At 44.8% G+C, this 103,743-nt stretch overlaps 1 protein-coding gene across 1 annotated transcript, besides 7 other annotated features; it reads left to right on the top strand.

Annotated features, from left to right (window-relative positions):
• Positions 9,735 to 10,934: an enhancer, noted in NCBI's record as "MED14-independent group 3 enhancer chr7:152430472-152431671 (GRCh37/hg19 assembly coordinates)". NCBI's record gives its function as "activates an origin of replication core promoter dependent on BRD2, BRD4, P300/CBP and CDK7 cofactors, and independent of MED14, by STARR-seq in HCT116 cells {active_cell/tissue: HCT116}" and the evidence as "EXISTENCE:reporter gene assay evidence [ECO:0000049][PMID:35650434]".
• Positions 37,249 to 37,328: an enhancer, noted in NCBI's record as "active region_26883". NCBI's record gives its function as "activates an Ori minimal core promoter by ATAC-STARR-seq in GM12878 lymphoblastoid cells {active_cell/tissue: GM12878}" and the evidence as "EXISTENCE:reporter gene assay evidence [ECO:0000049][PMID:35858748]".
• Positions 37,621 to 37,797: a silencer, noted in NCBI's record as "fragment chr7:152403609-152403785 (GRCh37/hg19 assembly coordinates)". NCBI's record gives its function as "represses an EF-1alpha promoter that drives an FKBP-Casp9 reporter gene in an ReSE screen in HepG2 liver carcinoma cells {active_cell/tissue: HepG2}" and the evidence as "EXISTENCE:reporter gene assay evidence [ECO:0000049][PMID:32094911]".
• Positions 57,011 to 57,100: an enhancer, noted in NCBI's record as "active region_26882". NCBI's record gives its function as "activates an Ori minimal core promoter by ATAC-STARR-seq in GM12878 lymphoblastoid cells {active_cell/tissue: GM12878}" and the evidence as "EXISTENCE:reporter gene assay evidence [ECO:0000049][PMID:35858748]".
• Positions 67,859 to 68,703: an enhancer, noted in NCBI's record as "H3K27ac hESC enhancer chr7:152372703-152373547 (GRCh37/hg19 assembly coordinates)". NCBI's record gives its function as "activates a minimal SCP1, AML or CMV promoter by ChIP-STARR-seq in naive H9 embryonic stem cells {active_cell/tissue: H9 hESC(naive)}" and the evidence as "EXISTENCE:reporter gene assay evidence [ECO:0000049][PMID:30033119]".
• Positions 67,934 to 68,403: a silencer, noted in NCBI's record as "silent region_18836". NCBI's record gives its function as "represses an Ori minimal core promoter by ATAC-STARR-seq in GM12878 lymphoblastoid cells {active_cell/tissue: GM12878}" and the evidence as "EXISTENCE:reporter gene assay evidence [ECO:0000049][PMID:35858748]".
• Positions 68,180 to 99,545, top strand: XRCC2 (X-ray repair cross complementing 2). The gene is made up of 3 exons (NM_005431.2): positions 68,180 to 68,280; positions 83,539 to 83,620; positions 94,958 to 99,545. The coding sequence occupies exons 1-3, from the start codon at positions 68,242 to 68,244 to the stop codon at positions 95,677 to 95,679; spliced, it is 843 nt and encodes a 280-aa protein (NP_005422.1). The 5' UTR covers positions 68,180 to 68,241; the 3' UTR covers positions 95,680 to 99,545.
• Positions 68,704 to 68,793: a silencer, noted in NCBI's record as "silent region_18835". NCBI's record gives its function as "represses an Ori minimal core promoter by ATAC-STARR-seq in GM12878 lymphoblastoid cells {active_cell/tissue: GM12878}" and the evidence as "EXISTENCE:reporter gene assay evidence [ECO:0000049][PMID:35858748]".

Below are 103,743 nucleotides of genomic sequence, written 5' to 3'. Positions count from 1 at the left end.
ATGCCTGTAATCCCAGCTACTTCAGAGGCTAAGGCAGGAGAATGGCTTGAACCTGGGAGGCAGAGGTTGCAGTGAGCCAAGATTGTGCCATTGCACTCCAGCCTGGGCAACAAGAGTGAAACTCTTGTCTCAAAAATAAAAAGGGCTCACACCTGTAATCCCAGCATTTTGGGAAGCTGAGACGGGAGGATCATTTGAGATCAGGAGTGTGAGACCAGCCTGACAAACATAGCGAAACCCCATCTCTACTAAAAATATTAAAAATTAGCTAGGTGTGGTGGTGAATGCCTGTAATCCCAGCTACTTCAGAGGCTAAGGCAGGAGAATGGCTTGAACCTGGGAGGCGGAGGTTGCAGTGAGCCAAGATCGTGCCACTGCACTCCAGGCTGGGCGACAGAGTGAGACTCCATCTCAAAAACAAAAACAGAAACAAAACACAAACAAAAAAAAAAAAAAGTGGGGGGGCTCAAGGTTGAAGGGAGCATTTTCTTGCCTTCTGCCTTCCACCAGGAGAGGACACTGCATTGGCTCCTCCGGAGGTCACAGCAACGTGGCGCCATCTTGGAAGCAGAGAGCAGCCCTCACCGGACACCAACACCAGGCGCGGTGATCTTGGCCTCCAAAGCTGTAAGAAATAAATTTCTGCTCCTTATAAATAACTCAGTCTCAGGTGTTTTGTTCTAGCAGCGCAAACAGACTAAGGCAGATGTGCATCATCACAGTCCAATATAGAGCTCCGTTCAGAACTCAGTTAACTATCATATTCTTGCTGGCTGGTTTTGGAAACTGCAATCTTTTTTTTTTTTTTTTTCCAAGATGGAGTCTGGCTCTGTCGCACCCGGCCTAGAAAAGGCAATCTTTTAGTCCACTGTCGGCAGAGCTTTCCCCGCTCTTCTCCACACCCTTCCCCATAGGGAACGACTTCCCTTTCCCACACATTCTCCTGACTCAGCTTCGGTGCAGAGAAACCAGGAAATACTGTCCTCTACTATACACAATGACAAAAACCTAGAAGGATGGCAAAAGGTCCCCAGATGGGATTCTGAAAATAATTAAGGGATCAGGACACTTGCTGTATGAAAGCCGACTAGAGACGGATTCTTTTTTTTTTTTTTTTTTTTTTTTTTTTTTTTGAGACCGAGTCTCGCTCTGTCGCCCAGGCTGGAGTGCAGTGGCGCGATCTCGGCTCACTACAAGCTCCGCCTCCCGGGTTCACGCCATTCTCCTGCCTCAGCCTCCCGAGTAGCTGGGACTACAGGCGCCCGCCACCACGCCCGGCTAATTTTTTTGTATATTTTTAGTAGAGACGGGGTTTCACCGTGTTAGCCAGGACGGTCTCGATCTCCTGACCTCGTGATCCGCCCGCCTCGGCCTCCCAAAGTGCTGGGATTACAGGCGTGAGCCACCGCGCCTGGCCGAGACGGATTCTTTAAGAATGAAAACCAAGGGCCTTTCATGGGTGGCTATCGTGAACGTGAGCCGCCGATCACTTTACTGTCAGCTACCTTCTTCCTCCCCTTCTCTTCCTACCGCTACCTCCCACCTTCCCCGCTCCCCTCTGTCCCATCACTGGACAGGAATGTGGTGCCTGACAGGGCTGGCTTTCACAGTCTGTCACCTGTGCAGATGCACAAAGGCCTCATGTTTGGTTTTATTTTGTTTTTTAAATTGTACTGTTAATAATATTGTGTATAGTTATGGGGTACAATGCGATGTTACTATATATGTAGACATTGTGGCTTTATTAAATCAAGCTAATGAACACAGGCATCACCTCACATTCTGACAATTTCTTTGTGATAAGAGCATTTTAAAGCTACAGTTTTAGCCGCTTAGAGAACTAACAATACATTATTATTAACTACAGTTGCCATGTTCTGCGGTAGATCACTAGAACCCCGTGCTTAGTTTAGTCTCCGCATTAGCTGTCCTGAAGTGCTTAACAATCTTTTTAGCAAAGGGCCCTGCATTTTTATTTTGCACTGGATGCTGCCAATTTTGCAGCTGGTACCAGTGCCTGGTCTTATACGGGTGAAAGTGCAGGACAACCACCCTGACCTACTCCCTCGCCAGGAGGGGAGAAATGAAGGCTGGGCTGTAGGGCACAGAGCAGCGAGCCCACCTTGTTCATCCCTGATGAGTCCCCTGCACCCAGCACAGAGCCTGGCACACAGATATGATTCAGTGTCTGCTTGTGAAGGAAAAGGAAGGAGAGATAATGAGGGGTGGGAGGGTTAACACGAGCACTGTTTCAGCTGAAGACCCCCCAGAAGAAACGCACTGTCCTCGCCCCTCTGCCCCCTTTGCTGTGTGAAATGAAGACAGGACTGTGCCTTCTCCCCAGGGACAATACTCCAAAATAAATGAACAGCATACGCTTGACCTTGAGTCCTTCCTCATTGGCACAGAGTGAATTATCCCTTAACAAGTAGACTTCAATGGCCAGTATTTGGGATACTGTGAGCAAAGGCAGCCCCGCACTTAGAGAACAGGCACCCCGTACACGTCCTCCTTCCACGGTCACCCAGCTGGACAGAGAAGCCCTTTTCGCTCCCACCTGCACGGTCACACGGAGCCTCTGCTTCACACGTCCTTCCCTGTGGCCGCCTTTGAGACTGCCTTCCCAGGGGAGGTCCTCCCGGAAGCTTCCGTGCCTCTCCCTGCCCACAGCCACCTTCCTCGGCCCCCCAACCTCCTCTGTGTGAAGGGGCAGTTGCTGCTTCTACTTGCCTGTGACCTCCTTGAGGACAACTGGGACTTCCTTGTCCCTCTTGCCCCAGCACTAACCTTGCTCTCACCTCTCCCATATCCCAAATGACTTTAGTGCTCAAATATCACCATTCTTGTAGGTTTCATTAAGAAACCAGTTTTTGGCCGGGTACAGTGGCTCACACCTGTAATCCCAGCACTTTGGGGGGCCGGGATGGGCAGATCACTTGAGGCCAGGAGTTCAACACCAGCCTGGCCAACATGGCGAAACCCAGTCTCTACTAAAAGTACAAAAATTAGCCAGGCATGGCGGTGCACGCCTGTAGGCCCAGGTACTTGAGAAGCTGAGGCAGAATTGCTTGAGCCCAGGAGTTTGTTGTTGTTGTTGTTGTTTTTGGTTTGTTTTGTTTTTCTTTTTTTTTTTTTTTTGAGATTGAGTCTTGCACTGCTGCCCAGGTTGGAGTGCAGTGGCGCAATCTTGGCTCACCGTCACCTCCACCTCCCGGGTTCACGTGATTCTCCTGCCTCAGCCTCCCGAGTAGCTGGGATTACAGGCGCACACCACCACGCCCAGCTGGTTTTTTGTATTTTTAGTAAAGACAGGGTTTCACTATGTTGGCCAGGCTGATCTCGAACTCCTGACCTTGTGATCTGCCCACCTCGGCCTCCCAAGAGCCCAGGAGTTTGAGATCAGCCTGGACAACACAGTGAGACCCCATGTCTACAAAAAAAAATTAAAATTAGCAGGGTGCAGTGGCAGTGCCTATAGTCCCAGCTACTCAAAAGGCTGAGGTGGGGGGATCACTTGAGCCCAGGAGGTCAAGGCTGCTGTGAGCCATGATGGCACCACTGCACTCCAAGGGCAACAGGGCAAGACACTGTCTCAAAAAAAAGAAAAAGAAAAAAGTGGGAGAAGCAGAACAACACTTGAAAGGCACAGAGGCTGATTTCAGGAAATGGCTGGTGGTTCTGTGAGCTGAAGAAGGCTGTGTTGGATGAGATAAGGTCAGAAAGAAAGGTTTGGGCCAGGAGTGGTGGCTCACACCTGTAATCCCAGCACTTTGGGAGGCCAAGGTGGACAGATCACCTGAGGTCAGGAGTTCGAGACCAGCCTGGCCAACATGGTGAAACCCCATCTCTACTAGAAATACAAAAAGTAGCCAGGCATGGTGGTGGGCACCTGTAATCCCAGCTATTCGGGAGGCTGAGGCAGGAAAATCGCTTGAACCCAGGAGGCAGAGGTTACAGTGAGCTGAGATCGTGCCACTATACTCCAGCCTGGGTGACAGAGTGAGACTCTGAAAAAAAAGAAAAGAAAGAAAGAGAGAGAGAGAGAGAGAGGAAGAAAGAGGAAAGAAAGAAAAGAAAGAAAGAAAGAAAGAGAGAGAGAGAGAGAGAAGGAAGGAAGGAAGGAAGGAAGGAAGGAAGGAAGGAAAGAAAAAAAGAAAGAAAGAAAAGAAAAGAAGAAAAGAAGGAGGGAGGGAGGGAGGGAGGAAAGGTTTTTTTTTTGTTGTTGTTGTTTTTGAGATGGAGTCTCGCTTCTTCGCCCAGGCTAGTGCAAGGGTGCAATCTCGGCTCACTGCAACCTCCGCCTCCTGGGTTCAAGCAATTCTCCTGCCTCAGCCTGCCGAGTAGCTAGGATTACAGGTACGTGCCACCACGCCCGGCTAATTTTTGTATTTTCAGTAGAGACGGGGGTTTCACCATGTTGGCCAGGCTGGTCTCGAACTCCTGACCTCAAGTGATCCACCCACCTCAGCCTCCCAAAGTGCTGGGATTACAGGCGTGAGCCACTGTGCCTGGCCCGAAGGTAGATTTGAAATCACATTGGGAACAAATTGGAAAAAACTTTCAATACTATTCTATGATATTTGTACATTATTCTAAACAATAAATATCAAGGCCAGGCATGGTGGCTCACACCTGTAATACCAACGCTCTGGGAGGCCAAGGGAGAAGGATCACTTGAGCCCAGGAGTTTAAGACTAGCCTGGGCAACACAGGGAAACCCTGTCTCTATAAAAAAATTTTTAAAATCTCCAGCCTGGGCAACACGGTGAAACCCCATCTCTATAAAAATACAAAAATTAGCTGAGCATGGTGGTGTGCGCCTATAATCCCAGCTACTTAAGGGGCTGAGGCAGTAGGATTGGGGGGATCACACCACTGCACTGCAGACTGGGTGACAGAGTGAGACCCCATCTCAAAAAAAGAAAAAATTAGCCAGGTATGGTGGTGCAAGCCTGTATTTCCAACTACTTGGGAGGCTGAGGTGGGAGGATCCATTGCGCTCAGGAGGTCAAGGCTACAGTGAACCGAGATGGGGCCATTGCACTCCAGCCTGGGCGGCAAAGCAAGGCCCTGTCTCAAAGAATTAAAAAAAAAAGTGGCCGGGCACGGTGGCTCATGCCTGTAATCCCAGCACTCTGGGAGGCGGGCAGATCACGAGGTCAGGAGAACGAGACCATCCTGGCCAACATGGTAAAACCCCATCTCTACTAAAAATACAAAAATTAGCTGGGCGTGGTGGCATGCACCTGCAATCCCAGCTACTCGGGAGGCTGAGGCAGGAGAATCGCTTGAACCTGGGAGGTGGAGGTCGCAGTGAGCTGAGATGGTGCTACTGCACTCCAGGCTGGGCAACAGAGTGAGACTCCATCTCAAAAAAAAAAAAAAAAGGAAAAAAAAAAAACAGGGCTGGGCACGGTGGCTCAGGCCTGTAATCCCAGCACTTTGGGAGACCAAGGTGGGTGGATCACCTAAGGTTGGGAGTTCAAGACCAGCCTGACCAACATGGAGAAACCCTGTCTCTACTAAAAAATACAAAATTAGCCGGGCATGGTAGCTCATGCCTGTAATCTCAGCTACTCAGGAGGCTGAGGCAGGAGATGAACCTGGGAGGCAGAGGTTGCAGTGAGCCGAGATTGCGTCATTGCACTCCAGCCTGGACAACAGAGCTAGACTCTGTTTCAAATAAATAAATATCCAAAGATTTTTCAAAAGGGAAATATCTTTTTTTTTTAAAAGACAGAGTCTCACTCTGTCACCCAGGCTGGAGTGCAGTGGCGCAATCTCGGCTCACCGCAACCTCTGCCTCCCAGGTTCAAGCAATTCTCCTGCCTCAGTCTCCCGAGTAGCTGGGATTACAGGTGTGCACCACCACGCCCAGCTAATATTTGTATTTTTAGTAGAGACGGGGTTTCACCATGTTGGTCAGGTTGGTCTCAAACTCCTGACCTCATGATCCGCCCGCCGTGGCCTCCCAAATTGCTGAGATTACAGGCATGAGCCACCGTGCCTGGCTGAGAAATATATGTGTGTGTCTGTGTATGTATCTGCGTTTGTGTGTCTATGTCTGTGTACGTGTTTATGTGTCTGTGTGTATATCTATGTGTGTCTCAGTGTATGTATACACTGTGTGTGTGTTTGTGCATCCGTCTTTATGTGTCTGTTTGTCCAGGTGAGTGTATGTGTGTCTGTGTGCCTGTTTGTATGTGTCCATGTCCATGTGTCTGTCTGTCTGTTTTTGTGTATGTCTCTATGTGCCTGTGTGTCCAATTGGACGTGTGTCTGTGTTTGTCTAGTGTCTGTCTGTATGTGTCTATATGTGTGTGCCTGTGTGTATGTGTCCATGTCCATGTGTGCGTCTGTCTGTGTATGTCTCTATGTGTCTATGTGCCCAGGTGAATGTGTGTGTCTGTGTGCCTGTATGTGTGTGCCTGTGTGTAGTGTATGTGGCCGTGTGTGTGTGTGTGTGAGTGTGAGTGTGTGTGTGTTGCTGGGTGGAAGGAGTGTGGTGGGAGAGACTGGACATGCGGTCGTTCACCAGAGAACTATTGAGGTGGCTCGAATAGAGTATTGTGATGGCAGCTGGGCATGGTGGCTCACACCTGTAATCTCAGCAATTTGGGAGGCTGAGGTGGGCGGATCGCCTCAGGTCAGGAGTTCGAGACCAGCCTGGCCAACATGGTGAAAACCTGTCTTTACTAGAAATATAAAAATTAGCCAGGCATGGTGGTGCACGCCTGTAATCCCAGCTACTCGGGAGGTTGAGGCAGGAAAATCGCTTGATCCCGGGAGGCATAGGTTGCAATGAGCCAAGATCACGCCATTGCACTCCAGCCTGGGCAACACAGTGAGACTCCGTTTCAAAAAAACAAACAAACAAACAAACAAAAAAGAATATTGTGATGGCAACAATAATAGAAAAGACATGTCAGAGGTAGAAATAAAATGTCTCAGGGACCGGTTGGATGTTTTTAAGTAAAGAAGACAAAATAATCATTGTTTGTAGCTTGGATGGCTCTGCGCACGGCGGAGCTATGAGCTGAGATGAATGAAGGACCAGGCTGGGCGCAGTGGCTCATGCCTGTAATGCCAGCACTTTGGGAGGCCAAGGTGGGCGGATCACCTGAGGTCAGGAGTTGGAGACCAGCCGGACCAACATGGTGAAACCTGGTCTCTACTAAAAATACAAAAATTAGCCAGGCATGGTGGCTGTGCCTATAATCCAGCTACTCGGGAGGCTGAGGCAGGAGAATCGCTTGAACCTGGGAGGCAGAGGTTGCAGTGACCGAAGACCACGCCACTGCACTCCAGCCTGGGCGACAGGGCTAGACTCCATCTCAAAAAAACAAACCAAAAAAAGAAAAAAGAAAGAAAGATCAGACAGACTTGTCCTTCGAAGAGCTGCTGGGATTTGCCTGGAGAGATGCTCAAGAGGCAGCTGCGGAGCCAAGAGGTCAGGCGCTCTTCACTGCGGGACGGCGACGGGCCTTGCTGGGCCTTGCTAGTGTCTGGAAGGGGTGTGGCAAGTCCGGCTGATTCCTGTCTGTCTCTGTCTCTGACACAGGGATATAGAAATGTCAGAACTCGTCCCCTCTTCCCAGTGCTCTGCCCAGCTCTGGCAGCTGCGTGACTTTGGCTTTCATCCCGGTTTCAATTATTCGGTCCCATTGTCCCCATAAATTTATTTGTACTTGTCAGAATATGCGTCGCAGTTTTTGGCTTGGCCAATGCGCCCCTTAGGCATTGGTTGACCGTAACCCACACGTTCTGTCACTGGTTTGAAGACGCCTTTGAGCCCCGCAAGGCATAGATAACCTTGACTGAGTCCTCAGCAAGCCCAGACCCTGCCAGAGGTCCGTCCCCACACACTCCCAGTTTTTCTAAGAGCCCCTTTATCTTTCTTTGAGGGGCTCTCCTCCAAAAAAAAATCCAGGGGCTCTTGGGCCAGGCACGGTGGCCTCACGCCTGTAATCCTAGCACTGTAGGAGCCAAGGTGGGCGGATCACCTGAGGTTGAGAGTTGGAGATCAGCCTGACCAACATGGAGAAACCCCATCTCTACTAAAAATACAAAGTTAGCCAGGCGTGGTGGCGCATGCCTGTAATCCCAGCTACTCTGGAGGCTGAGGCAGGAGAATCACTTGAACCTGGGAGGCGGAGGTTGCAGTGAGCCAAGATTGTGCCACTGCACTCCAGCCTGGGCAACAAAGAGCAAAACTGTGTCTCAAAAAAAAAAAAAAAAATCCAGGGGCTCTTAGAAAAACTGGCTCAAGAAACAGAAGAAGGAAAGCAGGGATGAAGAAAGACCAGCTTAAGAGAGCTGATCCTCCAGGTGACCCTCCAGGGATAGCTGGTCTGCCTCAAAGCACCTTCCAGCAGCAAAGTGTCACATGAGCAAAGAGGAGGGGCGGAGAACCTGCCTGAGGAAACCAGCATTGTCACGGCAGCTTTATAAGAAGGGCATGGCCAACATCCACGCTGCAGATGCTGGGACAGCTCTCTGCGTCACTCCTGAAACTCTGGATCCCACTCCTTACAAACATCAACAACTTTGGGAAGGTTAAGGGGCACAGGGCATTCCCAGATCTTATAAATGAATGCTGGCTTCCTGAGCCAGGGACTGAGGAAATGGGAGTTTCCATGCAAGGCACGCAGGGCGAGGGGCTGTTTATTTTTTTAAGGTTTGAACAACCGCCAGAAGCACTGAAAATTTAATTACTACTGCAGGAAGAGGATAATTTTTGAAGCAGAAAATCTCCTTTAGAATGGAGGGCTTGAGGCAGCTGGAGGGCTCTTGGACTCGGCCTCCTAAGGAGAAAAGTCCTCGTGTACAACTGGTTCCAGCTGGTCCTTCTCCCCATCCAGCATTGCCCAGCTTGTAGGACGCATATCCAAGCCAATCAGCACCCTGTAAGCTACGTTATCCTAGTATTTATCGGTAATTAAATAGGATGTTTAGCATCCTTTACATGGGTAAATGTGTTCTGAGTTCAAACAACGAATGTAAAAGGAACTTTTGGAACTCAGTGCACGTTCAAGTTGGGAGCTTAATAATAACAATAACAGTAGCTGCGAATACTTTTCAACACTTATTCGTCCCTGTGCCAAATGCTTTATGATGTGGCTGATTTCATTTAATCCCCACAACGGCTCTGTGAGATTCATACTATCATTACATTCATTTTATAGATAGAGGAACCAGGTTTCGATACCAAGTGGCAGATCCAGGATTCGATCCGGCAACAGCCGGACAGTGGCAGTCACTTGTATTCATCCTGGGAAGAAGCAAAGGGTGTCACTCCCCAAGGCGATTCTGGGTGCTGTCCTCATGGGAAGCACCCTGAGTGGTGACTAAGAGCAGCGACCTTGAGCCCAATAGACTCGGGCTCAGGTTCTAATTCTGCCACTTACTAGCTGAGTCACCTGGGGCAGGTTCCGCATTCTCCCTGAAACCTAATACTTTCGTCTGTAAAACAGGGGAAGTAACACTGACCTGATAGAAATGGTGTGAAGATTAAACAACGTGGACATAAAGCATGCCTGGCACTTAATAAGCACACAGTAAATGGCAGCCGCTCCTCTTTGTGCCACCTCTGCACCCCTCTCTGTGTACCACCTCTGCATCCCCCATCTGTGTACCACCTCTGCGTTGGATGCAGACACGTAAGCCCTGGAGGGAGTACTTGGAAAAATGAAATATCCAACAAGAAATTGGGAGGATTGCACCAAAACAGGAGAGTTGGATAATGCCTTCTATTTCTTCCCTCGATTCTCAGCATTTTATTTATTTATTTTATTATTATTATTTTTTTTTTTGAGATGGAGTTCCATTCTTGTTGCCCAGGCTGGAGTGCAATGGTGCAATCTCCGCTCACTGCAACCTCTACCTCCTGAGTTCAAGTGGTTCTCCTGCCTCAGCCTCCCAAGCAGCTGGAATTACAGGCACCTGCCATGCCCCACTAATTTTTGTACTTTTAGTAGAGATAGGGTTTTGCCATGTTGGCCAGGCTGGTCTCTGTGAAAAGTAAAAAGTTCCTCTGCAAAGTTTCCCCCTTTTTTTTTTTTGAGACGGAGCCTCACTCTGTCACCCAGGCTGGAGTGCAGTGGCATGGTCTCAGCTCACTGCAACCTCTGCCTCCCAGGTTCAAGCAATTCTCCTGCCTCAGCCTCCTGATTAGCTGGGATTACAGGCATGTGCCACCATGCCCGGCTAATTTTTATATTTTTAGTAGAGACAGGGTTTCATCATGTTGGCCAGGCTGGTCTAGAACTCCTGACCTCGTGATCTGCCTGCCTCAGCCTCCCAAAGTGCTGGGATTACAGGCATGAGTCACTGCACCCGTCTTCAAAGTTTCCCTTTTTGTTAAAGAATAAATAATAACTGTTAGAAATAATAGTTTCTTTTAAAAACTAATTTCCTTCCAGCTTCCTTGCTTTTCACTAATAACTCTTTGTTAAGCCCTATGTAGCTGTTAAATATAGCAAGGGAATAAGTACATTCTATGTCCTTGTACTTTAACCAAGTTATTTGTTCTGGCCTATAGCCTGCTGAGACATGTCTGAACATGACCAGGCATTTCCCAGCTTACAGCCTACACCCCTTCCTTATTTGGAAATGTTATTGTTCTCCTAGTTTCCCATAAACAACCCCTTTCCTTTCTTTGTTCTCCATCGAGCATTTACCTATTTAGGAAAGCTTTAAGTTTTTAGCCCATTGGGATCAGTCTAGATTGTGTAGTCCAGCTCCAGCCAATGGAGATAGGACACAGCAGTAAGGACCCAATGCAGCAGGGATAAAAACCTCTGCTTTTCTTTGTTCAAGGTGCTCTCATGGCAATCAGACTTCCAAGAAGCACCCTTTCTGCAGAAAGTAAAATTGCCTTGCTGAGAAAATTCTTTGTCTGAGTGCTAGTTCTTCTTTTCCGCACTGAGGAACGAGCATTTGTTTCTAACATCTCGAACTCCAGACCTCAGGTGATCCGCCCACCTCGGCCTCTCAAAGTGCAGGGATTAAAGGTGTGAGCCACAGCGCCTGGCAGATTCTCAGCATTTCATCATGGGATATTAAACAGGAGTTCCTCCCAAGAAATATACATGCAAACACATCATCAAAAGTATTTCCACACAGCCTATAGCAGCAGCCCACCTCCATAGTAATTCAGTGATATTTATAGTCCTCACTGGGATTACCTACAGTTGACAAGAGAAAAACAATGAAAGTGGCTGGGTGCGGTGGCTCACGCCTGTAATCCCAGCACTTTGGGAGACCAAGATGGGTGGATCACTTGAGGCCAGGAGTTCAAGACCAGCCTGGCCAATGTGGTGAAACCCTGCCTCTACTAAAAATACAAAAATTAGCTGAACATGGTGGTGTGCACCTGTAGTCCCAGCTACACAGGAAGCTGAGGCAGTGAACTGAGATTACACCACTGCACTCCAGCCTGGGCAATGAGAGCAAAACTCTGTCTCAAAAAAAAATAAAAAATTAGCTGAGCATGGTGGTGCGCACCTATAATCCCAGCTACTTGGGAGGCTGAGGCAGGAGAATTGCTTGAACCCAGGAAGCAGAGGTTGCAGCAAGCCAAGATCGTGACACTGCACTCCAGACTGAGTGACAGAGCGAGACTGTTTCAAAATAAATAAATAAATAAAACATATATAAATGATAAAATGTAAAAGATTGAAACAAATATTACTTTAAATTCTCATTCCATTTCCTGTATTAATGAAACAAAAAAGTTGTTTTGTGATTGATTATGCTTCACTGTTTCATAAGATCTTTATTTACCAAGATGGCACAGTTATTTGAAGGCTGGTATCAAATCCAGTTACTTCTGCACTTGTTTTCATTACTGAACCTTGCTGGCAAGGCTAGAAATGATACTTCACAAAAGTGGAGAAATTAATGGTTCATCCCTAAATATCAAGACTCCTGGAAGTACCTTCCAATGAAACACCCAATGAACTCATGTATAGATTTTCAAGGTCATTTCCCAACTCACCACAAACCTTTGTAAAGATCACACAACTTAAGATAATACAATACACATAAAAGGCCACGCAGACCACTGACCAGCGCGAGGTGCCAAAAGCAACCCATCCTTTGTCACTTTCCATCAGTGGCACATGGCCAAGAGAGTACCCGTGTCCATCTGTCAATTACAAATCATCAAAGCCTTGTTTCATTTCTGTATATTTAAAAAATAGACACAAGCATTATTCTTTTTTTTTGAGACAGAGTTTCAATCATTTTACAAATGAGGTAGCTGAGATCTAGGGAGGCTGTGTGATTGGCTGAAGCTCCCGTATTTTGAAATTGATACAGAGCCAGAACCTTCTGAATGATTTTGCAAGTCCCTGCCTATAAATAGCCCTGTCCAGCTACAGAAATAAAAATCTGTAGCCTTTAAGTGTGGTCCTGCCTAATCCCTGAGTCGCCCAGGCTGGAGTGCAGTGGTGCAATCTTGGCTCACTGCAACCTCCACCTCCTGGATCCAAGCAATTCTCCTGCCTCAGCCTCCCGAGTAGCTGGGACTATGGCACCCGCCACTACACCTGGCTAATTTTTTCTATTTTTAGTAGAGACAGGGTTTCACCATGTTGGCCAGGCTGGTCTTGAACTCCTGACCTCAAATGATCCACCGGCCTCAGCCTCCCGAAATCCTGGAATTACAGACGTGAGCCACTGCACCCGGTCACAAGCATTATTCTTTGTTTTTCCTGCAACCTCCGTGAATTGTCTTACATAAACCCCACTTTGGAGACCAGTGCTCCAGGGAGAGGAAGATGCCAGGCACTAGTCAGGTTGTAAAGACCCCATGTGACCCAAGCCTCAGGCAAGAACCAAGCAGGCTGAGGGCCAGGGTCCCCTGAGAAGGGGCTGCTCTGTGGGCTGCTGAACCTCAGCCCCAACCACAGTACCCGAGGCCCCGGGCATGAAGGTGACAAAACAAATTCCTCATAATAAATAAATAAATCCTTTTGCACCTATGGGACGAAGGGAATCTTGATTGTTCTTGTTCTCTTTCTCTCTTTTTTTTACTCAGGGATTAGGCAGGACCACACTTAAAGGCTACAGATTTTTATTTCTGTAGCTGGACAGGGCTATTTATAGGCAGGGACTTGCAAAATCATTCAGAAGGTTCTGGCTCTGTATCAATTTCAAAATATGGGAGCTTCAGCCAATCACGTAGCCTCCCTAGATCTCAGCTACCTCATTTGTACAATGAAGGGGTTGGACTAGATCCTACTTAAAAATCCTTTAAATTCTATGGGCTGGGCTGGGTGGCTCACATCTGTAATCCCAGCACTTTGGGAGGATGAGGCAGGAGGATCGCTTGAGCCCAGGAGTTCAAACAAGATGAGCCTGGGCAGCAAAGCAAGACCTCATCTCTACAAAAAAAAATTTGTTTTAATTTGCCAGCTCTGGTGGCACATGCCTGTAGTCCCAGCCACTCAGGAGGCTGAGGTGAGAGGATCACTTAGTGACAGGTGACAGCGTGCTGGCAGTCCTCACAGCTCTCGCTCGCTCTCGGCGCCTCCTCTGCCTGGGCTCCCACTTTGGCGGCACTTGAGGAGCCCTTCGGCCCACCGCTGCACTGTGGGAGCCCCTTTCTGGGCTGGCCAAGGCCGGAGCCGGCTCCCTCAGCTTGCAGGGAGGTGTGGAGGGAGAGGCGAGAGCGGCAACCGGGGCTGCATGCGGCGCTTGCGGGCCAGCTGGAGTTCCGGGTGGGCGTGGTCTTGGCGGGCCCCGCACTCGGAGCAACCGGCCAGCCCTGCTGGCCCCGGGCAATGAGGGGCTTAGCACCCGGGCCAGTGGCTGTGGAGGGTGTACTGGGTCCCCCAGCAGTGCCAGCCCACCGGTGCTGTGCTCGATTTCTCACCAGGCCTTAGCTGCCTTCCCGCGGGGCAGGGCTCGGGACCTGCAGCCCGCCATGCCTGAGCCTCCCACCCACTCCATGGGCTCCTGTGTGGCCCCAGCCTCCCCGACGAGCACCACCCCCTGCTCCATGGCACCCAGTCCCATCGACCACCCAAGGGCTGAGGAGTGCGAGCGCACGGCGCAGGACTGGCGGGCAGCTCCACCTGCAGCCCCGGTGCGGGATCCACTAGCTGAAGCCAGCTGGGCTCCTGAGTCTGGTGGGGACGTGGAGAGTCTTTATATCTAGCTCAGGGCTTGTAAACACACCAATCAGCACCCTGTGTTTAGCTCAAGGTTTGTGAGTGCACCAATCAACACTCTGTATCTAGCTGCTCTGGTGAGGACGTGGAGAAACTTTATGTCTAGCTCAGGGATTGTAAATACACCAATCGGCACTCTATCTAGCTCAAGGTTTGTAAACACACCAATCAGCACCCTGTGTTTAGCTCAGGGTTTGTGAGTGCACCAATCGACACTCTGTATCTAGCTGCTCTGGTGGGGCCTTGGAGAACCTTTGTGTCCACACTCTGTATCTAACTAATCTGATGGGGAGGTGGAGAACCTTTGTATCTAGCTCAGGGATTGTAAATGCACCAATCAGCGCCCTGACAAAACAAGCCACTCGGCTCTACCAATCAGCAGGATGTGGGTGGGGCCAGATAAGAGAATAAAAGCAGGCTGCCGGAGCCAGCATTAGCAACCTGCTCGGGTCCCCTTCCACTGTGTGGAAGCTTTGTTCTTTCGCTCTTTGCAATAAATTTTGCTATTGCTGGCTCTTTGGGTCCACGCTGCTTTTATGAGCTGTAACACTCACCGCGAAGATCTGCAGCTTCAGTCCTGAGCCCAGCAAGACCAGGAGCCCACCGGGAAGAAGGAACAACTCCAGACGCTGCCTTAAGAGCTGTAACACTCACCGCGAAGGTCTGCAGCTTCACTCCTGAGCCAGCGAGACCACAAACCCACCAGAAGGAAGAAACTCCGAACACATCTGAACATCAGAAGGGACAGACTCCAGACGCGCCACCTTAAGAGCTGTAACACTCACCGTGAGGGTCCGCGGCTTCATTCTTGAAGTCAGTGAGACCAAGAACCCACCAATTCCCGACACATTGGGATCGGGAGTTTGAGGCTACAGTGAGCTATGATCGTGCCACTGCACTCCAGCCTCGGCAACAGAATGAGACCCAGCCTTTAATAATAATTAACAAATCCTTTAATTCTATTAAGTGAAAAGGAGGTGAATACTAATCCACCTCTAGAAACTTAGTGTTTTTCGGCCGGGCGAGGTGGCTCACGCCTGTAATCCCAGCACTTTGGGAGGCCAAGGTGGGTGGATCACAAGGTCAGGAGATCAAGACCATCCTGGCTAACATGGTGAAACCCCATCTCTACTAAAAATAAATAAAGTAGCTGGGCGTGGCGGCAGGCGCCTGTAGTCCCAGCTACTCGGGAGGCTGAGGCAAGAGAATGGCGTGAACCCGGTAGGCGGAGGTTGCAGTGAGCCGAGATGGCGCCACTGCACTCCAGCCTGGGTGACAGAGCGAGACTCCGTCTTGGGGAAAAAAAAAAAAAAAAAGAAACTTAGTGTCCTTCATAAATTTTATTTGTGCTTTCTAATTCTTTATTTAAAAAAACAAGTTTGGACACAGTGGCTCATGCCTGTAACCCCAGCACTTTGGGAGGCCAAGGCAGGAGGATCACTTGAGCCCACGAGTTCAAGACTAGCCTGGGCAACATAGTGAGGCCGAAAAATAAACACAATACCATTTCTACCAAAAAATAGATAACAATAAAAATAACAAAGCCAAAAAAATTTAATATTTTTCCACAATGCTTTATCCATATTCTTTAGTAGTTTGCATTTCAGAATTCAGAATGGTTTGAACTTCGGGAAGGAAACACAGTACGTATAGAGACCCTTACATCGCATCAGCAAGGTCTGCAGTGACACCTTATAAGCAATCACGCTCATCCTTTTGCAGTGAAACACATGGGCTTTCACACTAAGTAGGATAAAGACTAAAATAGTCTCATATCACTTCAAGCCAAGTTTTGCAGTCAAAAAGTTTGCCACATGCTGAGCAAAAAACTTTGTTTTGAGGGCTGTTTTGGACTTCAGAATTTCTGCAAGGGATGTGTGTCCTTACACATACTAAACTCCAGATAATAAAATTTCATGGTATATGTCGACCTTATATCAATAAGTTCTAAATATTTCACAACCTACCAGTAATTATATTACTATTCAGAATATAAAGGCAAAAATTCACTGAAATTGAATAGCCTCATACCTATTCCAAGCCGTTCCAGTAATTAATCATCATTATGGAATAAAAGTGGGATTGGTCTGATAAAGTGTGTCCCTTACAAAACCAACATTTGAGGCCAGGTCTGGTGGCTCACTCCTGTAATCCCAGCACTCTGGGAGGCTGAGGCAGGCGGATCACTTGAGGTCAGGAATTTGAGACCAGCCTGGCCAACATGGTGAAACCCTGCCCCTACCAAAAAATACAAAAATTATCTGGGAGTGGTGGCACATGCCTGTAGTCCCAGCTACCGGAGAGGCTGAGGTGGGAGAATCACTTGAACCAGGAGGCGGAGGTTGCAGTGAGCCGAGATCACGCCGCTGCACTCCAGCCTGGGTGATAGAGCGAGACCCTGTCTCCAAACAAAAAAACAAAAAACAAACATAACAAAAAACAAAAAAAATTGATATGTTTAAAGTGACTTTTTGGACATTTTAGAAATGAAAATTAAGTGGACTGGACTATAATCTCTGGTTACATCCCTTCTCCTCTTTTTCTAAATATAGGCAGTGCATTTGCCTGTTGGCATTAACTCTTCCCCTTTGCCACCTCAATAACTAGGCTTCTCCAACATTTGACATTCTAGAAGCTTCCAGCGTGGAGTTAAAGCAGAACTGCCACCAGCAATGCACCACGTTGACAGGAAGTATGGGCATCTTACTCTGATGGAGAAAAAACAACCTGGAGAAAATGTGGACAAAGATCTTCAAGTAGTATCTTTTCTTTTTGGAGACGGAGTTTTACTCGTGTTGCCCAGGCTGGAGTTCAATGACATGATCTCGGCTCACTGAAACCTCCACCTCCCAGGCTCAAGCGATTCTCCTGCCTCAGCCTCCCAAATAGCTGGAATTACAGGCACCTGCCACCATGACCGGCTTTTTTTTTTTTTTTTTTTTTTTGAGACAGAATTTCATACTTGTTGCCCAGGCTAGAGTGCAATGGCATGATCTTGGCTCACCGCAACCTCTGCCTCCCAGGTTCAAGCCATTTTCCTGCCTCAGCCTCCCAAGTAGCTGGGATTACGGGCATGTGCCACCACGCCCAGCTAATTTTGTATTTTTAATAGAGACGGGGTTTCTCCACGTTGGTCAGGATGGTCTCGAACTCCCAACCTCAGGTGATCCAACCCCCTCGGCCTCCCAAAGTGCTGGGATTACAGGCGTGAGCCACCATACCCAGCCTAATTTTTGTGTTTTTAGTAGAGATGGGGTTTCAACATGTTGGCCAGGCTGGTCTCAAACTTTTGACCTCAGGCGATCTGCCGACCTCGGCCTCCCAAAGTGCTGGATTGCAGGCGTGAGACAGCATGCCCAGCCTTCAAGAAGTATCTTACTTATCTGCTTCTCCTGAAATAGACCTCCCAAAGTTTCTGGTTTCATCACTGCCTGTAAATAGTGAACAAGAAATTGTAGGTCTTTGCTCAAATGATTTCTTCTACCAGGAATGCATTTGCTTGCACGTACATAACCTTTCAGCTCACATTCAGCTATCAGTTGCAATGAGGGAGAAATCATTTATTTTAACTGACCATTTATTATAATGATTTATACTCCAAAATATTAAAAAGCAGTAAAATAAACCAGATTAATTTTTAACTTCTTTCATTGCATTTTTCTCAGCTCACCTTCAAGTGAAAGTCCTAATGATTTTTAAAATATCACTCCACTAGAAGAAAAATAAGCTGAGTAACCCTGAAAATCCAGATGCAGAACTATCAAGGGACCGTGTACTCGCTCTACTTTATGATGTCATAACATCGTATGTACAATGATATGTACCCCAAGGCATTTAATGCTTTCAAAAGAATTTTTTTTTTTTTTGCTTTGAGACAGAGTGTCACTATGTTGCCCAGATTGGTCTTAAACTCCTGACCTCAAGTGATTCTTCCACCTCAACCTCCCAAATATTAATAGCTGGGATTACAAGTGTGAGCCACCATGCTTAGCTAAAAAAAAAAAAAAAAATTTTTTTTTTTTGAGACAGAGTCTCACTCTGTAGCCCAGGCTGGAGTGCAGTGGCGTGATCTCAGCTCACTGCAACCTCCACCTCTCGGGTTCAAGCAATTCTCATGCCTCAGCCTCCCAAGTAGCTGGAATTACAGGCATCCACCACCACACCCAGCTAATTTTTGTATTTTTAGTACAAACGGGGTTTCACCCTGTTGGCCAGGCTTGTCTCAAACTCCTGGCCTCAAGTGATCTGTCTGTCTTGGCCTCCCAAAGTGCTGGGATTGCAGGTATGAGCCAATGCACCTGGCCTAAAAAATTTTTTGTAAATTAATAGCTGCACAGCCTGGGCAACATGGAGAGACTCTGTCTCTACAAAAAAAAAAAAAAATTAAAAACAAATTAGCTGGGTGTGCTGGCACACACGTGTACTCCTAGCTACTCAGGAGGCTGAGGCAGGAGGATCACGTTAGCCTGGAAGGTAGAGGCTGCAGGGAGCCATGAACGCACTGCTGTACTCCAGCCTCAGAGATGGAGCAAGAGACACCCTGCATCAAAAAAAAAAAAAATTAATAGCTAATAGCTGTGCTTGACTGTGTTATTCAAAATATGAAACTTAAATGCTCAAATAAAATCAAAATATATGTCTTTTGCTTCACTCAACCTAGCCATCAAAACACTCCATTGGAGAAGAAAATTAAAAAGAATTGACAAGCTTTATTCTCATAATTGTGCTTTTAAGTTGATTGCTGTCAACTATTGAAAGCACTCTAATGTTGGTCAGTGTCTTCAGTGGATAAACGGAAAATTAGACTTGCTTAGTTAATATAAATTTTAACATAGATGTAAATAAAGCACAACTAAAATAGTACAATATTTCCTAATCACAAGCTAAACCATCAATCCACAATCACTTTTTAAGAAAAAAAATGCCTTTAATACAGAGTTTTTAGAAACTTTAACAAGGCTGGGCGCGTTGGCTCCTGCCTGTAATCCCAGCACTTTGGGAGGTTGAGGTGGGTGGATCACTTGAGTTCAGAAGTTCAAGACAAGCCTGACCAACATGGTGAAACCCCATCTCTACTAAAAATACAAAAATTAGCTGAGTGTGGTGGCACGTGCCTATAATCTCAGCTACTCAGGAGGCTGAGGCAGGAGAATCGCTTGAACCTGGGAGGCAGAGGTTGCAGTGAGCCAAGATCACGCCACTGCACTTGGCCACAGAGGCAGACTCTGTCTCAAAAAAATAAATAAATATGGCCAGGAGTGGTGGCTCATGCCTGTAATACTAGCACTTTGGGAGGCCGAGGTAGGTGGATCACCTGAGGTCAGGAGTTCAAGACTACCCCGGCCAACATGGTGAAACCCCATCTCTACTAAAAATACAAAATTAACCGGTATGGTGGCCACATGCCTGTAATCCCAGCTACTTGGGAGGCTGAGGCAGGAAAATTGCTTGAACCTGGGGAGCGGAGGTTGCAGTGAGCTGAGATCATACCATTGCACTCCAGCCTGGACAACTCCGTCTCCAGAAAATTAAACTCCAGGCAAGGCGCGGTGGCTCACGCCTGTAATCCCAGCACTTTGGGAGGCCAAGGTGGGCAGACCACAAGGTCAGGAGATCAAGACCATCCTGGCTAACACAGTGAAACCCTGTCTCTACTAAAAATATAAAAAAATAAGCCAGGTGTGGTGGCAGGCGCCTGTAGTCCCAGCTACTTGGGAGGCTGAGGCAGGAGAATGGTGTGAACCCAGGAGGCGTAGGTTGCAGTGAGCCAAGATCGCGCCTGGGCGACAGAGCAAGACTCTGTCTCAAAAAAAAAAAAAAAAAAAGTTAAACTCCATCTCAAAAAAAGCTAAACTCTGTCTCAAAAAAAAATTAAAAAATTAAATATAAATACATAAATAATAAAATTAAAATTAACACTTGTCAAATATTTTATTCAACTCATTAGTGAGGAAAATAGTAAGATGTGAAGACTGGTTCAAAGGACAAATGAGGAGCTAGGTATTTATAATCATATTAATAAATAAATATTAGGATAAAATTGATGGATCCAAAACTGGTTAATATCCTAGAGGGCACCAGACCATAACCTTTGGGGTTTTCTTTTCTGCTGCATGAAAATTATTTGCATCTCTTTTTGTTTTGTTCTGTTTTTTGGGTTTTGTTTTGTTTTTTGAGACCCAGTTTCACTCTGTCACCCAGACAGGTGTGATCTCAGCACACTGTAATCTCTGCCTCCTGGGCTCAAGCGATCCTCCCACCTCAGCCTCCTGTGTAGGTGGGACTACAGATGCGTGCCATCACACTCAGCTAATTTTTGTATTTTTTGTAGAGACAGAGGTCTTGCCATGTTGCCCAGCTGATCTCAAGCTCCTGAGCTCAGGTGATCCACCCACCTTGGCCTCCCAAAGTGCTGGGATTGCAAGCATGAGCTACCATGCCTGGCCTTTCTGGTTCTGGATTTTGTGGGGGGTTATTTTTAGAGACAAGGTCTTGCTCTGTCTCCCAGGCTGGAGTGCAGTGGCACAATCATGGCTCACTGTAATCTTGAACTCCTGGGCTCAAGCGATCCTCCCACACTTGGCCTCCCAAAGTGCTGGGATTACAGGCACCAGTCACAGCCCCCAGCCTGCATTTCTACCAGACAAGAATCTCTAAGTTACAGGCAACTTCTCTGAGCCTGAGAACTTTAATCAATAGTACCTAGTGGCTGAGCAAAGTATATTCCCTAAATTGTCCCTCTTGGATGGACCTTTGTCCTTATATGTCATTGACGAGCTGTGTGGTTTACCTGTTTACCTTGCTTTCAATTTTGGATAATTTTTCTTACCATCCCCTTACTCTTCTCCAGAGTCTACATTCAATTCTTGTTAGTCTTCCATCTTTTTTTTTTTTTTCCTTATGAGATGGAATTTTGCTCTTGTCGCCCAGACTGGAGTGTAATGGTGCTATCTTGGCTCACTGCAACCTTTGCCTCCCGGGTTCAAGCGATTCTTCTGCCTCAACCTCCCAAGTAGCTGGGACTACAGGCATGTGCCACCATGCCTGGCTAATTTTTTTTTTTTTTTTGGATTTTTAGTAGAGACGGGGTTTCTCCATGTTTGTCAGGCTGGTCTCAAACTCCCCACCTCAGGTGATCCACCCGTCTTGGCCTCCCAAAGTGCTGGGATTACAGGTGTGAACCATCGTGCCCGACCTTGCCCGACCGAATACGTATATCCTCTCTATGTATCCACTCCATGCTGTAGCCTTGGTTCATACCCTCATTCTCCTACCTTAGCTTTTGCAAATGTTCCTCCTGAATAATCTCCCAAATTCCATTCTGTCTTCCGGGGGAAACTGAAATCTGATCATGTTCATCACGTGAGGATCACTCCAAAGCTCACACCTGTGATCCTAGGTGCTTTGAGAGGCCGAGATGCGGGGATCACTTGAAGCCAGAAGTTCAAGACCAGCCTGGGCAACAAAGCCAGACCCCATCTCTACAAACAAATGAAAATAAAAGTAGTGATCCGGCCGGGCGCGGTGGCTCACGCCTGTAATCCCAGCACTTTGGGAGGCCGAGGCGGGCGGATCACGAGGTCAGGAGATCGAGACCATCCCGGCTAAAACGGTGAAACCCCGTCTCTACTAAAAATACAAAAAATTAGCCGGGCGTAGTGGCGGGCGCCTGTAGTCCCAGCTACTTGGGAGGCTGAGGCAGGAGAATGGCGTGAACCCGGGAGGCGGAGCTTGCAGTAAGCCGAGATCCCGCCACTGCACTCCAGCCTGGGCGACAGAGCGAGACTCCGTCTCAAAAAAAAAAAAAAAAAAAAAAAAAGTAGTGATCCAGTTCTCCGTGACCTGCCTACATCTCCAGCCTCACCTCTTCAGCAGCCTGAGTGCGCCTTGCAATCTACCACCGCAAAACGTTGCTTTACATCTTTGCTCCTCCCTTTTGAAATCCTCTCCTTGCTAACATTACCCCCTCCCTTGGCCTATCCCAGATTCTCCGCCTCTATAGTCTGAATGTTTGTGGCTCCCCAAAATGTATGTGTTGAAACCTAATCTCCAGTGTGATGGTATTTGGAGGAGGGGCCTTTGGGAGGTGATTAGGGCATGAGAGTGGAGTCTCATGAATGGGATTAGTGCCCTTAGAAAGAGGCCTCAGAGGCCGGGCGCGGTGGCTCACGCCTGTAATCCCAGCACTTTGGGAGGCCGGGGTGGGCAGATCACCTGAGGTCAGGAGTTTGAGACCAACCTGGCCAACATGGGGAAGCCCTGTCTCTACTAAAAATGCAAAAATTAGCCAGCTGTGGTGGCGGGCACTTGTAGTCCCAGCAACTCAGGAAGCTGAAGCAGGAGAATCACTTGAACCCAGGAGGCGGGGGTTGCAGTGGGCCAAGATCGCACCACTGCACTCCAGCCTGGGCGACAGAGTGAGAATCCAGACTCCGTCTCAAAAAAAAAAAAAAAAAAAAAAAGAGGCCTCAGGCCAGGTGCGGTGGCTCACGCCTGTAATCTCAGCACTGAGAGGCCAAGGCGGGCCAATCACTTGGGCCCAGCAGTTCAAGACCAGCCTAGCCAACATGGCGAAACCCTGTCTCTACCAAAAATACAAAAATTAGCTGGGCGTGGTGGCGTGCTACTCAGGAGGCTGAGGTGGGAGAATTGCTTGAACCCAGGAGGCAGAGGCTGCAGTGAGCCGAGATCGCACCACTGCACTCCAGCCTGGGCAACAAAGCGAGACTCCATCTCAAAAAAAAAGAGTAGAGAAGTCCACAGCCCTGGCAACTGCTCGAGCACTGAGGCTCAGGTGAAGCCAACACGGAAGAAGTGAGTCCTAGGATATAATTCAAACACAGGTGGCGGCTTTCAAGCCCTGTGAACCAATTCACCAGGATTCTGTAGAAAGAAGCTTGGTGAAGGTTCCATGGGAGTATTTTATAAAATTGTGTAATACATTCATATTTTCATGTTTCTTCGCTCTGAAGAGGATTTCTGAATCCAGAGCCTTTTCTCTCCTAATCTATAGCCTGCATCTCAAGTCATGAATGTGTTCCAAATGTGTCCTCAAGAATCACATCACAAAGCAAACATTAAAACTGCTGCCATGGTTGGCCAGAAAATATATTAAATAGGCAGGATAAAAAGACAAGAGTTTCACAGCTGCATAGAATGTTGTTGGTAGTGGCAGGCTGTCACTTCTACTGCAAGACCTAGATAAAAAGGATAAATTATAAAATACATTTTTTTTTTTTGAGATGGAGTTTCACTCTTGTTGCCCAGGCTGGAGTGCAATGGCGCAATGTCGGCTCACCGCAACCTCCGCCTCCTGGGTTCAAGCGATTCTCCTGCCTCAGCCTCCAGAGTAGCTGGGATTACAGGCATGTGCCACCACGCCCGGCTAATTTTGTATTTTTCGTAGAGATGGGGTTTCTCCATGTTGGTCAAGCTGGTCTCAAACTCCCGACCTCAGGTGATCCACCCACCTCGGCCTCCCAAAGTTCTGGGATTACAGGCGTGAGCCACCACGTCCAGCCACAGAATACATTTTTAAAGGTCTTGGAGAGCTATGGAAATGAGGACTTAAATGGACTAAAATTCCAAGGAGGTGGGCTTGGGGGAGCTGGTGGCAGTGGTGCCAGCGGAGTTGGTGTTTTGTTTTGTTTTGTTTGAGACAGGGTCTTGTTCTGTCGCCCAGGCTGGAGTGCAGTGCTGCTATCACGGCTCGCTGCAGCCTCAACTTCCCAGGCTCAAGTGATCCTTCCACCTCAGGCTCCTGAGTAGCTGGGACCACCGGCACACAGCACCATGCACAGCTAATTTTGGTGTATTTTTTGTAGAGATGGGGGTCTCACTATGTTGCCCAGGCTGTTCTCCAACTCCTGGGCTCAAGCGATCCACCCACCTCGACCTCCCAAAATGCTGGGATTACAGGCGTGAGACATCGTGCCCAGCCCTGGGCAGAGTTTTTGTATGTTCCAAATCCCCACGTAAAAACCAACAGAGCAACTTATACAGTGAAACCAAAAATTCTTGAGAAAATTTACAATAATAACAAAAAAAAGAACAGAGTAGAAGTCACCTGTAATCCCAGAACTTTGGGAGGCCGAGGTGGGCAGATCACTTGAGGTCGGGAGTTTGAGACCAGCCTGGCCAATATGGAGAAACCCCGTCTCTACTAAAAATACAAAATTAGCCATGTGTGGTGGCGCATCCCTGTAATCCCAGTACTCAGGAGGCTGAGGCAGGAGAATCGCTTGAACCCGGGAGGTGGAGGTTGCGGTGAGCCGAGATCGTGCCATTGCACCCCAGCCTGGGCAACAAGAGCCAAACTCCGTCTCGACAAAAAAAAAAAAAAAAAAAAAATAGACAAAGGCTGGTACAGTAGTTCCAGCTCTTTAGGAGTCTGAGGTGAGAGGATCACTTGAGCCCAGGAGTTCAAGACCAGCCTGAGCAACATAGTGAGACCCTGTCTCTACAAAAAGTAGATTTAAAACATTAGTTGAACATGGCTGGATGCAGTGGCTCATGCCTGTAATCCCAGCACTTTGGGAGGCTGAAGTGGGCCAATCACCTAAGGTCAGGAGTTCGAGACTAGCCTGGCCAACATGGTAAAACCCCATCTCTACCAAAAATACAAAAATTAGCCAAACGTGGTGGCAGGCACCTGTAATCCCAGCTACTTGGGAGGCTGAGGCAGGAGAATAGCTTGAACCCAGGAGACAGAGGTTGCAGTGAACTGAGATCGCTCCATTGCACTCCAGCCTGGGTGACAAGAGTGAGACTCCATCTCAAACAAAAACAAAAACAAAAACAAAAACAAAAAAAACCCTGGCTGAACACAATAGTACATGCCTGTAGTCCCAGCTACTTGGGAGGCTGAGGTGGGAGGATCACTTGAGCCCAGGTGTTTGAGACCATCTTGGGCAACACAGGGAGACTCTGTCTCTATTAAAAATAAAAAAACTTAAAAGGAAAAAAAAAGCCGGGCGCTGTGGCTCACGCCTGTAATCCTAGGACTTCGGAAGGCCAAGGCAGGTGGATCGCCTGAGGTCAGGAGTTTGAGACCAGCCTGGCCAACATGGTGAAACCCCGTCTCTACTAAAAATACAAAAATTAGCCAGGTGTGGTGACGGGTGCCTATAATCTCAGCTGCTCAGGAGGCTGAGGCAGGAGAATCGCTTCAACCCGGGGGATGGAGGTTCCAGTGAGCCAAGATCGCGCCACTTCACTCCAGCCTGAGCAGAAAGAGCGAAACCCCAAAAAATAAATAAATACATAAATACACAAGTAAGTAAAAGAAAAAAAAAGAAAACCAAAGTAGATAGTAAATAATATAAATCAGGAAAGTTTTCCTGAGATTAAATTTTAAAAGGTTTAAAACTGCATATTAAGAGAAAAACCCCTGCACCTGAAAATATTGACCAAAATAAGTCACACCAAAGTATATTTTAGTAAAACTACAGAACTTTAAAAACCCTCCATTGAACATATAGGTAAAACACATATGATGGAAAAAAGAAAGAAAACTAGATTCTAATCAAACTACTGGCAGTGATACTTCATACCAGAAGAAAACGAACTAGATTCTTGTGAGCCAAGGATTTTCTGTCAGTAAAACCAATCCTCAAGCACAAATGGCACAAACCTCCACCGGGAATATGGTTCTCATTAGCCCTTCCTAAGGAAGCTACTAGAGATGGAGCGCCCAACACCAGAATGTCTAGATATAGACACTGGAGTGAACAGTGAACATGTACAACTAAATATAGTTAGTTGTAGAATGAAGACCAAGTGTGGCTGGGCACAGTGGCTCATGCCTGTAATCCCAGCACTTTGGAAGGTCGAGGTGGGCGGATCACTTGAGGCCAGGAGTTTGAGACCAGCCTGGCCAACATGGCAAAACCTCATTTCTACTAAAAATATAAAAAATTAGCCGGGTGTGGTGGCGCGTGCACCTGTAGTTCCAGCTACTCGGGAGGCTGAAGCAGGAGAGTAGCTTGAACCCAGGATGTGGAGGTTGCAGTGAGCCAAGATCGTGCCACTGCACTCCAGTCTGGGCAAAAAAGCAAGACTCCATTGAAAAAAAAAAATTATTTGGGAGGCTAAGGCAGGAGAATGGCCTGAACTCAGGAGGTGGAGGTTGTGGTGAACCAAGATCTCGCCCGCCATTGCACTCCAGCCTGGGCAACAAGAGTGAAACTCTGTCTCTCTCTCTCTCTCTCTCTATATATATATATATATATTTATTTATTTATTTATCTATTTATTATTTTTATATTGACAGTATTGTGTTTAGTTGTGGGATATTTTAATTCCTTGAGTAAGTTTGGGCTATTCTAATTCCATCATTCCCTTGAGAACCAAAATCCTTGCTGTGGAAGAAATAAGATACAAATGCAATATAAAAGAGGTTAAGGAAAACCACTGTAGTCCAAAATTTGTATTTTAAATATTAATATGAGCTCATGAGGTATTTTTATCTTTAAATATATAATTTTTAGTTCTAGCCAATAGAAAAGTCAAGAGACAATGAACAACCCAGTAGGAGAAAGCATGTCTCCTTCTTAGATCATAGTCTTGCAAACTATTTCCCATTGAAATAAATCAGAGCAAGGCCAGGCGCGGTGGCTGACATCTCTCATCCCAGCATTTTGGGAGGCCAAGGTGAGAGGATTGCTTGAAGCCAGAAGTTTGAGACCACCCTGGCCAACATAGTGAGACCCTGTCTCATTTTATAAATAAATAAATACATAAATAAATCAGAGCATCTTCAGGAAATGGCTAGTTCCCAATCTGAGGCAGGAAATGTACAAGATAAGCTTGGAACATCTTGACATATCAGAAAGCAAGGACACTATGAAAGACCACTAAAGTTATGGCAAAAGGACCTAAAGAAGCCCACGGTGGCCAGAGACTGGACCATTTGAGTTTCAGGAAAAATAGGAATTAGAATGAATTAAAATCCAGCACGTAGGCCGGGCATGGTGGCTTACACCTGTAATCCCAGTGCTTTGGAAAGCCGAGGCAGGAGGAGTGGAGTTTGAGATTACAGCGAACTATAATCCTGCCACTGCACTCTAGCCTGGGAAACAGCGAGCCCCTGTCTCTGAAAACCATAAACAATCAACAACTATGCTTAAATAGATAAATTCACAATAATATATGTTTTTATTTTTATTTTATTTGATTTGATTTTGGAGACAGAGTCTCACTCTGCCACCCAGGCTGGAGTGCAGTGGCGCAATCTCTGCTCACTGCAACCTCTGCCTCGCAGGTTCAAGAGAGTCTCCTGCGTCAGCCTCCTGAGTAGCTGGGATTACAGGCGTGAGCCACCACACCCAGCTAATTTTTGTATTTTTAGTAGAGACGGGGTTTCACCATGTTGGCCAGGCTGGTCTTGAACTCCCTACCTCAAGTGATCTGCCCACCTCGGCCTCCCAAAGTGCTGGGATTACAGGCGTGAGCCAGTGTGTCCAGCCACAATAATATATGTTTTTAATTGGTTACCTTCTGAGGATAATAAGAAACTAATTCATTATTTGAAAACTTAGCAAATAAAAGGAAATAATCAAACATGTATCCTGCCTTTCCTGTAAGAACTTTACCAATGAGGTACTTAGGTGAAGGGTAGCTTCTTTTTTCCTTTCTTTTGAGACAGTCTTACTCTGTCGCCCAGGCTGGAGTGCAGTGGGGCTATCTCAGCTCACTGCAACCTCCACCTCCCGGGTTCAAGGGATTCTCCTGCTTCAGCCTCCTGAGTAACTGGGATTACAGGCTTGCACCACCATATCTGGCTAATTATTGTACTTTTAGTAGAGACAGGGTTTCACCATATTGGCCGGGCTGGTCTCCAACTCCTGACCTCAAGTGATCTCCTGGCCTCGGCCTCCCACAATGCTGGGATTACAGGCGTGAACCACTGCGCCTGGCCCAGGGGTAGCTTCTTATGAAATTATTTCAGGCTGGGTGCGGTGGCTCACGCCTGTAATTCCAGCACTTTGGGAGGCCAAGGTGGGCAGATTGCCTGAGGTCGGAAGTTTGAGACCAGTCTGACCAACATGGAGAAATTCCATCTCTACTACAAATACAAAATTAGCTGGGCGTGGTGGTGCATGACTGTAATCCCAGCTACCCAGGAGGCTGAGAAAAGAGAATCACTTCAACTTGGGAGGCAGATGCTACGGTAAGCCGAGATCACACCATTGCACTCCAGCCTGGGCGACAAGAGCGAAACTCTGTCTCAAAAAAAGAAAAAAAAAAAAAGGTTATTTCAGGCTGGGCGCAGTGGCTCACAACTGTAATCCCAGCACTTTGTGGGAGGTTGAGGCAGGCAGATCACAAGGTCAAAAGTTCGAGACCAGCCTGGCCAACATAGGGAAACCTCGTCTCTACTAAAAATACAAAAATTAGCCAAGCGGTGTGGTGACACGCGCCTGTAATCCCAGCTACTTGGGAGGCTGAGGCAGGAGAATCGCTTGAACCCGGGAGGCGGAGGTTTCAGTGAGCCAAGATTGCGCCACTGCACTCCATCCTGGGCGACAGAGCCAGACTCTATCTCAAAAAAAAAAAGAAGAAATTATTTCAGTTTATAGATTAAAGAATTAGAATGTCACCATTTTGCAACCTCTAATGAACTGATAGATCTAGACACTGGGTCTCAGTAGCTGCTAACATGAAAGAAGAGAGAAAAACAGATATTATGTGTTGTCTGATGAAAGAACAAAATACCACCTCTAGCTCTGCCAAAGGAATCCCACCTCAATCAGATTGAGCGTCTGGGTCCAGGAACAAGTGTTCCTGAGGCTGAAATCTCAGATGTTGCTGGTGTAAGTGTAAATCAATACAGCCACTTTGGAAAACTGTTTGACAGTAATGGCTAAATTTTAACATATGTCTACTCTGTGACCCAGCAGTTCCAATCCTAAGTATATATCCAAGATGAGGGAAACACACATACTTCAAAAGACATGTATGAAAATGTTCATAGCAAAAGAATGAATAAGGCCTAGTATTAGCACAACAGGATAACTGTAGTCAATAATAATTTAATTGTACATTTTAAAATAACTAAAAGAGTAAAATTGGATTGTTTCTAACACAAAGGATCAATGCTTGAGGGGATGGATACCACATTTTTCATGATGTGGTTACTATGCATTGCACGCCTATACCAAAATATCTCATGGGCCAGGCACTGTGGCTCATGCCTGTAATCCCAGCACTTTGGGAAGCCGAGGTGGGCAGATCACTTGAGGTCAGGAGTTTGAGACCAGCCTGGCCAAAATGGTGAAACCCCATCTCTACTAAAAATACAAAAATTAGCAGGGCGTGGTGGCAGGCACCTGTAGCCCCAGCTACTCGCGAGGCTGAGGCACGAGAATTGCTTGAACCCAGGAGGCAGAGGTTGCAGTGAGCCGAGATCGCATCACTGAACTCCAGCCTGGGTGACAGAGTGAGATTCTGGCTCAAACAAACAAACAAAAAACACTATCTCATGTACCCCATAAATATAATATATACATCTACTATATACTTACAAAACTTAAAATTCAAAGTTCAAAAACATTCAAAAAAAAAAACCCCAAACATCTTCATAGTGGCTTTTTTATAAAAACCCAAAACTGGAAATAACTCAAATATCTATTCACAGTAAAATGGATAGATAAATAATGGCATAGTCATTCAATAGAACACTGCATAACCATTAAAAATGACTGCTGCATATACAACAAGATGAATCTCACAGCTATGATGTTGAGCAAAAGACACAGACACAAAAAGTAGGAATTGTCTGGTTCCATTTATCTGAAGGCTAAGAATAGGCAAAACTAATATATGGTTATAGAATTCTGAATTGCTCTTAGCTCTGGATGGGGAGAGTGGATATTGACTGGGAAGAAAATAAAAGAACATTCTCAGGTTGGAATGCAGTGGCATGATCTCAGCTCACTGTAACCTCCGCCTCCCGGGTTCCAGCGATTCTTCTGTCTCAGCCTCCTGAGTAGCTGGGATTACAGGCGTGCACCACCATGCCTGGCTAATTTTTGTACTTTTTTTTAGTAGAGACAGGGTTTCACCATGTTGGCCAGGCTGGTCTTGAACTCCTGACCTCAGGTGATCCACCTGCCTCGGCCTCCCAAAGTGCTGGAATTACAGGTGTGAGCCACTGCACCCAGCTGGAAATATTCTATATCTTGTTTGGGATGGGGATTACATCACTGTACACATATATAAAAATTCATTGAAACGAAACTACTAAATGCATGTTCTATTCCCTAAAAAAAATAATAAAAAAGAATAAAGTTACACATAAACTCCCATAATTTCCAGTCCTTAGTTACCATGCTAATATATCCTTACTCATTTCCTTATCATTTCATATTTACCCTACAAATTTGTCTACCAATTGGGTTAAAGCTCTGTTACAATTTGACCTTTCATTCCAACTGAAACTCTTGATCAAGAGTCTGCAGTTCCCTCCCCAACCCTGTTAGGTATAAAGATTCCATAGCTAACAAACCAAAAAACAAAATAAAAACAACACAAATCTTTCTAGGTGAAATATCTAGGCAGTGGGAGTCAACAGAAATCGTCATATCTGGACCGGGTGCGCTGGCTCACACCTGTAATCCCAGCACTTTGAAAGGCTGAGGCGGGCAGATCATTTGATGTCAAGAGTTCGAGAACAGCCTGGCCAACACAGTGAAATCCTGTCTCTACTAAAAACAAAAATTAGCCAGGCATGGTGGCACAGGCCTGTAGTCCCAGCTACTCGGCAGGCTGAGGCAGAAGAATTGCTTGAACTTGAGAGGCAGAGGTTGCAGTGAGCCAAGATCACACCACTGCACTCCAGCCTGGGTGACAGAGCAAGACTTCATCTCAAAAAAAAAAAAAACAAAAAAAAAAAAACAGGTCATATCTGGCTGCGGTGGCTCATGCCTGTAATCCTAGCATTTTGGGATTTTGGGAAGCCAAGGTAGGAGGATCGCTTGAGCCCAGGAGAATGAGGCTGCAATGAGCTGTGATCATGCCACTGCTCTCCCACCTGGGTGACAGAATGAGATTCAGTCTCAAAAAAAAATAAAGAAAAGGAAGGAAGGAAGGAAGGAAGGGAGGGAGGAAGAGAAGAGAGGAAGGGAGGGGAGGGGAGGGGAGGGGAAGGGAGGGGAGGGGAGAGGAGGGGAAGGGAGGGGAGAGGAGGGGAAGGGAGGGGAGAGGAGGGGAAGGGAGGGGGAGGGGAGGGGAGAGGAGGGGAAGGGAGGGGAGAGGAGGGGAAGGGAGGGGAGAGGAGGGGAAGGGAGGGGAAGGGGAGGGGAGAGGAGGGGAAGGGAGGGGAGAGGAGGGGAAGGGAGGGGGAGGGGAGGGGGGAGGAGAGGAAGGGAGGGGGAGGGGAGGGGGGAGGAGGGGAAGGGAGGGGAGAGGAGGGGAAGGGAGGGGAAGGGAGGGGAAGGGGAAAGGAGGGGAGGGGAGGGGAGGGAAGGGAAGGGAAGGAAGGGAAGGGAAGGGAAAGGAAGGGAAGGGTCAGGTCATATCTTGGCACATCTTGGTCATTAATAGAAAACAGAGGCTCTATCAAGTCCCTTCATCCTTGAGTGCCCATTTCTTCACATGCCAAAAGGAGTGAATGATACCTACACTGTCACCCACCTCAGAGGTAATGAGATTGCGGGAAAACAATTATGAACATGATTTAGAAGCCAATGATGCACTTGTTAAATGTAAGCCTTTATTACTGGCACCTATTACCATATAGAACACAAAATAAAATGCTCAATAAACAACTGAGTATTGATTGATTGTTATTCTCTAGCCAGCCAGGCTACTTGAGGAAACCCTATCAGGACACATATCCAGTACATATTATCATTATCACTATTTTTTTTTTGAGATGGAGTCTAGCTCTGCCACCCAGGCTGGAGTACAGTGGTGCGATCTCGGCTCACTGCAACCTCTGCCTCCCAGGTTCAAGCGATTCTCCTGCCTCAGCCTCCCGAGCAGCTGGGATTACAGGCGCCTGCCACCAAGACCAGCTAATTTTTGTATTTTTAGTAGAGACAGGGTTTCACCATGTTGGCCAGGATGGTCTCGATCTCTTGACCTCGTGATCTGCCCGCCTCGGCCTCCCAAAGTGCTGGGATTACAGGCGTGAGCCACCGCGCCGGACCCAGCACATATTATTTTTGAACATCTCATTGTCAACACCAATTCTCAATCTTGTCAGATTGCCAAATTGTTACAGGTGGAGAGTGTCTAGGTTCTTGGCGTTTTGAACAAAGAATTGGACGAGACGCACAAACAAAGCAAGGAAAGAATGAAGCAACAAAAGCGGAGATTTGTTGAAAATGAAAGCACACTGCACAGGGTGGGAGCGGCCGAGCAAGTGGCTCAAGGGCTTGGTTACAGAATTTCCTGGGGTTTAAATACCCTCTGGAGGTTTCCATTGGTTATTTGGTGTACGCTCTATGTAAATGAAGAGGCTAAACTGCAGTTACAAAGTTATTTACTTGGTGTATACCCTATGTAAATGAAGAGGATATTTCCTGCCATAGCTGGAGTGTTTCCATTTGATTTAGTTCTAGGAAGTCCTTAGGTTTCCTGCGCCTTAGGCCATATTCTCCTGCCTCAAAATCAACCTTAGAATGTGTTTTTACTTGAGAGTCAAACACAGCGCAGATCTATTCAACTAGGTAATAGGCCAGGCATGACTAAGTCACAGAGAAATAAGCTAGCGCCCACGGTGTGGGTAAAAGATCATTCTCACCACATGGCGGCAGGTTACTGCCCATGAAGAAGAATCAGATGGCCGGCTGCGGTGACTCACGACTGTAATCCCAGCACTTTGGGAGGCTGGGGCGGGAGGGTCACCTGAGGTCAGGAGTTCAAGATCAGCCTGGCCAACATGGCGAAACCCTGCATCTACTAAAAATACAAAAATTAGCTGTGGTGGCAGGTGCCTGTAATCTCAGTGACTAGGGAGGCTGAGGCAGGAGATTGCTTGAACCCAGGGGGCGGAGGTTGCAATGAGCCGAGATGGTGCCACTGCACTCCAGCCTAGGCGACAGAGCGAGACTCCGTCTCAAAAAAAAAAAAAAAAAAGAATGAGATGGGGGTAGCTACAGATACTGTAAAATCCAAGGATGGGACCTTACACAGCAGATGAATCATTGTCCCTTAAGGTCAGTTGGACCCTGGCTGTTACACAGACATACTCTTTCCCTATGTGCATGCTTTTGTCCTCTGATTTTACACTTTTGAGCTTTCATTTTATTTTTTTGAGACCAGGTTATGAGACTGGCTAATTTTTGTATTTTTGGTAGAGATGGAGTTTCACCATGTTGCCCAGATGTGTTGAACTTCTGGGCTCAAGCGATTCACCCACCTCAGCCTCCCAAAGTGCTGGGGATTACAGGAGTGAGTCACCACGCCTGGCTATAGTTCTGAGCTTTTAAAGTATCCCCGCCATTCAAATTCTAGCTGCTCTCAGTGGTGATGTCAAACAGCCCAGAAATTTTCTGTAAAAAGAGGAAGGTGTCCATTTAAAACTAACATCCATTAATTCTTTTAAAAAACTACTATGTTTCCCTTCAGGTTTGGAGAGTTGAGATTTGATGTCCATTAATATAAATTTTCCTCCCTCCCTCTTTCCTTCCCTTTTCTCCTCTTTCCTGCTTCTCTTTGCCCCTGTTTCCTCTATTTCCCAGATCACCAGCCCATTTTTTTTTTTATTTTAAGGTATTACTTGCTGATTTTGAGAAAGATTTCTAAGCATCTACCTCTTGCTAAATGTGGCATTCTCCACCACTCACCAGCATCTCGCTAGTCCCTGCTGTGACAGTGCCTTCCCCATTGTCTGAAAGGTGCACGGCAAGGTCAAATGAGATAATAAATGAGAAAGTGCTTTGATGAAGGGAGAAGAACAAGACAAATGTCAGGTGTTATTATTAATAATTCATGAACTGGAACACTGACTAACATTCTCTAACAGAGTAAACTGGTTCTTGGATTTTGATTTTTTTATTCCATTCAGTCTTATTAGAAGACAGCTTTTACTAAAAACTGGAACCGAAGGGGTGGCTTATTCTCAACAAGTTGTTCGCATGCAAGACACTAAACATTAAAGACTTACTATGTCCACAGAGACAATTAACCCAAGGCTAAAGCCTATTGTACGATGTCCAAAAAAAAGAAGTTAGAACAAAAGGCTTTTAAGACTCTTCTCTGCTGAAGCTTTTGGGAAGGTGCTGATTGCCATGGGGAATTAGCAGTCATTTAAGAGGAGTTGATGACATCAGGCTGAGTCACACTAGTCTGTGACACTAGTATGAGGTCATTTTAAACTAATCAAATGGGTGCTAGAGAAAGGTGCCATTTACCATTTATTACCTCAACTACCAACAAAAGGGCTGGATTTAGTTCATGGAAACCAAGAGCTTAATGAATCTGACTAAATAAGGAGGGTGGTGGTAATTGTGTCATTAAGGCCCTAATACTGAGAACCTGTCTACTTCTAAAATTGGCCCTAAGGCAACTTTTCCAAAGGTGATTCTATGGTCATTTAGAAAGCTTTCTGCTTTTTACGGTAGAGCTTTTCTTCTTGCAGTCACTGAAAAGTGGTTTCTGGGTTACTGGGAGTTTGTTCTGGGTCACTGGGAATGTTCATTATTGGTCTGCAAAAGTGTTGGTAATGCCCCTCAAACTGTCTCCCAACGGCAGATGTCTAATCAGCTAGTTCATGTGACTATATACAAAGAAGAAAACCTGAGGCTGATTCTATTGAATGGCTTCTGGAAACCAGTCTCATTTTCTTTTCTTTTCTTTTCTTTTTTTTTTTTTTTCTGAGACAGTTTTGCTCTTGTTGTCCAGGCTGGAATGCAACAGCGTGATCTCGGCTCACTGCAACCTCTGCCTCCTGGGTTCAAGTGATTCTCCTGTCTCAGCTTCCCAAGTAGCTGGGATTACAGGCGCCTGCCACTACGCCCGGCTAATATTTTGTATTTTTAGTAGAGACAGGGTTTCACCATGTTGGCCAGGCTGGTCTCGAACTCCTGACCTCAGGTGATCCGCCCACCTCGGCCTCCCAAAGTGCTGGGATTACAGGCAGTAGCTACCACGCTCGGCCCAGTCTCATTTTCTTACCATGCCATCACATCAGACGAGCACACAAGTGATTATAAGGCGAATCACTTGAGGTCAGGAATTCGAGACCAGCCTGGCCAACATGGTGAAATCCTGTCTCTACCAAAAAATACAAAAATTGGCTGGGCGCGGTGGCACACACCTGTAGTCCCAGCTACTTGGGAGGCTGAAGCAGGAGAAACGCTTGAACCAGGGAGGCGGAGGTTGCAGTGAGCCGAGATCATGCCACTGCACTCCAGCCTGGGCAACAGAGGGAGACTCTGCCTCAAAGAAAAAAAAAAGATAGTGCTGGTATAAACATGGTAACTGGAAAGGAGCCACTAAGTGATGACAAAACAAACCGTGAGGATGCACAGGCCTTGCTATCGTCACTGTGTGGTGACCCTGGCAGGTGCACTTCAACAGAGGACACGCGGCTGGGGTGCAGTGGCTCATGACTTAACCCCAGCACTTTGGGAAACCAAGTGGGGAGGATTGCTTGAGCCCAGAAGTACAAGACCAGCCTGCGTAACATAGTGAGACCCTGTCTCCACAAAAATAAAAAATTAGCCAGGCACGGTGGCGTGCACCTGTAGTCCCAGTTATCTAGGAGGCTGAGGCAAGAGGATTTCTTGAGTCCAGGAGTCAAGGCTGCAGTGAACCATCATTGCGCTATTGCATTCCAGGCTGGGTGACAGAGCCAGACCCTGTATTAAAAATAATAAAAAATAAAAAAATAAAATCAAAAGAGGACACAAACTCCTCTGGAGTTGGGAGGCAAAAGATGGGGCAGATTTCTGTTACCATTGCCAAGACTCTTTTTTCTGGGTAAGGTTTAGGGCATAGCACCAAACCAAAAACATAGACGATGGGCAGGAAATAGGCAGAAGAGAACAGAAGCAAAGGTAGCAAATTCTATTACATCCAAGACCTGCCACATAATTCACAGTTCCCTGTGCAAAATGAAGATGCATGTCCCCTGGTCAGAAAGCATTCAGAATTTCAAGATAGCAACTGAAGTCTTGAACCAAGTGTGGGACTCCTAAGCGTGGGGCCCGTTTGTATGGGTCACATACCCACAACGCCAGCGGAGGTTACGAGAGCCTGTGTCACCTATTGTGCTGTGGCACACACTGGGGAAAACAAGTATCTCATGTTCGCAAACTCAGTAGCAGAGTTCAGTAGGTTTGGCAACTTCTTAGAGTTAAAAAGAAGCTCCAAGAGAAAGAAAATCTCTTTTCTCCTATTTAAAATCCTTTAAATGTAAACTTGTGCCCTAGTGATGTGGTCCTCAGAAATGTTTCTGGGCTCACACGAAGTTTTAAACATTGAGGAAACTGAGCACCTTCATGCGGGGCATGCCTTTACCACTCCCGGGATGTCACGTCCACCTGCCAGGCTCATGAAGGCGTGTGAGTGTGTAGACCTGGTTTGAATCTGGTCACAAAAAGTCAAAAGTTCCTTGCTTGGGATCCATTTTATGATTACACTTTTTTTTTTTTTTTTGAGAGAGTTTCCCTCTTGTTGCCCAGGCTGGAGCGCAATGGCGCGATCTCGGCTCACTGCAACCTCTGCCTCCCAGGTTCAAGTGATTCTCCTTCCTCAGCCTCCCAAGTAACTGGGATTATAGGTGTCCGTCACCACACCCGGCTAATTTTTGTATTTTTAGTAGAGATGGGGTTTCGCTATGTTGGTCAGGCTGGTCTCGAACTCCTGACCTCAGGTGATCCACCCACCTCTGCCTCCAAAGTGCTGGGATTACAGGCGTGAGCCACCACGCCCCACAGTGATTAAACTTTTTAATCCATTGCTTGTGCTGGCCAGTTAATAGATATTCATATATACTGCAAAACCTCCCCTCCAACAAACCACAGCTTCACATCCAAATCCCTCAGGCAGTGTCTACCTTAGACACTAGGAGGCAGCGTTGGCTAGTTGTCTGTTTGCAAGGACACACGTCAAGGAATTTCTTTTTCTCTCTCTCCGTCCCACTTGCTGTGATCCCTTACTGTAAAAAGGTAAAGGGCCATGCTTAATTGTCTATCTCACAACCATTTAAATATATTAACTTTATGGGAGGACTGTAAAAGAAAAATGCAAAGGGACTTTTGACTGCCATGATTAATTTGGTTGCCTAAACCATTCAACCTAAACCCACTGTGTCAAATTCTAGTTTTAAGACCGGATGAAGGAGATTCTAGGGAATGACTGTATAAATACTGAATAAAAGCTCAAATTTTTTTTTCCAGTAAACTTGCAATGCAACGAAGCCCAGGGCACTAGCTTTGCCTAGAAGGGAGGGACATTTCCATTTGATTCCTATGGCCGGAGGCTTAACAGCTTTCTTTTGTTAGCAAAGCAAAGTAGAAGTGATACTGAAAGAAGCTAGTAATAGTCTAGCTTCCACTGCTATCTGCCCGAGCTTCAGCGATTCCACCCCCTCAGGGGCCACACCTCCCTGCAGGTCCCATTTCTGGGAAAAGCCGGCAATCTATGTCTTTTGGAAATACTCCCTGAGCTCCCAAAATGGGTTTGGAAAGAGCTATACATAGCTTTCTATACATTGGTCTCTATCATCTTATAGGATAATAAAGGAGATAATTCATGCACACAAATAACTATATGTAATGTTACATTTAGGGAAATACAATAATTTCACTGTCCTTGCCTTAGGATTTCCATTTAGGTAGGCAGAGATCCCTGTGGACAGGAATAATCTGGTTTCACAAAAGGGTGACACCTGGCCGGTGGCGGTGGCTCACACCTGTCATCCCAGCACTTTGGGAGACTGAGGCAGGCGGATCACCTGAGATCAGGAGTTTGAGACCAGCCTGGCCAATATGGTGAAACCCCATCTCTACTAAAAATACAAAAATTAGCCAGGCATGGTGGCAGGTGCCTGTAATCCCAGCTACTCAGGAGGCTGAGGCAGGAGAATTGCTTGAACCCGGGAGGCAGAGGTTGCAGTGAACCGAGATCATGCCACTGCACTCCAGTCTGGGAGACAAGAACGAAACTCTGCTTAAAAAACAAAAACAAAAACAAAAAACAAAAAAATACCAAGTGTGGTGGCTCACATCTGTAATCCTAGCACTTTTGGAAGCCGAGGTCAGGAGTTTGAGACCAGCCTGGCCAACATGGTGAAACCTTGTCTCTACTAAAAATACAAAATTAGCCGGGTGTGGTGGCTCACGCCTGTAGTCCCAGCTACTCGGGAGGCTGAGACTGGAGAATCGCTTGAAACCCCGAGGCAGAGGCTACAGCGAGCCAAGATTACGCCACTGCACTCCAGCCTGGGCAAGACAGAGCAAGACTCCGTCTCAAAAAAAAAAAAAAGAGTGAGGGGACAGGTGACACCTGAGAGGCTTTTCACTAAGTTCAATTGGCAGCAGGTAAATCTCTAGGAGCTGTGTCTCCAAAGATGAATTGGAGCACATTATAAAATATCTTGAATGCCAGGTTAGAAAATGTGAAGTTTCACATATGCAAATCAAAAGCTAGTTATGGTTTTTAGAAGAGAATCATCTGAGAAGTATCTTGAAAGAAGACCTGGCTGACTGTGTAAGGTAGAATAGATTGAAGGATGTACAAACAAGAAGGAACTTTACAAAAAAGTATACCAGAATTACCTCTGGAATGGGAGAGGCAAGGCTCAGGCTATTTGCATATGAATTTCAACTCTCTCTCAGGGTTGAGTGTCCATGGGCAAGCTGGTTAACCCCTCTGAGCCTGTTTCTCATCTGTAAAACAAGGTTAATAAAGGCATGAACCTCATAGAGTTGATGTGTAGATTACATAGATCATCTCTGTAAAGCACTTAGTACAGTGACTGGCATATAGTAAATGCTCACTAAATAGTTAATGATGATGATGACATTATGAGGAAACTGCAGTTCAAATACATTAAAAACTAAAAGAGGCAAATCTGGGACACAATCCCAAGTCTTCTGATTCAAATACAGTGTTTTTTACCCTTTGCTAGAAATGCAAAATGCTTATTCCTCAGTGCCACAAAGATATAGCACTCGAACATAAATTTAATTTTCTCAGCAAGGCAATTTTTACTTTCTGCAGAAAGGGTGCTTCTTGTAGATGGAACAATGGCAAGAGCACACCTGAACAGGGGAGGGGCAGGAGTTCTTATTCCTGACACAAGTAGCCCCTACTGCTGTGTCATTCCCATATTGGCTAGGGTTGGACCACACAGTCTAAGCTAATTCTGATTGGCTATTTTAAAGAGAACAGGAATACGAGCTGGAGTGGCAGGGTGAGTACTTTGGCAGGAAGGATGGTTAGGAACAGGTAACTAAAGGTGACTTAGGTTAAAGCAGGTGATCAGGGGACCGCTGTGAACTACTGGTTAGGACTGGTGGGAAAGTTGTTTACTGAAACTAGAAGGAAGGGGGCTAAGAGAACCAGGAAGTTAAACTTTAAAATGGAGAATCAAAGAATAAGAGAGCTGAACATACTGACATACTGGTTCTTTGAAGAGAAACTGGGGTTCACCATATGTAACACCCTTGCTCATGCATTTTAAGAAGTTAGGAAATTCCACCTGTCCTGAAATATCTCCTGCAATTTTGTGTCTTGATCTTTATGTCAAAGCACAAATTCTTTGATAAATACAAATCTTGAAGTAGCTACACTTGCATAACTCTGAGGAAGAAAGCCTAATTTATTGATTATTATTATTATTTTGAGATGGAGACTTGCTCTGTTGCTCAGGCTGGAGTGCAGTGGCACGATCTCGGCTCGCTACAACCTCCATCTCCCAGGTTCAAGCGATTCTCCTGACTCAGTCTCCTGAGTATCTGGGATGACAGGCACCCGCCACCATGCCTGGCTAATTTTTGTATATTTAGTAGAGACGGGATTTCACCATGTTGGCCAGGCTGGTCTTGAACTCCCGATCTCAAGTGATCCACCCACCTCGGTCTCCCAAAGTGCTGGGATTACAGGCATGAGCCACTGCACCCAGCAAATTTATTGATTATTATAGTTAGCCAGTTTCAGGTTAATGGAGAGTTTATATAGCTGGGGATTTATATTTTCTTTTCATTTAGTCCATGTATTTTCTTTTCAATTAGTAAATTTGATACTATCTATAAACATGCCATACCATAAAATGTATTGAAACTTTTTTCAATTTAGGTGTACTCTATATATTTTTTAAGTTGGCCAGGTGCAGTGGCTTGTGCTTGTAATCCTAGCACTTTGGGAGGCTGAGGCGAGTGGATCACCTGAGGTCAAGAGTTCGAGATCAGCCTGGCCAACATGGTGAAACCCCATCTCTACCAAAAATACAAAAAATTAGCCAGGTGTGGTGGTGGCGCCTGTAATCCCAGCTATTTGGGAGGCTGAGGTAGGAGAATCGCTTGAACCCGGGGGGCAGATGTTTCAGTGAGCCAAGATCACGCCACTTCACTCCAACCTGGGCAAAAGAGCAAAATTTGAAACTGTCAAAAAAAAAAAGTTATCTTGATTTTTAAAGTCTACTTTTCCAGCTGGAAAAAAAAAATCACATGAGTATCTGATTATCTTATTTACACAGGCAAAATACAGATAATTCAGATATGGAAAGTCTTCACTCTATAACCTAGTGTTATGGCATAATATATGCTATATAATAGCATAATGATGCTATAATAGCAAAAACAAACAAACAAACCTTTCACCAAAAGTAATTAACTTGTTTTATCTAACTCAAAGCAAACTTCCTATTCTGAATGTTTTTCTTTGGCAAGAAATACATATAATTATTTCAATTCCACAATGCCACAGGAGGAATTGTTAAAAAAAAAACTGGAAATATTTTGGCTGGCAATGAATCATGTGGTACAGGGATGGGAGAGAGAGGTAGACGTTAGAGGAGAAAAGCAATCGCTGTCTGGAAAATTTTGCAGAGCCGTCGCTGCATAGAAGAGCTCCACTCATTCTATGATGTTCTGGAAGCCAAAACAAAGACTAACCACTTGAAATCCACCAAGATTTTAGTTCAATTTAATTTAATTTAATTAATTTATTTATTTTTGAGACGGAGTCTCGCTCTGTTGCCCAGGCTGGAGTGCAGTGGCATGATCTCGGCTCCCAGGTTCACGCCATTCTCCTGCCTCAGCCTCCCAAGTAGCGGGGACTACAGGCACCCGCCACCACGCCCAGCTAATTTTTTTGTATTTTTAGTAGAGATGGGGTTTCACTGTGTTTGCCAGGATGGTCTCGATCTCCTGACCCCGTGATCCGCCCGCCTCGGCCTCCCAAAGTGCTGGAATTACAGACGTGAGCCACTGTGCCTGGCCAGTTCAATTTTAGGTACAACTTTCTGTCAATTTGAGTGCTCAAAATGAAATTTAATACTAGCCTGGGCAACATGATGAAACCCTCTCTCTATAAAAAAATGCAAAAATTAGCTGGGCATGGTGGCACACACCTGCAGTCCCAGCTACTCAGGAAGCTGAGATGGGAGGATCACCTGAGGCTGGGGAGCTTGAGGCTGCAGTGAGCTGAGACCACTGCACTCCAGCCTGGGTGACAGAGTGAGACCTTATCTCAAAAGAAAAAAAAATGGAATTTGATCCACAATTATGTTGTCATTTTTATTGTTGCTGTTGTTTGGGACAGGATCTCGAACTGTCACCCAGGCTGGAGGGCAGTGGTGTGATCATAGCTCACGGCAGCCTTGAACTCCTGGGCTGAAGCCATCCTCAGTCTCCTGGGTAGCTGGGACTACAGATGCGTGACACCATGCCTGGCTAATTTATTTTATTTTTTGTAGAGATGAGGTCTTGCAATGTTGCCCAGGCTGGTATGATCTCCTGGCCTCAAGTGTCCTCCCTCCTTGGCCTCCTGATGTACTGTGTTAGCCACCATGCCCAGCCTATTGTCATTTTGTATAAAAATATATGTGTGGTGCTGGTTGAAGGAAGTGTGTTTTATCATATTCCACGTGTACAAAACCCTCCTATTAAAAACACATGGAGGCTGGGCGCAGGGGCTCACGCCTGTAATCCCAGCACTTTGGGAGGCCGAGGCAGGCGGATCTCGAGGTCGGGAGATTGAGACCATCCTGGCTAACATGGTGAAACTCTGTCTCTACTAAAAAAATACAAAAAATTAGCTGGGCATGGTGGCGGGCGCCTGTAGTCCCAGCTACTCGGGAGGCTGAGGTAGGAGAATGGCGTGAACCCAGGAGGTGGAGCTTGCAGTGAGCCGAGATGGCGCCACTGCACTCCAGCCTGGGCGACAGAGCGAGACTCCATCTCAAACACACACACACACACACACACACACACACACACACACACAGAACCTGACAATGGTTGCCACAGGGAGACTGAAGAAGGGTGGGGAATGGCCCGCCCAGCACACTCTTTTGTTCTGCATGTATTTTATTTTATTTTATTTTATTTTATTTTACGTATATATATTTTTTCTTTTTTCTTTTTCTTTTTTTTGAGACAGAGTCCCACTCTGTTGCCCAGTCTGGAGTGCAGTGATGTGATCTTGGCTTACTGCAACCTCCACCTCCCAGGTTCAAGCGATTCTTCTGCCTCAGCTTCCTGAGTAGCTGGGACTACAGGCACGCACCACTAGGCCTGGCTAATTTTTGTATTTTTAGTAGAGACGGGGTTTCATCATATTGGCCAGGCTGGTCTCGAACTCCTAACCTCGTGATCTGCCCGCCTCTGCCTCCCAGAGTGATGGGATTACAGGCATGAGCCACCGCGCCTGGCCACACCCGGCTAATTTTTTTGTATTGTAGTAGAGACTGGGTTTCCCCATGTTGGCCAGGCTGGTCTGGAACTCTTGACCTCAGATGATCCACCCGCCTCGGCCTCTCAAAGTGCTGGGATTACAGGCGTGAGCCACCACGCCCGGCCTTATTTATTTATTTATTTTGAGACAGGGTCTTGCTCTGTCTACCAGACTGAAGTGTGGTGGCGCGATCTCGACTCACTGCAACCTCTGCCTCCCGGGTTCAAGTGATCCTCCTGCCTCAGCTTCCTGAGTAGTTGAGATTACAGGCACGTGCCACCAGGCCCAGCTAATTTTTTTGTATTTTTAGTAGAGAAGGGGTTTCACCATGTTGGCCAGGCTGGTCTCGAACTCCTGACCTCAATTGATCCGCCTGCCTCAGCCCCCCAAAGTGCTGGAATTACAGGCGTGAGCCACCATGCCAGGCTCTGCGTGTATTTTAATATACAATAAAACAAAAATAAAGGAATGTCCTAACAGTTTTTCTGACTTTGACAGCACTTAAACAGGGTCTTGTCAACCAGGAGGCCCAAATTTTTCTTTTTTTTTTTTTTTTGAGAGGGAGTCTTGCCCTGTCGCCCAGGCTGGAGTGCAGTGGCATGATCTCGGCTCACTGCAAGCTCTGCCTCCCAGGTTCACGCCATTCTGTTGCCTCAGCCTCCCGAGTAGCTGGGACTACAGGCGCCCACCACCATGCCCGGCTAATTTTTTTTTGTATTTTTAGTAGAGACGGGGTTTCACCGTGTTAGCCAGGATGGTCTCGATCTCCTGACCTCGTGATCCGCCCACCTCGGACTCCCAAAGTGCTGGGATTACAGGCGTGAGCCACCGCGCCCGGCCCAGGAGACGCAAATTTTTAAAAGGAATTCCTACTTTGAGTAAGGATGGGGTCCTGATGGTATCACTAAGTTCCCTATTAATTTAGAGATGCTATTCGTAGGTTATTAGGTAGAGGCAGAAGAGGCGAGAGAGGCAAGGGAAGTGAGGTTGTCTTGTTCTGCCCCGTTTCCTTCCAGAGGAGGGGAGAAAAGGGCCTTCTCCTCTCAGGAGCACAGCAATGCTGGATGAGCAGTGCTTGTTGGACCGAGGCAGGAGAGAAGGCGCGACCCTGTGTTGGTTTTTTCCTTATGCTTTTCTGCTTGTGCATTTAATCCCTTTTTCAGTTTCAAATCAGCACCATAGCAGATCTTACCAACAAACATTATCCCTGTCCTGAAGCAGTTGTCAAGCCAGGGAGAGACATAGGATCCACTCTGGGGAAATGCCACCCTGGCTTTGGCTTCTGGAGGCTGCAATTACCTGTTAGGAGAGGTATCAAATTCCACTTCCCGAGGCTGCAGTGAGCCGAGATTGCACCACTGCACTCCAGCCTGGGCGACAGAGCAAGACTCTGTCTCAAAAAAAAAGAAAAAAAAAAAAACTCCACTTCCCTCTTTGCCCACAGAAGCCAGTGTGAAATCCCCTTCCCTTGCATTCCTTTGGGCTGGTCCCATTGAGAAAGAGGCTGGCACTGGACAAGGAGATGAAAGCAGACTGCCCCAGCTACAGTGTCTCACCAAGCTCCTTCCAGCTGCTGTGGCCCTGTCCAGGTCTGCTGACCTCTGGTGATGGCCAATGCCATCTTGCCTCCTTAGCTCATGCCCACTTTGGCTGAGTTACTGTGGCCCAGGCTTAGAATGCTGTGTTTTGTTTTGATGCCTAACTCTTCACAGTCCTTTTTATAAGGTCACCTGTCTTGCTTGAATCTTCAACTTGGTGCTGCTGACACCCCTGATGTGACATATGCTGTGCACAACTCCAGGTCACAGAGGGAGTAAAAAACAAGTTCTTTCCTACCTGATGAAATACCTGATTACTTTATGCTTTGCATAAAGAGACATTTGCCTCAGGGAACAAATAAGACATAAATACTGAAAATGGGATTGCCCTTTAAAAAGGAGGATGTCTGCTCAGTCTAATTTGGGGAATATCTCTTTTATCTCCATTGTTCAGGCTGAATACACAGTTTGTGAATTAACCTGATCTTTTCCTTTATCTTGCTTGGCCATCTGCCTTGCTTCTCAGTTATTTAGAAAGTACTTTAATAGCATCTTCACCAATGACTAAAGAAACAGAAAGTGACATTAAAAAAAAAAAGGCAACCCTGTATTTTGTTTATTTACTATTAGCTTGTTTGGTAAGAATAAAATTTTCATAAGGATTGAGCTTGATATCTCTGAAAATGGCAGACTAGATAATGAGGAACCACCCTTCCACTGAAAACAACTGCAAGGCAGCAGAAAATCTAAGAATAATTTGCTTTAAGGCATTGGGGGAGCTCACAACACAATAAAGAATTAAAGAGTTACAGGACTGAGATCCACAGAAGTAAATCCAAGAAGATGAGCCCAGCTTTAGGGCTACTGTTCTCCCAGGGCGTTTAATGAGGTCTCGAAAGATTGAGAAGCTGAGCAGATGTTTCAACAGCCTGGTGAGGAGGACCTACAAATGAGAGGAAATCTTGGGGGAAAAAAATCATGCTTTGGGTTGGGAAACTCAAGGGCTAGACCCTAGGAATAAGGGTGAACTAAAGCCCAGCTTCCAACCATCTCAAGGCCTATATTAGATTAACACTGGAATTACCAGTGTCCCCAGGCTCCTGACAAAAGCATATGTAGATCTTCCCTAGCAAAAGGTAACATCAGAGTAGACTCAAATTATTTCTTCAATAATTAAGGCAATTATTACTTCTACTTATTTGACTCCTCATGAGCCTATTTATTTTTTATTTTTACATTTTTACAGAATGTCTTGCACACAATGAAAAGTAAATAGGAAGGCCAGGCGCCTGTAATCGCAGCACTTTGGGAAGCTGAGACCGGTGGATCACTTGAGGTCAGGACACCTGTAGTCCCAGCTACTCGGGGGACTGAGGCACGAGAGTCACTTGAACCTGGGAGGCGGAGGTTGCAGTGAGCCAAGATCGCTCCATTGCACTCCAGCTTAGGCGACAAAGTGAGACTCTGTCTCAAAAATAAATAAATAAATAGGTTCATGAGGAGTAAAGTAAGTAGAAATAATAATTGTCTTAAGTATTGAAGAAATAACTTGAGTCTACTATTGTGTCCGGAATTGGTGGGTTCTTGGTCTCACTGACTTCAAGAATGAAGCCGTGAACCCTCACGGTGAGTGTTAACAGCTTTTAAGGCAGCTTGTCTGGAGTTGTTCGTTCCTCCTGGTGGGTTCGTGGTCTCGCTGTCTTCAGGAGTGAAGCTGCAGACCTTCGCGGTGAGTGTTACAGCTCATAAAGGCAGTGTGGACCCAAAGAGTGAGCAGCAGCAGGATTTATTGCAAAGAGCGAAAGAACAAAGCTTCCACAGTGTGGAAGGGGACCCGAGCGGGTTGCTACTGCTGGCTCGGGCAGCCTGCTTTTATTCTCTTATCTGGCCCCACCCACATCCTGCTGATTGGTAGAGCCAAGTGGTCTGTTTTGACAGGGCGCTGATTGGTGCCTTTACAATCCCTGAGCTAGACACAAATGTTCTCCACGTCCCCACCAGATTAGCTAGATACAGAGTGTCGACTGGTGCATTCACAAACCCTGAGCTAGACAGAGGGTGCTGATTGGTGTGTTTACAAACCTTGAGCTAGATACAGAGTGCCGATTGACGTATTTACAATCCCTGAGCTAGACATAAAGGTTCTCCACGTCCCCACCAGACTCAGGATCCCAGCTGGCTTCACCCAGTGGATCCTGCACTGGGGCTGGCAGGCAGCTCCACTATGATGTTATCTTTTTTTTTTTTTTTTTTTTTTTTGAGGTGGAGTCTCACACTATTGCCTGGGCTGGAGTGCAATTGCGCCATCTTGGCTAACTGCAACCTCTGCCTCCTGGGTTCAAGTGTTTCTCCTGCCTCAGCCTCCCAGGTAGCTGGGATTACAGGTACACACCACCACACCAGGCTAATTTTTTGTCTCTCTACTAGAGACAAAATTTTTGTCGTCTCTCTACTAGAGATGGAGTTTCACTATGTTGGCCAGCATGGTCTCAAACTCCTGACCTCGTGATCCACCCACCTTGGCCTCCCAAAGTGCTGGGATTACAGGCGTGAGCCACAGCACCCGGCCATGATGTTATCTTTTGCTAGAGAAGATCTACATATGGTTTTCGCAGGAGCCTGGGGACACTGGCAAGTCCAGTGTTAATTTAACATAGGCCTTGAGATGGTTGGAAGATGGGCTCTAGTTCATTCTTATTCCATTCAATATTCAACACATTCATTCTTTATTGTTTTTGAGACCGAGTTTCAGTCTTGTTGCCTAAGGCTAGTGTCCAATGGCACGATCTCAGCTCACTGCAACTTCCGCCTCCCTGGTTCAAGCGATTCTCCTGCCTCAGCGTCCCCAGTAGCTGGAACTACAGGAACACACCACCATACCCGGCTAATTTTTGTATTTTTAGTAGAGACTGGGTTTTTTGTTTTTTTGTTTTTTGTTTTTTTTTGAGACAGAATTTCACTTTGTTGCCCAGGCTGGAGTTGCAGTGAGCCGAGATCGTGCCATTGCACTCCAGCCTGGGCGACAAGAGCAAAACTTCGTATCAAAAAAAAAAAAAAAATTTCTTCATATTTGAGTTCATGTCCCATATACTTTGTAAAACCAGGTTATTTGCTGTTTTTGCTTTGCTATTGAATTGTAGGAGTTCTTTATATATTTAGAAATCAACCCTAATCCAGTGTTCACTGTAGCATTATTCAGAATAGCAATGCTATGGAAGCAACCTAAATGTCCATGGATGGATGAGTGGATAAAGCAAGGGTGGTATATACATACAATGCAATATCGTGGAGCCTTAAAACAAAAGGAAATCCTGCAATATGCAAGGACATGGACAAAACTGGAGAACATTATGCTAAGTGAATTAAGCTAGTCACAGAAGGACAAATACTGCATGACTACATGCATATGAGACATCTAAAATAGTCAAACTCAAAGAATCAGAGAGTAGAATGATGGCTGCCAAGAGCTGGCGGAGGGGGAATGGGGAGCAGCTAATTAACAGGCATAAAGTTTTGATGATGGGGGCTGAGTGAGTTCTGGAGATCTGCTGTGCAACATTGTCCCTATAGTTAACAGTACCCTATCCAGTACCCTATCCACTTAGAATGTATTAGGAGCGTAGCTCTCATGTTAAGTGATCTTATATTAAAATAAAGTTTTTAAAATTTTACTTTTTCTTCAATTCATTTTGAAGTTTCTGCTTTTTTTTTTTTTTTTTTTTTTGGAAATGGGGTCTTGCTCCTGTGGCCCAGGCTGGAGTGCAGTGGCATGATCTGTGTTCACTGCAACCTCTGCCTCCTGGGTTCAAGTAATTCTCCTTCCTCAGCCTCCCCAGTAGCTGGGATTACAGGCACATGCCACCACCCCTGGCTAATTTTTGTACTTTCAGTAGAGATGGGGTTCCACCATGTTGGCCAGGCTGGTCTCAAACTCCTGTCCTCAAGTGATCCGCCCCCCTCAGCCTCCCAAAGTGCTGAGATTACAGGCATGAACCACTGTACCTGGTCTGAAGTTTCTGCTTTCAACACAATTTTGTGAAATTAGAAGGGAAGATTCTGCTCTCAAAGAGGTTATAGTCTTTTTTTTTTGCCCACTGCAACCTCTGCCTCCCGGGTTCAAATGATTCTCCTGCCTCAGCCTCCTGAGTAGCTGAGATTACAGGCGCCCACCACCACGCCCGGCTAATTTTTTGTATCTTTAGTAGAGACGGGTTTCACCGTGTTGGCCAGGCTGGCCTCGAACCTCTGACCTCGTGATCCGCCTGCCACGGCCTCCCAAAGTGCTGGGATTAGAGGCATGATCCACCACGCCTGACCTGAGGTTATAGTCTTATCAGAGAGACATTTAGGGATTTTTTTTTTTTTTTCAGATAGAGTCTCACTCTGTCTCCCAGGCTGGAGTGCCAAGGTGCGATCTCGGCTCACTGCAACCTCTGCCTTCTGGGTCCAAGCAATTCTCCTGCTTCAGTCTCTCGAGTAGCTGGGAATACAGGCACCTGCCACTACACCCAGCTAATTTTTGTATTTTTAGTAGAGACGGGGTTTTACCATGTTAGTCAGGCTGGTCTCAAACTCCTGACCTCAGGTGATCAGCCTGCCTCGGCCTCCCAAAGTGCTGGGATTACAGGCGTGAGCCACCGCACCCGACCCATTTAAGGAATTTTTAAAAATACAGCAAGGTAGACTGACTGTTGAAGTTGCAGTGAAACTGACAACTGCTATTCCTCCGGTTGCATTTGCCATTTCATCGTTCTAATCTATACTGTCACTCCATTTCCCAATTTCCAATTGACACCCTTTGGATGTACATTTTGGGTTGATGCCTGAGGACATTTAAAAATAGTTTAGTGCTGAGCATAAGCTAAATATATTCCCATAATTCCTATGCTAATCAATTATTTATCCCTTACAAATGCGAAGATCAAAAATGAAAAAAAGTTATATATTTCAGTTTGACAGGAGGTCTTGGGAGACTAGCAAGAATAAAAAATACTTTCAAGTCTAAAGTGAGTAAAATGGGTAAAAATGAGCTTCCCAACTCAGTTATACTTTAAACAAGGCAAAGAATACTCTTTTGCCACCAGTAATTAAAATTAAATGTATAAATTATGAGAAATTTATAATTTATATGAAATGTTTTAGTCCTTTAACGAGAGAATCATTGGGATTCTGTACTATAACTGGTAAATATATTGTGATATCTGCCACACTGTACCCTTCATTTTTGCTTTAATACAAAAGGTGATAAAATGCACTAAATTACCACTTTAAATAGAATCTTTTTATCCTTAAATGTTTCATTTGTGCATATATATATATGTGTATATATATATATATATATATATATATATATTTTTTTTTTTTTTTTTTTTTTTTTGAGACAGGGTCTCGCTCTGTCACCCAGGCAGAAGTGCAGTGGTGCGATCTTGGCTCACCGCACCCTCTGCCTCCTGGGTTCAAGCGATTCTCATACCTCAGGCTCTCAAGTAGCTGGGACTACAAGCGCACGCCACCACGCCCGGCTAATTTTTTTTTGTATTTTTGGTAGAGACGGGGTTTCACCATGTTGGCCAGGCTGGTCTCCAACTCCTGAGTTCAAGTGATCCGCCCGCCTTGACTTCCCAAAGTGCTGGGATTGCAGGCATAAACCACCATGCCCGGCATAATTCTATAATTTTACTTTTACAAAAAAAAGTGGAGACAATCGTGCAGAGTTGCCATATACCCAGCATCCAGTTTCACCCATGAATGGCATCTTACATTGGTATGGTATATTTGTTACATTTAAAAATATTAAGCTGGGCACAGAGGTTCACACCTGTAATCTCAGCACTTTGGGAGGCCGAGGCTGGCGGATCGTCTGAGGTCGGGAGTTCGAGAGCAGTCCGACCAACACGGAGAAACCCTGTCTCTACTAAAAATACAAAATTAGCCGGGTGTGGTGGCGCATGCCTGTAATCCCAGCTACTCAGGAGGCTGAGGCAGGAGAATCGCTTGAACCCGGGAGGCGGAGTTTGCAGTGAGCCGAGATCCCGCCATTGCACTCCAGCCTGAGCAACAAGAGCAAAACTCCGTCTCACAAAAAAAAAAAAAAAAAAAGAAAAGAAAGAAAGAAATACTCCAGGCTGGGCGTGGTGGCTCATGCCTATAATTCTAGTGTTTTGGAAGACCAAAGCAGATGGATTGCTTGAGTCCAGGAGTTAGAGAACAGCCTGGGCAACATGGTGAAGCCCCATCTCTACTAAAAAAATACAAAAATTAGCAGTCATGGTGGTGCACTCCTGTAGTCCCAACTACTCAAGGGGGTGAGGCAGGAGGATTCACTGAGCCCGGGAGTTCGAGGCTGCAGTGAGCAGAGATTGCACCACTGCATTTCAGCCTGGGTGATGGAGCAAGATCCTGTCTCCAAAAAAAAAAAAAAGCTTCAGACTCATTTTGTATATTTCTGCCCCAGTTCTAGAATAAACCATTTCTCTGAGGAGCCCTGATTCCTTTTGTAGGAAAATGGTATTAGAAATCATGGTCTTAGCCCGGGCGCTGGGGCTCAGGCCTGGAATCTCAGCACTTTGGGAGGCCAAGGTGGGTGGATCACCTGAGGTCAGGAGTTCGAGACCAGCCTGACCAATATGATGAAACCCCATCTCTACTAGAAATACAAAAATTAGCCAGGCGTGGTGGCATGTGCCTGTAATCCCAGCTACTTGGGAGGCTGAGACAGAAGAATCGCTTGAACCCAGGAGGCAGAGGTTGTGGTGAGCCGAGATCGTGCCACTGTACTCCAGCCTGGGAAACAAGAGTGCAACTCTGTCTCAAAAAAAAAAAAAAGAAAAGAAAAAAGAAAAGAAAGCATGGTCTGGATGCTGTTGTATTCTAATAATTCTAATAGTATCAGAAATCATGGTCTGGATGCTGTTGTACTCTAATAATTCTAATAGTATCAGAAATCATGGTCTGGATGCTGTTGTATTCTAACAGTATCAGAAACCATGGTCTGGATGCTGTTGTATTCTAATAGTATCAGAAACCATGGTCTGGATGCTGTTGTATTCTAATAGTATCAGAAACCATGGTCTGGATGTGCTCACTACTACCGTGATATCATTTCTCCTAAGACCTCTCAGATGACAGAGCACATAAATATGCGTGAGTATAGTAACCCTCCCCATATCTATAAATATTTATATATGTTACTACGTGTATCTATATTAAGCAAAATATGAGTTCTTACTAATCCATCTAACTCTATTCCATTACCATATTGATTGTTCTAGCCTACTTCCCTTGCTTACCTGTAAATTCCTACCCCAACAGTGAGACACCTTGCTCCCATCATTCTCTATCTATCTATCTATCTATCTATCTATCTATCTATCTATCTATCATCTATCTATCTATTTATTTTTATCTTTTGAGATGGAGTCTCTCTCTGTTGCCCAGGCTGGAGTGCAGAGGCATGAACTGGGCTCACTGCAACCTCCACCTCCCAGGTTCAAGCAATTCTCCTGACTCAGCCTCCCGAGTAGCTGGGATTACAGGTGTGTGCCACCACCCCTGGCTAATTTTTATATTTTTAGTAGAGATGGGTTTTTACCATGTTGGCCAGGCTAGTCTTGAACTCCTGACCTCAAGTGATCTGCCCATCTCGGCCTCCCAAAGTGCTGAGATTACAGGCATGAGCCACCAGGCCTGGCCTTTACAGAACAATATTCCGTCCATACCTTTTTCATACCTATATATAGATTTACATCTGCTATGAGAGCTATGTACTATTTTGTTCCATGGAATCACCATAATTTATTAAGGTAAGCATTTATTTACAGACATTTGCATTATTTTACTTTTTCTAGTGCAAGGATACAGTACACATCTTTGCAAATATTTGTTTATGTATGTGTGCTATTATTTCTTCATTTTATTTGATTTTTTCTTGTATAGATGGAGTCTCACTATGTTGCCCAGGCTGGTCTTGAACTCCTGGGCTCAAGCAATCTTCCCACTCAAGCCTCCAAAGCGCTGGGATTACAGGCATGAGCCACTGCACCTGGCCAGTGTGCTAGTATTTCTGATAGATGGATACTTAGAGGGTCATTGAGGAGTCTAAGGATATTGGCTGTAGTCTTTTAAGCCTTCTAGAAATAAAGATTTTGAAATAGTGAATCTGTTTTGTTAGTCTTATTTGTCCATCTTATTCACAAATTATTAAATGTTTGGTTTAATAAAAATATATCACGTCTATGACAATTGCATGATATAAGGACTTACTCATTTTTAGAAACTTATCTTTCTTTGACCCTATTCTCTTTTAAATTATCTATCCACACAGTTTCAGCTCTATTTTTTTCCTTCTCTGAAATTCTACTATTCTTAGGTCTAGGACATACCCGACTGGACCCCATGCTTCCTCTAAGATTACAAGCTTACTTTCCACTGCCCTTTCCACTCAGAATTAAGTTGTTGCAGAATTTAAGTTTTTTTTTTAAGATGGAATCTTGCTCTGTCGCCCAGGCTGGAGTTCATTGGCATGACCTCGGTTCACTGCAAACTCCACCTCCTGAGTTCAAGTGATTCTCCTGCCTCAGCCTCCCCAGTAGCTGGGATTACAGTCACATGCCACCACCCCTGGCTAATTTTTTGTATTTTTAGTAGAGACGGGGTTTCACCATGTTGGCCAGGCTGGTCTCGAACTCCTGGCCTCAAGTGATCCCCCTGCCTCAGCCTCCCAAAGTGCTGGGATTACAGGCATGAGTCACCCAGCCCAGCCGAGAATTAAGTTTTATATAACAATTCCTCTCATTTAACATCCTTTTGAACAGTTTTTAAATTTTGTTACATCCAAGTAAAGTTTGTATCGGATGCTCTGCTTCCAACAGAATGAGATATCCACCAATGAGCAGACGGCTTAACCCCTTGTGTGCTCCCATGCTGGCTTTGCCTCTCATTTTCCCCATGGGCCTGGCAGTCTCTGGCAGGGTCTCCCTATAATCACCTCCCTTCCCCATTTCTGCTTTCCTAGGCTTCCCACCGTCTTCTCCACCAGGATGTGTGTTCCCATAATAGGTGCACAGGTTTTTTTGTTGTTGTTTATTTTTTATTTTTTAAATTGTTTTTATTTTATTTTCATAAGTTTTGGGGGAACAGGTGGTATTTGGTTACATGAGTAAATTCTTTAGTGGTGATTTGTGAGATTTTGGTGTACACATCACCTGAGCAAGTACACACTGAACCACCCAATTTATAGCCTTTTTTTTTTTTTTTTTTTTTTTTTTTTTTTTTGAGACGGAGTCTCGCTCTGTCGCCCAGGCCGGACTGCGGACTGCAGTGGCGCAATCTCGGCTCACTGCAACCTCCACCTCCTGGGTTCAAGCAATTCTCCCACTTCAGCTTTTCGAGTAGCTGGGATTACAGGCATAGGCCACCACACCCGGCTAATTTTTCTATTTTTAGAAGAACCGGGGTTTCACAATGTTGGCCAGGCTGGTCTTGAACTCCTGACCTCAAGTGATCTGCCCACCTCAGCCTCACAAAGTGCTGGGATTACAGATATGAGCCACTGTCCCCAGCCTTAACCAGTGGTTGTAAAAGTATGATCTAAAGACCCCTGGAACCTGGGAGGTGGAGTTTGCAGTGAACCCAGATCTTGCCACTGCACTCCAGCCTGGACAACAGAGCCAGACTTCGTTTCAAAAAATAGTTTAAAAAAAAAATGACCCCTGGAGACTTTTCAGGATGACTTTCACGGGGTTCACAAGATCAAAACTATGTTCGTAAAAATACTGAGAGGTCATTTTCTTTTTCTGTTGCGTCGGCATTCACATTATGTTGGTACCATGACAGATTGAGTTCAGAAGCTGACATGAGCTTGCAGCTAACCATTCACATAAGCCAGCCATTAAAGAGATTTGCAAAAATGAAAAGCAATGCTACTCTTCCCAATATTTTATTACAGAAAATAAAGTTTTTAATAAAGTAAGTTTTTTATGTGCACATGTAATTGGTTGAATAAATAAAGAAAATTGTCATTTCTCCATTTTATTTGTAGTATGGTAAATATCAGTTGATATAACCTTCATGAACAAAAACTTTGTTGGGGTCCTTAATATATATATTTTTTGAGATGGAATCTTGCTCCGTTGCCTAGGCTGGAGTGCAATGAACTCACTGCAACTTCAGCCTCCTGGGTTCAAGGGATTCTCCTACCTCAGCCTCCTGAGTAGCTGGGATTATAGGCATGCTCCACTGAGCCTGGCTAATTTTGTATTTTTTAGTAGAGACAGGGTTTCACCATGTTGGTCAGGCTGGTCTCGAACTCTGACCTCAGGTGATCCACCTGCCTCGGCCTCCCAAAGTGTTGGGATTACAGGCGTGAGCCACTGCGCCCGGCAATAATTTTTTTATTTCTTTTTTTTTTTTAAGACGTAGTTTTGCTCTTGTTGCCCAGGCTGGAGTGCAATGGTGCGATCTCAGCTCACGGCAACCTCCGCCTCCCGGTGAGAGACAGGACTAGCTGGATTTCCTAGACCAACTAAGAATCCCTAAGCCTAGCTGGGAAGGTGACTGCATCCACCTTTAAACACGGGGCTTGCAACTTAGCTCACACCCGACCAATCAGGTAGTAAAGAGAGCTCACTAAAATGCTAATTAGGCAAAAGCAGGAGGTAAAGAAATAGCCAAACATCTATTGCCTGAGAGCACAGCGGGAGGGACAATGATCGGGAAATAAACCCAGGCATTCGAGCCGGCAATGGCTACCCTCTTTGGGTCCCCTCCCTTTGTATGGGAGCTCTGTTTTCACTCTATTAAATCTTGCAACTGCCCACTTTTCTGGTCCGTGTTTGTTATGGCTCAAGCTGAGCTTTTGCTTGCCGTCCACCACTGCTGTTTGCCGCCGTCGCAGACCCGCCACTGACTTCCATCCCTCCGGATCCGGCAGGGTGTCCGCTGCCCTTCTGATCCAGTGAGGCGCCCATTGCTGCTCCTGATTGGGCTAGAGGCTCGCAATTATTCCTGCGTGGCTAAGTGCCCGGCTTTGTCCTAATCGGGCTGAACACTAGTCGTTGGGTTCCATGGTTCTCTTCCGTGACCCGCGGCTTCTAATAGAGCTATAACACTCACCACATGGGCCAAGATTCCATTCCTTGGAATCAGTGAGGCCAAGAACACCAGGTCAGAGAACATGAGGCTTGCCACCATCTTGGAAGCGGCCCGCCACCATCTTGGAAGCAGCCCGCCACCATCATGGGAGCTCTGGGAGCAAGGACCCCCGGTAACACTGGGTTCAAGCGATTTTCCTGCCTTAGCCTCCCAAGTATCTGGGATTACAGGCATGCGCCACAACGCCCGGCTAATTTTGTATTTTTAGTAGAGATGGGGTTTCTCCATGTTGGTCAGACTGGTCTCGAACTCCCGATCTCAGGTGATCTGCCCACCTTGGCCTCCCAAAGTGCTGGATTACAGGTGCAAGCCACCACGCCCAGCCAACAATAATTTTTAAGAGTACAGAGTTACTGGCCCAAAAAGTTTGAGAACTGCTACACTAAAATAGTTATTCAAATCCAGTCTGGATAGTTTTTTGTTGTTGTTATTTTGATTTTTTTGTTGTTTTTTTTTGTTTTTTGAGGCGGAGTCTCGCTCTGTCGCCCAGGTGGAAGTGCATTGGCACGATCTCAGCTCACTGCAACCTCTGCTTCCTGGGTTCAAGCGATTCTCCTGCCTCAGCCTCCCGAGTAACAGGGACTACACGCATGTGCCACCACGCCCAACTAATTTTTGCATTTTTAGTAGAGATGGGGTTTCACCATGTTGGCCAGGCTGGTCTCGAACTCCTGACCTCAAGTGATCCACCTGCTTCGGCCTCCCAAAGTGCTAGGATTACAGGCGTGAGCCACTGCTGCAATTTTTTTTTTTTTTTTTTGAGGCGGAGTCTCGCACTGTCTCCGGGGCTGGAGTGCAATGGCGCGATCTTGGCTCACTGCAACCTCCACCTCCTGGGTTCAAGTGATTCTCCTTCCTCAGCCTCCAGAGTAGCTGGGATTACAGGTGCCCATCTCTACGCCCAGCTAACTTTTTGTATTTTTAGTAGAGATGGGGTTTCACTATGTTGGTCAGGCTGGTCTTGAACTCCTGACCTTGTGATCTGCCGACCTTGGCCTCCCAGAGTGCTGGGATTACAGGCGTAAGCCACCGTGCCCGGTCCCCGGCAATAATTTTTAAGAGTACAGAGTTGTTGGCCCCAAAAGTTTGAGAACTGCTACACTAAAATAGTGATTCAAATCCAGTCTGGATAGTTTTTTATTGTTGTTGTTTTGTTTTTGAGAGGGAGTCTTGTTCTGTCACCCAGCCTGGAGTGCAGTGGCACGATCTCAGCTCACTGCAACCTCCATCTGCCAGCTTCAAGTGATTATTGTGCCGCAGCCTCCCGAGTGTTGGGACTACAGGTGCGCGCCATCACGCCTGGCTAATTTGTGTATTTTTAGAGACGGGGTTTCACCATGTTGGCCACGCTGGTCTCGAGCTCCTGACTTCAAGTGATCTGCCTGCCTTGGCCTCCCAAAGTGCTGGGATTACAGGCATGAGCCACTGCGCCCGGCCTGTCTGGATAGTTTTGTTACATCTTCCTCTGAAATGTTTTTTACCTCACAAAGATAAGAAAATTCTCTTAATTCCATCCCTACGTATATAATAGGTTTTTATGCTAAGGACTGTTAATATATATATTTACATATATATATATATACATATATGTAAATATAAATAAAAAGAGAAAGAGAATAGGAAGTCCTATACCATAGAACCCAAAAGACACATACATATGACCAAAAAAGCTGTCTCTAAGAAGTAAAATTTTATTCTGATATGACTGATGTGTGCATAGTTGTGTTTAAAAAAATTTAAAAAGGCCGGGCGCAGTGGCTCATGTCTGTAACCCCAGCACTTTGGGAGGCTGAGGCGGGGGGATCACAAGGTCAGGAGATTGAGACCGTCCTGGCTAACATGGTGAAACCCTGTCTCTACTAAAATACAAAAAATTAGCCAGGCGTGGTGCTGGGTGCCTGTAGTCCCAGCTACTTGGGAGACTGAGGCAGGAAAATGGCGTGAACCTGGGAGGCAGAGCTTGCAGTAAGCCGAGATTGTGCCACTGAACTCCAGCCTGGGCGACAGAGCGAGACTCTGTCTCAAAAAAATAATAATTAAAAAAAAAATTTTTTTTTGGCCAGGTGTAGTGGCTCATGCCTATAATCCCAGCATTTTGGGAGGCCAAGGCGGGTGGATCACCTGAGGTCAGGAGTTTGAGACCAGCCTGACCAACATGGCAAAACCCTATCTCTACTAAAAATACAAAATTAGCCGGGCATGCTGGTGCATGCCTGTAATCCCAGCTACTCGGGAGGCTAAGGCAGGAAAATCACTTGAGCCCAGGAGGTGGAGGTTGCAGTGAGCTGAGATCGGGCCATTGCACTCCAGCCTGGGCAACAAGAGTGAAACTCCATCTCAAAAAAAAGAAGAAAAAAAACGAAGTTTAAAAACAATTTTTTAAAAAGGGGAATGTCATTGTAGCCCATTTCAAAACCTCATAGCTTTTTTTTTCTTTTATTTCTTTCTTTATTTTATTTTATTATTATTATTTTTTTGAGACAGAGTCTCACTCTATTGCCCATGGCATGAGCATGGTGTATTGCAGCCTTCAACTTCTGGGCTCAGGTGATCCTCATGCCTCAGCCTCCCTAGTAGCTGGGGCTACAGGCATGAGCCACCATGCCTGGCAAATTTTCTTCCTCTTATTATTATTATTTTTTTGTACAGACAGGGTCTTGCTATGTTGCTCAGGCTGGTCTCAAACTCCTGGGCTCAAGCTCTCCTCTCGCCTCAGCCTCCCAAAGTGCTGGGATTACAGGTGTGAGCAGCTGTTCCTGGCCTCATAGCCTTTTTTTATGCAGCTTTACTGAGATATGATTCACATCCTATATAACTGACCTACTTAAAATGTATAATTAGGCTGGGCATGGTGGCTCACACCTGCAATCCCAGCACTTTGGGAGGCCAAGGCAGGTGGATCATTTGAGGTCAGCAGTTTGAGACCAGCCTGGCCAACATGGTGAAACCCCATCTCTACTAAAAATACAAAAATTAGCTGGGCATGGTGGTGCACACCTGCAGTCCCAGCTACTTGGGAAGGTGATGCAGGAGAATCACTCGAACCTGGGAGGTGGAAGTTGCAGTGAGATGAGATCGTGCCACTGGACTCCAGCCTGGGCAGCATAGTGAGACTCCCTCTCAAAAAAAAAAAGTATAATTAGGAATCTCTGAACACACTCCGGCTCAGGAGGCTGCCCATTTAAAATAATACATAAATAAAGTGTATAATTATACTTTCGTCTGGACTTTTAGTCCATTCACAGAGTAGTGAATCAATCACCACAATCACAACCAGTTTTAAAACATTTTTGGGCCGGGCACGATGGCTCACACCTGTAATCCCAGCACTTTGGGAAGCCGAGGTGGTTGGATCATTTGAGGTCAGGAGTTCAAGACCAGCCTGGCCAACATGGTGAAACCCCATCTCTACTAAAAATACAAAAATTAGGCCGGGTGCGGTGGCTCACGCCTGCAATCCCAGCACTTTGGGAGGCCGAGGCGGGCAGTTCACAAGGTCAGCAGTTCAAGACCAACCTGGCCAACATGGTGAAACCCGGTCCCTCTTTTTTTTTTTTTTTGAGACGGAGTCTCGCTCTGTCGCCCAGGCTGGAGTGCAGTGGTGCTATCTTGGCTCACTGCAAGCTCCGCCTCCCGGGTTCCCGCCATTCTCCTGCCTCAGCCTCCTGAGTAGCTGGGACTACAGGTGCCTGCTACCACGCCCGGCTAATTTTTTGTATTTTTTAGTAGAGACAGGGGGTGAAACCCTATCTCTACTAAAAATACAAAAAGTAGCCAGGCATGGTGTGCACCTGTAATCCCAGCTACTCGGGAGGCTGAGGCAGGAGAATCACTTGAACCCGGGAGGCAGAGGTTGCGGTGAGCCGAGATCGAGCCATTCCACTGCAGATTGCATCTCAAAAAAAAAAAATTATCTGGGTGGTAGTGATGTGTGCCTGCAATCCCTGCTACTCAGGAGACTGAGGTGGGAGAAGCCCATGAGCCTGAGACGCAGGGGTTGCGGTGAACCAAGATTGGGCCACTGCATTCCAGTCTGGGCAAGAGAGTGAGACCCTGTCTCAAAACAAAATAAAACAAACAAAAAAAACCAAACATTTTTGTTACCCTAAAAAAAACCAAACCCATTAGCCATCGCCCCCAAGTTTCCTATCTTCTCTGGTCATAGGGAGCTGCTAATCTCCTTTCTGTCTCTAAACTGATCTATTCTGGACATTTTATGTAAATGAAATTGTACAATAGGCTGATGCCAGGAGATGAGGCTGAGGCAAAGAGGAAATGTCGTCTCCATCCCATACAGAAGTCTGGTAGGACTTAGTCAAGGTGGGCATGTGTGTGCTCTATGACCTAGTCATCCCATTCCAGAATACAGATTGCAGAAACATTTATACAAAAGATCCATAGGGCTCATGTATCCAAGAGTGTTCCTCAGACAGTTGTGCACAGTTATTGGAGTAGGAGGCACTTTTTTTTTAGGGGATGTGGGAAAGTGAAACGTGGAGGATGCACAGCCCAGATGCTCCATGGCAGTTAGAGAGTGGTATATGTGCACACAGAAAAGCACAGTTAGGCCTTAAAATATGGTGTCCATAAAAAGGGGGAAAACTAAACGTATCAGCAGGGGATTAATCAGGAAAACAGAAACTACTTTAAGTTTTTTTTTTTAGACGAAGTTTCACTCTTGTCAGGCTGCAGTGCAATGGTGCATTCTCGGCTCAACGCAACCTCTTGCCTCCCGGGTTCAAGCGATTGTCCTGCCTCAGCCTCCCTAGTAGCTGGGATTATGGGTGTGCACCACCACACCCGGCTAATTTTTTTGTATTTTTAGTAGAGATGGTGTTTCGCCATGTTGGCCAGGCTGGTCTCAAACTCCTGACCTCAGGTGATCCTCCCGTCTTAGCCTCCCAAAGTCCTAGGATTACAGGCATGAGCCACTGCGCCTGGCCCCTTTAATTATTTTTTATTATAAATATTAACTCATTTAGACTTTAAGTACTTTTAAAATAGAATTTAGCCTGCTCCCGGAGACACAGCATCTGCTGCCTTCCTCTTCCTCCCTCCTTTAGGCTCCCCACTGTGCCGCCCACGGTGAGCTCAGAAGGAAGCTCACCTGGGAACCCGGAAACGCAGTTGGAAAGGTCAGCCCACGCCTCCCCTCCTCCCACCCCACTCTCCCGTCCCCTGCCCTCTCGTGTGATACAAAGCAGAGTGGGGAAAGAAGAGAATTTGAGAGTAAAGGGTACCAGCCTGAACACCGAACGATCACAACTCTTCATACAAATTACAAATAAGTACGCATTCAAAACAAAACTACTTTTTTTGGCAAGGAAGTTACAAACACAAGTAAATATTTAAAATACATTAGAGTAATTGCCTATGCAGGGATGAGATAGGGAGTAAGAAATGGGACTAAGAGGGAATAAATAAATGAAGAAGAGCAGGGCCTGCAGGAGCAGAGAACTGGCCACAAATTGAAAAGTGCAATTAACTAACCCCAAGTACATAAAAAAGAAAAGAAGTTCAGTGAGAAAGACTTTAGCATAAGGGAATATTCATTTAGCTGATACTCATTTAGCTGTTGTTATTCCCCTGGGAAAAGGGAATGAAAATTTAGGTTATAACCTATTGGCACCTTAATAAACATGCCCATTTCCTCTAGCTTCTTGCTTCCTCATACTAAAGAATCATAGAATCTAGCCTTGTAAATGGCCTTAGATCCTTGGAATCATCTGGAAGCAACTTAACATGCTAGAAAGACCACAGGCCTTATAGTAGTGATGGAAGATCTGTCATCTCATCCAAATCCCCAAGAAAGAAGTGGAGGCCATCATGTCTCAGAGGCCCGGCCCAGAATCACGTAGGGAGAGCAGAGCTGATGACAGATTTTGAATCTCTTGACCCTCATTCCAGAACCATTCCACCCTGCTATCCTGCTTCTATTTGTCTACTTGACCCTGAACTGTATTGATTGAAAAGCCAGCGATTGAATGACTCTTTAGGCATAGGGTTTTTTTTGTTGGTTTTTTTGTTTGGTTTGGTTTGGTTTTTTGAGACAGAGTCTCGCTCTGTCACCCAGACTGGAGTGCAATGGCACGATCTCGGCTCACTGCAATCTCCACCTCCCGGGTTCAACCGATTCTCCTGCCTTAGCCTCCCAAGTAGTTGGGATTATAGGCGCCCACCACTATGCCTGGCTAATTTTTGTATTTTTCGTAGAGACGGGGTTTCGCCATGTTGGTCAGGCTGGTCTGGAACTCCTGACCTCAGGTGATCCACCCACCTCGGCCTCCCAAAGTGCTAAGATTACAGGCGTGAGCTACCATGCCCGGCCTTTTTTTTTTTTTTTTTAAGACAAGTTCTCACTATGTTGCCCAGGCTGGTCTTGAACTCCTAAGCTCAAACAATTGTCCCACCTTTGCCCCTCAAAGTGCTAGGATTATATGGATTAGCCACCATGCCTGACCAGGCGTAGCTTTGTAGATTGACTTTCTATTTGTTTCTGATGATTTTAAATAAGTGAATTTGAAATTCATTCATACTAATAGAAATATCTTTAGGAAAAAATCTTGGCTGGCCGTGGTGGCTCATGCTTGTAATCCCAGCACTTTAGGAGGCTAAGGTAGGTGGATCACCTGAGGTCGGGAGTTCGACAGCAGCCTGACCAACATGAAGAAACCCTGTCTCTACTAAAAATACAAAAATTAGCTGGGCATGGTGCTGTGCACCTGTAGTCCCAGCTACTTGGGAGGCTGAGGGAGGAGAATTGCTTGAACCTGGGAGGCGGAGGTTGCAGTGAGCCGAGATCGCACCACTGTACTCCAGCCTGGCGACAGAGCGAGACTCTGTCATTAAAAAAAAAAAAAAAGATGTCTAAAGACATCAGTGTATATTTTCTTGAAACAAGGGCTTTCTCTCAGAACATTAGAGCATAATTTCAGAATTATGAAATTAATATTGATAAAAAATTATCTAAATTACATATGTGGCCAGGTCCAGTGGCTCACACCTATAATCTCAGCACTTTGCGAGGTCAAGATGGAAGGATCACTTGAGCCCAGGATTTCAAGACCAGCCTGAGCAACATAGCAGGACCCAGTCTCTACAAAAGTACAAAAACTAGCCAGGTGTGGTGGTGCACGCCTGTAATCCCAGCTACTTAGGAGGCTGAGGCATGAGAATCACTTGAGCCCAGGATGCAGAAGTTACAGTGAGCCTAGATGGTACCACTGCACTCCAACCTGGGTAACAAAGACCCTGTCTCCAGAAAATAAATAAATAAATAACAGACATATTCAGCTTTTACCAACTGTCTCACTAATGTATTTTTCTGGTTCAGAATCCAGTTCAGGATCACACATTATATTAATATATAGGTGTCATGCCTCTTTAGTCACCCTTAATCTGGAATAGTTCCTCAGTCTTTTGTTTGAGATGGAATCTCACTGTGTTGCACAGGGTGGAGTGCAGTGTCATAATCTCTGCTCACTGCAACCTCCATCTCCCAGGGTCAAGCGATTCTCCTGTCTCAGCCTGTGGAGTAGCTGGGATTACAGGCACCTGCCACCATGCCTGGCTAATGTTTGTATTTTTAGTAGAGACGGGGTTTCACCATGTTGGCCAGGCTGGTCTTGAACTCCTGACAACAGGTGATCCACCCATCTCAGTCTCTCAAAGTGCTGGTCTTACAGGCGGGAGCCACTGTGCCCAGCCACGTTTTTGTTTTCGTTTTTTTAATCTAGATTTTTAAAATAATACTGGTTGGTTATATTCTAGAATATAATGTACCTCAGTTTGGGTTTGTGTAATGTTTGTGCATGATTAGATTTGGGTTATGCATTTTCGGTGGGAATACCACAGAAAGGATGCTGTGTTCTTCCCAGTGCACTGTATTAGGAGGCACGTGATACCTATTTTTCTCATTACAGGTGATGTTAAGTTGGATCACTTGGTTAAGGTGATGTTTAATAGGTTTCTCCATGGTGCAGGGCATGGTGCCTCACACCTGTAACCCCAGCACTTTGGGAGGCTGAGGTGGGTGGATCACCTGAAGTCAGGAGTTCAAGACCAGTCTGGCCAACATGGTGAAATCCCGTCTCTACTAAAAATACAAAAAAATTAGCTGGGCGGCCGAGCACGGTGGCTCACGCCTGTAATTCCAGCACTTTGGGAGGCCAAGGCGGGCAGATCATGAGGTCAGGAATTCAAGACCAGCCTGGACAATATGGTGAAACTTGGTTGCTACTAAAAATACAAAAATTAGCCAGGCGTGGTGTTGCACGACTGTTGTCCCAGCTACTCGGGAGGCTGAGGTAAAAGAACCTCTTGAACCCGGGAGGTGGAGGTTGCATCGCGCCACTGCACTCCAGCCTGGGCGACAGAGCGAAACTCTGTCTCAATTTAAAAAAAAAAAAGTTTCTCCATGGCAGGGTCACTCTTTTCTTTGTAATTAACAAGTATCTTGTAGGGAGATACTTTAGGCTATAGTCTGTCTTTAATTATACTTTTATCCAGTAATTTTAGTATCAATTGATTACTCTTAATCTCCTCTTCCAAACTATTACTGTGGCAATTTGTTTTTCTTTTTTTCTTTTTTTTTTTTTTTTTAGACAGTCTCACTCTGTCACCAGGCTGGAGTGTAGTGGCGCCATAGGCATGAGCCACTGTGCCCGGCCTACTGTGGCAATTTTTAAACATTTTAATTTTAGGTTCAGGGGTACGTGTGCAGGTTTGTTATACAGGTAAACTCATGTCATGGGGGTTTGTTGTAGGAATTACTTCGTCACCCAGGTACTAAGCCTAGTACCCAGTAGTTATTTTTTCTGCTCCTCTCCCTCCTCCCACCCTCCAGTCTGAAGTAGGCCTCAGTGTGTGTTGTTCCTTTCTTTTCGTGCATGAGTTCTCATCATTTAGCTCCCAATTATAAGTGACAACATGTGGTATTTGGTTTTCTGTTCTTGCGTTTTTTTGCTAAGGATAGTGGTCTCCAGCTCCGTCCATGTTCCTGCAAAGGACATGATCTTGCTTTTGTTTTGTTTTTTTCTTTTTTGAGACAGAGTCTCACTCTGTTGTGCAGGCTGGAGTGCAATGGCATGATCTCAGCTCACTGCAACCTCCACCTCCCTGTTCAAGCAATTCTCCTGTCTCAGCCTCCCGAGTAGCTGGTATTACAGTCATGCACCACCACACCCGGTTAATTTCTATATTTTTAGTAGAGGCAGGATTTTGTCATGTTTGCCAGGCTAGTCTCAAACTCCTGACCTCAGGTGATCTACCAGCCTCAGCCTCCCAAAGTGCTGGGATTACAGGCGTAAGCCACTGATGATTTCTTTTTTAGGAGGTAAAACATCATGTGTTTCTAAAAGTTAGAGCTGGCCAGTCATGGTGGCTCATACCTGTAATCTTGGCACTTTGGGGATGGCGAGGTTGGTGGATCACCTGAGGTCATGAGTTCCAGACCAACCTGACCAACATGGTGAAACCCCATCTCTACCAAAAATACAATTAGCCAGGCGTGGTGGCAGGTGCCTGTAATCCCAGCTACTGAGGAGGCTGAGGCATGAGAATCACTTGAACCCAGAGACAGAGGTTGCAGTGAGCCAGGATTCTGCCATTGCACTCCAGCCTGGGTGACAGAACAAGACTCTGTCTCAGAAAAAAAAGAAAAAAAAAATTGGAGCTATCAAAAAAAGTTACACATAGGGAAGTGTCCCTCACCCCATCTCTTTTACCCTATTTTCATCCTCCATTTTTTCCAACCTATTTTTATCTACCCTCCGTAGATAAAGAATCCTCTTTGCTTCTCATGTATTCTTCCTGTGTTTCTTTTTACCCAAATGAGCAGAGACATGTGTATCTTTTTCTTTCCCCTCCCTTGTTACAAGAAAGCTAGCAAACTGTAGACACCCCTTCCTCTTTGCCTTTTTCACTTAACACTATATCCTGGAAATCATTCCTTACAGATGCATAGAGATCTTGGCCATTCTTTGTTGCAGCTGCATAGTGCTCCATTTTGTGGCAGTGCCGTATTGTTTTCAACCACTCTCCTATGTATAAACATTTAGGCCATTTCCAAGATTTTGCAATTACAAACCATGCTGCAATATGCTTTTTTTGCATACACGTTTTTGCAATGTTGGAAGTATGACTTCAAGCTAAATTCTTAGAAGTAGGATTGCTGAGTGAAAAAGTTAATAAATGCGTCATTTTGTTAGATAGTGCCAAAATCGGCCAGGTGCAGTGGCTCATGCCTGTAATCCCAGCACTTTAGGAGGCAGGAGGATCACTTGAGCCCAGGAGTTGTAAACCAGCCTAGGCAACATGGCGAAACCCCATCTCTATTAATTAAAAAAAAAAAAAAAAAGATATTGCCAAATTCCTTTCCAAAAAGACCGTATGTTTTCATGCCTACCAGCAGTTTGTGAGAGCGCTTCAAGTATCCTTTTAAACGAGAAGTGATGTTTCCGGAGCATTAAAACTGAAGTGATTTCAAAACCATGTTGCACTCACACGAACAGGTGTGCACTTAATGGACTAAACTAGTTCAGCTGACATGTCTTCTTCATTAGGAACAGTGTGGAGACTGAAAAACTAATTTAGCCTAGAGCAGCTATTTAATTGTAAAGTCTCCTTTCTCAAATATTGATTTACTATGTGAGGAAATATTTACTTTGTATAGAAGTGTGTGGAATTGGACGAGGGGGTTGACCTACACATGTGGTTTGGTATACACATATCCTCATTACAGAGGGTGTAATGAAGATATAGGTGGTTCAGCACCATAGGAAAGGGAAAAAAGAAAAAAAAAAGACGGTAGAGGTGGCCTCCCAAGCATCCACTCCCACTCCTCTTGTTAATGATTCACAATTTGTTGTTATTGTTGTCATTTACTGTTCTCCACACCTTTCCACAAGGCCTGTGTGCTTTGAAAAAATATGTCTCTACTCCGGATAGAAGTGGGGCACACAGGGCCAGGCGCGGTGGCTCACGCCTGTAATCCCAGCACTTTGGGAGGCCGAGGCAGGCAGATCACAAGGTCAGGAGTTCGAGATCAGCCTGGCCAATATGGTGAAACCCCATCTCTACTAAAAATACAAAAATTAGCCTGGCGTGGTGGCACGTGCCTGTAGTCCCAGATACTTGGGAGGCTGAGGCAGAAGAATCACTTGAACCCGGGAGGCAGAGGTTGCAGTGAGCCGAGATGGTACCACTGCACTCCAGCCTGGGCGAGAGTGCAATGAGACTCCGTCTCCAAAAAAAAAAAAAAAAAGAAAAAAAGAAAAGTAAGTGGGGCACACGATTCAGGCCTAAGCTAACCAGACCAACCTCATTCCTGATGGTTGTTAATGTTTCAGATACGGGCCCGCAGCCCTACGTAGAGAAGAGGCCAAGGTAGAAAACATGAATCTGAGGTAAAAAGAAATGAGGTACTTGTTTGCCTCATCAAGCCTCTCAATTAAACTAACCTTGAAGCCTGTCTTACCTTTGGACTTCTAGTGATGTCACCCGGTAAAGCCCATTTGTTTCAGGACGTAAGAGTTGGGTTTTCTGTGACTTGGAACCAAAACCATTCCAATTTACAAAATGAGCAACTTTAATATTACCCATGAGAAATACTTCATTGGTATATGCTCTTTCCTAGCGTTTTTGAAAACTAAACTAGGTGGGTGAAAAGTATATCTTTGCATGAAACTTTTTCATTCCAGAAAACATTTTGTCATCTTGATAATAATGGCCAATGCTACTATATCCAAATTTTTGTCTTTTTTTTTTTTTGAGACAGAGTCTCGCTCTGCCGCTCAGGTGTGATGGCGCGATCTCGGCTCACTGCAACCTCTGCCTCCCTGGTTCAAGCGATTCTCCTGCCTCAGCCTCCCTGAGTAGCTGGGATTACAGGCATGCGCCACCACACCTGGCTAATTTTTGTATTTTTACTGTAGACGGGGTTTCACCATTTTGGCCAGGCTGGTCTCGAACTCCCGACTTCCAGTGATCCTCCTGCCTACCTCAAAAAGCAACTTGATAAATCCACAGGCTCGGTATATTTTAAAAATTCTTTTAAATACAGTATACTTTTCTCTTTTTTTCCAGAATTAACCATGAATCGCACACACAGCCAGAGGCTTTTAACCCGAGAACGGACAAAGGGGCCTGCTTGTGCAATACAATTATTTTTAATGGTTAAACAAATTAATACATAAGACCAGCTTTACCTAATATAATAATAACGAACCAAAGTTTACAACAGACAAGAAAAGCACCAGCTGTCCCCGCCACCCCGGAGCGATCTCCAAGGGGACGCGGGAGAGCGCCGCGGGGGACGCGGAAGTCTGACGTCACAGGAACTGGGGGCGGGGCGGGGAGGCCCGCACACCCTATTGCGCATGCTCCCGCCTCCCCGGCCGCGGCCTGGCGCAGTGCGCACGCGCGCGGGTGGGCGGGTTTGACTGGCCGTAGAGTCTGCGCAGTTGGTGAATGGCGTTGGTGGCGGGAAAGTTGAGTCTCTCCTGCGCCGAGCCTTCGGGGCGATGTGTAGTGCCTTCCATAGGGCTGAGTCTGGGACCGAGGTGAGAGCCGCCGGGTTGGGAGTGAGGGAGATGGGAACAAGGCCGCCGGTGGGCGAGGGGAGCCGAGGGAACCCGGGGGATTGGGAGGCTTGGGGCGGCGCGGCCTGGCCGGGCTGGGACCGGCCTCTCGGCCTAGACGCCCGCGATGCTGGCACCCTCTGCCACCTCTCACCTGGGCCCCAGGGGTCCGCCCCTGGGCAGCCTGGAGTCCTCCGAGGTGGGAGGACCGGGCGGAGGTGGAGGAAGTCTTTCTTTGGAAGACTTGCTGCCTGCCCAGATCGATATAACATACGAGGTCTCTCCTCCCAAGAGTTATGGTCTAAAAACCCCTCACAAATTAACTACCGTTGGAAATGTCAAGCTATGCAAGAAAAGCTAGAAAAGGGGAGGGGTCGCCCGTTGGAGCATTTGGAGCTTTTCTGGAACAGGTGGTGTTTGCGGAGGTTGCCTCACCTCCCTGTAGCCCACGTGTCTCTGCTTAGGGCAGCTGGCCCTCGCCACCCCCTAGTATTCGTTTCCAGCCCAGGTAGCTCCAGAGCCACACAAGCCGGTGGATGCCCCTCAAGAATTGAACCAAGTGTCCAGCACTTACTGTGTGTCAACTACGTGTTAAGGGATAGGAGTAAGCAACAAAAGACATAACTTCTGCCATTAAAGAACTAGTAAGGGAGGCTGCTGTAAGAATTACAGTATTGCACAAAAGTTTGTTGTCCATTAGAGGGGCGGGCATCATGGAAGATGCAGGAGGAGATGACTGAAGTTTCAAGGACCATTTGAAATGGTTTGGCAAGGAGAGGATGACATTCAGAGCGGAGACAGTCGGGAGTACATGGATTCTGAATTAAGCAAGAGCATGGCTAATTTAGATAACTGCAAGTATTTCTGTAAAATTGGAACAAAGGGAGTGAGGGACAATAGGTTGGGAAGTAAGCGCTGAGCAGTGGGCAGGGTATGAAGGATCTTTTATGCAGATGAGAGAGGAAGCAATCTCAAAAGAGTCAGCAAACATTTTTGTGGAGGGCCATGTGGTAAATATTTAGGCTTTGCAGGCCATGCCGTTTCTGTCACAGCCACTCAACTCTGCTGTTCTAATGGGAAGGCAGTCATAGATAAATAAAGGCACATGGCAGCGTTCCAATAAAGCTTTGTTTTTTGGATTTAGCCTGCTGGCCATAGTTTGATAATCCCTGTTCCTAAAGAGTAGAACCACTGCTTAGTATAAGAACGGCTACAGTTATAAACCATAGATATATATATATTTAAAAATATATTTATATATAATATATATTTAAAAATATATTTATATATAATATATATTTAAAAATATATTATATAAATATATATTTAAAAATATATTTATAATATAGATTATATAGAAAGTATATAATACATATAAACATATTTTTTATATATAAATATATATTTTTTTGAGATGAACTCTCGCTCTGTTGCCCAGGCTGGAGTGCAATGGTGCCATCTCAGCTCACTGCAACTTCCGCCTCCCGGGTTCAAGCGATTGTCCTGCCTCAGCCTCCCAAGTAGCTGGGATTACAGGCACACGCCACCACACCCAGCTAACTTTTGTATTTTTAGTAGAGACAGGGTTTCGCCGTGTTGGCGAGGCTAGTTTCGAACTCCTGACCTCAGGTGATCCGCCTCAGCCTCCCAGAGTGCTGGGATTACAGGTGTGAGCCACTGCGCCCGGCCAAAACCTTATATTTAAATGATTATTTGAAACCCAGGTTAAGGTCCGATGATTTTTGCAATCAGAACAAGCCTTGTATCCAAAAAATGAGAGTCTAGCACAGTTAAGTCATGGAACAAAGAATTTAACATCATATCCTTTGCCTGCCTTGTCTGTGTGGCAATCCTAAGCCTAGCTCATACTACTCTGGAGTGGAGTGGGGTGGAATGGTGAATAGGAAGCTAGGCAATTGGCGCTGCTCTATTTTCCTTTTTATTAACAAAACCAGTTAAGCCAGTCTCTTTCCCTTTAAGTGTCTTGGGAACTATGTGGCCACTGCCAAATTTGTTTGAACTCTAGCTTCTTTGCACATTCATCTACTTTGAATTTACTTGGAGGGATTGTGTTGAGGAATATATCTGAAGCCATAAGCTAACCCAAGAAACTGAAATAAACTACTTTAAATTTTTGGTTTTTTTTGAGACAAGAGTCTCACTCTGTCGCCCAGGCTGGAGTGCAGTGGCGCGATCTTGGCTCACTGTAACCTCTGCCTCCCGGGTTCCAGCAATTCTCCTGCCTCAGCCTCCCGAGTAGCTGGGACTACAGGTGCACGCCACCATGCCCGGCTAATTTATTTTTTATTTTTATTTTTTAGCAGAGACCGGGTTTCACTATGTTGGCCAGGCTGGTCTTAAACTCCTGACCTCATGATCCGCCTGCCTAAGCCTCCCAAAGTGCTGGGATTACAGGCATGAGCCACCACGCCTGGCCTGCTTTAAAATTCACTAGAATTAGAACCTAATAAAATAGTTAATCTTTCTTGTGAGTATCAAGGAAAAGACATTTCATATGGGGGTCTTCAAGAAAATAAAGTTGTAAGAATATTTTTTTAGGCTGGGTGCAGTGGCTCATGCCCGTAATCCCAACACTTTGGGAGGTTGAGGTGGGCAGATCACCTGAGGTCAGGAGTTAGAGAGAAACCCTGTCTCTACTAAAAATAAAAAAAATTAGCTGGGTGTGGTGGTGGGCGCCTGTAATCCCAGCTACTTGGGAGGGTGAAGGAAGAGAACTGCTTGAACCCGGGAGGCGGGGGTTTCAGTGAGCCGACATCACGCCACTGCACTCCAGCCTGGGTGACAGAGCAAAACTCTGTCTCAAAAAAAAGAATATATATTTTTTTAGCAGATTCTAGGGATGAAGTTTATGGTAAGCCAGGTGGAGAGTGGAAAACATATGTGCCCTTGATTTAAAAAAGACAAGCATTTGACTACAGTTTACAATAGAACAATCCATTTTTCCCTTTGCACAGTAGCAATAGGATTTTTACTTTTATATCTCACTGAGATTGTGAGAAAAGATCCAGTGATTTGGGCAGTATTTTGGTATCATCCACCAAATGGCTTCATTTGAATACAGTTGTTAAATAATGGTGTACTTTGCATTTTTTCAAGAATGCTAATATGCCTTGAATTTTAAAATAATTGGTAAATAAAAAATTGGAAGTGTCTGTCCAGTTTTGGTTGCTATGCACAGCATACCATGTTTTTTTTCTTTAAAAAACTAACTCCATTATATTTATTATTAAAGCAGTTCATGTACATGGCAGAAAATTCCAATAGCACTGAAGTGAAAAGTAGGAAATGTCTCCACTCCCATTATCATTACCCAAGGATAGCCCTGTGAATATCTGCACATTCTTCCAGGAATTTTCTAATGACGTATTTTGGAGGCTGAGATCTAGAGAATATTGGACTGGAAGTTCAGAAACCTTGGTTCTGCCAGGAGCAAGCATTGTGATTTTGGATAAGTCATTTAACCTTTGCTGTACTTTTGTGAAATGAAGGTGGTAGACTGATTTCTCAGTTCCCTTACAGCTCATATACTTCTTTGTATCCTTTGAACTAAACACAGTGTCTGCATAGTAAATGTAAATATTTACTGATAATAAAGGTTGATTTTCTTAAAAAGAAAAGCTACAGGGTGGTCTTTGCTAGAGGCAAATATTACATAAGACAAATATTTAATGTTTCTTGTAAAATAATAATTGGTGTTGTATAATCACAGAGTTTTAGAATAATGCTTATCACCTTTTGTCTTTGCTTCCCTTTTACCCAGAATAGAATCCCATGTTCCTTCATTATAATTATTCCATTATCATTGCCATCAAATTACTTGCCTCTTAACACCTCTAAGCTATTTACCTACGCATGGTGAAAACCAACTGTCTACTTCCACTCAGCTGAATATTACTAGAGAAAATCACAACTAGGCTGACTTGATTTTATTTTAAATTTATATATTTATTTTCATGTTTTAGAGAAGGGGTCTCACTCTGTCACCCAGGCTGGACAGCAGTGGCACGATTACAGCTCCCTGCAGCCTTGACCTCCTGGGCTCAAGTGATTCTCCCACCTCAGCCTCCCGAGTAGCTGGGACTAAAGGGACACACCACTACGCCTGGCTAATTTTTGTATTTTTTGTAGTGATGGGGTTTCGCCATGTTTCCCAGGCTGGTCTCAACTCCTGGGCTCAAGTGATTCACCTGCCTTGGCCTCCCAAAGTGTTGAGATTACAGGCATGAGCCACTGTGCCTGGCTCCATTTTAAATTTATAATCATCATTCTCAAATGGGCACCCGGTCTAACTATATTTCTCTAGTAATTCACTTTCTCACTACAAAACATCCAACCTTATCCTGGAATTCCAGACTCATGTTCTATCATCTTGACATCACTATGTGTATGTTTAATAGGCATCCCAGATTTAACATATTTATCCTCAATTGCGTCTAGATCCAGGGAAAATATAATAAAGAGTATAGGTATAAGAGAAGAGTATTGTATGTATCAATGTTAAATTTATGATTGTGATTGTAATGTGACTATGCAGAATACCTTTTACCTCTTTTTTGAGTTTATTTTGGTTTTATTTTTTGTTTCTGTTTCTTTGTTAGGAATATCTTTTTGCTTAGGAGATACATATTAAAGTATATGAGGGGAAGCTGTTCAACAAAAGTTAACTCAATTTGGCAAAATGTTAGCAATGGTGGATCTAGGTGAAGGTATTGGTTCACTGTACTATTCTTACGCTTTCTCTGGAGGTTTTAAATTTTTCCATTTTTTAATTTTAATTTTAATTTTTTTTGAGACAGTCTTACTCTGTCGCCCAGGCTGGAGTGCAGGGGCATGATCTCAGCTCACTGCAGCCTCCGCCTCCCATATCCAAGTGATTCTGCTGCCTCAGTCTCCCTAGTAGCTGGGATTACAGGCAGGTGCCACCATAGCTAGCTAATTGTTGTATTTTTAGTAGAGATGGGGTTTCACCATATTGGCCAGGCTGGTCTCGAACTCCTGACCTCAGGTGATCTGCCCGCCTTGGCCACCCAAAGTGCTGGAATTACTGGCATGAGCCATCACACCCAGACTAGTGTAAGCTTTTCTAAATGATGTTTAAAAACATCTGTATGGGCTGGGCGTGGTGGCTCACACCTGTAATCCCAGCACTTTGGGAGGCTGAGGTGGGCGGATTACCTGAGTTCGAGACCAGCCTGACCAACATGGCAAAACCCTGTCTCTACTAAAAATACAAAAATTACCGGGCATGGTGGCACACACCTGTAATCCCAGCAACTCAGGAGGCTGAGGCAGGATAATTGCTTGAACCCGGGAAGACAGAGGTTGCAGTGAGCTGAGATCACACCACTGCACTCCAGCCTGGGTGACAGAGTGAGACTTGGTCTCAAAAAAAAAAAGCCTATATAATATGTATTCTACTAAATAGGCGATATACTGATGCCCTAAAACAGGGCAATGTTTTGTTTGTACCTTGATGGTAGTCATAAGGATGTGTACTCACGGACTTCTGTGTAATAGAGGTTTGCATCAATTATCCAAACCTGAACTTCTAAATAGTTGGAGGTTCTTTACACTCCCCATTCTTCTCCCAGTTCTGCCTGTGCATGCCTTGTTTGCCTGTAGTTTACTAGGCAGCTATTAAGTTTCTGCCAAGCATAAAGCATTGCATTTTGGAATTGGTAACAAAGCCAATATTGATCTCTTTCCTTTTAAATGTTTATATCCAGATGAGGGAGAGTGGCTAGCAATGTGTTCTTAAGGACAGTAATAGCTTCATGGAGGGAAGGAACCTTGAAGAATGCCCAGAATTTTCATTCATTCAGTAGGGAATTTAGTTGGAGGAAATAGGCTAAAGATATTCCAGGTAGAAGGAAAAAAGGCATTTCTCTCTCAGTACACAATTTATATTTACCTGAAAGAACTATGTACTAAAATCTGTCACTCAAAATTAAAAGTCACTCTCACGCAGATTAGAATTGGCCAACTCTCTTTTATGCCCTCACAATGCCCCATGTGTATTTCTGTTACAGCACCTGCCTAACTTTATTGTACTTTTTTTTTTTTTTACAGCCTTTTGACTGTTTAGTTTAAATAGGTTACACTATGTTGCTAGCCTTGGCCCAAGCATCCTTTCACCTCGGCCTCCCGAAGTGCTGGGATTACAGGCATGAGCCACGATGCCTGGCCTCCCCATCAGTTTTGTTGAAAACAGCAACTGTGTTGGCTACATCTTTATATCCCTAGCACTTACCTCAGTTCCTGGAACATACTTGACTTGCATGAAATGTTCACCGGTAAGTGGCCAGGCATGGTGGCTCATGCCTCTAATCCCAGCACTTTGGGAGGTCGGTGCAGGCAGATCACTTGAGGTCAGGAGTTTGAGACCAGCCTGGCCAACATGGTGAAACTCCGTCTCTACTAAAAATAGAAAAAATAGCCGGGTTTGGTGGTGGGCGCCTGTAATCCCAGCTACTCAGGAGGCTGAGGCAGGAGAATCGCTTGAACCCAGGGGCTTGCAGTGAGCCGAGATTGTGCCTCTGCACTCCAGCCTGGGCGACAGAGTGAGACTCTGTAAAATGTTTACCATTAAATGTCTGTATAATTGAGCATTATCTCTTTTGCAGACTAAATGCTTGCTCCAGCAATGCTGCTGCTGCTGAAGACATTTGGGACACCTTGTTAGTGTTCAAGTTTCAACTAAAGGAATGGTTGAAAGAAGTCAGATAATCGCCCAGACAGGACCTCAGATGGCTTTCCTCCTGTTTTTTAATTTTTAACTTTTATTTTTCTGTAGAGGTGGGATCTCACTATGTTGCCCAGGCTAGTCTTGAACTCTTGGCCTCAAGTACTCCTGCCTCAGCCTCTCAAAGTGCTTGGATGACAGGTGTGAACCACTGCACCTGGCCTGATTTTCAGTTTAATAGGTCCAAAAACTCAGTTTAGTCCTTGTACTCATATTTGATTAGTCTCAGTGATACTGAGGTTGTATAGCATAGTAGAAAAATTCCAGGCTTTGAGAATCACAGAGATCTTGATTAAATCCTGGCCCTGACATTTACTAGTTTTCTCATGTGAAAAATACAATAGTAACAAATAGGGTTGATGTAACAATTAAAGGACATAATATAAAGAATGTACTGCTGATCCCACAGTAAGCTCAAATAACTATTATTAGATAGCTATTGTTACGATAATAGAACTTAGCAGATGCTGATTTACAATCCAAGTATCAAATCTATTGACTCACAATATTAGTGAAACTGTCAAATAGATTAAAATTATTATGTCCACTGTGTATTCTTTTCTAGTTAGGAAATTTTGCCTCGGAAAGGTTGCTTAGAGAATTAAGAGAAACAGTTTGTCATAATGGCTATCATCACCAAGCTCTGATGCCTGATGTATTAGTCTTCCCTAAGAGGATTAAACTGTCATGTCAAGCAGAATTTACTTGGGTTCCCTTTACCCTGGACACTTAACAAACTCTTCTTTCGCTTCTGAAACTGCAGGTTGACCATACCTTGCTTCTATTGACTCTTTCCTTGAATCTGGACATCATTAATTTTAATTTTCTGTAATAGGCCTATGTCAGATTTTTGGAGTACCTCTTTTCTTATCCATGGAGGATATGTTCCAAGACCCCCAATGGATGCTGAAACCACAGATAGTAGTGAACCCTATATACACTATGTTTTTTCCCATACAGTAATGAACAGGTAGTGTGTACAGCATGGATATGCTGGACAAAGGGATGATTCATGTCCCACGTGGGACAGAACAGGATGGTACGATATTTTATTATGCAACTCAGAATGACATGCAATTATTGAAAACTTGTGTATTTATTTCTAGAAGTTTCTGTTTAATAGTTCCGAACTGTGGTTGGCTATAACTGAAACCACAGAAAATGAAACTGCAGATAAGGGGGGACCAGTGTATTTTCTGCCTATGTTTAGAAGTTTCTTTTTTTTTTTTTTTGAGATGGAGTCTCGTTCTGTCTCCTAGGCTAGAGTGCAGTGGTGTGATCTCGGCTCACTGCAACCTCCACCTTCTGGGTTCAAGTGATTCTCCTGCCTCAGCCTCCCGAGTAGCTAGGATTACAGGCGCCCACCACCATGCCTAGCTAATTTTTTGTATTTTTCATAGAGATGGGGGTTTCACCATGTCAGCCAGGCTGGTCTGGAACTCCTGACCTCAGGTGATCCACCTGCCTCAGACTCCCAAAGTGCTGGGATTATGGGTGTGAGCAACAATTACAATTGTTAATTGTAATATTAACAATTTGCTTGGCTTGTGAATTGTTAATATTATCCATTACTTGTAAATTTAAATCTATTTCCTATTTCTGGGAGGTTCTTTCACCCCCTTTATAATTCAGTATACTCTGCTTTGACGTTGTAAAACGTTGCTTTGGATATTCTCAGTGGTGGACAGTTTTTCTCCTTTGAAATTAAATTTGATTTTCTAAGTAACAGTGGAAAGTCTGATGCAGATTGCCTAATCCTTGTGGGTAACTAAGAGGAGTAATACCATCTTCGCCCAAAAGAGTCCCGTCAATAAAATTATAATACTTTTTTTCTTTTTTTTTTTTTTTTTTTTTGAGACGGAGTTTTGCTCTTGTTGCCCAGGCTGGAGTGCAATGGCGTAATCTCGGCTCACCGCAACCTCTGCCTCAGACTCAAGCGATTCTTCCGTCTCAGCCTCCCCAGTAGCTGGGATTACAGGCATGTGCCACCACGCCTGGCTAATTTAGTATTTTTAGTAGAGACAGGGTTTCACCATGTTGGTCAGGCTGGTCTCGAACTCCCAATCTCAGGTGATCTGCCCACCTTGGCACTCCCAAAGTGCTGGGATTACAGGCGTGAGCCACCGCACCTGGCCTATAATACTTTCTTGAGTACTATTTTGCCAGGATTTCTCAGGGGTGAGGATTCTACAGTGTTTTGAGAAATGACAGTAAGAGTAAACAATTGGAGTGTCTTCCCAAGTTAATCTAATGAGGATGTTATTCATTCGTATACATGCCTTTGAAGATATTTTATAGTTGTTTCCACGTGCTCTTTCTTGTCCATGAAAGTCTCTCTGTCTTGCTGGGCGCAGTGGCTCATGCCTGTAATCCCAGCACTTTGGGAGGCTGAGGCGGGTGGATCACCTGAGGTCAGGAGTTTGAGACCAGCCTGACCAACATGGCGAAACCCCATCTCTACTAAAAATACAAAAATTAGCCAGGCATGGTGGCACACGCCTGTAATTCCAGCTACTTAGGAGGCTGAGGCAGAAGAATCGCTTCAACCCAGGAGGTAGAGGTTGCAGTGAGCTGAACTTGTGCCACTGCACTCCAGCCTTGGTGACAAAGCGAGACTCTGTCTCAAAAAAAAAAAAAAATAAAGAATCTGTATTTTTCTTTGAGTTATACTCTTTCAGTCTTGTAGCCCAGTGGTTCTTATAGGTTTTAGTCTTAGGACTATGTAACACATTTAAAAGTGGGAGATTCCACTGGGCATGGTGGCTCATGCTTGTAATCCCAGCACTTTGGGAGGCTAAGGTGGGAGAACTGCTTGAGTCCAGGAGTTCGAGACCAGCCTGGACAACATAGGGAGACCCTGTCTCTGCAAAAAGTAAAAAAATTAGCTGGGTTTGGTGGCACACACCTGTGGTCCCAGCTACTCAGGAGGCTGATATGCAAGGATTGCATGGGCCCAAGAGGTCAAGGCTGCAGAGAGCCATGATGTCATCACTGCACACTCCAGCCTGGGTGACAAAGCAAGACCCTGTCTCAAAAAAAAAATTATTGAAGAATCTAAAGAGCTTTTCTTTATGTTATATGTGTCCATGAAACAAATTTAAAATTTTAAAATATTTACATTCATGTACAGTGACACACACATTGAATATTTTTATAAAACATATTTTTATGAAAAAAGCTGTATTTTTCTAAGAAAAAACTGAGAAAAATGATGTTGTTTTACATATTTGCAAATCTTTTTAATATCTGGCTTAATGGAACTGGGTTCTTATGCAGTCTGTTATCATATGTTGGTTGGGTTAAAGTATATGAAGAACATCCATCCTCTCAGAGAAAGTCACGTTGGGAAAGGGAGGAGTATTTTAAGACCTTTTCACAGAATTATAGATATTCTTCTTGGTTACTGTTACCAAAGCTTGACAAGTAGTAGTTTTCCTAAAGGCTAACTACAATGTGGGATATAAAATCTTAAGACCTTGGCCAGGTGCAGTAGCTCACACCTGTAATTCCAGCACTTTGGGAGGCCAAGGCAGGTGGATCACTTGAGCCCAGGAGTTCGAGACCAGCCTGGGCAACATAGTGAGACCCTGTCTCCTAAAAATAACAAAAAAAATTAGCTGGACATAGTGGCACGAGCCTGTAGTCCAGCTACTTGGGAGGCCGAGGTGGGAGGATCACTTGAGCCTGGGAGGTTGAGTCTCATCGTGCCATTGTACTCCAACCTGGGTGACGGGAGTAAGACCCTGTCTAAAAAAAAAAAAAAAAAAAAAAAGGTTTGTCTTACAGTTGGAGTGAAATCTTTTACCCAGGAATGATTTCACACCATGCATCTTTTGGATGGTTCACTGAGTTATGTGTTAGGCACAGTTTTCCAGAGGAGAAACACAACCAACAACCAATAGGATACATGTAGATATATAAGAGGAAATTTATTATGGAAATTGGCTCACATTGTTACCAGGGCAGCAAGTCTGGTTGGGGTCCACAGTCCTTAGTTCTTGTCTTCTTGGAAGAAAGAATTCAGCCAAGACAGAAGTAGATTCAAGGCAGGACTGAAGGGTTTTTGAAGTAACGTTCACTTGGAAGGGACCAAATGGGCAACTTGAAATATTGAATGCCCCTATTTCCTGATCCTTCCTGGTCTCCTCTCATCCTTCTCCTTGGATGGGCTGCTGGCTAATTGCCTCATGTGCAGTGACTTGCCAGCATCTGAAAGGGGCCACGACTGCCATTTGGTGTTTGGAGTTCTGTGCATGCTCGTGTAGGGCAATTTTCCCGTACTGGTCTAGTGCTCCCAGAGAAAGGTCATATACTGGTCACACTCCACCATTTTGCTCCCTACTGCACATTCCTGGACATGTTTGCTCAATTCCTAGGATCTTATCAGGAAGTTGTTGCCCGTAAGCCCAAGATGTTTCCTGTTAGGAAATTTTCCCCTCCCTGGTGCCAGCTGCAACCAGTTATCATTCCTGAAGAGGCCACCTGGACATTCCTTGGGGCCTGTCTTGCCCCACTCACACCTGTCTGTCTACCTACTCTAATAGCGTGATGATGGAGGCCAGGAAATCCCAGACACACCATCTGCAAGCTGGAGAACCAGAAAGCCTGTGGTGTAATTCAGTCTGAGTCTGAAGGGCTGAGAGCCAGGAGAGCCCGTGGTGGAACTCCCAGTCCAGGGCTTTAAAGGCTCGAGAATGGTGTAGGGTTGGGGGACAGGCGGCACTGGGGTAAGTCCCAGAATCAGGGGCTCCAATATCTGAGGGCAGGAGAAGATGGGTGTCCCAGTTCAAGAAAAGAGGGATTGGAGGATGCCCGTCTGCATTAGTGAGGATGGATCCTTTTTAATCAGTCTACTGATGATGCTCGTGTCCTCCAGAAACACCCTCATGACACACCCAGAAATAATGCTTTACCAGCTATTTGGGCATCTCTTAACTTAATCTAGTTGACACATACAATTAACTATCACAGCCACCTTCAGGCTTAATAAGTCTCTAGAAGAACTCAGAACTCAGTGAAAGCTGTTATGCTCATGGTTATGGTTTGCAACAGCAAAAGGATATAGATTAAAATCAGCCAAGGGAAGAGACACAATAGGACAAAGTTCAGGAAGTTCCAAGTACAGAGCTTCCAGCTGTCCTCTTCCAGTGGAGTCATCAACAGTGCTAAATTCTCCCAGCAACAATGTGTGACAATAGAATATTGGCAAGCAGGGAATCTCAGCTAGACTCTGGTGTCCGAAGGTTTTATTGGGGCTCTGCCATGTGGACATAGTCAACCGCCTGCATAGCTGACCTTAGCTTCCAGCACTTCCAGGTTGGCCTAACACTGCATGACCCAAAGCCCCCACCATAAATCACATTGCTGTGTGGCTCAAAGTTCTCTTGTAAACAGAGACTATTTTTGGGGGGGGGGGGCAGGGGGACAGGGTCTTGCTCTGTGGCCCAGGCTGGAGTGCAGTGGCATAATCTTGACTCACTGCAGCCTCGACCTCCTGGACTCAAGCGATTCTTTTCTGTCAGCCTTCTGAGTAGCTGGGACTACAGGTGTATGCCACCATGCCCAGCCAATTTTTGTATTTTTTGTAGAGACAGGGTTTCGCCATGTTTCCCAGGCTGGTCTTAAACTCCCGGGCTCAAGCGAGCCTCCTGCCTTGTCCTCCCGAGGGACTAGGATTACAGGCGCGAGCCACTGTGCCCGGCCCAAAGACACTTTTATCAGGCAAGACATTCCAAGGGTTTAGAATTACCTCTCAGGAGCCAAGGACAAAAACCAGACCTCCCTTTGGGCAAGGTTAAATTATTCACTACACAGTATGTTTCTCATGTCATCACAAAGAATATTTTTTAAAGTGTACTCAAGGGTCATGATTTAGTAAAAGCAGTCTTTTTTTTTTTTTTTTTTTTTTTTTTTACTTCAAAGACATTCTTACGTAAAGCTGGTTTTGTTCTGCCTGAGTGCAGGTAGTGCTTGGCGATGTGTGCTAATACATTTCCACACCACTGCCTTGATTACGCTAGCTGTCAGCAGGTACCCACTATTGCTTTTAGGACCTTAGTATCAAACTAGGCAAATAACATCTTAATTTTTACTTTTTCTGTTTACGAAAATAGTTTTGGCCATGGGTATGCCCTCAGAACCTCTGCTCTAATTAAGCACCCTGTAACTTTACCTTGTATTATGACATAATCTCATCTAGAGGACTGAGACTGCACATTCTTTGAGGGTAGGTTGTCATCTTCATCTTTGTAGTCAACATTTTACCTAGCACAGTGCTTCATACGCAACAGAAATTCAACGAACGCCTGTTAAATTAATGCATAGAACTTTTTCATCACTTGAGGAAGTCTTTCCACAACTTGATTTGGTTTAAAAAAATGCAAATAAGGCCGGGCGCGGTGGCTCACGCCTGTAATCCCAGCACTTTGGGAGGCCGAGGCGGGCGGATCACGAGGTCAGGAGATCGAGACCATCCCGGCTAAAATGGTGAAACCCCGTCTCTACTAAAAATACAAAAAAATTAGCCGGGCGTAGTGGCGGGCGCCTGTAGTCCCAGCTACTTGGGAGGCTGAGGCAGGAGAATGGCGTGAACCCGGGAGGCGGAGCTTGCAGTGAGCCGAGATCCCGCCACTGCACTCCAGCCTGGGCGACAGAGCGAGACTCCGTCTCAAAAAAAAAAAAAAAAAAAAAAAAATGCAAATAAAAGGTGACTTTCTTCCCATTTGTGATAGATTTTTTTTTCTTTTGTCATATAGAAGGGTTGTCAAATCTGTGCTGATTCCCAAGAAACTTGAGAATCAGTTTTGTCTCCCTTGTGACAGTTAAATCCTTCACCGAGATTGCCCCCTGTGATCCTAATGACTTCCGTCATGGTGCAGACACTCCTCCTCCAGACTAGGGTGACAAACCCCAGCCCTCTCTCCACGTATGGTTTTAACTCTCCTCACATCTGTCCCCTAGTAACCACCAAGATGATCTGTTTGAAATGCAGATAGGCTGGGCGCGGTGGCTCACGCCTGTAATCCCAGCAGATTGGGAGGCCGATGGGAGCGGATCATTTGAGGTCAGGAGTTTGAAACCAGCCTGCCCCAACATGGTGAAACCTTGTCTCTACTAAAAATACAAAAATTAGCCGGGCGTGGTGGTGGGTGCCTGTAATCCCAGCTACTCAGGAGGCTGAGGCAGGAGAATCACTTGAGCCCAGAAGGCAGAGGTTACAGTGAGCAGAGATCGCACCACTGAACTCCAGCCTGGGCGACAGGGCAAGACTCCGCCTCAAAAAAGAAAAAGAAGTGGATAATATGCCAGGTACTCTTTTCACATATTTAATCCTCATCAGCCTTATGAGGGAGGGTGCTGTTTGTTATCCTCACTTGACAGATGAGAAGCCTAAGGACCTCAGTGACCTAGCAGGTCTGGCTCTGGGGTCCCAAATGTCTACTCTTAACTATGTTCTAAATACTTCTCAGTGCTTAGTGTCACACCTGTTGGCTGTTGTCTACAAGCCAAAGATAAGCTCCCAAACATGGCGTCTGAGCCCTTCCATGCTCTGACTTCTGCTCTCTTGTAGGGCTTCCCTGGGTCCTGCCTGTTTGGTGCTGTTACAGTATCTAGGAGTTCAAAGCTGCTCACAGTGTCCCTATGCACAATGCTATTTATAACCTCTGCACTGTGGCTGCTCCTGTTTCTGTTAGCAGGTCTACTAGGCCTGCCTGTGCCCCATTCACCTGGCAGTCTTACTTAGGAGAGAGCCCAGGTGGTGGCTCCTCAAGGAAGTTCTCCTCCACCTTTCTCCTTTGTCCCCTTCCCCAGTGAAATAAAGAGCTCACAATGAATGGGGCAGACAAATGAAGGCAGATAACTGTGTAACAAGTGTGGTAAGAATTAACTGTGTGAAAGTTAATTACAAGGAAGGTAAAAATTTTGCCATAGCAGTTTGTCTTATATCCTAAACTAGACTATCCATTCCTTTGAGGGTACAGACTCATTTTATACTGTCAGTATTTGGTAGATAAACAAAAAGTAAAATATCTGAAAAATAAGTAAACACAACATTTCTCCTAAACTATATTTCCTATTTCATATTTTCTTCCAAATCCACAAAATTATGAAAAAAATTTTTTTTGAGATAGGGCCTCACTCTGTCACCCAGGCTGCAACCTCTGCCTCTTTGACTCAAGTGATCTTCCCACCTCAGCCTCCTCAGTAGCTGGGATTACAGTGTGTGCCACCATGCCCAGATAATTTTTGTATTTTTTGTAGAGTCAGGTTTCACCATGTCGCCCAGGCTGGTCTGAAACTGGACTCAAGCGATCTGCCCACCTTGGCCTCCCAAAGTATTGGGATTACAGGTGTGAGCCACAGCACCCAGCCTAAAGTTATGAAATCTTACAGACTTTCGGAAAATGGTATAAATATAGATGTCTAGGATTTTATATTTTTAAATAATGAGTTTTCCTTCTCTCTTCTTTTATAAGCTCCTTGCCCGACTTGAAGGTAGAAGTTCCTTGAAAGAAATAGAACCAAATCTGTTTGCTGATGAAGATTCACCTGTGCATGGTAAAAAATACAACCTTTATATAAATAAATGCAAATCTTTATAAAAGGATTTTTCACATAAGCTCACATGTATACACATACTCCTCACAAGAGTTTATACAGGTTAAACTGTACAATTGGAAAATGAGACACAGGTTGTGACAGAAAGCTTTTAAGCTTTCCTCATCGGTGTCAGACAAGTTTGCTTCTCTGCAGTAAATCTTCAGAATATGCCTTGACCTCTGTCTTATTCTCAACACACAATATTTATGCAAGTCCTGTTATTATAGTTTATGTTGAAATTCCTTTTCTTTAGAAGCTTGCGGAGTTGTAGGGAAGTCCTTGGGTACCCACTTGTTAGTATTTCTACAACAGGGAAAACTTACTAAGGGCGTGCGCTTAGGTTGATTTTTTTTCTTTTAATGTGGCGGCTTCATAGAGATAAAATTCACCCACCGAAGTGTGCAGTTAAGTGATTTTTAGGTTATTACACAGTTGTGCAACCGTTACCACAGCTGACTTTAGAGCATTTTATCTCCCCGTAAAGAAGCTCATTTCTAGTAATCATCATCTCCCATGTTCCCCAGCTCTAGGCAACTACTAATCTACTTTCTAACTATGGATTTGCCTTTTCTGGACATTTCATATAATTGGAATCATGTAATATGTGATCTTCTGTGACTGGCCTCTTTTACTTTGAATAATTTGCACTGAATTGTATAATTCAGTGTCACCATTTCATAACACGTATCAGTAGTTCATTCTTTGTTAAATATTTCATTGCATGAGTGTACATGTTGCTTATCCATTTGTTAGCTGATGGACATTTGGGTTGTTTCCATTTGCTGGCTGTTGTGCATAATGCTGCTGTGGTTATCTGTGTACATGTTTTTCTGTGGATAGATGTCTTCAGTTCTATCGGATAATACCTAGGATAGGCATTGCTAGGTCATATGGCAATTCTACATTTAACCTTTTGAGAAACTGCCAGACTGTTTTCCAAAGGAGCTTCACATTTTACTTGCACCATCATTGCATTGCCAGCAATTCCCATATTCTGGGAATAATTGTTATTGTCTGTCTTTTTGATAATAGCCATCCTAGTCAGTATGAAGTGTTATCTCTTTGTGGTTTTTGATTTACATTGTCCTCACGGCCAATGATGTTGGGTATCTTTGCACAGGCTTATTGGCAAATTGTATATCTTTGAAGAAACGTCAGATCCTTTGCTCATTTAAAAAATCAGGTTATAGCCGAGCGCAGTGGCTCACACCTGTAATCCCAGCACTTTAGGAGTCTTAGGCAGGCAGATCACGAGGTCAGGAGTTTGAGACCAGCCTGGCCAATATGGTGAAACCCCCATCTCTACTAAAAATGAAGTATCCAACTGTTATTGTTGAATTGTCTGTTTCTCTCCTGAGTTTTATCATTTTTTGCTTTTGTATTTTGGGGCTTCATGTATTGTTAAGCACATATAACTTTTTATTTTGTCTTATTGCTGGCTGACCCATTTATCATTATAAAATGTTCTTCTTTGTCACCTCACATCCATTAGGAAGGCTACTATCAAAAAAAAAACAGGAAATAGCAAGTGTTAGCAAGGATGTGGAGAAATTGTAACCCTTTTGCACTGTTGGTAAGATTGTAAAATGGTGCGACCATTATGGAAAACAGTATGGAGGTTCCTCAAACAATTAAAAATAGAGCTACCATATGATCACATAATCTCACTTCTGGGTATTCATCCAAAAGAATTGAAAGTAGGATCTTGGAGAAATATTTGCACACTCTTGTTTATAGCAGCACTATTCACAATAGCTAAGAGGTAAAACCAACCTAAATGTCCATCAATGTGCTTATAATGAATCCCTGGGGGGAAAAGTATCCATCAATGGTTGAGTGGTGTATACAAAATGTGATATATACATGCAGTTGATATTATTCAGCCTTACAAAGGAAGAGAATTCTGTCACGTGCTACAACGTGGATGAACCTTGAGGACATTGGTAAATGAAATAGGCCAGACACAAAAAGACAAACTGCTTGATTCCACTTATATGCAGTTTCTAAGGTAGTTAAATTCACAGAAAAGAAAGTAAAATGGTAGTTACCAGGAGCTGGGGAGGCGGGGGAAGGGAGTCATTGTTTAATGGGTGCAAAATGGGAGTTTTGCAAGATGGAAAAGTTGTGGAGTTCTGCTTCATTGCTTTGCAGCAATGTCAATGTACTTCACACTGCTGAGCTGTACACTTAAAAATGGTTAAAGTAGGGACCAGGCACGGTGGCTCACACCTGTAATCCCAGCACTTTGGGAGGCCAAGGTAGGTGGATCACCTGAGGTCTGGAGTTGGAGACCAGCCTGGCCGACATGGTGAAACCCCGTCTCTACTAAAAATAGAAAAAATTAGCCAGGCGTGGTGGCAGGCGCCTGCAGTCCCAGCTACTCGGGAGGCTGAGGCAGGAGAATGGCATGAACCCGGGAGGGATTCAGTGAGCTTGCAGTGAGCCAAGATTGTGCCACTGCACTCCAGCCTGGGCGACAGAGTGAGACTCCGCCTCAAAAAAAAAAAAGAAAAAGAAAAAGAAAAATTACCCAGGTGTGATGGCTCATGCCTGTAATCCCAGCTACTTGAGAGGTCAAGACAGGAGAATCACTTGAACCTGGGAGGTGGAAGTTGCAATGAGCCGAGATTGCGCCACTTCACTCCAGCCTGGGTGACAGAGCAAGACTCCGTCTCAAAAAGAAAAAGAAAAAAAAAAACAAAGACAAAAAGTTTATGATTGCATTTTGCTGTCTGTTTTTTATATATGTCTTATGTCTTTTCTGTTTCTTTCTCCTTTACTGTTTTCTTTTGTGTTAAATATTTTCTAATGTACCATTTTAATTCCCTTGTCATTGTTTTCACTATATTTTTCTGAATTATTTTTCTAGTGATTGCCCTGGGATTACAAGTAAGATCATAATTTCTAACAGTCTAGTTGGATTAATACAAACTTAATTTCCATATTTTGTAAAAAGCTTTGTTTACTGTATAGGTATTCCCTACATCTTTATACATTGTATGGTCATCAGCACATTTAATATTATTACTGAATTAAAGTAATTAAAATGATCACTTAAGAATACTTTCTGGCCAGGTGCGGTGGCTCACACCTGTAATCCAGCACTTTGGGAGGCTGAGGTCTGTGGATCACCTGAGGTCAGAAGTTCAAGGCCAGCCTGGCCAACATGGTGAAACCTCATCTCTACAAAAATTAGCTGGGCATGATGGCGGGTGCCTGTAATCCCAGCTACTCGGGGGGCTGAGACAGGAGAATTGCTTGGACCTGGGAGGCAGAGGTTGCAGTGAGCCGAGATTGCACCACTGCACTCCAGCCTGGGCAACAGAGCAAGACTGTCGCAAAAACAACTTCCTTCTTAAATCAGATAGATGAAAAAACAGTTACAAATACAAAAACACGTTTATACTATCTTTTTTTTTTTTTTAGATGGAGTCTCACTCTGTCGCCCAGGATGGAGTGAAGTGGTGTGATCTCGGCTCACTGCAACCTCCTCCTCCTGGGTTCAAGTGATTCTCCTGCCTCAGCCTCCCCAGTACCTGGGACTACAGGTGTGTGCTACCACACCTGGCTAATTTTTTGTTTTTAGTAGAGACGGGGTTTCACCACGTTGGCCAGGCTGCTCTTGAACTCCTGACCTCAGGTGATTCGCCCACCTTGGCCTCCCAAAGTGTTGGGATTACAGAGGTGAGCCACCATACCTGGCCTGTACTGTCTTTTATATTTGCCTAGATAGTTACATTTCCCTGTGCTCTTTATTTTCTCATTTGGATTTCAGGAACTGTGTCCTTTCATTCAGCCTGCAGGACTCCCTTTAGTATTTTTTGTACAGCAGATTTGCTAACCAAAATTCTCCATAATAAAACACAAATTTTGATCAAATATGTAAGACAAAAAACAGAATGGTCTTTGTACTCTCTCTGTAAGGAAGGATATTATTAAGGTGAGCCTTATGAAACTGACAATATGTTAAAATGGGTTTGTGGAACAACTTCTACATTAGAATATTATATTATAGAAACGTTGAAAAACACCATCATGTTCAGTAACTAACAAAAAAGTTTACTGAAAACTACTGAAGATCCTATAGCTGTAAAACTAGTTAGATGAGTATTCCATTGGAACAATAGCAGATAGAAGACTGGGATTATAAAGATTATTTATCAACAATAGAAGTTTATCAGAGCTTGTTACAGAAAAGCTTAAGTTGAAGTAGTAAGATTTAGGGGTTATAGAGTCTCAATGCCATTGTAAACTTTTTTTTTGAGATAGAGTCTTGCTCTGTCTCATCTGTATTTTTAGTAGAGATGGGGTTTCACCATATTGGCCAGGCTGGTCTCGAACACCCAACCTCAGGGAATCCACCCACCTTGGCCTCCCAAAATGCTGGGATTACAGGTGTGAGCCACTGCACCCATCCGAACATTTTTTAAAATTTATTTTAATTTAATTTTAAATTCTAGGATACATGTGTAGAACGTGAAGGTTTGTTATATAGATAAACGCGTGCCATGGTGGTTGGCTGCGCCTATCAACCCATCACCTAGGTTACTTGTCCTGGCTATTTGTCCTGACGCGCTCCCTCCCCTCATGCCTTCAGCAGGCCCCGGTGTCTGTTGTTCCCCTCCCTGTGTCCATGTGTTCTCATCCAAACATTTATTTTTATTTTTGTTTTGTTTTGTTTTGACACAGAGTCTCACTCTGTCACCCAGGCTGGAGTGCAGCTCGATCTCGGCTCACTGCAACCTCAGCCTCCCAAATAGCTGGAATTACAGGCAGATGCTACCATGCCCAGCAAATTTTTTGTATTTTTAGTAGAGACAGGGTTCCAACATGTTGGCCAGGCTGGTCTTGAACTCCTGACCTCAAGTGATCCACCTGTGTCAGCCTCCCAAAGTGCTGAGATTACAGGCATGAGCCATTGTGCCCAGTGCCAAACTTTTCTTTTTGAGACAGGGTCTCACTCTTGTTGCCCAGGCTGGAGTGCAGTGGCGCCGTGACGGCTCGCTGCAGCCTCGACCAACCCCCGGGCTCAGGTGATCCTCGCACCTCTGCCTCCTGAATAGCTGGGACCACAGATGTGTGCCACCACACCAGACTAATTTTTGTGTATTTTGTAGAGATGGAGTTTTGCCATGTTGCCCAGGATGGTCTTGAACTCCTGGGCTCAAGCCATCTGCCCACCTCAGCCTCCCAAAGTGCTGGGATTATGGGCGTGAACCACCACGCCCAACCTGTAAACATATTTTTAATGCTTTTTTGGATAGGAGTTATTCAGTACCATGTACCAATTCATTACTTCTTTACTTCTATAATGATTATAATCTGCAAATTCAACATATTTGTTATATAATTGGTAGGCTGGTACCAAGATGATAGCTTTTTTGGCTTTTCCTTTCTTTTCCTTATTTTGAAGGATCTTTAGATTCAGAACTCTTTCTGACAATCTGTTACCCAAACTCCTTACAGCGTTCTATTTGTAAGAGGAACTGTCAAGGCCAAATCATCCAGATTTTCTGATTTAGTTTAATATCTTCAAGTGCCAAACCTTAGGGATTTTTTTACTGCGAGTTGTCACGTTCCATAATTTGGCTGGACAAGGATGCTGTAGCAGCCACAGAAACATATGAGACGGTGACTTCAAGTACATTGAAAAGGATGATGTCCCTTCTGTAGGACATAATATTTGATTACAGGTTTTGATCTTGAGGATCAAACAGTAAATGTTTATAAAATCAGTAAAACTGATTTCAGTTCATCATTAAACATATTTGTGAGGAATTTAGTTCAAGGACCTTAATGATAATTCATGTGTCTCTTGCAAGTTTGCAGTGTCTTCCCGGTTGTTATAAAAGCCTTTTTTATACCTGCTTTGCTATTAATGTGTAAAAGAAAAAGAGTATCTCTTAGGCAGGGATTTAACCTTCAACTTCTTTGCCTCAGTTTCACTCGTCGGGAATCCACTCTGTCCTTGCTGTTACTCTAGAAGCAGTGAATGCCTAGGCTAGTGCCGTTGTCTCCTGTCTTCTGAGTATCTCAGTTTTAAAAGTTTGGTTCACAAAATGAGATGTTAAATGTGCTTTTGCGGACTACACAATTAATGCTCCAAGGTCACTATTTTGGACAAACTCAGTGATCTTTTCCCTGCTGTTTTTCATTGTCATGACTTTTCTGCTATATTTATTATTTAGTAGTTTCATTTTCTTGAAACATTCTCTTTTGCCCTGTAATGTTTTTCTTCCTGGTTTTCCTATTAAATTTCTGTTTTAGCTGTCTTCTAATGCGTCTTCTAACTGTGGATATATCTCAAAAATTTAGTTTTGGCCTTAATTTTAGGTCCATAATACCCACCCATCAAAGAGATTTTTGTTTTTTCTCTATTATTTCTGTGTGGATTACTCCCAGTCTGCTATAACCAGCCCCTTATTACCTACCATCTTGAATCTTTTTTTTTTTTTTTTTTTGAGATGGAGTTTCACTCCTGTTGCCCAGGCTGAAGTGCAATGGCGCAATCTGGGCTCACTGCAACCCTCTGCCTCCCAGGTTCAAGCAGTTCTCCTGCCTCAGCCTCCCAAGTAGCTGGGATTACAGGCACGTGCCACCATGCCCAGCTAATTTTTATATTTTTAGTAGAAGCAGGGTTTCTTCATGTTGGCCAGGCTGGTCTTGAACTCCTGACCTCAGGTGATCCACCTGCCTCAGCCTCCCAAAGTACTGGGATTACAGGCGTGAGCCACCGCGCCCGGCTTACCATCTTGAATCTTAAATTTTAGTGGCTGTAGGACATTTTCATTTTGTGACACCTAGAGATAACATTTTAAAAAACCCATACCATTTTGAAAGCTAAATTTTTGCTGGAATACTCAATGTGAATTATGTGAACTAAAAATTTCTACTTTGGGTTGGGTGTGGTGGTGCATGCCTATAAGTCTAGCACTTTGGGAGGCTGAGGTAGGTGGATCACTTGAACCCAGGGGTTTGAGACCACCCTGGGCAACTCAGCAAGACTCCATCTCTACAAAAAAAATACAAAAATTACCCAGGTGTGGTGGCACACACCTGTGGTCCCAGCTACTCAGGAGGCGGAGGTGGGAGGATGGCTTGAGCCTGGGAGGCGGAGGTTGCAGTGAGCTGAGGTCACGCCACTACACTCTTGCCTGGGCGACAGAATGAGACCCTGTCTCAAAAAAAGTCTACTTTATGTCTGTATTTGATTTGTGCAGGTACTTCCAAGCCTATCTTTGAGAACTTTTAAGTCACCACATTAGGTTTACCTGCTGTATTAGTCCATTTTTACGCTGCTGATAAAGACATACCCAAGACTGGGCAATTTACAAAAGAAAGAGGTTTAATTGGACTTACAGTTCCATGTGGCTGGGGAAGCCTCACAATCATTGCAGAAGGCAAGGAGGAACAAGTCCCATCCTACGTGGATGGCAGCAAGCAAAGAGAGCTTGTACAGGAAAATTCTCCCTTATAATAAGCATCAGATCCCATGAGACTTACTCACTATCACGAGAACAGCACAGGAAAGACCCGCCCCCATGATTCAATTACCCCCACTGGGTCCCTCCCACAATACGTGGGATTTCAAATGAGATTTGGGTGGGGACACAGCCTAACCATATCACCTGCAGAACTGAGGCCCTCACCACGCTAAGTGTGAGCACCCTGTGGTCTCTGGGCAGCAGGCTCCACACCTGGCAGTTTGCTCCTCTTGCTTTGCCTCCTATGTTGGTCCCTGTGTCAACCCTGGTCTAGGACTTTCTTACCTGCTGAACTCTGCCACCAAAGCCACACACTCCACCTGTCATTCCCTACCAGACCCGCTTCCATTTAAAATGCCAGTTTCACAATTGGCTTTTAGGCCCTTAACCCTCACAAACCAAGACTTATATTTTTATTCTTTAGATGTCTCTCAAGAGGATCTTGAGAAGAAGGTAACTGATGAAGCACATTCAGAAGATCCTGGGTTTTGTGCTGGGGACAGAATACTCAAGTCCCAACCTTAGAGAAGCTAGCAGGAAATGTAATCAAGTAAATAGTGATTATATAGTGTGATCTGTGTGATGATGGGAGATGATAGAGTTTGCTTTCCCTACCTCAGTGTTATTAGGAGCAAACAGGATATGTCTGAAGCAGCCTCTTTAAGGCATGCAGTACTCTAGAAAGGTGAGTAGCTGTGGGTCGGCCTCTCTGGCTGCCTCTATGGGAGCAGGAGAGGGAGGATTTGCTGTGGTCTGCTTCTTGGTTTCCCCGTCTGCGCTTCTGCATGGTCCCTTGTTCTCTATCACATAGGGCAGTAAAAGATGCTTGGCAGGAGTGGCGGGTTCAGCATAGCTCCTCAGTAACATAGTAAGAGAGGGCACACTGAACATCTGGGTGGAATACAGGTTTAGTTGCTATGTTAACTTTTAATTAGATGGACAATTGTTAATATGAAAATAGTTTTACTCCTTGAGCCTAGAATCTTTTTTTTTTTCTTTTCTTTTCTTTTTAGAGACAGGGTCTCCCTCTGTTGTCTGGGCTAGAGTGCAGTGGCATGATCATGGCTCACCGTAGCCTCAACCTCACAGGCTCCCACTTCACCCTGAGTAGCTGAGACTGGGACTGTAGGCACATGCTACCACGCCCGGCTATTTCTTTTTTTTAATTTTTTGTAAAGGCAGGGTCTCCCTATGTTGCCCAGGCTCGTCATGAACTCCTGGGCTCAAGTGATCCTCCCACTTCAGCTTCCAAAGTGCTGGATTACAGATGTGAGCCACTATGCCCAGCCATGTGTAGAATTCTTAAATACAAAAGAGAAGTCTATGAGAACTGATAACATACTATGCTATAAGAAAGCTGAAGCCAGGCATGGTGGCTCATGCCTGTAATCCCAGCACTTTGGGAGGCTGAGGCAGGCAGACCACTTGAGCCCAGGAGTTCAAGACCAGCCTGGGCAACATGGTGGAACCCAGTCTTTACAAGAAATACAAAAATTAGCCAGGCATGATGACACATGCCTGTAGTCCCAACTACTTGAGAGGCTGAGGTGGAATCATTTTTTAAATTTCTTCTTAAGGTAAATTTAGAATTGCAAGTTGTATGTAAGATTATGGTGGAAATTTGGTGCAGTCTTGGCTCACTGCAGCCTCTACCTCCTGGGTTCAACTGATTCTCCAACCTCAGCTTCCCAATTAGCTGGGACTACTGATGCACACCACCATGGGTGGCTTTTTTTTTTTTTTTTTAATTGTAGAGTTGGGGTCTCACTATATTGACCAGGCTGATATTGAACTCTTGGGCTCAAGTGATCCTCCTGCCTTGACCTCCCAAAGTGCTGGGAGTTACAGGCATGAGCTACTGTACCCAGCCTAGATTTCTTATACATTATTTGTGAATACTCCAATATACAACGGTTTGTTGATAATAATAAGAAAGGCCAGGTGCGGTGGTTCACACCTGTAATCCCAGCACTTTGGGAGGCCGAGGTGGGTAGATCACCTGAGGTCAGGAGTTCGAGACCAGCCTGGCCAACATGGCAAAACCCCATCTCTACCAAAAATACAAAAATTAGCTGGGCGCGGTAGCGCACGCCTGTAATCCCAGCTACTCGGGAGGCTGAGGCAGGAGAATTGCTTGAACCCAGGAGGCGAAAGTTGCAGTAAGCCAAGATTGAACCACTGCACTCCAGCCTAGGCAACAGAACAAGACTCCATCTCAAAAAAAAATTAAAATTAAATAATAAGAAATAAAGTAATTGCATTTTTTTGTGTTTTTGTTTTTGTTTTTTGAGACGGAGTTTCGCTCTTGTCGCCCAGGCTGGAGTCCAATGGCGTGATCTCAGCTCACTGCAACCTCTGTCTCCCAGGTTCAAGTGATTCTCCTGCCTCAGCCTCTCAAGTAGCTGGGATTACAGGTGCCCACCACCATGCCCAGCTAATTTTTTGTATTTTTAGTAGGGTTTCAGTATGTTGGCCAGGCTGGTCTTGAATTCCTGACCTCAGGTGATCCTCCCGCCTCTGCCTCCCAAAGTGCTGGGATTACAGGCGTGAGCCACTGCGCCCAGCCCTTGAATCCGTATTTAGACCATCATTTGGTTGGGGCTAATAATTGGCATTTTAACATAGTGTTTCCAATCAGGTAGTTCAGCCGTAAATTAATAATGACAAGCAAGAGTTGAATGCCACTGTGAGTGCATTTTGAAAAGCTCTGGAAGCAAGGCAACTTCCCCAGTGTTGTTTGATTTAACTTGTGCTGTCCTTAGTTATTCGAGCCTAGATAGAAGGAGAGTTGGAGTCTTTAACGTTCAGAGTAGTTGACTTTGATTTTTAATGCTAGGAAAATAATTTCTAATGCAGCTGGACATGGTTTCCAGAGATAATTCAAATAGCAAAGAATAACTGAAGGCAGTTTGGGAACGTGTAAGGTTGTTTTCAGTTGAAGGATGCTGTTGGCATTTAGGGTCTGAGAGCCATGGGCTCTTGCCTCAATAATGTGTGAAACCACAAAATCCAGAATTGTTCCCCCCATAACATCAATAACACTGAGAAACCTAATTAGGGAGTGCCTTCACCTGCGTGTCATAGAAGTCCAACTTAGTGGCTTGCCCAGGTGGAGGCTTGTTTTCCTCACATCCTGAGTGGCACAGAGGCAGGCTGTGCGTGGCTGGTGGGGGCTCCGTGTGCCCAGAGTCCTGGGTACCTTCTGTCTTCCACGCCACCATCCTAAGGGTGGGTTTCATCCTCACTGCTTCCAGATGGCTGCTCCACCCCCACAGGAGGGTGCGGCAGGGCAGAAGGGGTCCCTGGATAGGAAAGAATCATCAACAGAGAGCAGCCTGCATCTCACTGGCGACAGCTGTGTTACCTGGTAACCTTGCTTTTCAAAGGAGACTATGAAAAATAGTTTTAAAGTGGACACATTTCCCTCCCCATCAAATTGGGTTTTATACTTTAGGAAGAAGGGAAGAATGGATATAGTGTAATCAACTACCAGAAAGGGTGTGTACTGTAGTCATCAGATTTTGGAAAGGCCCTAGATCTGTGGCTCTTTATTTTTGAATCTTACAAATTGAAGTGGGAGTGCATGTGAGCCTGGCCGGAGGAGAGTCCCCTAGCCTCTTCCAACCTTCCCACCAGGCTCTAATTTCCTTATTTATTGTATTTGCTTGTACAGCTCCATTTTGGCAAAAGTGAATTTAGATTTTCTTTCACATTCCAGTAAGTGTCTTTTTAAACTTTTTTGCAGACTTTGCATTTTGTAACCTACCCTTGAGCTACTGCATTTTGACTGAGATTTTTAAATTTTACACAGGTGATATTCTTGAATTTCATGGCCCAGAAGGAACAGGAAAAACAGAAATGCTTTATCACCTAACAGCACGATGTATACTTCCCAAATCAGAAGGTGGCCTGGAAGTAGAAGTCTTATTTATTGATACAGATTACCACTTTGATATGCTCCGGCTAGTTACAATTCTTGAGCACAGACTATCCCAAAGCTCTGAAGAAATAATCAAATACTGCCTGGGAAGATTTTTTTTGGTGTACTGCAGTAGTAGCACCCACTTACTTCTTACACTTTACTCACTAGAAAGTATGTTTTGTAGTCACCCATCTCTCTGCCTTTTGATTTTGGATAGCCTGTCAGCTTTTTACTGGATAGACCGCGTCAATGGAGGAGAAAGTGTGAACTTACAGGAGTCTACTCTGAGGAAATGTTCTCAGTGCTTAGAGAAGCTTGTAAATGACTATCGCCTGGTTCTTTTTGCAACGACACAAACTATAATGCAGAAAGCCTCGAGCTCATCAGAAGAACCTTCTCATGCCTCTCGACGACTGTGTGATGTGGACATAGACTACAGACCTTATCTCTGTAAGGCATGGCAGCAACTGGTGAAGCACAGGATGTTTTTCTCCAAACAAGATGATTCTCAAAGCAGCAACCAATTTTCATTAGTTTCACGTTGTTTAAAAAGTAACAGTTTAAAAAAACATTTTTTTATTATTGGAGAAAGTGGGGTTGAATTTTGTTGATATACATCATAAAATAGTCTTTTGCAGGGTACTACGCAAGCCTTAAAATTTTTCTTAAGACAGAGTCTTGCTCTGTCTCCCAGGCTGGAGTGCAGTGGCACAATCATGGCTCACTGCAGCCTTGAACTCCTGGCCTCAAGGGATCCTCCTATGTGTGCCTCCTAGAGTGCAGGGATTACAGGCGTGAGCCACTGCTCGTGGCCAAAAGTTTTCTTTTTTTTTTTTTTTCTTTTTGAAACAGTCTTACTCTGTCTCCCAGGCTGCTGGAGTGCAGTGGCACAATCTCGGCCCGCTGCAGCCTCTGCCTCTTGGGTTCAAGTGATTCTTCCACCTCAGCCTCCCAGGTAGCTGGGATTACAGGCACCCACCACCACGCCTGGCTAATTTTTGTATTTTTAATAGAGACGGGGTTTCACCATGTTGGCCAGGCTGGTCTCGAACTCCTGACCTCAAGTGATCCACCCACCTCGGCCTCCCAAAGTGCTAGGATTACAGGCCCGTGCCCAGCCCTAAAGTTTTAAACTCTAGGGGAATTAACAGTATTTCTTTACAGAATGGATTTGTTAAACTAGCACAGTAAAAGTAAAGACTATTCTGTTTCTAGGCTGTTGAATCAAAGTGATTTTAGCAATTAAACTTTGTATTAATTTACCACCAATATTTCTTCACAAAGGAACTTTTAAAAGATTATCTCAGAAAGTAAATCTGAGAGGTAAGAAGTAATAATGAGTAAATGGTAAGTACTTGAGTAAATCTAAAGAAATATTGATAGTAAGGCAATCCTAAGCAAAAAGAACAAAGCTGGAGGCATCACGCTACCCAGCTTCAAACTATACTACAAGGCTACAGTAACCAAAACAGCATAGTACTGGCACAAAAACACACGTAGACTGATGGAACAGAATAGAGAATTTAGAAATGAGACCACACACCTATAATTTTTTTGATCTTCGATGAACCTGACAAAAACAAGCAATGGGCAATGGATTCTCTATTCAATAAATCGTGCTGGGATAACTGGCCAGCCATATGGAAAAGATTGAAAATGGACGCCTTCCTTATGCCATATACAAAAATTAACTCAAGATGGATTAAAGACTTAATGTAAAACCCAAAACAGTAAAAATCCTGGAAGACAACCCAGGCAGTACCATTCAGGACATAGGCACAGGCAAAGATTTCATGACGAAGACGCCAAAAACAATTGCAACAGAAGCAAAAATTCACAAATGGGATCTAATTAAACTAAAGAGCTGCACAGCAAAAGAAACTATCAAGAGAGTAAACAGACAGCTTACAGAATGGGAGAAAATTGTTGCAAACTATGCATCTGAGAAAGGTCTGAAATCCAGCATCTATACGTAATTTAAACAAATTTAGAAGAAAAAACCACCCCATTAAAAAGTGGGCAAAGGACATGAACAGACACTTTTCAAAAGAAGACATCTGTGGCCAACAATCCTATGGAAAAAAGCCCAGCATCACTGATCATTAGAGAAATGCAAATCGAAACAACAACGAGATACCATCTCACACCAGTCCAAATGGCTATTATAAAAATGTCAGAAAATAACAGATGCTGGTGAGGTTGTGGAGAAAAAGATATGCTTATACACTGTTGGTGGAAATGTAAATTAAATTAGTTCAGCCATTGTGGAAGACAGTGTGGGGATAAAGACAGAGATACCATTCAACCCAGCAATCTCATTACTGGGTATATACCCAAAGGAATAGAAATCATTGTTATAAAGACACATGCACGCGTATGTTCGTTGCAGCACTGCCCATCAGTGACAGACTGGATTAAAAAAATGTGGTACATACACACCAGGGAATACTATACAGCCATAAAAAGGAACAAGACTGACTGGGCGTGGTGGCTCATGCCTGTGATCCTAGCACTTTGCGAGGCCGAGGTGGGTGGATTGCCCGCGCTCAGGAGGTCAAGACCAGCCTGGGCAACACGGTGAAACCCCATCTCTATTAAAATACAAAAAATTAGCTGGGCATGGTGGTGCGTGCCTGTAGTGCCAGCTACTCAGGAGGCCGAGGCAGGAGAATTGCTGGAACCCAGGAGGTGGAGGTTGCAGTGAGCTGAGATCGCGCCATTGCACTCCCGCCTGGGCGACTCCATCTCTAAAAAATAAAAAATAAAATATAAGGAACAAGATCATACCTTTGCCAGGGACATGGATGGAGCTGGACGCTATTATCCTTAGCAAACTAACATAGGAACAGAAAACCAGATACTGCATGTTTTCACTTATAAGTGGGAGCTAAATGATGAGAACTCCTGGATACAAAGAAGGGAACAACACACACACACACACACACACACACCCTCTCACAGACTTAGAATACGTGGCAAGAAAAGCATATAATTTGACATTAGGAGCAGAAGAATTAGTGTGCTAAGGTCCTTGCATTGTCCGGGAGAAGGGGAAAAGTATCAACATTAGACATTGATAAAGGGTCTGCACCTTTTGATTTCTTAACCACTCAAGGATAGAAAAGGGGCATAACTTTAAAATGAAACAGGAAAATGGTGGGCTGATTTTTAAATTTAAAAGAACCGAATACAGCAGGACAGATCCAAAGCACAGAGGAGATGGTGTATTTAACTCCATCCACACCAATCATTACATTACATGCAAAGGGACTGAGGACTCCAGTTAAAATGACAGTTTTAGGCTGGTTTTTAAAATACATATTTGCTGTTTTATTTTTAGAGACAAGGTCTCGCTCCGTTGCCCAGGCTGGAGTGCAGTGGCATCATAACTCACTGCAGCCTCGAACTCCTGGGTTCCAGTGAGCCTCCACCTCAGCCTCCAAAGTAGCTGTGATTACAGGTGTGTGCCACCTTGCCTAGCTGAGTCCCTTGAATTGATAAAAGGTATATACAAAAATCCCTCAGTAAACATTAGTTAATAGTGAAATATTAGAAGTGTCTCTTTTAAAATCAAGAACAAGAGTGCCTGCTATTACTACTTGTATTCAACATTGTACTGAAAGTGTCAACACAGTAAAGCAAGGAAAATGAAAAAGCATGAAAAAAAGGCATATGGAAGAAACAAAACTGTCATTCTTTAAAGGTTAGATGATTGTATGTATGGAAATCCAATATCATCTATAAGCAGATTATTAGAATTAAGAGTTTAGCAAATTTGCGAGCTAAAACATCAACATTTAAGTTTTTCTAAGTACCAGCAACAGAATTAAAAAATAGAATTTTAGGCTGAGTGCAGTGGCTCACAACTGTAATCCCAGCACTTTGGGAGGCCAAGGAGGGAGGATTGCTTGAGTCCTAGGAGTTCAAGACCAGCCTGGGCAACATAGTGTAAGACCCTGTCTCTATAAAAATAAATTTTAAAAAAGAAAATGGAATTTTAAATATATATAATATTTAATCATAACTAAAAATATAAAGTTTCTAGAAATAAATCTAATAAAAATATGCAAGACCTTTTTGGAGAAAATTACAAAGCTTTATTGTAAGAAGCAGAGTTTAACCCTTTTCCCATTTAGAAAAAAAAAGTGCAGCTCACTGCCAGCGCTCATTTAATTTTACGTAAACACACTCTTGGAGGCTGAAGCAAATCTTACTGATTTTCAATGTGAAAATAAAATATAAAAACTATTCTTGGAGTTATTTCTAAACAGAACTAACATCAGAATCATCTGAATCATCAGAATCATCTCTTTCAGAAAAATCGGACTCATCGAATGAATCTTCGGCTAACTGTTGAGAACGATGTTAACATCACGTGTAGGAATACTACATTTTCCAGGATTTGACATTTTCAGCGATCAAGAATTACTATGTTTTGTAAATGGAAATACCACTACTAAAGACAGAATGCTATAAATAGAATGATGTCTTTTGTTTCTAAAGTCGATATACTAGAGCGATGTGAAAATAATCATAAAAGCGAGATATTTCGTGGCAAAGTTATCTCGGGGTAAACGCTGCAGCTGTAAGCACTGCCGGTGAGTATTCTCAGGACAAATGGGAAAAAGGGTTAAAGAACCCCTAAATAAATGGAGAGAAGTAGCATGTTTGTGATTGAGAGACTCAGTGTCATTAATATAAAGATGTCAGTTTTGCGACTGAGCAATTGATCCAATGCAATTACTGTCAAAATCCCAACAAAACTATTTTTGTTTTGCTTCATTTTGGAACTGATTCTTAAATTTAGTACAGCGAGGAGCCAGGAATCCTGGAGCCCCTTGTATCCGCTCAGGTCCGCCAGGAGGCAGCTGCAAAAATGATGTCAGGAGCATAAGAGGTGAAAGACAAGAGGGGGCAGAATGAGGCAGGGAAAACCTTAGGGCCTGACACCGGTGGAAGGAAGGAGGCAGGAAGAATTGGGAGGAAGAACTTCAGACTGACAGCACAGCTCAAAGAAAGTCTTGGCCTGTCCACCAGGGAACTCCTATGCAAAGATTGTCTGGAGGACACCCTCACTGGGCAGAAGTATTCATGAGGAGCACATGACCTCAGCTCATATACTGTGGCAGAGCAAAAGGCACTTTAGCTGGACGCTGTCAGATAACTCACTTTCAAAGGGAGATCCGAGCTAAGTGTTCTTTCTTCTCTCTCTCTCTCTCTCTTTCTTTCTTCCAGAGGCTTGCTTCTTCGCCCAGGCTGGAGTGCAATGGCACGATCTCAGCTCACTGCAACCTCTGCCTCCTGGGTTCAAGCAATTCTCCTGCCTCAGCCTCCCGAGTAGCTGCGATTACAGACGCATGCCAGCACGCCCGGCTAATTTTTGTATTTTTACTAGAGACGGGGTTTCACCATGTTAGCCAGGATGGTCTTGAACTCCTGACCACAAGTGATCTGCCTGCCTCGGCCTCCCAAAGTGCTGGGATTACAGGTGTGAGCCATTGCACCCAGCCTGGCTGCTAAGTGTTCTTAAAGGAGGCTGATGTAGGGGAACTTACCCTATTCGATGTAAGGATATGTAGTTAAGGCCAGGCATGGTGGCTCAGGCCTGTAATCCCAGCACTTTGGGATGCCAAGGTGGGCGGATCACGAGGTCAAGAGATCAAGACCATTCTGGCCAACATAGTGAAACCCCCGTCTCTACTAAAAATACAAAAATTAGCTGGGCATGGTGGCGCACGCCTGTAGTCCCAGCTACTACGGAGGCTGAGGCAGGAGAATTGCTTGAACCCGGGAGGCGGAAGTTGCACTAAGCCGAGATCACACCACTGCACTCCAGCCTGGGCGACAGAGCAAGACTCCGTCTCAAAAAAAAAAAAAAATTGTCGCTAAAGTGAGAGTATGCTATTGGTAAAAGGATACACAAGTAGAACAGAATATAGAGCTTCAGAACAAACCCACACGTATGGACTTTAGCATATTTCAGAAGCAGCAAATCATTGTGGAAAGGATGGACTATTCAAATCCTTGTAACAAGGATGGATGATACATGATGGAAAAAGATGCAACTGAAAACTGTATTACATCAGTACTTATAATTTTTACTCATCAAAGATTCCATCAACAAAGCAAAAAGAGAAGCTACAAACAGAGTATATTTGCAACCCATGCGAACAACACGTTTAATATTAAAACCAAAATGTAGTGTGTATACTCATAAGTGTGTATATATGTGCACACAAATATGTACGTATACATAAATCAAGACAAAATAAGTAGAAAAATGGGCAAAGGATATTCAGGGGCATTTCACAGAAAAGAAACAGGACTGGTCAAAAAACATGAAATGATGTTCAATCTCATTGGTAATTGCAAATACAAATTAAGAGTTCAGTAAGGTGTCATTTCACGCACACTTGGATGACAGAAATTTAAAGGCTGACATTACCGAGTCGCGAAGAAGATGTGCAACAAATAATGCCAACTCTGTGCTGCTGGCAAAGTCAAACCAAAGAAGTGCAAGCACCTGGAAAACGAACTTGGCATTATTTTTCTTTCTTTTTTTTTTTCTTTTGAGACAGAGTCTCGCTCTGACGCCAGGCTGGAGTGCAGTGGCGTGATCTCGGCTCACCGCAACCTCCGCCTCCCGGGTTCAAGCGATTTTCCTGCCTCAGCCTCCTGAGTAACTGGGATTACAGGCACCTGCCACCACACCCAGCAAATTTTTGTATTTTTAGTAGAGATGGGGTTTCACCATGTTGGCCAGGATGGTCTCGATCTCTTGACCTTGTAATCCGCCTGCCTCGACCTCCCAAAGTGCTGGGATTACAGGCATGAGCCACCACGCCTGGTTTGGCATTATTTTTCAAAGTTAAATACACATAATACCCTTCAACGTGGCATATATCCTTGAGAGATTCTTGCTCATGTGTGTCAGGAAAGATGTATAAATATATTTATATTAGCATTATTCATAACAACAAAAGCCAGAATCAACTCAAACATCCATTCACAACAGAATGGATAAACAAATGGTGGCATATTCATACAAGGAAGCACCCGACAGCATTAAAAATGAATGCACTACTGTCGGATGCATAAACAGGAAATAAATCATACAAACGTAATCCCGAATTTTCTCTTTTTTTTTTTTTTTTTTTTACTTTTTCTTTTTTTTCAGAGGCTAAGGAAGGGGTGGGGTTGGGCAGGGAGAGGAAGGGACTGAGGGTGGAGTCTGCTTTTTCTTAAAGAACATTACAAAGGAATACCTTCAATATAATACCTTTTAAAATAATACCTTCGGCCAGGCACCGTGGCTCATGCCTGTAATCCCAGCACTTTGGGAGGCCAAGGTGGGTGGATTGCCTGAGGTCACGAGTTTGAGACCAGCCTGACCAATATGGTGAAACTCCATCTCTAGTAAAAATACAAAATTAGGTGGGCATGGTGGTGCATACCTGTAATCCCAGCTACTCGGGAGGCTGAGGCAGGAGAATAACTTGAACCTGGAAGGCAGAGGTTGCAGTGAGCTGAGATCGCGCCACCACACTCCAGCCTTGGGGACAAGAGCAAGACTTCATCTCAAAAAAAAAAAAAAAAAAAGACATAACTCACATACTATACGATTTGCTCTATTAAAGTATACTATTTGGTGGTTTTAGTCAACTCCAAGTTCTGCGACCATTTAATTTTAGAACATTGTCATCACCCCAGAAAGAAAAGAAACCCCATACCACTTAGTAGTCATTCCTCATGCCCTTCTCTTCCCCAGCTCCTGGTAATATCCTAAACTGTTTTCTGTCTGCATTTGCCTGCTATGGACATTTCAAATACATACAATCATATACTCTGTGGTCCGAGTCTTCTTTCACTTAGTATGTTTTCAAGATTCATCCATGTCATAATATATGTCAATAGTTTATTCCTTTTTTTTTTTTTTTTTTTTTTTTTTGAGACAGGGTCTCACTCTGTCACCCAGGCTGAAGTGCAATGGTGCTATCTCAGCTCACCACAACCTCCGCCTCCTGGGCTTAAGCAATTCTCCTGCCTCTCGGCCTCCTGAGTAGCTGGAAATTACAGGCATGTGCCTCCACACCTAGCTAATTTTTGTATTTTTTGCAGAGATGGGGTTTTGCCACGTTACGGAGGCTGGTCTTGAACTCCTGGGCTCAAGTGATCCACACACCTCAGCCTTCCAAAGTGCTGGGATTACAGGAGTGAGTCACCGCACCCAGCCAGTTTAGTCCTTATAGCTGTATAATATTCCATTGCACAAATATGACACTTTTTAAAAATCCAACGTCAATGGATGGATATTTGGATTGTCTCCAATTTGGGGCTATTTTGATTAATGCTGCAATGAATATCAATTTACAAGTCTTCGTGTGGAGATGCCTTTTAAAATAAGGTTCAAAAACAAAACTAAACAATATATGCTAAAATTAGAAGAAAAGCAGGGGACCAGCAGCGTGCTATTTGGGAATGTTCCAGTCAGTTCATCGAGTTCTTTTTTTAATATTCCTCATAACTCATCACATATTACAATAATCATAACATACACACACATACAAATAGGGTGTTCTGGCCTCCACATTTTGTAAAAAGCTTCATGGTTGGATGTGGGAGGGAAAGTAGACTTTGGTTTCTTAGACGCGTCCACCTTCTCCCTTTCGGTCCCA

This window comes from Homo sapiens, chromosome 7, assembly GCF_000001405.40.
Source record: "Homo sapiens chromosome 7, GRCh38.p14 Primary Assembly".
NCBI lineage: Eukaryota > Metazoa > Chordata > Mammalia > Primates > Hominidae > Homo > Homo sapiens.
Note: the sequence above shows the minus strand (reverse complement) of the source record. Positions and strands in the feature narration are given on the sequence as shown.

Bases quoted from the DNA above. Each gene is read 5' to 3' on its own strand.
- XRCC2 (NM_005431.2), top strand. From the start codon at position 68,242: ATGTGTAGTGCCTTCCATAGGGCTGAGTCTGGGACCGAG. The intron at 68,281-83,538 runs GTGAGAGCCGCC...TTCTTTTATAAG, and splicing joins GGGCTGAGTCTGGGACCGAG to CTCCTTGCCCGACTTGAAGG. The intron at 83,621-94,957 runs GTAAAAAATACA...AATTTTACACAG, and splicing joins TGAAGATTCACCTGTGCATG to GTGATATTCTTGAATTTCAT.